The sequence below is a fragment of the Asterias rubens genome, chromosome 7 (genome assembly GCF_902459465.1).
Source record: "Asterias rubens chromosome 7, eAstRub1.3, whole genome shotgun sequence".
In the NCBI taxonomy this organism is placed as follows: Eukaryota; Metazoa; Echinodermata; class Asteroidea; order Forcipulatida; family Asteriidae; genus Asterias; species Asterias rubens.
In genome coordinates this window covers 10969955-11071733 of record NC_047068.1, presented here as the reverse complement: position 1 = coordinate 11071733, position 101779 = coordinate 10969955, and the positions used below count along the sequence as shown (strand labels likewise).

At 39.7% G+C, this 101779-nt stretch overlaps 5 protein-coding genes and 1 pseudogene across 7 annotated transcripts; 5 read left to right on the top strand and 1 right to left on the bottom strand.

Moving 5' to 3' along the window:
• The first annotated feature begins 3851 nt into the window (after positions 1-3851).
• Positions 3852-17206, top strand: LOC117292421 (indoleamine 2,3-dioxygenase 2-like). Its single transcript, XM_033774451.1, has 13 exons — positions 3852-4067; positions 5148-5246; positions 5876-5995; positions 6992-7125; positions 7858-7978; positions 8945-9041; positions 10305-10356; positions 11725-11800; positions 12906-12987; positions 13548-13640; positions 14212-14308; positions 16215-16294; positions 17124-17206. The coding sequence occupies exons 1-13, from the start codon at positions 3852-3854 to the stop codon at positions 17204-17206; spliced, it is 1350 nt and encodes a 449-aa protein (XP_033630342.1).
• A 5299-nt stretch (positions 17207-22505) lies between these two features.
• On the top strand, positions 22506-43390 carry LOC117292420 (annotated as a pseudogene).
• Positions 43391-48402: 5012 nt separating this feature from the next.
• On the top strand, positions 48403-76025 carry LOC117292111 (putative methyltransferase DDB_G0268948). 3 transcript variants are annotated; one of them, XM_033774034.1, is made up of 7 exons: positions 48403-48731; positions 65795-65996; positions 68033-68196; positions 70535-70757; positions 72866-72963; positions 74500-74634; positions 75905-76025. In XM_033774034.1, the coding sequence occupies exons 2-7, from the start codon at positions 65871-65873 to the stop codon at positions 76002-76004; spliced, it is 846 nt and encodes a 281-aa protein (XP_033629925.1). In that variant the 5' UTR covers positions 48403-48731; positions 65795-65870; the 3' UTR covers positions 76005-76025. The 3 variants fall into 3 exon arrangements, with proteins under 3 accessions (XP_033629925.1, XP_033629923.1, XP_033629926.1); XM_033774032.1 differs by having other exon boundaries at positions 65789-65996; XM_033774035.1 differs by lacking the exon at positions 74500-74634 and having other exon boundaries at positions 65789-65996.
• Positions 50112-62235, top strand: LOC117292419. The gene is made up of 11 exons (XM_033774450.1): positions 50112-50264; positions 51724-51894; positions 52642-52766; positions 55793-55884; positions 56553-56737; positions 57038-57191; positions 57329-57406; positions 58956-59117; positions 60424-60555; positions 60831-60887; positions 61910-62235. Exons 1-11 carry the CDS (start codon positions 50112-50114, stop codon positions 62068-62070), a joined length of 1470 nt encoding a protein of 489 aa, XP_033630341.1. The 3' UTR covers positions 62071-62235.
• A 3406-nt stretch (positions 76026-79431) lies between the features above and the next one.
• Positions 79432-90457, top strand: LOC117292134 (putative methyltransferase DDB_G0268948). Its single transcript, XM_033774061.1, has 6 exons — positions 79432-79678; positions 81900-82063; positions 84404-84626; positions 86797-86894; positions 88452-88586; positions 89870-90457. The coding sequence occupies exons 1-6, from the start codon at positions 79553-79555 to the stop codon at positions 89967-89969; spliced, it is 846 nt and encodes a 281-aa protein (XP_033629952.1). The 5' UTR covers positions 79432-79552; the 3' UTR covers positions 89970-90457.
• Positions 90458-93790: 3333 nt separating this feature from the next.
• Positions 93791-97440, bottom strand: LOC117292418 (collagen alpha-1(XVII) chain-like). Its single transcript, XM_033774449.1, has 5 exons — positions 97273-97440; positions 96502-96718; positions 95327-95721; positions 94451-94535; positions 93791-94297 (listed from the first exon to the last, which is right to left on the bottom strand). The coding sequence occupies exons 1-5, from the start codon at positions 97438-97440 to the stop codon at positions 93810-93812; spliced, it is 1353 nt and encodes a 450-aa protein (XP_033630340.1). The 3' UTR covers positions 93791-93809.
• Between the last annotated feature and the right edge of the window lie 4339 nt (positions 97441-101779).

Sequence of the window (101779 nt, the reverse complement as noted above, 5' to 3'; positions counted from 1 at the left end):
ACTATTAAAACTCAATAAAGAAAACCAGCCATGCGCGACTCCGGCGTACATGACACTGAATAGGGTGAAGGTGCAAAAATCCCATGGTACAACTCAACACAGAAACCCACCCATGCACAGCCGCGCGACGAAAAGTTTAGATGCGACAGAAAACCAACAGTGAGTACCGAGCAGAAAATTTCATGCTTTTTTATTTAATTTTAATTTACCTTGATAAAAAGGCAATACAAGCATTTTCATTAATGTATATTGAGTGTGGGGGGAAAGTTTTGTTTTTTTTAGTTCAAAGGAAACTGGAGTTTTTGATGGCAAACGAAAAAAAAAAAAAAAAAATCACCTATCAACGATGATTTCGAAAACGTATAGGCTCACGGGGGAGCCTTAGGCCTACGCCCAGTTCATACTTCCTGCGAATGCGAATGCGAAGCGAATTTGACGTGAATTTGAACCACTTTTGACATCAGACAAAAAAAGAAAATAAAGCTCAAAGTTGTTCTCGGTTCTGTTAATTAAATAAAAATTTTATCTGAAATCTTAAGTGCGTGAATATAGCAGGACACGAGGATACAGGTCTGATTAAGTTTGTTGTGCCATTTTCACCCTGTCATGGGGTAACATAACGTAACCCTCCTCCCGCCGTCGGGAGGAGGGTTACGTGATCGCAAACAACATTACAGCTGTGTCGCAGCTACTTGACTTACTCTCTAAATGTAAAAGAATGAAAAACACCACTCTTTACATTTCGAGTTGTCCCTACTATGGCTCTTTAAAAAAAGTGGTGGTTATTTCACTCTTCTAGAGGGAGGGGTTTCACTCCAGGACAGAGTGAAAAATCACACAAAAAGATGCAAACTTCAATCTATTAGAGTGGAAGACCACTCGGAAAAGAGTTGTCCCGATCCCTCATACGGCTCTTTAAAGAGTGCATTTTCACTCCTTTGAATTTGGAGAGTAATTTCTCAAAAGTTCCATTAGTCAAATGGTCCAAACATGGCCAAACTGTTATTCCTGGTCATGGCCCTCCACATGATAACAATATTTATAGATTGGATGCACTAGTTAATGACGTTAAAATCCTGTTCAAATTGGTCACCGGCTTGTTGTTGCTCCAGTAGCTTTGGAAAACCGTAGGCCTATACCGCGGTCAAACGCATTGTTGTTAAACCTGATGGGTATCAGGATTTACAACAATGCGTTTGAAGGACAGGAGTACGGTTTTCAAGCTACCCTTATTAACATAAACAAGCCGGTGTCGCATGCAATAACGTCAGCCGGACGGTTTTGCATATGCAATTGTGTCCCCCCGGACGCTGCTGCGTAATGCAATTGTGTCCGCCCGGACACATTTGCATATGCAGTTGTGTCCGCCCCGTGCAAAACCGTCCTTGCAGTAAATTAATCGCCCTTGGTCGACGGAACAAGTTCGCCATTATTTTACAAGCTAAGTGTATGTCATGAATGACATGGGAAATGTTCGGCCGTTGGGTATTCGCTGCAATCATAAAATACGTGAGTATCCATGCTGCATACGTAGGTTCAGTGCATGCACGCTCGCACATACATACAGTCATGAACTTGTCCACCGGACGGTTTTTGCATAGCCCGGACACGATTGCATATGCAAACGTGTCCGTCTTTCCGAGATGTCACATCTTTGCCAATTCCGCATTTCAGAGTTGTTATATCTTGCATTTCCGTGTTTTCGCGTAGAGTATCTTTGAAATACGTGTTTCCGCAACTATTGTGTATCTTTGAATTTTATGTTCGTACTTTTAGAATGTCAACATCCCAAGATAAATTTTCCCACGAAGACGACATCCTACTTTTAGGATGTCAACTTCTCGAGATATGTTATCACAACAAGACGAGATCCTACTTTTAGGATGTCGTCATCCCGAGATAAATTATCACAGCAAGACGACACACTACTCATTAGGATGTTGACATACACTATCTCGGTTTGTCGACTTATTTGCATTTATTCTATATCTATGGGCTAGCGCATAAATTTGGCGCTTGCATATAAGCGGGGAATCGTGATCGTAAGCGCAGAATTCGGCGGTAAGCAGAGCCATGCTAATAGGTCTCTAATTGGCCTAAAGACTGCACCACAGAGCATCTAAAATGCAAAATAAACTAAAGATAAGTGAAAGAAACAAAGAAACAAACGAACAAGAAAATAGGCAGTGCAGTGCTGTTTTTTAGTGTTAACATTTTATTCTAGCAAGTTTGTGGATCCAAACAGGTACTTATAAATAATAATAAAACGGACATTTATATTGCGCATTTATATTAGCATTGATCAATAACATAACATTATTCTTCCTTGTAGTTGTTGTACAAATTGAATTAAACTTGGGTTTCTTCCATGCAGGGTTTTTCAAGTGAAAGGAGATGGAAATATGTAGAGAAGATGCAGCGCTCCTGAATTTACAGAATAAGGTGCCCCGTCTTGAGGACTATGATGTATCCCAGAGACTAGGCTTCCTCTATGAAAACTTTGCGGTAAACAGTGATTTTCCTTCACATAATTAAAAACAAAATAATGTTCATTAGAAAATTGACACACAGCTTTATCTTATACCTTTATTTTCTTAGCTTAGTGTTGCCAAACTGTCTAGAGCATGAAACTCAAGTTCTGGTAGCTGACTCAGCAGGATGTGAGTGTTATCCCCAGTTGACCAGTGTAAGGCGCTCTAGCCACGCTGAGCGGTGCTCGGCAGCCCTGCCCAGCAACTCACAATTTCCGCCTGGCACTCTAGCAAAATACAGCAGCATAGATTTCGAAATATTGTCCAATGAGCAGACACTGCTAATTTGATAAGGAGCAACAAATGTCACAGAGAACAATGTCAAGGCCATTCAACTTATTGCATGGTTTCATAACATGAAGTATGACAGTTTGGAAACCTAAACTTGAACAACTTTTTTGGATTTATTTCCCACTGACTAAAATTGGTCTAACCTGGTCACGACACTTGTGTGTTCCTCAGTAAGAATCTTAAAGGGTCTATATACTTTTTGTAGGACAAAAAACACAATGTCCACAGATTTACACTAAACTTACACAGTTCGAAGATAATGATAGTAGAAAGCTTGTCTTAAACTATTACGTGCTGAGGTGCTGTAGTTTTGGGGAAATGAGTAAAACAATGTCATAAAAATAATGTTGGTCTCATGAGACCAAAATTATTTTAAGCATTATTTTACAAACGTATTTTCATGACATGGTTTTACTCATTTCTCAAAAACTACACAACCTTAGTTAGTAATATTTGAAGGGAAGCTTTCCACTATCATTTTCTTCAAACCCTGCTGTAAGTTTAATGTAAATCTATGGACATTTTGAAAAAGTACCCAAATCCATGGTCAGTCGCAATGCACTTTTCTGTGTCTTTTCTTGATCTTGGTGATAGTAGTTCAGTGTGATATATTCTTTCCAGTAAGTTTATAGACTGATTTGTACTTGACACCCAAGGCTTTGAATTGATGGTATTAGAAATGTTGTGGGCTTTGTGCTCTGCATGTTACAAATTGTGAAAGCGGTAAGTTAGGACATGTTAAAGAATACAATAGTCACATTTCAAAAGTTCCTTCTAACTAAAAACATTGTGAAAGTTTTACTACATGTTAACACACAACTCTTATACATGAGTATCCAACATGATACTTATAAATGGTCAGCAACTTGAACACATAAGGTATACATGGCAAAACCATGGTCAGTCGCATTACGGTCAGTCACAATAGAGTCTTCCAGTCAATTTAGCTGAGTTCTTATTTGGCAAAATTGGGTTCATTCCTTGTCAACAACTAAAATAATTTAATTTCATATGTTAGCTAACTTCTAAATGGAAAGAAAGTTGGCCGCAAACCTCGACGTCGCTCTTGTTGAAGATGGAGCTCACTCAGAATGGTTACCGAGTATACCCTCCCATAGGGCGCCCACCCACGGCAGGCGCGGTCCCGGAAGACCCAAAACCATGCTCAAGACTCTGATTGAAGATGCAGGAGTTAACAACAAGGAAAAGCTGATCAGTTGTATGCAGGATAGTGTTGTGTGGCGAGTCAGACAGCGAGCCCGACTCAAACATGCGGCAACATGACAACTTTGGTCGACTGAGTGAGTGAGTGAGTGACTCCCAAAGTCGTGCATAATGAATTGCGCAGCTCGGCGTTGGACAGCTTCGACTTTCCTGATGTTCTGAATTGTGTGTGGATCCCAGACTGGACGACTGCAGACTGGCTACAGAGCAACTAATTGTATGGCTTCTGACTGGCACAGCCTAACAAAGATATCGACAAAATAGGGAGACCACCAACATAGGGCTAGATATTTCAGTTGGTAGAGCGCCGGTGTCGCATGTAATTATGTCCAATACTTGCCGGAGAACATTATTGCATATGCAATCATGTCCGCCGGGTGGTTTTGCATACGCAATCGTGTCCGCTCGGACGCTGCTGCATAATGCAATTGTGTCCGCCCAGACACATTTGCATATGCAGTTGTGTCCGCCCCCGTGCAAAACCGTCCTTGCAGTAAATTAAACGCCCTTGGTCGACGGAACACGTTCGCCATTTTTATAACAAGCTAAGTGCATGTCATGATACGTAGGTTCAGTGCATGAACGCTCGCTTACGCGGGCACATGTACAGTCATGTACATGTCCACCGGACGGTGTCTTGCATAGCCCCGGACACAAATGAATAAGCAAAAGTGTCCGAAGTTGACAGTATTGCATGGCGGACACAATTGCATCTGACACCGGCACGTTAATTCAGAGGTCTTTGGTTCAAAATCAAATTCTGCACTAGTAAATTTTTCTTTTGGTAATATCATGGAGAATAGGTAGGTTTCGCATGGGAACGGATACGCATACGCATACGTTTTGCTATCCATAACCTAGTTACGTGTAGCAAGCAGGATATCAGTGTCGTCAGCACGTATAGCGGATAACAAGTACTGCATGACGTCATAATGATGACGTATCCGTCGCACTAACCGTCGATCCGTTAGCATGCGAAACCTCCATAATAAGAACATACCGCTCCATGGTTATATCTTGTAGTAAGTTTCTGATGGAATGGCGCTTTATAAATCCTGTTTTTTTATTATCAATATTATAATTATTCTTGTGTTTTCCCAGAAAAAGAAACTTCCAGAGTACTTTGATCCATGGTGGAACATAGCAACTAGACTTCAAGAACTTGTTGATGATGGAACACTTAGAGAAAAAGTGGATATGGTACGTACCACTACACGCACTGTTTTCTTAGTCACTTTTACTAGAGCAATCATCTGCTCAGCTATAACTATAAGATCATTGGTGCAATTTGTACGGGTTTGATCAATTCCTTTAAATGGCATATTTTGGAGCTCCACTGGTACTTGGGGTTTATTGGCTTCGGGTGTGAAAAGCGCTAAAAATTATTATTATTATAACAAGGTGCAGATAGTTTCTTTGATTAAATGCAGCGGACAATATTGGTAATTGTCAAAGACTAGCCTTTACAGTTGGTGTATCTTAACATATGCATAAAATAACAAACTTGTGAAAATTTGAGCTCAATCGGTCATCGAACTTGCGAGATAATAATGAAAAAAAATACCCTTGTCACACGAAGTTGTGTGCGTTTAGATTTCGAGACCTCAAGTTCTAAACTTGAGGTCTCGAAATCAAACTCGTGGAAAATTACTTCTTTCTCGAAAACTTCGTCACATCAGAGGGAGCCGTTTCTCACAATGTTTTACACCATCAACCTCTCCCCATTACTCGTCACCAAGAAAGGTTTTACGCTAATAATTATTTTGAGTAATTACCAATAGTGTCCACCGCCTGTTTTTGATGTTCTTGGGTTATTTTGTTTGTTCCAGATGCCTGACCTTGACTGTCGGCGCTTGGAGATTGAAGGAGAGTGGCGAGTTGCCCACACTGTTCTTTGTTTCATTACACAGTGTTATGTCTGGGGAGAAGGCGAAACACGCATTCCACAGGTATCTGGACACTCAAGATTTTTCATTATATATTTGTTGTTTAACCAGTTAACGACGGAAGACCCACATATTTTGTTTGTTTGTTTGTTTGTTTGTTTGTTTAGATGATCTTCCCATCAAGATAATTCAGCAAACTTCCACGGGGGAAATAAACGCCGAGCTGGCATCAGCCAATCTCTCCCATACAATATTACAAACATTGGTTTTCACGTCTATTATTATTAATTGCACAATTTGAGATGTTGTGATTCAGTAACTAGACTGCAATATCTAGTTATTGTGAAGTCACCGGTTAGTATAGGAGATTCGAACCCATAACATTGTGATGCAAGGCCTGATGGTGCTGCCCTAGCCCTTGGCTCGGCTCAGGAATACGTGGTGTCGATGTTATTATGGGCAATCTCTTGACCAGTGACCGGGTTGTCTGCAGTTGTAGCATATGCCAGTTATAGTTGGCATGCATATTAAAAGTCAAAACAAAAAACAAAACAAAGAAAAAAACAGCAGAAGACAGCAGAAAGAAAACAAGCAAAACATCTTTGAAAACGATAATTATCTCTTTAAAACTTGAGTGAAACCAAGCAAGCATAAGCTATAGTAAAGCGTAGAAAAACACTCAGCGCATCGGCAGAACGGCTTGAACTAATTTATACTTAGCAAAAGTGTACTATTTATAATATCACGTGTCAGTGAGTTGATTTGATTATGCCGCACCCTATCACGTGATAAACGTGGCGGGGTCGCGGAGCGCCTTGGTTATATAAGTTATCCAACCGAATAAAACCACATTTTGTTTTTCCCATGTGATCAGCCAATGTGTGTAATGTAAAGCACTGAGTGCTTTCTCAAGTCACTGTAAATTAAAAAAATCAACCAAAGACCTTTGCCAATCTGTAGCAGATGTCCAACAACTATACCATCGAGATGAAAGCCTATTAAACACACACTAATTGACTTGGCAAAAGCCAGTAATTTTGTCCCTGTTTTTTCCTGCAGTACCTTCCAGAGAATGTTGCTGTTCCTTATTGGTCAGTCTCGGAGCATTTGGGTATCAACGCCTTATTGTGTGAAGCTTGCTCTGTTCTCTATAACTGGGAGCTTATTGATCCATCAGGCCCATTGATTATTGAGTAAGATTTTGTATATTTTGTCTCTGTTTCGTAATTTTCCTTACAGATACTAGGTTCAATCAGTAGTCGATCAATCAGATATACAGCTCCAAAAGCAAAAAATTGCAAAGGTGCTAAAAACAGTTACATGAAATAAGTTACAATACACTTGTTGAAAACGATAAAATTTTGAGCAGTTTGTTACAAATATGAACAGATTGAGCATCCTCGATGTTCGGCCAATTTTTACCTGAAAATGTTAACTTTAACTTTATCTAAAAAAATGTAGATTCGATAAAAATGTAAGCTTTCATTTAGGGTATTGCACATGAATATCCACCAATGATAAGTTGTAGTTAATTCAACCCTAATCTTTATAGACGATGTGACCTATGTTTACATTCAAACCGACCTCTGTTGACAAAACACTATATACGTCATGTTTCGCCGGGCACTGAGTTGCGTAGTCATAGTAAGATTGCGTACACTTTCTAGCTGGCTGCCAAAACACAAAGGTTTTGCCCGGCGGTATGCGCACGAATCATGTTATGGTTTTCATGTGACGTCAGAGGTCACATCGTCTATAGTGACCGCCATTGACCGCCATTCTAGAAACCGCCATTGCATTGGTGCGTGCACAAAGTTATGAGTGTACAATACACGGTGAAGTTGCACATGCGACTCTGGGGCACCTGTCTGAAACAGGTGGAAGTTTGTCTTTTACTTTCTAAAGAAGTGTCTATTTCTTGGCAGGAATATGAAAGTTATTGTTCCTTTTGTGGGTGGCCAGGACAGCGATTGGTTCTTTTTAGTGAGCTCCTTGGTTGAGATGGAGTTTGGTCATGGTTTGGCGGGTTTAGTCAAAGCCCAGCAGGTACAGCTGCTTTTCATTGAACCCTTCTCTTAAATATAATTATCTCCTCATTGTTTTAGTTTGAGATGGTCTGTAAATGCTTACAGTGTACTGTTCGAAACGTCGAGACCCAACCGGCTCTTTTCAGAGCCAACACTCACCATAAGAGATTTACACATGGTTGTACCCGCAAGCTTACTATATATTTATAGTTTCTTCTTATGTCTCAACACCATGCAAAGCTTCAAACAGTACTTGCTTACGTCTTATAGAGCATTGTGGCCATGTGATCTAGTGCACCTGACTTAAAAGGAAGGTACACGTATATACGTTCGATAATCATGCTAACATTATTTCAATAAACACCCTTTTTTCGTGGTCAGAATCATACAGCAGCTTTTGAAAGTAATGTATAATGCATTAGAAACATTTTACTGAAAGGTAATGTAGTTTATATGTAAAAATATAATGTTGAACCTAAGCGGAAGGCTTTTCAGCTGTTGTATTCCTATAAGGGATTATTCTTAAGATTTATGTGTCGGTGCCCTGCCAATTGAGCTATCCAGCCCTAAGTTGATGGTCTCCTTATATTAGTCAATATCTTTGTATGGGAGTGTCTGCCGCTTCCCAGGTTGTATCATACACTTGGGTGTGATCCCTGGCCAAACGGCAGCTACCAGTTACATGGCTTCTGACTGACACCTAAATAAAGATAATGGACTAACTTTGAAGGGGAACGCCAACATACACGGCTGGATACCTCAGTTGGTTAGGAAACCGGAACATTAATCCGAAGGTCGTTGGTTCGAGTCCCGCTCCAGTCAGTTTGTCTTTGTTCAAACCATACCCAGTCAGTTTCCCTTGTGGTTTATTACTTAAAGTTGTTTATTTGTAACAATTTAAACCGCAATTTATTTTTATTCTTTCCATGGTATTGAATTTATCGATTAATTCTCTGTTTTATTTAATTCTCTCTTTTAAAAAAAGGCAGTGAAGGACTTGAATACTGATGAATACATTGCAGCTTTGGTCGAGGTTAAAGAATCCCTCAGGAAGATGCGAAAAGCCTTCCTAAGAATGCGGGGTATGCACTCTTTTTTTCAAGACTTTTTGGGACATCAGGTGGCAGCAGACTTACCAGGTAAATCCATTGTTCTCGCTGTTGCTCAGAGCTACGCAAACAATGGAAATTTACCCGGTAAGTCAGAACAGCTATTGAAATCGTCAAGTTTTTTATGAGCTGTTCCAAATTTTCAAAAACGTTTTAGAAATGTTTTTTATTTCATTCTTCCTTAACGCCATATGTTCAACGCACGATTTTCGTTAAGTCGTAATTTTAGAAACGGTAGAAATGACCGACTTGAGTTCAATTGAATCGAAGCTTAGTTCATGACTTATTGGCTAAATGTTACACTGTTAATTATTTTAATCAATTAGCTGAGTTATACTGAAATGAATATTTAATTAGGCAATCTTGTTCGCAACAAATCGCACAAAATAAACGTCCGATTTTCAAATTTTCTTCAGATCGTGATTTTCTGGGTATTGAAGTTGTGCACAATGAAGTAATTTTAAATGTCACGTCATCATGAAATTATCCCTTATTAAATATATATAGTTATTATATAATAACTAGAATCACTCTAACCGTGTTGAAGATCCGATGGCACCACGGTTTACCGTGTTTCAGTGATCTGATTTAGAATCCCCTGGGGATCTCGACGAAATCAATAAAATAACGCATACATTTTACCCTTTTTTACAATAAGAAACAGTCGTGTTCCTACATTAAAACGAACAGTACTACATATTCTTTTGTCCCCTTTTTTTGCTCATGAGAAGCTTCTTGCCTGGAAATAAAAACGATCCTTTAGTGTATGTTGTGGTAATGGATGAGGTACTATTTTTTCTACTGGTTGGAGGGTTCTACAAAGTTATAGCATAGGCGACAACAACTTGTTCGCGAGTAGCGTTTTTCGCTATTTGTGTGTTGTCAATCACCACGAAGTGCCAGCATTTTCTTTCTAAAACTTAATATCAAACCTATGTGGAACCATACCTCCATGGTGGAACATAAAACTTGTCTCTTCACTTATTTAGAGCTTAAATCTGGTGCTCTTAACGGCTCGACTAAGACACGGCACAAGCAATGATGCATGCAGCTGCAGATTCAATCAGATTTATAATTCACATTAAAAGTGAAGGAATAGATCAGATTCATTTACATGTCAATATTGGACCTAACAAAAACATAAGCTTAGTGTACCTTGTAAGTCTCTAAGTGTCCAACCTCCTACCACCGAGTTCAATGTTTATTACCTTATTTTTTAATTGTTTTTATTTACAGAAAGATGTCAGCCCAGGGTTTTCTATAACAAGTTCCGACCTTTCCTTGCGGGGTGAGAATTGCATTACTTTTCATTTAATTTCTGCAATTGGTTCAAAAACAGTTTTGGGAAGACCGCTGCCATACTTGGCATGTTTAATACATAATTCATAAATACCTCAGACAGTTTCGCTATTCCTATTGGTGGAGAGCGCGTCACGTGGGTGTGTATAAACCTTTGTTTATGACCAGTAAAAAGTGTTGAAACATGGGCGTGACACGCGAGCTTGCACCTGTGCTTATAAGACAGTTTCTTCATTCCTATTGGTCGAGAGCATCGGCTGAAACAGTTGTGCCACATCACGCGATACGCGCGACGCGCACAGCATTCCCTTATAAGGAGTTGTTTACCCGAGGGCCTTACCATTTCATAGCTGGATCGGTGTTGTGTTGAAATAAATCATTGAACAATTATAATGTTTGCATTTATTTAACTTTTTGACCAAAAAGTGTTAATTTTGTTTTAACGAAAAGGTATTTATGAATGGGAATCAAAGTGTGTTGAATCGATTTCAACCAGTGGTTTAAACCTGCCGAGGCCTGGTGCTTGATAATTTACCTCGACTTCGTCTCGGTAAAATTATCAAGAACCAGGCCTCGTTGGGATTAAACCACTAGTTGAAAACCTCTTCACCACACATTGATTCTCTTAATTAATAGTGTTGTATATCAATTTACAGTTGGTATCTCTGTGCATCTCTCGAGTGAACAGGCTCAAACTCCAGCTTTGTTTCGGTTCAGAGCTCCATCTCACAAAAGGATCATTCCGGGCCAATGGGTTAAACCCATACCCTCTTCAAATTTGGTATATGGGGTAATCGTGTTTTAAAGGCAGTGGACACTATTGGTAATTACTCAAAATAATTATTAGCATAAAATTTTACTTGGTAATGAGTAACGGGGAGAGGTTGATGGTATAAAACATTGTGAGAAACGGCTCCCTCTGAAGTTACATAGTTTTCGAGAAAGAAATATTGTTCAACGAATTTGATTTCGGGACCTGAAGTTTAGAATTTGAGGTCTCGAAATCAACCATCTAAAAGCACACAACTTCGTGTGACAAGGTTTTTTTTTTTTTCATTATTATCTCGCAACTTCGATGACCGATTGAGCTCAAATTTTCACAGGTTTGTTATTTTATATATATGTTGAGATACACCGACTGGTCTTTGACAATTACCAATAGTGTTCACTGTCTTTAACAAGCTTAAATTTCAAATTTCAGCTCTATCCGATGAACGGTTTTCGCGCCACGGCATGCTCTTTCTCGCGGATTGCGGTCAAAATGCGCCTGACCTCTGATATTCAAACAACCATAAATCGGTAACCATTGGGTCAAATTGGTTGAAATTGTGCAATAAAATGTTATTTTCCTTTCCAGATGGAACAGCAAGGCCTTCAAGGAAAAAGGTTGGAAGGGTTTGATCTATGAGGGAGTGAGTCCGGAACCAGTTAGTGTGAGTAACATCCTACATCTCAGATCTCATCACTCGATATGCTATTTTCACACAGTAACCTAGATCAGCCGATCAACGTCTCCTTGTAGAACCTTTGTAAGGAACACACATGGGGCCACGTTCTTTCTTGGTTACTGCGGGGAAGGTATGGGATAGTATACAAATAATGACTGCTTCGAGTGCTATGGTTAAAACTACGACTCCCGAGGTGATCCCCGGAGCGTTCTATTTTGGAAAATGGAATTGTTCTGGATCACCTGTTATACATTTATAACAGTACTGTTGTATCACGAGCGAGCATCATGAGCGCCCTGTTGGCAGTACCGGCGCTTTATAAGACTCCATAATTATGACTATTATTAGTAGTAATAATAATAACAATAATCAAGACTTGTAATGTGCACATATCCACCCTGCTGGATGTTCAAGGTGCAGTTAAACCAAAATCAAACAAAAGAAAACAGACACAACAAAATTAATCCTCGAAAATCTGTGACATAAGTTAAGTTTTGAGAAAAGATTTGAATTTTGTTGCACATTGACAAGATCTAAAGATTAAGTGGTAGCGAGTTCCAGATGCGTGGCGCAGCTGAAGAAAAAGACCTGTCACCCCACGAGTTGAGACTTGGGCTCAATGAGGAGAGGCATGAAACTGGATTGAAGGGAATGTCCGGAACTGATCATATTTAAAATAAAAAAAAATAAAAAAAAATAAAAAAAATGAAGTAGATTTATATTAGTCAGCGTTTAAATTGCTCCGGTCTGACAAGAGGTGTGGTTATTTTTTACAGCTAGCTCGACCGTAACCCGGAAAAAATTTCTGTTTATGTAATATGAAAGCTCACTGATTAGGAATGTCACAATTTCCCAATTCTCCCTAAAATGATTTTGGTCTGAACGCACCTCCTAACAATGTGCGTCTATATACCATTTCCATTATTTTGAGAACCAAATCTTGTTTGCGTGTTAGTGCTAGATTTTGACTCCCGAAATGGCGGATGGGATGGGCACTTGGGTGTTGTGCAACTATATTTCTAAGACGATTGTGTACGAGTACCTTCTTTTGACCAGGTTTCGTATTTTCTTCTCTGGTTACATATTATAGTATGGAGGAGGCAGTGCAGCTCAGAGCTCAACATTTCCGTGTCTTGATGCAGCCTTGGGCTTGAAACACCAATCACAATATGGTATGTTATAAATATTCATGATCTAGCTTGAATATTCATGTTTCAAATGCTACCGGCAGTCTGGGGTACCAGTATAGTTAGACTGCAGGACTTGCAATCACAAGGTTGCGGGTTCGAATCCTACCCGCTTATTTCACAGTGACTAGAATAAAGTGTTGTTGTCTAGTTACTAAATACAACTTCCTGATTTATGCCGTTCATAACCATAGACATTAAACCAATAATAAATTGTATGAGATAGATTGGATGTTGCCAGCTTGGTGTTTATATCAACTGTGTGAGTTTGCTGAGTTCCCTTGAACAAACAAACTAACGAAGATGCAACGAGACCGTAGTGATTATTTTCTTTCACCAAACTCGAATAAAATAATTTCACCAATTGCTCTTTCACTTATAATGAATCCTACTAATTTATTCATGTATGTCAACTGAAATTAAAGTCAAAAGACTTTGTAATATTTTCATTCTACACGAGAAGAAAACCACCACTTAAAATTGTATGAAACAGGACCATAAATTAATATTCATTACTAATCTTGAATATTCAATTGTCTGTACAGAAGCTCAGTGTACAAAGTTTGCGGGAGACATGCCCCCGTTACATCGAGACTTAATCAAGGCATTAGCCATGGGTCCATCTATTCGCCATTTTGGTAAGAAAAGTAATTGCAGTTGTATGTCGTAATTATGTCGTAACCTTAGGCCGTGCCTGACTTTGTCAGCAACTGTGGCTTGATCATCATGCAGGCATGATATTTTTCCTACTTCATGTCTGATTTCTGATTTGTTGGCCCTCAGAAAAACCAGCAACAATTTTGTTTCAATAGCCTGAAAAGTCTATTAAAGGTTGTAATAAATTAGTACAGTAAATATAGTAAATTTATCTCTCTTTATTCCAAAACTATTTTTAAATTTAGCAAGTCAATTTCCCTTTTATACATGCCTGATACTTCAAGAAGAGAACAAGGTCATTGCCTCCATGCCCCCTGGTCATTGCCTTGGTGCCCTTGAAATTTCCTCATAGGGTGCCCATTACCAAGAAGAAGATGCCTTGGTGCCCTTGCCTCTTTAAAAAAGAAGCATACAAGCATATTAGTTGATACAGTTGTTGTTTTTAAGGAAAGGAATCTTCCTTTACTGTGAAAAAAACCTAGTGCATGTGTTGGCTGTGTTCAGAAACATTGTCGCAGCACTTTTCATTTTTCGTTTTCTTTTTTTCCCAAGCTACTTTTTGCAACAATTCCAGAGCTCTTCTCGCCTACAAGGACTGTCTGGCAGCAGTCATTGAGTTTCGTTCTGCCCACATTCAAATAGTTACAGAGTAAGCATGCCATCCTTTATTTATTTTGTATTGTTCAATCAATCAATCAATCAATCAAACGTAATTTGTATAGCGCCTAAATCAAAAGTTTGCTCAAAGGCGCTGATGCACAGAAGAAATAACAAGTCATTCATGGTAGGCCTCCTGAAACAAGTGGGCTTTAAGAAGTGCCTTGAATGTGTTGAGTGATGTTGTGTCCCTGATGTGATTGGGAAGTTTATTCCAGAGTTTGGGTCCATATACCGAGAAGGCTCTATCGGCAAAATTGGGCCCTGGTTGGACATCTTTTAACCCTGTCTTGCACTATAGACCCCTTGCAATGCGCAGCGTACTCACATGTTCCTATCCTGTGTGTCATTTTGGGTGTCAAAATCGTAAACAAACATGAATAAAAGAGAGTTGACACCATAGAGCTATTATACAAATGATGAATGTTTATGAGTGCAATGGTGCGAATGTGTTCATGAGTTGAAAGATGGAATGTTCTAGGAGCCGAGTTGAATAGGACACTCCATCTTTCAACGACATTATTAGCACTATTGCACGAATGAAAACCCTTCATTATTTGTTTTATGTAACATGCCAGTAGATCTTTGTCATGTTTTTGAAGGATACAACTTTCAAAACAAACAAAGCGTAGGCCTACAATTTTTAATTGTGAAAGTTACACCCGTTTCTTATGGGATTCAACAGTGACATGTGCGTTCTCTACAGCTATTTTGAAACGCAGTCGTAGATAAAGAATAAAACACAAAGGTAGTACAAAGGTAGACATGATAAGTTGACCTAGGTAATTCCTTAGGATCTGTGCAAAAAAATGGGGTGTCCAAGTGACTGCAAAATGGTACGACCATGTTCCGGAGAAAGTTACAGAGACCAACTAGGTCAAGATCCTCTGGGACTTTAACATTCAGACTGGTCATGTTATAGAACATAGACGTCAGGATGTTGTAGTTTTAGATAATACAAAGAAGATGTGCCATCTCATTGACATAGCTGTGCCGGGAGATTTAAGGGTAGCTTCGAAGGAGATGGACAAGAAAGTACCAAGACCTGGTCAGGGAACTTCGTAAGATTTGGCTGGTGAAAAGATTTCGGCACCATTCCGAAAGCACTGGGAAACATCTGGACGAAGTAGGGACAAAAATGTGAGAAAAGATCTGTTGCAGAAGGCGGCGCTGTTGGGAACAGCGAGGATCCTAAGAAAGACCCTCGAGATCTAAGGCTATGGGACGTAGCCCGACTCGAGGAGTTACCGGCACAACTGTGTTTCTCTTTTGCATGCTGTGATAAGATGAAATAATAAAAAACAATAATAAATTTGAAAACCTCCCTGATTCTGGAAACTTGTTCTCCCTCATGTTGAATGTAATTCTAAATCTCCCTGCTTGCAAGAAGCAATTAATGTTGACAATTTGTTGATTGGTTTGAAGTTTGACCTGATTTTTATTACACTCAACATCAACATCAACATCAGACATCCTAAATGCTCTGTTGCGCGCCGCCATATTGACCTAGATGTCGCCTGGGGCCGGTTTCATAGAGCTGCTTAGCACAATGCATGAAATTTCTTCCTTGATAAAAACAGGATTACCAACCCCCAAAAAATATCCACGTGATTTTCAGGATACGCAAACAACAGCTGAAAACCAGTCACATTGAAAATGCAACAAATTGAAATTTGGTTGGTAATCCTGTTTTTTATCAAGGAAGAAAATTCATGCTAAGCAAATTTGTGTGCTTAGCAGCTCTATGCAATATGGCCCTGGTCATGTTGGTACGGCTTAAAGTACGGTGAGATATGCAGAATCTGTTCGCTGAGCATAAGGCATTTTAACAATAATGTGGAAAAGGAAGTAACCTGAAGTTTTTTAAACAATATTGATGGATCATTTTGTCTGTATAGGTACGTCATTGTCATGTCTCATCGGAAAGATAACGATGAGAAATACGCCAAACAGGGGGCATATGGCACTGGTGGAATGGGTAAGGTTAAGCCTTCAATTCAAAGTAAAGCAATGGTAACTGTTTACTAAGTCATATATATCACAAGCGCCTCATCCTCTGTGGCTAGGTTCAAACTATCTATCCTTATTTCCCAGTATGTGACATATAGTTTCTATACCAATATTCCCATTGAAGTTTTTGCTTACTTTGTCATTGGAATTTTCATCAGTAGTTTGTTCGTATGTATGTATGTCTGTTTGTCTGTCTGTCTGTCTGTTTGTTTCGTCTTTGTATTGTCCTAAGCATGTACCTTTAGTTTATGTATTTTGTTATGTAAAGGCAAGCCGCTACAAGTTACCTGGCTTATGTTGGGCCTTGCCTCCACGCGCTTCCCGCTAGTTTATTCCTGTTCTGTCTTTTATATATCATGTATGTCACTGTGTAGTTCTATAATATTGTGGAAATGTTTTGTGGAAATAAATGTATATTGAATTGAACAAGGAAAACTAAATGGGTAAATTTGACATAATTATGGTGTTGAACACAGACAAATTTACTAGAGTGGGATTTGAACCCTGTAATCATTCGGTATAACTGCCGTATGGCCAGGGATCACGCCCAAGTTAACGAGACAAAACCTGGGAATTATCTAAGGGCGGATCTGACATTATTTTCCTTTGACTTTCTCGGCCTTGCCCCATGAGGGAATATCAGCCTCCATTAATCGTGTTTCTACAATGATGTTCTTTTTCTGTAAATCTTGCTTACATTTTATTTGTAAAGCACTTCAGATTTCTTTGCCAGCAGGGGATAACGTGGATATTATTGTTGGACAAGAGTATTTTAAATTCAAAGTTTTTCTTTTCAGGGATTATGGAGTTTTTAAAAGGCCTGCGAAGCACTGTGAAGACAGCATTCCATTTGGTGGATGAAGGAACTGAGATTAACTAACATTCATAAACACCTCAGACAGCCTCGCTATTCCTATTGGTGAGGAGCGCGTCACGTGGGTGTGTATAAACCTTTGTTTATGACCAGTGTTGAAACATGGGCGTGACACGCGAGCTTGCGCCTGTTCTTATAAGACAGTTTCTTCATTCCTATTTGTCGAGAGCGACGGCTGAAACAGTTGTGCCACACCACGCGATACGCGCGATGCGCACAGTATTTCCTATAATAACCGAGGGCGGCGGAGGGCTTTCCCATTTCAGAGCTGGAGGGGTGTTGTGTTGAAAGAAATCATTGAACATTTTTAATTTTTGCATTTATTTTACTTTTTTACCAAAAAGTGTTGATGTTTTTGACCGAAAAGGTATTTATGAATGGGAATCAAAGTGTGTTGAATCGGTTTTCAACTAGTGGTTTAAACCCGCCGAGGCCTGGTACTTGGTAATTTACCTCGACTTGTCTCGGTAAAATTATCAAGAACCAGGCCTCGTTGAGATTAAACTATAGTTGAAAACCTCTTCACAACACATTGATTCCCTTAGTAATAAGACCAACTAGACTTGTAGTGTTTGTATTAGTGCACAGGCACAATCGCGGGTACACTTTTTGTTAAAAGACACCAACATAACAATATATATATTTTTCGAGTAACTCATCTTTGCAGATCTTGTATTCGACAATTTCCAGCTGTTTTTATTTATCAGTGACACAGCGATTTGATAACATTGAGATAACTGCTACATCAGTGGTTTTCAAACTGATGTTCATAAAATGGACACGAAAAATCATTTGTACCCTTGATTGTGGATTGGCTGTGTACATTTTTGTGTGACAGGTGAAAACTGTATGATTTTGTTTACTGCTGTATGGTTTTGTTTTCTGCTGTTTGGTTTTGTAATCTCTGGTAAATTGTTTAAGTCTTTTTTATTTTAACATCAATCGAGGTAGATCTCCTTGGTTTTACTCTATTATTTTTATTACTTCTTTGTCTTTCATGCCATTAGATTTCATTTTAGAGTTTTTTGCATCTAAAGGAAAATCTTAACCTTATTTTAGCACCCATGGTCATTGTTTATTGGAACAACCACAAATAGTCTCATTTTGCATATCCTTTGTATTGCTTGTTGTTTCATATTTATTCATTAGCTTAGTCGTAGCCCAGGAATGCAGTACACTCTGGTTCCTGTGGGTCTTTTTCATAATCTTAGTAAAGTTGTTCTCAAGACACCATTCTGCGAGGAGTTGAGTTTTAAAGAGGTATAGTTTTGTACAGCGCTGGCTGCGTGCAGTTTTCACTTGCGTCTGTTGAAAAATGGAATAAAACATTACAACCCTTCATGTTACAACATACCCCATAGTGTTGTTTGCAGTCTTAATTTTTGAGCCTGTTACATTTGTATCAGGAAATCTCGCTGTCGCTGTCGCTGTCGTCCATTGCAAATATTAATTTGATTGAAAAAGATCGTTTCCATTACCAAAGCGAAAAATTCCTTGCTTAGAAAAATCAGATTACCGGCCAAAACTCCGCTCAATTGGTGAACAACAGCTAAAAATACCAGTTACAAGCCATGTATATGGTATGACATTTTGGTCAGTAACATGTGTAAAATAAGCAAGCTATTTTCGTGCTTAAGCAATTTTTTGCTTAAGCAGCTCTATAAAATTGGCCCCTGGTCTAGACTAAAACCCTCTCCACTCTGAAAGAGGACGAGTTGTGCCATTGTTGACGCCCACGCCTGTTCAATGTTTTGTACAAGTCGCTGCCGACATCAACACTGGATATCCTACCATGCTCTGTCCCCATAGGCCCAAGCACCCTGGTACAAGATGACTTTCTTCTAGCGTCAGCAATTTACTTGACGGTTTTTTTTCTATACGCACCATGTTCCCCTTCTTTTTGAAACACTTGGATGTTTTCCAAATGTATTTTGCATCTGTTTGAAGACAACACCAGATTGAAGTCCATGTGACATCGACTCCTCGCCCTGTATTCCTAAAACCGTTTTTTTCAGTTGGCGTCAGTTGTAGCTATAAAGGCTTGTTGTAAACGCAGCTTGTACGCTGTTGGGATCAAGAAAGAGACATGGATTCTAATAACTTAGCTGAACATCCTCTGATCTGGTCAAAGAAGAACTCGACCAAAAATGGTTGGCGTTGGTTTTTGGCGGGAACGCTCCTTAACCTTACTGTAACGTCACTGATTGTTGGGTCGATGCTGTTCTATGTTAAGGTAAGAACGAGTCATTGCTGTATTATTTCTGGTAATGAAATCAAAGAAGGGGATTAGCAAAAGTGAACTTAGCCTGAGCAGCCCTGTTCACAAGGATGCTTGCTATATGTGAACCAGAAACACATACTCTTCAACGATTGTTCTGAGTTCTTTTACGACAAAGCAATGTATGGTAAAGAGCCACAACCGGGACTCGAACCCACACTCTGCAGTATATCAGAAAGCACCAGAGGTTAAGTCTAGTGCTTTCAACCGCTCGGCCTTATTTGATTTCAATACATTTATTTCAATGTTGCCATAAAGTTACATTTGTGTACATCAAGTTAATATACATGATAATTAATAAATAATGGCAAACCACAGATGTAGTATAAAGACAATAACAATTTACACGGAAGTTGAGTAAATAATCACAAACAGGACAACATCTGGGCATGGGTGAAGCAATGCTTTTGTTCCCGTACCTACGGACAGACAAAAAACGAACAAACAGGCCAACAGACTATCACAACACTGACTAAACATGTACATGTATGGGTACAAAGACAAAACATCATCCGGAAAATATATCATAACTTTTCATTCTTAACTAAGAATTAAGGACTGTGCTTTTAATTTGTTTGCAAAATTTGACAAAGTAAGTGCAGATTTTAATGAATCGCTGAGACTATTCCAATTAGTAGCACGTTGGACAAGACTATTTAAAAAAAAAAGATGTTCTGTTGAAACGGACATAAAGATTTTTATTACGATTACTTTGAGTATCATACGAATGAATTTGAAGTTAAGGTAAAGAAAGAGTTAAAACAAGAGGTTGTATTTATACATAAATTTACCTAAATTAAGGAAATAAAGATCATCTAATTTTAGAAGTTTAAATTGTTCAAAAAGTGGAGCTGAATGATCCTGATAACCAGCATTAGAAATGATTCGAACAGCCCGCTTTTGTAAAGTAAATAGTTTGTTACACTGAGTTGAAGAACACCCCCAAATGAGAATGCAATAGTTAAATACGGCAGAACAAAAAAATTATAGATGGTCAATAAGATATTACTAGGTAGGAAAAACTTAAAACGATTCATTATACCTATATGTTTAGATATTTTAATTGATACATCTTTGATATGGTTTTTCCAAGTTAAATGTTCATCAATATATATACCTAAGAATGTCGTGACTTTCAGTTGATTCAAGTTGATACCATTTAGAACTAAGGGAATAGATTGAATGTATTTATATTGATTTGCACAAAATCTAACTATGTTATATTTTAGTACATTAATACATAACTTATTGGCTAAAAGCCAAGTACTTATTTTATGAAGTTCCAAATTAAGGTTCTGAATCGCGGCATCTACATTATTATGACTGTACAATAAACTTGTGTCATCTGCAAATAAGCAAAATGAAATAGGATCAGATGAGTTACAGATGTCATTTATATAAATAACAAAAGCAAGGGACCCAACACAGAACCTTGTGGAGAACACCACAAAAAATATTTAAAGTAATCTTTACTCCAGATGTGATTTCACTTGAGGCTGGTTTACGAAGATAAACTTGGACCCCGGCCGTTAGAATAATTTCAAATTACAAGGATTTTCATTAATTCCCAATGGGCTAGCTGCCTCTCATGGCTTCCAAATTGATATATCATGACCAAACCACTGAAACTGTATTGCAAACTGTTTAATATTAAAATAATAAGCTATAAATAATGTAGATTTGTGAGTGTTGATCTTGGGAATATGGTTTTTTATTCGAATTTAGGACCAGTTACTTTCACATGAAGACCGATTGTTTATCTTGGAAAACCATGTCACTACAAACGACGCCACTGTGCAACAAGGCACTCCCGAAGTGAGTAGTCAGACTTCTAAGAAAGCCCAACTGCGAATACGGAGAGATCATGAACCACAGATGTCAACTGAGCACCATGCTGAGGGGAATATGACGTTTCAATCGGAAATTCATACTCACCAAACTGGTAAGAATTAAAGGAGAAAATTGTGTATATATAATAAACACTAGATCTAGATGAAGAGTCAGTCAAATGTCAAATGCGAAACCACGTGAAGATTGCGTAGAAGAATTCAAAACACAAATATAGCAGTAACCAGAAGTTTAAAAAGATTAGTAAAATATCATTGTTCGTGTGTAATCTGAAAGCTTACTGATTATGAAGTTCATGTTAAAACATTTTTTTTTTCTTCTGTGAAATACTTCCCTCTGAAATGAAACCATGTATCCGAAAACCTGAAACAAACACAACAACTGATTTTTGTTGTTATTTTAACGAAGTTTAAAGAAGTAAGCCTATATAGAGTATTTAGTTACAATTATAAACAATTACCATATTTCTGAGTCTGGACTGAATTAGGCCTCATTTGGCGGCGCTGGTCAGCTTTGACTTCATTCAAATATTTTAGATCTCACAAATACAATTACTTAACTACTATTTCTATTTAATTATTAAGAGATATTACTTTATACCCTAATGCAGTCCTCCAGCTGAAAGGTTGCTGTATAGGAGTAGTGTACTACCAATTCAGTTTCCAGTCAGCCTTTGGACAACCACAATAAATGAACCTGAATAAATACTACTACTATATAAGTTAGAGAGATACAACCTTGCTGTACCAAAGGCTGGAGAAGAGTGAGAGAGACTTATTGTCTGCATTTGCTTTTATATGGCTTTGTACACTAAGGAAAAGGATTATGGCCTGCTCAATTTAGATTAAATTTGCATCAGGGATAAAGCATTGGGGATAAATAATATTAATTTTTATTCTTTATCCCCGAAGGAGATGGGTGAAACAAAAATAAGTATTCTTGATTCCCGATGCAATGAATCTGTACAGTACCCACTGCTAAATTATGGGGTTCGAACTGCCTCTAGCTACCGAGCAATCTCGGTAGTCTAGTTGGCAAGACACTGCTCTAGAATGGGAGACTTTTGGGACGCTTGGTGGCAGCAGACTTACCAGGTAAAATCACAGACATAGAGGTTCTTTATGTCTGTGGGTAAAATCCATTGTTCACGGTCATGTCCGACGCTCAGAACTATAAACAATGGAAACTTACCTGGTAAGTCTGCTGCCATCTAGCGTCCCAAAGTCTCCCATTGCAACGTTGATGGGCTCATATGAATAATATGACTGTGATCTTTTGCACCAAAATTAAATTAATAATACTTGTTAACAAAATACACTGTCCTGGATACAGTATCAGTGGTTTTGCTAACCGTTCAGATCGTGTGCGTGATTGATTTAACGCATTATGCGGAACAACAGAAGGGCCAAATTGTAAATTTTATTTATATAGGGGTATAGCCGTTGAGAATACAAATTGCATACAATTTTTCAAAAGATCTGTTTTCAAACGTTCTTAAAAAAAAAACTTTGTTGGTTCGAAATAAATATTTTTCGAACGAAGATTTTATCAAAAATTTTCCCACCTGTGTCCCTTGGCTGCGCCACAGCACCTATGAAAAGGATTACTTCTAACTTGCAGAAAATTATTGAATGGCGCCATCCCGGGCGTCACTAAGTGACAGATTTTAAAGCGGTATATGAGAGAAGTCAATTTAATTGTGTCATTTATTAATATTTAGAGCTCAGTAGTTTGCGGCCCAATAAAAAAACTGTTATAATAATAATAATAGGGGTGGGGTAGTAGTCGAGTCCTGTCAGGGATAAGGTAAATTTGCACAATAATATATTCGATAATTCTTGTCCACATATTTCATTCAAAATTGTAGCTTGCCGAGACAGAAAGGATGGCAGAGATGGTCGTGACGGACAGAACGGAAAAAGCTGGACAAGCTGGACGGGACGGTGTCAATGGGAGGGACGGAAAGGACGGGAGGGATGGAAGGGACTGCCGCCAAGGACAACCCGATAGTCCCTTATCACCCATTGGACCGGCACAGCCCGGTGAGCCAGGACCAGCCGGTGAGCGAGGACTACCCGGTGAGAGAGGAATCTCTGCGCCTAGAGGACCACGTGGTGAGCCAGGAATTACTGGTGAGACTGGATCGACCGGTTATCAAGGAGAACCTGGACCACGAGGTTTCCCAGGAGTTACTGGTGAGATTGGACTGCCAGGCGAGTATGGATTACCTGGACTGAGGGGACAACGGGGTGAGCCAGGACCTTATGGTGAGAGTGGACCACCCGGTCTTCCAGGAGTTAAGGGTGAGGTTGGATATCCCGGGGAGTCGGAGGGGACTACCTGGTCAGCGAGGGCCACCAGGACAACAGGTAATTAATCATAAGTTTGTTTTTCTTCCCATACACCGATGTGTGTTAGCACTGTATACTCAGTACTTCCCCGATACCTAAAAAAAATTACATTCTTTACCCCCGATGCAAATTTAACATCTCTGATATCGCTGCGGTTCCCGCTGTCAAAACATGAACTGCCTCTAGCTACCGGGCAACCTCGGTAGTCTAGCTGGTATGACACTGCTCTAGAATTGCAAGTGTCGTGGGTTCGAATCCCACCCGAGTATCATGCCTGTGATAATGTTTCACAGGACTCGGGAAAGTACTGAGGATACAGTGCTAACACACATCGGTGTATGGGTAAAAACAAAAAACGAAACAAAAAAACAAAATTAATATTCTTTATCGCCGATGCAAATTTAACATCTATGGTATGTGTTGTTTCCAGTAGATAGTGTTTTTCTTTCCGCTTGGTTATGTTTTTCTCTCACGTGGTAGTGTTTGTCTTTCACCTTGTTGCAGCCACTTAAAGTGGCGACCGCCTGATTTAATATATACGAGAATTTAATATAAGCCTGTTAATATTCGGGGTATTTTTTTTATTTAGCGCGTTATACACCATGTCTCAAAGCGCTTCCAACAATATTACCCTAATCATTGGGCCACCATCTCAGCTCCGTGCCGCCAAATATGTAGCGCACTTAAGCTAAACCAACCACAAGAACCATCTCTGCCCTCACAGGTACCCATTCACCCCTGGGTGGAGAGAAGCAATTAAGTGTCTTGCTCAGGGACACACCTGTCACGACCGGGATTCGAACCAACACTCTGCTGAACAGAAGCACAAGAGCTTGATTTCGGTGCTCTTATCTGCTCGGCCACGACACCACACGGCTCTATTTTGGATTGGGAAGTGGAGGCATGCTTCATGAGACTGACAGCAAATCGGGTTTAGAAGAAGCAATTTTTTAAGGTGCTACTTCCTGTGATAATAAGGTTAAACGGCTGACCTGCCCAAAATTGAAAGCAGACTTAAAGTTCAGTTGTCCAAAAATATATATATTTAGTGTGGTGCACCCCAGTTCTTATGAGCCAGTCAATATTGCGCTCTCTAACGGCGACTTGTGCCAAAGCTAGCGTTGCAAATCAGCTGTTGGATTCTGATAGGTCCAACTATAAAATATACTCTGCAAATCTCGGATGTATCGCAAAAGAGGACACACCTCGAACGAAGACAATATTTTTATATGAAATCATTTTTTTTTACACCCATAGCATTTTGTTATTATTACAATTTTAACTTTTGTATCAAATATTAATATTTAATTTTTGTTAAATTTTTACGTTGAAACAAAGTTTTTATTAGGGACGAGGATTTTTTAAAGTTTTCTACAACCCCATTTGCCAATCACTGGTTTAAATGGGATTTAAAGTTGTAATGTTGTGTCATAACCGCTTCTTTTTAGACCTCACTTTTGTAAAATAGCAATGTTTTTGTCTATGATTTGTCAGGGGCGTATTTCTTCGGGACCGACATACATTCGGTGGGGAAGAACCACTTGTCCAAACCAGGCAGGCACAGAGCTCGTGTATCAAGGTAGGTTTTTCCTCGAACTTCGTCGAAATTAAGCGTTTCTGGCGCAGAAAGGCGTTATCTTGTTTTACTAGCAATTTTATACACTATACGTAAATAGCCCTTCAGGAGCCCTGCACTATGACAACAATGCTAATATCAAGGTATATTTTCCTGACAGGTTATGGTGCTGGACAACATTATAACTTTCCGGGAGGAAGTTCGGATCTCTTCTGTCTCCCAACTGATCCAGACGTACCTGCTTCATACAGAGATGGATTGGAAGGTCACGCACGCCTATATGGAATGGAATACGAAGTCAAAACATTTGACCCCTTTTCTCACGAGAATTCTGAAGTTCTTCTCGACTATGTCGTGCCGTGTGCGGTGTGTCGTCTCACCAGTCGAGGCACTCAGGTGTTATTTCCCGCCAAGAACGAATGTCCTGACAACTGGACAAAGGAATACAAGGGTTACCTCATGTCAGATCACCATGATCATGTGAGGGTGCAAGCTGTATGTGTCGATGAGGCACCTGAGGTCATCCCCGACAGTCAGGACGATAATCAGGGGGCACTCCTTTACTTGATGGAAGCTGCATGCGGGGCCCTCCAGTGCCCACCATATGTTGATGGTCGTGAAATACAGTGCGTGATCTGTAGCATTTGAATAAGGGAGTCAATGTGTGGTGAAGAGGTTTTAGACTAGTGGTATAAACCCGCCGAGGCCTGGTTCTTGATAATTTTACCGAGACGAAGTCGAGGTAATTATCAAGAACCAGGTCTCAGCGGGTTTACAAACCGATTCATTACACTTTGTTTCTCATTCATAAATATCTTTACCTTCATAATGTTTAAATTTGAGAGTGAAATTCTGCCCTCGCCGCTCGTCACTCGGATCGTACGCGATTTATTGGTAATTTGTTATCCATGTCGATGGGCCAATTTAATAAATGAAACTAACATCTTGTTTCTGCCTCTCATAACAGCTAATCGCGCGTGACTATGTTGGGAACCAGACTAAATGATTCTGCCGCAGACATAATTCAGTTCTGTGCATCGCTCATCTTTTCGGGCTCTTTCACTATGAATAATTTTATTGTTTTGGTCAAGAACGAATTTTAATAAAAATTTGTTTGAACTTTTTCTCAAATATAGCCATAACACACTACCCTAAATTTCACCAAGCTTCAGAACCCTCAAATTTTCGGGGATTCAGCTTGCTTGGTTAAAATACAACGTGATGAACGAGGTTAGAACGTCAGAAATCCAAGTTGTATACTCCTTATGCTAATTCAGTGGCCACACATAGGCTAACTGTGTTTAAACACTTCTGCAGCCGATTTCACGAAACGCTAGGATTAATCCTATCCCGAGTTAGGACGAGTAACTATAGTCCTAACTTAGGATTAATCTGTGGGTTTGCATGTTACAGTGCAAGACTGGGACTCGGCCTAAGTACTAAGATTAATCCTAAGTTAGGAAGAGTTTGGTGAAATCGACGGTTGGCTGTGGTTATATCATCCGTTTAAACACCCCCCACGTGATGTCCTCTCAACCAATCAGAATGGAGAAACTGCCCCAGGTATTTATGAATTACGATTTATGGCACTGAAGGCATCGAAACATGGTTTTAACATTATCGGCTATTTTTGTTTAAGAACTGATTACATGTTATTATTAATTATTGCAAATGTATTCAGCGTTTATTTTAATTGCCTGTAAAATGCTAGGCTTAAAGATTGTGACTTTTAGACGTTCCGGCCATAAGCACTGCCGTAATTTGGAAAGGTACCAACTCAACTCCATAGTATTTTATGTATTCAAGGTCATCTGAAGGGGCTGTTCAAGTATTTTTGACCGCGCGAGGGCGTGTGTTAAACAACTTTACGTTGTGCGACAAGTATAAAACGAAGAGTTTTTCAAGTTTTTTGTTTTTGGCGCTTGGGAAGGCTGACGTATCCACATGCGCATTGTGTCATCCATTCCCCCTGATCCAATAAACCCCTGATTACCTTTCTTCCTGTTTACAAAAGATTCTATCAATATACCCTTCCCATGAAATATGTAAATTGCACATAGCGCGTGCGCACTAACGTTTTGGTTGGCAAAATGAGGGAACATCGCGCTGTGTACACGGCTAATGGGTGCGTGACGCAGACGCGATTGCGCGTCTGCTTAGTGCACAACTCTATGGTGTTTGCCAACCAACAGGGTCTGTACGTATGCGTGAATGTAATTAGCATATTTCATGGGAAGGGTCCATTGAAAAAAAAATTGTACTTTTTTGCCTTGCACGAAAAATAAGACTCGATACTAAAATTGGTTTTGAGTTTCGGTTGAGCGTATTGCACCGACTTCAGTACATTCGTTCTCCCATCATGTATCACTATATCTTGAGCAAGAATCAGCCCAAACTCATGCATCCAGCCCATCCTAGCAGTCTTGGATTAGACCACCGGGAATGAGTGAAGATCTCATCAAGCTCTATATCAACATTCACTCTCTAGAAAATGTTTAGACCCTGATTGATAAGCTCATTGTCAAATGTTCAATTATTGTTTTGTTAAAAACGTTGCATTAGGCTACAAGATGTATTACAGCATCAACAGCTTATATCACGAACTACTGGATGAGAGATGTATCATCTGCTTCAAAAACGAATAGTAGACTTGCCAAGCCTCTGAGCAATACGATGTAATTGCGCCTTGTGACTAAAACAAGAACTAGCGAATCAAGAGTACGTCCACACCGTTAATATGTCCCAATAGTATTCTGCGCAAGCATGCTCCATTTTTGTAAGATAGTGTGTACCATTTAGAGGTGCACTGTACGGTATGGGTGATTGCAAATAGAATACACTGAACGGCCTGGATTTGATTTCTCTACGAAAATGGTAAGGTGGCTCACTTGGATCATGTGATATTGTATGATCACGTCCAAGTGAGCCTCCTTAACATTTTTGTAGAGAAATCAAATCCAGGCCGTCACAGTGATATTTGCGTCCACCCATGGAGGTAGAATGGTCCACCAAATCTCACATTTGCTAACAGGGCAATACTTTACAAAATCAAAACTTTTTCACCATAAAAACGTTATTATCAGTTCTTTGAAAGGAAGTTGTAAGACATATCATCTCCACCAAAGATTATTCATTCATTCATTCATTCATTTTTTATTAAAAAACCAACTGGCAGCACGAAGCTGAATAATGTGGCATTACAAGATAATATTGATAAAAATAGCATCGATAAAACACACAAAAATTGCACCACCGCGGGGTACAAAGGAACATTATATAAGAAGACGACAATAAGTAAAAATAAATATAGAGCGCCGTAGGCGCAAGATGCGGAACTCGGGCTGAAATGTGACATCCCACTGGACGCCATTTCGGCAAGTAACTCCTTTGATACAACAATAGATTAATGCATATTAGTGCAGACAATGACCATTTCTATCAATGGAAAACAAAACATTCACTTGCTGAAATGGCGCCCATACGTATTTCACGTTCCAGCATGCAAAAGCTTCAGTTCCGCGTCTTGCGCCTTCGGCGCTCTATAATCTTTGATCTCCACCCACGTCACTCACCCATTGAGGCCCACGCATGCTCTATCTTTGCCGATTACACTGGATCCTATCAATGCTATATGTCTCCGAGGCCCAGGCACCTAGAATGGACAACATTCTTCTGTTAGAGTCAGCAGATTTTGACTTTCTGTTTAGACGAACTTGAATGTTTTCCAAAAAGTATTAAAGGCAGGGTTTGCTTTTGGTATTTACTCAACTAGGTTGTGACCATCTAACCTCGTGTTAAGAAGAACCGTACAATGGTTTATATTATAAAACTGTCTTCAAAATGACCAATTTGAAGTTCTGTAGTCTCAGAGAAAGTGGTAATTCTTCAGAAGAAGCCTTTTCAAGAGTATGCAGCATCTGAACGCACATAGTATTCTATTCAACTATAATTGTGTCGTTTTCATCATTTGTTTGCAACTTTGATGACCAATTGTGTCCCAAATTCCACAGGTTTGCTATTCTCATTCATATCTTGGAAAGCAGCAAGTGAGGATATTGTCTTCCACAATTACCAAAGTATACACTGCCTTTAATGTATGCTGCACCTTTTTTACGACAACGCAGGTTCATGTGACCCCGCGACTCCTCGCCACTGTATTATAACTGTTTTCACTTGGCGTCAGTTGAAGCAAAGAAAGGCTCGTTGTAAACGCAGCTTGTATGTTGTGGAGATCAAGAAAGAGACATGGATTCTAATAATTTGCCTGAAAATCATCTGATCTGGTCAAAGAAGAACTCTAGCAAAAATTGTTGGTGTTGGTTTTTGGCGGGAACGCTCCTTAACCTTACTGTAACGTCACTGATTGTTGGGTCGATGCTGTTCTATGTTCACGTAGAACTGCAGTCTGTTAAGGTAAGAACGAGTCATTGCTGAATTATTGTCATTTTATATTTCTGGGAAGGATGAGTTAACAAAAGTGATTGCAATCCTGAGGAGACCTGTCAACAATTGAATGATACGTGAACCAGCAACACTGGATTAAACTACCTCTCTTTTACTATAAGTGTTCTGAGTTTTTTAACGGCAAACAATGGTGTATCTTGCTCAAGGACACACGTCTCACGACCGGGACTCGAACCCACACACATGCGAATAAGAACATCACAGGTTGAGTCGAGTGCTTGCAACCAGTGGGCCTCGTCACGCCACAAAATCAGGCTGGTTGACGAGGATAAGCTTGGACCACCGCAGGCCAATTAATAGATTCAATCCAAATCTCACGAGAGTTTTACTTGTTCCCACTAGGGGCTGCCTCTCAGATAATGTGGGTTCCAAACTACCGAATCACACAACAAACATGTTTACAATAAGCCATGTGTATATTTATGTGTGTTGATCTGTGAAATGTTGGTTTAATACGAATTTAGGACCAGTTACTTTCACATGAAGATCGACTGCTTATCTTGGACAAACATGTCACCACAAACGAAGCCACTGTGCAACAAGGTACTCCTACTCCCGAAGTGAATGGTCAGACTTCGAAGAAAGCCCAACTGCGAATACGGAGAGATTATGAACCACATATGTCTACTGAGAACAGCCATGCTGAGGGGAATATGACGTTTCAATCGGGATTTCATACTCACCAAACTGGTAAGAATCGAAGGAGGAAAGTTAAAGGAGCTGTCCTCGACATTTTATCTGTAATGTGCAAAAAGCAAGTGAAGTAACATTTATGGCGTTTTAGTCCTATTTCTAGCCCTCGACGTATTGTTTCGTTGCCTCGGAACGTAAATTTGCTTCCTCGAAATATATGCGCTTGCTTATAGGTCGAGTGATATCCTCGAATCACTATGGTCCGCTACGCCTTTTTGTTCCCCATTGCCGCCTAATCGAAATCTACTGACTCCAGACCCACGGTCAATGTCAGTGTAGGTAAGTGCAGGTCCTCCAGATTTCCTCCTCCCATGCTTAGGGGTCAGTAGAAATTGTTTGATACTGGATCGTCTTTGCTCCTGTGGCAGTGGCTACACACAAATGTATCCTTCTCTGCCTAAGTTTTGATGAGAGCTTGGGCAGGACTCCATATAGGACTTTGTTGGTAATATCTTGACTCCAATGGATATTTTATGGAGCTGTTCTTAGCAGCCATGTGTAGCACTTGTTTTTCGCCGTTTGGGAGTAAGAGTCCATGCAAAATCATATCGAGGGAACGAAATACTTTTGTTAAGTCCAAGAAGCCCGCGGGTCCTGACATAGTTATTAAGGAATATTCTTCGCGATGATGGAATCCTTGCCCTAATATTTCATATTTCAGACCCACTAGGAATTTACTCTCCAGTTTTAACTTGCCGAGACGGAAAAGATGGGAAGGATGGCAGAGACGGTCGTGACGGGAAGAACGGAGAAGTTGGACGGGATGGAAGAGACTGCCACCCGGGACAACCCACTAGTCCATTACAACCCATTGGACCGGGACAACCCGGTGAGCCAGGACCACCCGGTGAGCCAGGATTACCCGGTGAGCCAGGATTACCCGGTGGGCGAGGCCAACCCGGTAAGCAAGGACCAAGTGGTGAGACAGGACAACATGGTGAACGAGGACCACGCGGTGAGGCAGGGCCACAAGGACAACAGGTAGTTTTTACAACTTGAACTCTTGTTAACATGTTTAAAGACACTGGACATTATTTGTCAAATACCAGTCTTCTCACTTGGTGTAACTCTACATATGCACAAAATGACAAACCTGTGAAAATTTGAGCTCAATTAGTCGTCGAAGTTGCGAGTTAATAATGAAAGAAAAACACCCTTGTCACATGAAGTTGTGCGCAATCATGCTTGATTTCGAGACCTCAAAATCTTATTCTGAAGTCTCGAAATCAAGTTGGTGGAAACTAACTTCTTTCTCGAAAACTACGTTACTTCAGAGGGAGCCGTTTCTCATAATGTGTTATACTATCAACAGCTCCCCAATACTCATTACCAAGCAAGGTTTAATGCTAACAATTATTTTGAGTAATTACCACTAGTGTCCATTGCCTTTAAATTGCAGCAGGGTACCTGTTTAGTTCCTTTAAGAAATCTTATTTTTGTACAATCTCTTTGTAGTAACCACAAGTATAGTTTTTGTTTTAGGCGGTATCCAAAAATATACCAAAAAAAGGTGTATTTTCGAGTGAGTGTTGTAGTACTCGTACTCGGCTAGCACAGAACTCACCTTGGTGTACCTCCTCTGTGAACTCGAATTCTAATTCGCGTCGTCAACATACCGATACTTTTCTCAGTTCGGAGAGAGAATCGATTATACGTGTCACCGTAAAGAAGCAACGCAATGGCCGCCGTTGTATCTGCGGATCAGAGCAACCGTGTACCATCTGACAAAGATGAGTCTCCGAATATTGTGATTGTTTGTTGTGTCGGTTACAATACTGTACAGTTGCAATAGTGGAAGCCTTTTGCTTACATTTTGTTAAAAATGTGTTGATGTAGTTTCGTTTCAATGATTGCATAGAATGAAGGCGTTGTGTGGTTCTGTGGAAAGGTAAAACTGAATATTGATTAATAATTCTTTTATTTTAAAGGTAACCGGTTAAAGCACAATTATAGCCATCGCGTGTTTTATACCCATGTTTGCAGGTTATTTCTATTTATTGGTCTATATTCGTAATCGGGATCCAAAGTAGCCCGGGCTCGGCCAACTCTGATTTTAGAACAGTTTGTGCAAGTCTCGCGGGATAACAACTGGACGAAGTATATCGATGTAATAAATTATTCTTGTTTAAAGGCAGTGGAAACTATTGGTAATTGTCAAAGACTAGCCTTCACAGTCAGTGTATCTCAACATAAGCATGAAATAACAAACCTGTGAAAATTTGAGCTCAGTCGGTCATCGAACTTGCGAGATAATAATGACAGAAAAAACACCTATGTCACACGAAGATGTGTGCGTTTAGATGGTTGATTTCGAGACCTCAAGTTCTAAATCTGAGGTCTCGAAATCAAATTCGTGGAAAATTACTTCTTTCTTGAAAACTATGGCACTTCAGAGGCAGCCGTTTCTAGCAATGTTTTATACCATCTCCCCATTACTCGTCACCAAGAAAGGTTTTACGCTAATAATTATTTTCAGTAATTACCAATAGTATCCACTGCCTTTAATTACATCGACACAAAATTCTTTACAATGAAAAATACCCATACCAATTTGTTTAACATACAATTTCAGTTTTATATAAATCATTGGTAATTAAAGTGAAAATTGAACTTGGGACGAGGATGCTTATTATATTATTGAACTTGCCAGTCACGCCCAATTTTGTGTAACCATTACAAAGCCTTAGAAAAGTTTGCGGTAACACCATGTAATGACTTCTCTAAATGAGTTGGGGTGGTTCTGAAAAGAACCGTTGGATTAACTCAACGGTTCTTTTCAGAACCACCCCAACTCATTTAGAGAAGTCATTACATGGTGTTACCGCAAACTCTTCTATATCTTATTTCCACCATGCAAAGTTTCAAATCCTACTCATTACAAAGCTTTTAAGCTTTAGCAATATTGATTATGATAGCAAAGTTGAGCAAATGGCTTACAAGTAACCAAACTAAGAGGTCGAATTTTTATTATAATTGTTTTCTTAGTTATACTGTTAAGTTCAATTTTCCCTTAACAATTGCTAAAATTGACTTTCTTAACAACGTGTATAGTCACAAACCAAACTATTTGAGGAAACATATTCAGGCACACGTTAAAGTTATGGTTGAGTCTAATTTATTGAAGACCACATTTCAAATGGGAACTAATGGTTAAGATCTCTTTAACCGATTTGGCTGTGTGTAGGTATATAAGGTTCTCAGCTAAATCCAAAACATTTCATGTTGGATCTCAGATTTCGTGAAGTATAAATAACTTGTTTGTCTATGATATTGCAGGGGCGTAGTTCTTCAGGACCGACATACATTCGGTGGGGAAGAACCACTTGCCCAAACCAGGCAGGCACAGAGCTCGTGTATCAAGGTAGGTTTTACTCGAACTTATTCGAACTTTAGCGCTACCGTCACAAAGAGTCGTTCTCTTGTAGTGCCACTCATTTACATTATTCACATATAACTGTACAGGAGTCCTGCACTATGCAAAAATGCTAATATCAAGAGGATTTTCTTGGCAGGTTATGGTGCTGGTGCACATTCTAGCCATAAGGGAGGGACTTCGGATCTCTTATGTCTCCCAACTGATCCAGATGTACCTGCCTTATACAAAGATGGATTCCAAGGTAGCTCACGCCTTTATGGAATGGAATACGAAGTCAACTCATTTGACCCATTTTCTCACGAGAATTCCGAAGTTATTCACGACCATGACGTGCCGTGCGCGGTGTGTCGTCTCACCAGTCGAGGCACTCAGGTGTTATTTCCCGCCAAGAACGAATGTCCTGACAACTGGACAAAGGAATACAAGGGTTACCTCATGTCAGCTCACTATACCCACGAGAGGCAGCAAGCTGTATGTGTGGATGAGGCACCGGAGGCTATCCCAGGCAGTCAGGCCAATGTTAATGGGGCGCTCATTTACTTGATGGAAGCTGCATGCGTGCCCCTCCAGTGCCCTCCGTATGTTGATGGTCGTGAAATACAGTGCGTGATCTGTAGCATTTGAATTACGGCACTGAAGGCACTGAAGTATGCTGTTTATATCGGCTATTTTTTGTTTCAAGGCAGTGGACACTATTGGTAGTTACTCAAAATAATTATTAGCATAAAACCTTTCTTGGTGACGATGGGAAGAGGTTGATGGTATAAAACCTTGTGAGAAACAGCTCCCTCTGAAGTGCCATAGTTTTCGAGAAAGAAGTAATTTTCCACGAATTTGATTTCAAGACCTCAAGTTTAGAACTTGAGGTCTCGAAATCAACCATCTAAACGCACAGAACTTCGTGTGACAAGGGTGTTTTTTCTTTCATTGTTATCTCGCAAGTTCGATGACCGATTGAGCTCAAATTTTCACAGGTTTGTTATTTTATGCATATGTTGAGATACACCAACTGTGAAGGCTAGTCTTTGACAATTACCAATAGTGTCCACTGGCTTTAAGCACTGATTGCATGTCATTATCATTTTTTGCAAATATGCAGCGTTTGTTTCAATTACTTGTAAAATGCTAGGCTGACAGATTATGACTTTTAGACGTTCCGGCCATAAGCATTGCCATAATTCGGAAAGGATACCAACCCAATTTCGATTGTAGTTTCTGTAGTCATCTAAAGGGGTTGTTCAAGTATCTTTGGCCTCGTGAGGGCGTGTGTTAAACAACTTTACGTTGTGCGACAAGTATACAACGAAGATTGTTTTCCAGTTTGTTTTTCTAGCAAGCCACTGTACAAGAAAACAAATACAGGCAAGAATATTCGCAGGAAAGCGCCACCAACCAGTCAAAAATACCCCAATTGGATCTTCAAGTTTGTATCTTCGCTTTGTCCAAGCGCCTCATCCATAGGCGCTGTGGGTGGGCTGACGTATAACACATGCACATAGTGACCCACTCTGTGAAAATGAGTCAGATTTCGCCCAATGCATCATAAATTTGCACGGTTAAAGGCAGTGGATAATATTATTGGTAATTACCTAAAATAATTATTAGCATAAAACCTTTCTTGGTGACGAGTAATGGGGAGAGGTTGACGGTATAAAGCATTGTGAGAAACGGCTCCCTCTGAAGTGCCATAGTTTTCGAGAAAGCAGTAATTTTCGACTAATTTGATTTCGAGACCTCAGATTTAGAACTTGAGGTCTCGAAATCAACCATCTAAACGCACACAACTTGTGACAAGGTTGTTTTTTCTGTCATTATTATCTCGCAAGTTCGATGACCGATTGAGCTAAAACTTTCACACGTTTGTTATTTTATGTGTATGTTGAGATACACCAACTGTGAAGGCTAGTCTTTGACAATTACCAATAGTGTCCACTGCCTTTAACTTTTAGAACACATGATAGGCAATAAAGCTATGAAAACATTTGCGATCATTTCGTTTTGTATCCTTTTGCGCGAAATGGTACGGTTTAAAACATCACTTTACTTGTCATTCGTTTTTCACAAAAACTGGTATATTTGGCTAATTTCAAACGGGAGTAACTCAGCAACGCGATACACCCCTAAGCTTATAGACATATACCAAATTACTGCTGCTGGTGTGTTCTTTCCAGCCATGCATATAACTCAATTTTTGAAATTGTCAACTTCTGACTCATTTTCACTGATCGGATAAAGACAGGTACCTGCTATTCAAATGACTGTCATTTGAATAGCATTTGGATCATGTGATATTGTATGATCACGTCCAAGTGAGCCTCCTTAACATTTTTGTAGAGAAATCAAATCCAGGCCGTCACAGTGATATTTGCGTCCACCCATGGAGGTAGAATGGTCCACCAAATCTCACATTTGCTAACGGGGCAATACTTTACAAAATCAAAACTTTCTCACCATTAAAACGTTGTTATCAGTTCTTTGAAAGGACGTTGTAAGACACATCATCTCCACCACTCACGTCACTCACCCATTGAGGCCCACGCATGCTCTATCTTTGCCGATTACACTTGAACCTATCAATGCTATATGTCTCCGAGGCCCAGGCACCTAGAATGGACGACATTCTTCTGTTAGAGTCAGCGGATTTTGACTTTCTGTTTAGACGAACTTGAATGTTTTCCAAAAAGTATTAAAGGCAGGGTTTGCTTTTGGTATTTACTCAACTTAGGTTGTGACCATCTAACCTCGTGGTAAGAACCACCGTACAATGGTTGATATTATAAAACTGTCTTCAAAATGACCAATTTGAAGTTCTGTAGTCTCAGAGAAAGTGGTCATTTTTCACAAAAGGCTTCATGCAAGAAGCATTTCCAGAGTATGCAGCATCTGAACGCACATAGTATTCTATTCAACTAATTGTGTAGTTTCCATCATTTGTTTGCAACTTTGATGACCAATTGTGTCCCAAATTTCACAGGTTTGCTATTCTCATTCATATCTTGGAAAGCAGCAAGTGAGGATATTGTCTTCCACAATTACCAAAAGTGTACACTGCCTTTAATGTATGCTGCACCTTTTTTACGACAACGCAGGTTCATGTGACCCCGCGACTCCTCGCCACTGTATTAGAACTGTTTTCACTTGGCGTCAGTTGAAGCAAAAGGCTCGCTGTAAACGCAGCTTGTATGTTGTGGAGATCAAGAAAGAGACATGGATTCTCATAATTTGCCTGAAAATCATCTGATCTGGTCAAAGAACAACTCTAGCAAAAACTGTTGGTGTTGGTTTTTGGTTGGAACGCTCCTTAACCTTACTGTAACGTCACTGATTGTTGGGCCGATGCTGTTCTATGTTCACGTAGAACTGCAGTCTGTTAAGGTAAGAACGAGTCATTGCAATATTATTGTCATTTTACATTTCTGGGAAGGATGAGTTAACAAAAGTGGTTGCAATCCTGAGGAGACCTGTCATCAATTGAATGATACGTGAACCAGCAACACTGGAGTAAACTACCTCTCTTTTACTATAAGTGTTCTGAGTTTTTTAACGGCAAACAATGGTGTATCTTGCTCAAGGACACACGTCTCACGACCGGGACTCGAACCCACACACATGCGAATAAGAACATCACAGGTTGAGTCCAGTGCTTGCAACCAGTGGGCCTCTTCACGCCACAAAATCAGGCTGGTTGATGAGGATAAGCTTGGACCACCGCAGGCCAATTAATAGATTCAATCCAAATCTCACGAGACTTTGACTTGTTCCCACTCGGGGCTGCCTCTCAGATAATATGGGTTTCAAACTACCTAATCAAACAACAAACATGTTTACAATAAGCCATGTGTATATTTATGTGTGTTGATCTGTGAAATGTTGGTTTAATACGAATTTAGGACCAGTTACTTTTCCATGAAGATCGATTGTTTATCTTGGACAAACATGTCACCACAAACGAAGCCAATGTGCAACAAGGTACTCCTACTCCCGAAGTGAATGGTCAGACTTCGAAGAAAGCCCAACTGCGAATACGGAGAGATTATGAACCACATATGTCTACTGAGAACGGCCATGCTGAGGGGAATATGACGTTTCAATCGGGATTTCATACTCGCCAAACTGGTAAGAATCGAAGGAGGAAAGTTAAAGGAGCTGTCCTCGACATTTTATCTGTAATGTGCAAAAAGCAAGTGAAGTAACATTTATGGCGTTTTTATGGTGGCCCTGAAGGGACACAGCCAGTCGTGAATATTTTTGCGACGTCGTATATTTATTCACGACAAGTCGCGAATATTTTGGCGACGTCGCGAATATTTTCACGACTAGTCGCGAATATTTTCACGACGTCGTGAATAATTCTGCGACTAGTCGTGAATAATTCTGCGACTAGTCGTGAATAAATTCGCGACCAGTCGTGAATATTTTTTTCAGTAGCTTGAGTGTGTAATTCTTACACGGCACGCGTAGAGAGCCAAGCTATGACGATTGTTGCCACTCTGTGTATGGGGCCCATGTTTTATCCAGTGGAATTGTTATCTAGGTTCGAAAAAACCGTGTCTGATTTTTATCAATATTTCAGGGGTTTTCAAGGTTGAATTACTCCAAACCAAAATAATTCTGAATGCTAAAGGAATAATCTTTCAGTTAAACTTGGTAGGGGATTACGTGATGCGTTGCACCCTGCCGTGACGAAACGAACTCGCATTTCAAGTTGGAAATAACAACGCAAATTGCTCTAACAATTCAGGTAAATTAATGGTCAAATTTATTGCTGGAATTGTCTACACATTATAATTAAACTTATCATTGGGTTGTTTGTAAAGTTTACCTATTGTTGGTCCGACTACGCCGGGGTTAAAAATTGATGTTTTCATTTCGTAAAAAATAGTTGTTTTAATTGTGTGTTTGAGACGTCGCACTTTTAAAAGTGAAATTTTCTAGCGTTTATGTTTTTCAAAACGGGTCATAAAATTGATAGTGTCAAGGTCATCGAAAATTACATACTATTTTGGACAGGAAGGTCGTATGATCATGATTTTTATTTTATTTAAAATGTTGAGATTTGCTAGTTGGGATTGTTATGATATAAACTCAAAAATTAAATTTACTCGATATTCATCATTACGTAGGAGCGGGTGACATATAACGTTTTTTTTTTCTGAAGAGTGAAAGTGCCAACGTTTATTGCCTAACATAGGATAGCCTACTCCTACTAAAGTACTAGTAAAACTATTGTTTAAACAACCCACCTTCGATTTGCATCAGTCGGAATTCTCCTCCGAAACCATCATCGTACGGGACAGCTTTTACTTGTCTTACTAAGCCGTCAACGTGAATACAGTAATTACACACTCAAGCTACTGACAAAATATTCGCGACTAGTCGTGAAAAAATTCGCGACGTCGCCAAAATATTCGCGACGTCGCCAAAATATTCGCGACGTTGCAAAAATATTCGCGACTTTTCGTGAATAAATTCACGACGTCGCAAAAATATTCACGACGTCGCAAAAATATTCACGACTGGCTGTGTCCCTTCAGGGCCACCATACGTTTTAGTCCTATTTCTAGCCCTCGACGTATTTTTTCGTTGCCTCGAAACGTAAGTTTGCTTTCTCGAAATATATGCGCTTGCTTACTTAGGTCGAGTGATGTCCTCGAATCACTATGGTCCGCTATGGCTTTTTGTTCCCTATTGCCGCCTAATCGAAATCTACTGACTCCAGACCCACGGTCAATGTCAGTGTAGGTAAGTGCAGGTCCTCCAGATTTCCTCCTCCCATGCTTAGGGGTCAGTAGAAATTGTTTGATACTGGATCGTCTTGCTCCTGTGGCAGTGGCTACACACAAATATATCCTTCTCTGCCTAAGTTTTGATGAGAGCTTGGGCAGGACTCCATATAGGACTTTGTTGGTAATATCTTGACTCCAATGGGTATTTTCTGGAGCTGTTCTAAACAGCCATGTGTAGCACTTGTTTTTCGCCGTTTGGGAGTAAGAGTCCATGCAAAATAATATCGAGGGAACGAAATACTTTTGTTAAGTCCAAGAAGCCCGCGGGTCCTGACATAGTTATAAAGGAATATTCTTCGCGATGATGGAATCCTTGCCCTAATATTTCATATTTCAGACCCACTTGGAATTTACTCTCCAGTTTTAACTTGCCGAGACGGAAAAGATGGGAAGGATGGCAGAGACGGTCGTGACGGGAAGAACGGAGAAGTTGGACGGGATGGAAGAGACTGCCACCCGGGACAACCCACTAGTCCATTACAACCCATTGGACCGGGACAACCCGGTGAGCCAGGACCACCCGGTGAGCCAGGATTACCCGGTGAGCCAGGATTACCCGGTGGGCGAGGCCAACCCGGTAAGCAAGGACCAAGTGGTGAGACAGGACAACATGGTGAACGAGGACCACGCGGTGAGGCAGGGCCACAAGGACAACAGGTAGTTTTTACAACTTGAATTCTTGTTAACATGTTTAAAGACACTGGACATTATTTGTCAAATACCAGTCTTCTCACTTGGTGTAACTCTACATATGCACAAAATGACAAACCTGTGAAAATTTGAGCTCAATTAGTCGTCGAAGTTGCGAGTTAATAATGAAAGAAAAACACCCTTGTCACATGAAGTTGTGTGCAATCATGCTTGATTTCGAGACCTCAAAATCTTATTCTGAAGTCTCGAAATCAAGTTGGTGGAAACTAACTACTTTCTCGAAAACTACGTTACTTCAGAGGGAGCCGTTTCTCATAATGTGTTATACTATCAACAGCTCCCCAATACTCGTTACCAAGCAAGGTTTAATACTAACAATTATTTTGAGTAATTACCACTAGTGTCCATTGCCTTTAAATTGCAGCAGGGTACCTGTTTAGTTCCTTTAAGAAATCTTACTTTTGTACAATCTCTTTGTAGTAACCACGCGTATAGTTTTTGTTTTAGGCGGTATCCGAAAATATACCAAAATAGGTGTATTTTGGAGTGAGTGCTATAAACAATATTTTGTTGTAGTACTCGTACTAGGCTAGCACAGAACTCCCCTCGGTGCACCTCAATAGTCGACTCTGTGAACTCGAATTCTAATTCGCGTGGTCAACATACCGATAGTTTTCACAATTCTGAGAGAGAATCGATTATACGTGTCACCGTAAAGAAGCAACGCAATGGCCGCCATTGTGTCTGCGGATCAGAGCAACCGTGTACCATCTGACAAAGATGAGTCTCCGAATATTCTGATTTTATGTTGTGTCGGTTACAATACTGTACAGTTGCAATAGTGGAAGCCTTTTGCTTACATTTTGTTAAAAATGTGTTGATGTAGTTTCGTTTCAATGATTGCATAGAATGAAGGCGTTGTGTGGTTCTGTGGAAAGGTAAAACTGAATATTGATTAATAATTCTTTTATTTTAAAGGTAACCGGTTAAAGCACAATTATAGCCATCGCGTGTTTTATACCCATGTTTGCAGGTTATTTCTATTTATTGGTCTATATTCGTAATCGGGATCCAAAGTAGCCCGGGCTCGGCCAACTCTGATTTTAGAACAGTTTGTGCAAGTCTCGCGGGATAACAACTGGACGAAGTATATCGATGTAATAAATTATTCTTGTTTAAAGGCAGTGGAAACTATTGGTAATTGTCAAAGACTAGCCTTCACAGTCGGTGTATCTCAACATAAGCATGAAATAACAAACCTGTGAAAATTTGAGCTCAGTCGGTCATCGAACTTGCGAGATAATAATGACAGAAAAAACACCTATGTCACACGAAGATGTGTGCGTTTAGATGGTTGATTTCGAGACCTCAAGTTCTAAATCTGAGGTCTCGAAATCAAATTCGTGGAAAATTACTTCTTTCTTGAAAACTATGGCACTTCAGAGGCAGCCGTTTCTAGCAATGTTTTATACCATCTCCCCATTACTCGTCACCAAGAAAGGTTTTACGCTAATAATTATTTTCAGTAATTACCAATAGTATCCACTGCCTTTAATTACATCGACACAAAATTCTTTACAATGAAAAATACCCATACCAATTTGTTTAACATACAATTTCAGTTTTATATAAATCATTGGTAATTAAAGTGAAAATTGAACTTGGGACGAGGATGCTTATTATATTATTGAACTTGCCAGTCACGCCCAATTTTGTGTAACCATTACAAAGCCTTAGAAAAGTTTGCGGTAACACCATGTAATGACTTCTCTAAATGAGTTGGGGTGGTTCTGAAAAGAACCGTTGGATTAACTCAACGGTTCTTTTCAGAACCACCCCAACTCATTTAGAGAAGTCATTACATGGTGTTACCGCAAACTCTTCTATATCTTATTTCCACCATGCAAAGTTTCAAATCCTACTCATTACAAAGCTTTTAAGCTTTAGCAATATTGATTATGATAGCAAAGTTGAGCAAATGGCTTACAAGTAACCAAACTAAGAGGTCGAATTTTTATTATAATTGTTTTCTTAGTTATACTGTTAAGTTCAATTTTCCCTTAACAATTGCTAAAATTGACTTTCTTAACAACGTGTATAGTCACAAACCAAACTATTTGAGGAAACATATTCAGGCACACGTTAAAGTTATGGTTGAGTCTAATTTATTGAAGACCACATTTCAAATGGGAACTAATGGTTAAGATCTCTTTAACCGATTTGGCTGTGTGTAGGTATATAAGGTTCTCAGCTAAATCCAAAACATTTCATGTTGGATCTCAGATTTCGTGAAGTATAAATAACTTGTTTGTCTATGATATTGCAGGGGCGTAGTTCTTCAGGACCGACATACATTCGGTGGGGAAGAACCACTTGCCCAAACCAGGCAGGCACAGAGCTCGTGTATCAAGGTAGGTTTTACTCGAACTTATTCGAACTTTAGCGCTACCGTCACAAAGAGTCGTTCTCTTGTAGTGCCACTCATTTACATTATTCACATATAACTGTACAGGAGTCCTGCACTATGCAAAAATGCTAATATCAAGAGGATTTTCTTGGCAGGTTATGGTGCTGGTGCACATTATAGCCATAAGGGAGGGACTTCGGATCTCTTATGTCTCCCAACTGATCCAGATGTACCTGCCTTATACAAAGATGGATTCCAAGGTAGCTCACGCCTTTATGGAATGGAATACGAAGTCAACTCATTTGACCCATTTTCTCACGAGAATTCCGAAGTTATTCACGACCATGACGTGCCGTGCGCGGTGTGTCGTCTCACCAATCGAGGCACTCAGGTGTTATTTCCCGCCAATAACGAATGTCCTGACAACTGGACAAAGGAATACAAGGGTTACCTCATGTCAGCTCACTATACCCACGCCAGGCAGCAAGCTGTATGTGTGGATGAGGCACCGGAGGCTATCCCAGGCAGTCAGGCCAATGTTAATGGGGCGCTCATTTACTTGATGGAAGCTAATTGCGGGCCCCTCCAGTGCCCTCCGTATGTTGATGGTCGTGAAATACAGTGCGTGATCTGTAGCATTTGAATTACGGCACTGAAGGCACTGAATTATGCTGTTTATATCGGCTATTTTTTTGTTTCAAGGCAGTGGACACTTTTGGTAATTACTCAAAATAATAATTAGCATAAAACCTTTCTTGGTGACGATGGGAAGAGGTTGATGGTATAAAACCTTGTGAGAAACAGCTCCCTCTGAAGTGGCATAGTTTTCGAGAAAGAAGTAATTTTCCACGAATTTGATTTCAAGACCTCAAGATTAAGAACTTGAGCTCTCGAAATCAACCATCTAAACGCACAGAACTTCGTGTGACAAGGGTGTTTTTTCTTTCATTGTTATCTCGCAAGTTCGATGACCGATTGAGCTCAAATTTTCACAGGTTTGTTATTTTATGCATATGTTGAGATACACCAACTGTGAAGGCTAGTCTTTGATAATTACCAATAGTGTCCACTGGCTTTAAGCACTGATTGCATGTCATTATCATTTTTTGCAAATATGCAGCGTTTGTTTCAATTACTTGTAAAATGTTAGGCTGACAGATTATGACTTTTAGACGTTCCGGCCATAAGCATTGCCATAATTCGGAAAGGATACCAACCCAATTTCGATTGTAGTTTCTGTAGTCATCTAAATGGGTTGTTCAAGTATCTTTGGCCTCGTGAGGACGTGTGTTAAACAACTTTACGTTGTGCGACAAGTATACAACGAAGATTGTTTTCCAGTTTGCTTTTCTAGCAAGCCACTGTACAAGAAAACAAATACAGGCAAGAATATTCGCCGGAAAGCGCCACCAACCAGTCAAAAATACCCCAATTGAATCTTCAAGTTTTTATCTTCGCTTTGTCCAAGCGCCTCATCCATAGGCGCTGTGGGTGGGCTGACGTATAACACATGCACATAGTGACCCACTCTGTGAAAATGAGTCAGATTTCGCCCAATGCATCATAAGTTATGGACAGTTTTGTTTTTTTACTTTTTAAGATCTATATTTGCATGGTTAAAGGCAGTGGATAATATTATTGGTAATTACCCAAAATAATTATTAGCATAAAACCTTCCTTGGTGACAAGTAATGGGGAGAGGTTGACGGTATAAAGAATTGTTAGAAACGGCTCCCTCTGAAGTGCCATAGTTTTTGAGAAAGCAGTAATTTTCCACTAATTTGATTTCGAGACCTCAGATTTAGAAATTGAGGTGTCGAAATCAACCATCTAAACGCACACAACTTCGTGTGACAATGGTGTTTTTTCTGTCATTATTATCTCGCAAGTTCGATGACCGATTGAGCTCAAATTTTCACACGATTGTTATTTTATATGTATGTTGAGATACACAAACTGTGAAGGCTAGTCTTTGACAATTACCTATAGTGTCCACTGCCTTTAACTTTTAGAACACATGATAGGCAATAAAGCTATGAATACATTTGCGATCATTTCGTTTTGTATCCTTTTGCGCGAAATGGTATGGTTTAAAACATCACTTTACTTGTCATTCGGTTTTCACAAACACTGGTATATTTGGCTAATTTCAAACGGGAGTAACTCAGCAACGCGATACACCCCTAAGCTTATAGACATATACCAAATTACTGCTGCTGGTGTGTTCTTTCCAGCCATGCATATAACTCAATTTTGAAATTGTCAACATCTGACTCATTTTCACTGATCGGATAAAGACAGGTACCTGCTATTCAAATGACTGTCATTTGAATAGCAGGTACCTGTCTTTATCCACAAGGATAACGACAGAGCCCAGTCTAACCTTCGCTCTGCTCAAAATGTGCTGACGTATGCACAATGCGCATTGTGGCATTCCTTCCTCCTGACCAAAAATTATAGAGCGCCGCAAAGCGCAAGATGCGGAACTCGGGCTGGAATGTGAAATCGACCTGTGCAGATCAGTGCAGACAATGACCATTCCTATCAATGGGAAACAAAACATTCACTTGCTGAAATGGCGCCCATGCGTATTCCACGTTCCATTAATAGATAAAGCTTCAGTTCCGCATCTTGCGCCTTGCGGCGCTCTATAATCTTTGCTCCTGACCCAATAAACGCGTGACTTGTTTCAAGTCCCGTTCTCCTGTGACAGGTCCCTAACCATATTGTTAACGAAAGATTCGATTATCAATACAAAATTTTGTTGTAATGTGTACACCCATTGCAAATAAATATTGTAAGTTTGTGCCTTGCTCGAAAAACAGGACTCGATACTAAACTTTGTTAATTTGGTTGAAAAATATTGTTTACATTATCAATGAAACATCCAATATTCTGTAGAGGTCGTGATTGTGCGCATTATATCACTACATCTTGTGCAAGAATTTTAAGCTCATCAGCCCATCCTATTGTCTTGGATAAGACCACCGGGACCGAGTGAGGATTTCATCAAGCGCTATATCAACATCCACTGTCTAGAAATGTTTAGACCCTGATTGATGCTAATTGTCAAATGTTCAATTTGATAACGACGCTTTCTTCAAGAACATTGCATTACAGCATCAACAGCTGATACCAACACGAATTACTGGAGGTGAGATATTGTATATCATCTGATTAAAAACGAACAGTAGACTTGCCCAATCTCCAAGCAATTCGATGGTGCGCATTATAAGGCTGAAACAAGAACTACATGTATGTACGTCTTCGCTAATCGAGACTACGTCCACACCGTCAATAGGTCACAATAGTATTCTGCGCATGGTCTGTCCATTATCTTTTGAGATGAGCGTGGAAGTGAGCGGAGCTGAGTGTAGACCTGTGACAACGACTGATAGTCTGGTCTTGTTTTATTAGTTGACTAAACCAATATAAGTGACAGAGTTATTGGACCTACCTCCGTAGGTCTGAGGGGCGGGTCTCTTGCATGGAGAAAGTTGAAGGAGTAGTTGAGGCCCAGAGTGGAAGTTGGGGGTGGTGGGTGAACTCTTGACTTAGAAATGATTATACAGAAATAACATAAGATTGATGACATCATTGCCTAAATAAGTTGGATGATCGGGGAGCAAACGAGTCAGGGGGACCTTTAGATCATGTATAAATTAACAAGAAATTATGACAGAGGGGATGGACCACCTGCTGAAGTATAAACAACTATTGGGGAATTCTAGAGACGGGTGGAAAATCTTCCTTGCACCATCAATATTATTGCTTATGTCTCAATTTGAAGCTGTTTTTATAGTCAAAGGATTTGCTAGTCAAATTGTGTGCCCTTGACACTATTCCTATAAACTTGGCCTTTGAAAGATTATTTAATAATTGTTTCCCCCGATCTTTAACTTCAACCATCATTGCTTATGATGATCGCAATGCATTCAGTAGTTATCGGCCAGTTTCCAATATAAGATTCATTGCAAAACTTATTGAGAAAGCTGCTGCTAACTAAACAACTGAAGCAACCCATGTCAATCAATAACCTTGAGGGGCCCTATCAGTCCGCATCAGTACTGGTCCGCATATAAAACACACAATAGTACCGAAACTGCTCTTTTGAAGGTTCAGGGTTCGTTCTTAAGGCAATGGATGCTAGGTTATGTTGTATTTCTAGTGCTATTAGACTTGTCTGCTGCCTTTGACACCATCGATCATAAGATTTTACTTGACAGAATGAGGGATGATTTAGGCGTTTCAGGTACTGCACTACTATAGTTCAAATCATATCTCTCGGGTAGACAAAGTCGGGTATCTATTCATAACCTATACTCTGAGCCAGTTGATTTGGAGTATGGACTACCCCAGGGGTCCATATTGGGTCCCATGATGCTTGTAATTTATACACTCCCCTTGGCGATACTATACGTCATCATAACATTATAGACTTTCATTTATATGCTGATGATACACAGCTGTATTGTTCCTTTTATCCTAGAATACAACCATGGTGCTTGGCAAACTGCAGCTGTGCATTACTGATGTTCAAAACTGGATGACTTATGAAAATAAAACAGAGTTCGATGTGCTTGGTACTCCTCACAACCTAAAGAAACTGCCGAAGATATCTTTGCAAATGGGTGATACATCGATTGACCGTACTGATTCTGTCTAAAAATTGATTCTCATATGACAATTAACAAGCAAGTTTCTAGCCCCTGCGAAGTAATAAATTTTAACTTAATTAACTTAAAGACAGTGGACATTATTGGTAATTTTCAAAGACCAGTCTTCTCACTTGGTGTATCTCATTATTTATATACATAAAATAACAAACCTATGAAAATTTGAGCTCAATCGGTCGTTGAAGTTGCGAGATAATAATGAAAGAAAAAAACACCCTTGTCGCACGAAGTTGTGTGCTTTCAGATGCTTGATTTCGAGACCTCACGTTCTAAATCTGAGGTCTCGAAATCAAATTCATGCAGCGTGCAATAGTACTTTTCGAATGGAAAGAAAAAGCTGAGTAAAAACGTGTCTTTGGTAACGCAGCAGTGTTACTGCAAGGATATTAGTAAAATTACTAGCATTCGGCTTCTGTGTGTCTCAAAATAGCTGTACAGACACACATTGTGACTGTTGAATCCAACAGGACGACCCAAAGAGAAACGGGTGTAAATTTCACAACTAAAACTTGTAGGCCTACGCTTTGCTTGTTTTGAAAGTTGTATCTTCCAATCAAAATGACAAAGATCTACTTGGATGTTATATAAAACAAATAATGAATGTTTTTCATTCGTGCAATAGTGCAAATATTTTCATTCGTTGAAAGCTGGAATATTCCATTCAACTCGGCTCCGCCTCGTTGAATAGAACATTCCATCTTTCAACTCATGAACATATTATTCGCCCCATTGCACTCATAAACATTCATAATGTGTATATTATACACGCACTGTGACTATGATGTGGGGTTTGTTCTTTTCGGTGTTATACATAGGCCTGTGTTACACCCCTAGGATTCTGCCTTTTGATTGGTTTATAGTGCATCACACTATGTCTTATTTGTACTGCTACTACTTGTGTACTCGCGCGAACCCAAAGCGCTTTATGCACAAACCAAAAGGTACGGATTGCATTGCAGTGTATATTTTATGTAGCGGCCTAAACCGTTGTGTACATAAATACTGTTGTGTTTTGTTGCATTTGGCACGCCATGGTGCATCAACCAGAAACAGTCGTGTTGTTCTGCTGACCTTTGACCGCGTTTTTCACATGTTTTGACTGGGACTTTTGCCTTCACTATTCAGCGTTTTTGCAGCTTTATATTGCGACAGTTTTCTATCTTCATTTCATACTCTTGACATTATCTTCGTTCTGCCGTCGTTTTTTGTTTATCTTTTGTGAACTTCGTGGAGACCCTTTACCCAGGAGGGACATCGCATTTTCTGTGTGTGGAGTGTGTGGTTGGTTCTGGTGCACGGGGGATCTCCACATCACTTGGCGGGTGAAATACACGTGTCGGGCGTCAAGGTTGTCATCACCGTAAAAATTCGCCATCCCAAGTGGAAGTAGGCACCGCCTATGCCAGTGACATCCTCAGTTCAGTGGTGAGTAAACACCTAATTTTATGATGCATTGTGAGGTAACTGTAGACATTTTAGTTTCCTCGAAGAAGAGTGTAGAGGTTTAGCCTATCCCCAATTTAGGGCTTTTTACTCTCGGTGTTTAGCATACATGTATGTAGGGTACCTTTTTCTAGTACTAGTACTAGTGTAGTAGTAGACCCGTCCAGTAACTGTGGCGCTGTACTCCTATTTTCAAAATTTTGACATTCTGGGTCGTACTAGCGAGAATGTTAACATTTCGAAAAAAGGAGCAGACTGCTCCAGTTACTGGGTTTACCGTTTTCCAGCCTTAATTAAACGCAATATTCCAAATGCGGCCTTAGAATTAGATGATGAGAGGTTTTGTAGTGTACAGAATTTAAAAGCTGTTGATACTTACTACTTTTAAAAATAATCTTTTCACGACCAAAGGCATCACCGTTTATTTAGAGTGCACCTTTCGTACATTGTGTTCTCTGCTAGTTTAGTTGCGATAACGTAACCCTCCTCCCGACGGCCCCGGGAGGAGGGTTACGTCATAGCAACTAGTTCTCTGCTTAAAATCGTTGGATATAAACACACATAAAGGTCTTTCTCTGTGTCCGTTGTGCCCAAGGTTGTCTGGCCCATAATGGCAGTTTTGTTGCGCAATGAACCAACCACCATAAATCAAACACTGCTATGCAAAAGAAAGAGCTGCCATCAGGGGCATTCATTTTGGGTGCGTTCGTTTAGCTTCCCTGGGTCGACCCTGGTGTGTGGTGTTTTTTTTTTCCCAGGACGAACGTGGGTTATTATCTGCACACATTCGTCCTGGGGGAAAAAAACGCCACACACCGGGGTCGACCCGGGAAAGCTAAACGAACACACCCTTTATTTACTATCCCTTGGGAATGCGGGTCATGGTGTAACCTTTGACATGCAAATTATACAGATACTATCTGTATAATTTGCATGTCAAAGGTTAGACAATTTGCATGTCAAAGGTTACACCATGACCCGCACTCCCAAGGGATCACGCTACAGGTACGCTTAGGTCACACGCACGTTGTTATGCACAGAGAACAGCTATGGTCAAATGATCTGCCTTCTTTTTGAGAGTGTGACGTCGTATGCAATAGGTCTATATACCCAAAGCAACAGCAGAGTCTGGGTACCTTGAGTTGAGGTACCAATAGTGTTTGAGGTGTAAGCTGTAGACCTAATTGACAGCTTTTAGTTTTGTTTTATTCAATGAATGATTGAATTCTACAATTGTGGGGGTCAACTTGTTATTCATTGATTTTGATAAATGCTTCATAATGATTTTTTTAAATTATGATTTTTCAATAATTTGCCCCTTTACTTACAACGTGTATGTTTCCCTTACAATCATAAGTACAGATGCCAAAACGCAAGATTCATAAAGACTTTAAATTGCTTACGGTTAAAAAGTTGATACAAGGCAAGGGCAAAAGTTACCGTACCGTGGAAGTGCCACTGGCAGATGCTTTTCATCCAAGACAAAACCGAAAAGCCTCCACAAAAAGCCCACAGGTGAGATGTTGCTTATTTAGGAATTTTAAAATAATATGTGTTAACAGTTAATTTTATTTTTTTTAAATAATAAAATTGATTTAAGTGCAAAATCAAAAAAAATCTGAGAGATCAGCAAATTGACTGAGTGTGTTTTTAGACTTCTTTCTTTTAAAGGCAATGGACACTATTGGTAAATACTTAAAATAATTATCGGCATAAAACCTCACTTGGTAACGAGTAATGGGGAGAGGTTGATAGTATTAAACATTGTGAGTAACGGCTCCCTCTGAAAGTGACATAGTTTTCAATAAAGAAGTAACTTTCCACGAGCTTGATTTCGAGACCTCAAGTTAAGAATTTGAGGTCTCGAAATCAAGCACTGAAAGCACACAACTTCGTGTGACAAGGGTGTTTTTTCTTTCATAGTTATCGCAACTCCGATGACCAATCAAGCTCCAATTTTCACAGATTTGTTATTTATTGCATATGTTGAGATACACTGGATTTTGACTGGAATTACCAATAGTGTCCATTGTCTTTAATAATAAAATAATAATGTTAAAGTCTTGCATAGCACGTGTCTACTAACAACTCAAGGCCCTTTGTAGGCCTACATGTATACTATACGTTTTTACAGAAGATACATGTAAGTAAATATAGTTATGAGTTCTGCGACCCAGTTATGTAGCAGCTAAGGGTTTTAAAGGTGCTATGGCCCATTCAGCAGCCACAGCCAGGAACACCAGGGTGTACCTTTGTTAAGCCTTATACGACACACTGGACCAACAGCTTTACGATCCATCCCATCCGAATAAAAGTTAAGTGACTTGCTTTAAAAAGGACACAAGTGTCAGGACTGGAACTTGGAACAGAAACACCAGAGTTTGAGTTTGGTGACCTAACCCCTTGGCCACATCATGCAAAGCCTTAAGCCTTTCTACTTAGCTTGCCGCTACATCATGAAGTTCTTGGGCAAATCTAGATATCTCGTACAAATTGTAACCCCATTTAACCTTTAATTCCTGCCAAAACAGGAAGTTGAAGTTTCATATTTCTTGGTTCTAAAATGCAAATGATTACAGTACTTCCTACAAAGACGTGTCCGCGTGTTATGTTTTTCTTTGCATCAGCTCTGCTAATTTGGACACATTTACCGAACACCTTGTTTTTCTTTCAACAGAAACTTCTGTCTAGTTATTTATTTGACACTCATAAATATGGGCTGTTACTAATTCTGAGGATTCAATGTCTCCTATTAAATATCTGTGAAATTGAAGACAAGCGAAGCACACGCTAAAACGCTGTCTTCGTACGGAATTATGGGAGCACCTGAAACCTGATGTTGAGGGCGCTTGATTTACAAAAGAATTAGTTAAACGTGGTAAGCAATTGGACCCAAAAAAATAAGGGGGCATGTTTTTAGACCTGTTGCATAATTAGGCTATTATAAAACATTCTTCTGTGTTTTTTCTTCAAGGAAAATGGAAATCTGCTCGAACGTCTTGATGGTGATTTTAGGCGAGTGAGAAAAGTCAACTCAGGAACCAGCCAATCCGATCCCAAATACAATAATTACATGCTCATTCCAAAAGAAGAGTTTGATGACTTTGCTCATGACTATGATGATTGTGTCTCTTCTGATGCTCCTGTAAGTTATTTATAATAATAATAACATATTTTATCTGATACTTCGCTTGTAAAACTCTACATTGTTACTTACAGAGGAAACTAAGCTGAAAATGTATTTAAAGGCACTGGACACTCTTGATAATTACTCAAAATAAATGTTAGCATAAAAACGTACTAATACTTGGTTGGAGAGCTGTTGATAGTAAAAACCATTCATTAGAAACGGCTCCCTCTGAAGAAACATAGTTTTTGAGAAAGAAATAATTTCCCATTAAAAATTTTGAATTGGATTTCGAGACCTCAGAATTAGATTTTGAGGTCACAAAATCAAGCATCTGAAGGCACACCATCGCGTGACAAAGGTGTTTTTCTTCCATTATTATCTCCCAACTTCGACGACCAATATTGAGTTCAAATTTTCATCGTTTTGTTATTTTAGGCATTTATGTTGAGATACACCAAGTGAGAAGACTGGTCTTTGACAATAACCAAAGGTGTCCAGCGTCTTTAAAAGGTTAAAATGTTTTCTCAAAATACTTTTATGGTTTTATTGGGACAAATTCTAAAAAATCAAATATTTGTAGTGTACTGACCCAATTTTCGGGTATACTTTTTACTTCATCCGGCTCCTTGTTTTCTGAGCTGTAGCAATACCAACCGCTTCCTTTGTGTAATCATTCAAAAAGAAACTTGGCCCCAGGAGAAGTTTTTTATAAATTTGCGTATATGTCATGAATTTCCTTTTTTTTTTAATGTTATTTTTTAGGATTCTAGCGATTTCGAAACTGGAGATGCTCAAAGGGCCCAAAATAAAGCTTGTCAACTTGACACCACAGGGGTATTTGGAGCTGAATGTATGGCCGGCTTTCTGAACATGAAACATGGAGAACGGTAAGATTCAACAAACTAATGATAGCATTAAGTTCTGTCCATTCACTGAGGGTTGGTTCGATTCCAGACTTAGGCCCTAATTTCTGCATTGGTTCACTCCTACACATTTACCACAAGGGTGCATGTTTAATTCACCCGTCATTCCTAGCTGCTAGGGACACGTTGCCTTTTATTGGGCAAGTTGGGATGTGAAAATTGTGTTAGACTGTTTGATATTAAACGCATGGTTAGAAAGATGTTTTAAAAGTAGAATATAATGATCCACACAAATATGCTTTGAAATTGCACAGTTTCCTATGCATCTTGAACTAACTCTGCACGCCAATTTTTGGATTAAAAGTTTCATTTATTTTAAGAAGTCTTTTTGATAAAAAAATCCCTTGTTTCTGGTTTCCATTTACTCAGGCATGAGAATCTTCCGGTTTAAACCGGAATTCCGGTTTTTTTCCTTTCAAAATTGTGGTCTCCGAGTTCGATGTGAATTTGCTATAAAATTTGGGGGGTAGGTTTTTGGGGGTATACATTTGGATTTCTCTAATCCCTCTTCTCTAGTCAGACAATGTCAGTTTACCTTTGTAATTGTTATTATCGCGGATCCACACGTACGGCGTTCATGAAAAAAACGGCACCTAAAAACTAAACAATAAATTGCCGTCCAGCAACTGGCCCAGTTTACGGCTTGTGGTCTTCCTAGCATCGCGCATGCATGCAGCAGCAGCGACAGATGTATAAACTTGCCTCATTCCTTGCTTCGTTTATAGTGGTATGGTTCAATAATGTTTGCGTGTAATGCGCTTGCTGCTGCAGCAAAGATAACACGTGTGGAGACTTTTGAAAGTCTTCTGAAAAAACAATGCACGTGTTTGCGCCATGTGTACTGTGTACTGTGTACTGTGTACGTGCAGGTTTGTACACGAACCAATGAGCGGAGCGGCGCGGCACGAATCTGAGATCGCCGGCAGGCCATGGAAAACTGGTACCTGTTACTGCCTCACAACCAGCGAAAGATATATTGGGAACCAGCGAACACACTGTACGTCCGGACGACGTGCTTTCTTCATTGGTTCTATTTCTATGTTGGGGTCTAATCTCAACCTCGTTCCAGTTATACCCTATGCTGAATAACAACCTCTTTCTCAAAAACACATCGCTCTCGCCAGATATATAGAATAATATTATTTTAAAATGTGCGTCGCCGACGGATCGTTAAAATCACAAACATTTAATTTCAAAAGAATTTCTTTTACACAACCGAATTTCAAATCAAGAACCTGTGAAAATGGTTGTTGGTGAGAAAAAAAGCATTTTCAAGGGCAGAAATAAGGGATAAAATTTAAATATTATTACTATTATTTTTTTGTTTTCCTTTCTTTTTCCGGAATTGTTACAAAATCGCAGGCGAACCCAAAATTGTTTGAATTGTTTGAGCTTTACATTCCTTATTTTCCCTTAAACCTATTATTAAAATAAAAAAAAGGAAAAATCACACAAAAGTAGCTCACTTCTACCTGGAAAAATAGGTGTCAGAAATGCATCAGAGATCACCACAGAGCTTCTAAAATACCCAGAGCTCCCAGGGCCCTTAAGCGGGCCCTGGACCCCGGCCGTAGGGGACTTCGCGCTGCGCGCTCGTGTTGTGTGTTTCGCACACAAAAATGATGGAATATTGACATTTCCGATCAACTGAATTTTTTTCCTGTTTTTTTATCATCGCCCATTCTCATGCCTGTTTACTGCAAGTGTACGTGCGAGAAAAATTCACTGTCATACGCAACACATGTACACTTTTATTGAATGATGCATTGTTTTTTGTAATGCTGTCAACTCAACACTTGAGGTATAAGGGACACGTCTATAGAAATTTAATTTAACTTGAACAACTCTTGTTGCTTGATATTTCCATTCCATTTTTAAATAAGGGAATAAAGGGTAGCAAAGAGTTCTTTAACATTCGTTTAAAGCCGGCACGGCCGGTGGCAACGACCCTGCAAGTCACTACTCTTTTATTCCCATTCAGAAGTGCCCTTTTGTTAAAATGTAAACAAATACAGTTTTAGACACTTTAACAATTGAAAATTTGAGGTTTGAAATTTTTATTCTCCAAAACTTTGTGAAGAATCTGTTCGAGGCGCGTGGCTTGTGCTTAGATTACGCGCTGATAGCTATGATTTGCGCATTCCGCATGATAATCTTGCGCACCCGACACGCGGAAGCCAGCTCAGTGTGCATAAACAGAGCTCCAGTGTGCATTAACAAAAGGTTTATGCACACCCACGTGACGCGCTCTCCACCAATAGGAGTAGAGAAACTGTCTAGGGTATTTATGAATAAGTAATTTGTGTGGGCCCTGTGTTTTTGTGTGTGGAGCCCAGTTCCTGTCTCCGGCAATGGATTAAGGAGAGTCATGGAAACCATTTAGATAGGACGGAGTCTTGCCTGTGACTTTGATTTTGCCTCAGTTGGGATTGATTTGGTTTGTCCTAATTTTTTTCCTATTTTTTTTTTCATCCCATTTCCAAGTAAACCTGTTTTTATGATTTGCAGTAGTTCTCTAGTTTTGTTTTTTTCATTGGCGCATACAAACCCTATTTGAAGGTTGTTGTAACTAAGAGATTTCCCAAAAGTATTTCTTTGTGGGGATCACCACTTCATTATGTGGATTGTAAAGTGAGCCATATAAAACCATTTTATAACACAGTAACACTGAAAATTCTTCAACGACAGGAAATCAATCTGTGGTTAAATTTCAATTTCCATTTACTTTATTATCCTTGATGGGAAATTCATTCGCGGTTTCAACTTGACGTTTTGATCAGTATGCTCTGATCGTCTTCTTGAAAAAAGCAGAAAGACGATCAGAGCATACTGATTGAATCATCAAGTTGAAACCAAGAGTTCTTTTCAGAACCACCCCAACCCCAACTCATTTATAGATAGTCATTAATTGGTGTGACCGCCAACATTTTCATATCGTAATTCCATCATGCAAAGTTTCAAATCCTATTAATGTTGTTGTTACTAATCAGTCAGCAGGGTGCATCAAGAAGAACTCCAAACACTACCAAGAGGAAAACAAGTGCATATCACTGTTTTATGCAACAGTATTTGTCTTCTGAAGGTAAACAGAATGAAATTGTAGTAATAATAATAATAACATCAATATAAACCACAAGGAAAACTGACTGTCAGTTTCCCTTATGGTTTATATTGATATCTGAAACAAAAAGTCGCATCCCCTTAAGGTGACCCCCCTGGCTGCCGCTTCCCAGGTTGTATCGTAATTTGGGTGTGATCCTTGGCTACACGGCAGTTAACGTTGGTATGGCTTCGGACTGGCATCCCCAAACAAAGAAATTTAAACATTACATACTGAAATCTTAACAATGTGTTATCCAAAGCATCATACTCTTCAGCTTACATGTAGGTTATGTGGTGCATATATATAGACAACTATAAAGCCCCATACTCTTAAGCTTGGGTTAGGTGGTGTCTATAATAATGCTACATGTAGACAACTATAAAGCCCCATACTCTTAAGCTTGGGTTAGGTGGTGTCTATAAATGCTACATGTAGACAACTATAAAGCCCCATACTCGTGCTACATGTAGACCAATTTGTTTCCTAAGTCGTTTTAACTAGGCACTCTTTTGATCCTTTTTTTTTTTCTTTTTCAACTTTTTTGTTTTTGGTTTCTTTTTCTCTCCAGCGCCTCGGATTAGTGTTCTAGATAGATGCTTTATAAATGCATTATTATTGTTATTATTAATAATAATATTATTATTTAGGCGGTTGTGACAAAAAGAAGAGATTTAAACAAGCTGCAGAAGAATGGAAGAAGTTATCAGAAGAGAACAAGGCTCAATACATGGAAATGGCCAGCAAGATGGGGACAAAACCTCCTCAAGTGTTGGGATCTACAGCCACCTTCCAGGGATATGTGAAGAAAATGGCTGGTTGTGTGGAAACAATGGTAATAAACATTGTAGATTAATAACAATAACTAGACATTAGGTTTTTGTGAACAAACACAAAGCTGTTCCGTGTTCTTTTACTTGGATTATGTGCTAAAATGACCAAGGAGTCTATAACTGAAAAAAGTTGGGAAAATGTTGTATAGTGTCTTGAGTTAAACACTGGGAGAAGGTTGGTTCGAGCATCTGATTTGAGGATTAGCACGCACTGGAAGATTAATACAATTAACCTCTTACTTGGGTTATTCTCTTGCTGTTTTGATTAAAACTATTTCTTAAAATGTTTGCCTTTTATGTAGTGTTCACAAGTAGATGAGCAATCCCTTGACTGGCTGCTGGTATGCAGTCACCCAAGATTGGGACTCCAAGGCACATTTGGGAGTAAATTAGGGAAGGGTGTTGGAGAAGAGTTGAATGTTGGCGAAAGGATGATTGCAGCCGCAATAAATAAAGGTTTGTTTTCCATTTATTATAAAACAGTTGAAGTTTTTAGTTGAACAGAATTGATTTTTCGACTGTTATAAATAAGGTATGCTACAGTTTTTGTTATTGGCTTATTATAAGATTATTTGTACTTTTTCTTGGGGCAGATAAACACGCTTCAGTAAGGCAAGCCAGTCGTGAAGAGCTACGCATTAGTGTGATGGAGCTGTTCAATGAAAAATACAGTAAGTATAAGTGGTACATATTTTGGGGGAGAATTTTTTCATTTCTTGTTGTTTTCTAAGGAACTTCGTAGACACATGAATCATAATACGAGTTGCACACTAAATGCATAATGTAACTAAGGTTAAGGAACCTCACACAAAGACAGTGGAAACTTTTTTGAATTGTCAAAGGCAAATATTCTCACCTGATGTATCTCATAGGCATAAAATAACAAACCTGTGACAACTTTGACTCAATTGGTGGTCAAAAGAAGTATTCTCTTTCCCAGATGCAAATTTAACATAGATCTATTAAATCTTTTCGGTAGCCGCTGCTAAAACATAGAATTCGAACTGCCTCTAGCTACGGGCCAATCTTGGTGGTCTAGTGGGTATAACACTGCTCTAGAATTGCAAGGATCCTCGGTTCGAATCTCACTGGAGTAATATGCCTGTAATTAATTTGTTCCACAGAACTCGGGGAGTATATAGTGCACACACATCAGTGTTTATGGGTCAAACCAAAATGAATATCGATCTTGATAAGGGTCAGGAAGTGGGGAAATGCAAGAAGTAAAGTTTGTTGGTTTTCTGGCTAAATAAACAAAATTTTAAAAAAGAACAGTTTACTGGTGAACCAGTGACAAGACGCCTTTGAACCTAACCAATGTCACGAAAATACATTTTTCGTGCTAAAATATTTTTTGAAAATTGTTTTTGTGACTTGTTTTACTCATTTCTCAAAAACTACAGCTCCTCAGCACGTAATATTTTAAGTGAAGCTTTCTGCCATCATATCTTCAAACTGTGTAAGTTTGATGTAAATCTGTGGACATTGTGTTTTGTGTCTTACAAAAAGTAACCAAACCCTTTAACGTTAGTGGACACTATTGGTAATTACTCAAAATTATTATTATCATAAAACCTTTCTTGATTATGAGTAATGGAGAGAGGTTGATAGTATAAAACATCTTGAGAAACGGCTCCCTCTGAAGTGATGTAGTTTTTGAGAAAGAAGTAATTTTCCTCGAATTTGATTTCGAGACCTCAGATTTAGAATTTGAGGTCTTGAAATCAACCATATAAATGCACACAACTTCGTGTGACAAGGCTGTTTTTTTCTTTCATTATTAGTTCGCAACCAATCGAGCTCAAATTTTCACAGGTTTGCCATTTTATGCATACGTTGAGATCCACCAGGTGAGAAGACTTGTCTTTGACATTTACCAATAGTGTCCACTGTCTTTAAAAGTTGCATTTAACAAAATTAAGTAAAGCCTGCTTTACAATTAGAAAAACTGTTGAGAATTGTTGGCAAGTTCAAAGGCGGAGGAGTACATAGGATAACTAATTATTTTTCCTTTTTAGGTCTTTATTTCGATTGAATAATTTCTATACTTTTAAAAGAAAACCAGTTTTATATCTTCTGAATACAAGTTTCATTTTTATTGAATAATTTCTGAACTTCTTACAGAAAAAACAGTAGCAAGATTTCTACTACTGGATGTGTCAATAACATTGGAGCCCTTGTCTCTGTTAATTGTTAATATCATTCTTGATACATTTACAGAGGCAGTCACTGGGAAAAAGCAGCTGTCTTACAAGGCTGTCCAGGAGGGCAGAGTGATATGTGATGGTTTACCACCACAAATCCCTCTGAAGAAGCCGACAGCTTATAGTAAAAAGGCCCTCCAAAACATCCTTATGAACAAGGACTGTATATCATTCAGAGGTACACACATTCTTTGGTTTAGTACTTTTGAAAGTTGTCACACAAACGCGATTGGAATAGACCGTACTGAATATGACGTCACGTCACTGTTCAAAATCTGCCCTACAACATGACATCGGTGCGGGTGTACGTACCTGTGTGCGTGCATGTGCCATAGAAATCAAACCGGGAATGCTGCGGCTGCGTACTTCATTGATGTACGCGTGTGGATGCACATACGGTTTGCCCTACGAGATGATGACTTTCATAGCAACAAACAGCGTCCCTTTTTCAAAGAGGCCGAAAGGCAAAGTTGGATATGGGAACGCAGGCGCCCTATACTTGTTTGTATTCCACGAGCGTGAGTTTGATCACAAATTTATCTACCAGCCTCATTATAAGTCAATGATTTTAGGTTTGCTTTTGATTTGGCATGCGCAAAGTTTAGGACGTAAATTTTGCACTGACCGTATGAGAGCGGGACACATTGACACTCACAATACGCAGAGCGCAATATAAAACTGGGAGTAGGTTATCGCCTGATTTCACACTCCAGGAGATATAAGATAGTGACTGTAGGATTTTTCATGTAGAGCAAAATTTGAACGAATTAATCAGGGAATCAATGTGTGGTGAAGAGGTAGTCCACTAGTGGTTTAATCCCAACGAGGCCTGGTTCTTGATGAAACGAAGTCGAGGTAAATTATCAAGAGGAATAGCGAAACTGTCTGAGGTATTTATGAATATATATAAAAAGGGCTTGTGAAATTTGTGGGGTTTTTTTTCTTTCTTTTCTTCCAAAAGTCGGAACTCTCTTCAAAGTAGTTGTTTGGCACTGAGTTGTGATGTTCTTCTAAACGTAAACATGATTGTTCAGATGAACTATTCTCGCTACATGAATGATGAATTTGTAAACATCACTATGGGGGACGAGTGTAAATACTTAAACACTATCAGATGTGTTTTCTACAATGTACTTGCATACATTGTAATAATGCGGTAATAATGTTGGAAGCGTTTTGAGATGCACTTCGGGTGTGAAGAGTGCATACAAAAACTGGTTATCATATCGACATTACAGCACAGACGGAGGTGTTGAAATAACCAAATATTTTGAGAAAATTTAAAAGTGGAAAGAATTTACTAGAATTGACTAATCCTTTAGGAACATTTTAATAGGTTTGGTTGATGATACTCATCTCGAATATTTTTTTATAATTATTTTTTTTTATTACTAAGATTGCATGCCGAGAAGAAAATATAATGACATATTGAATTAATTTAATTGGGTTTGATCCACTAATGTTTCTTTCTTGGTCTATGTTAGTGTCCCCACAGCCTTCTTCAGACAACGCTTCTACTTCAACTTGCCAGGCAGCAGGTGGAGTTAACACTGAGATCCACCCTGAGCCTGCTACTTCTGGTATTTTGCTGTCTGAAGTAAACACACTCGAGCAAGGTTTGTCATTTCATTTTGTATGTGGATCCTTCTGTAGATAAATTTTGTATCACACCTGTCGTAAGATTCACCAAAATACAGCGTGTCTGTGACCCACACACAATGATAGTTCAACCAATTCAGTTGCTGTATTTCACCGTATACAACTGACATCTAGGTTTACTTGTAGAATTTGGCACAATTGTTTTGTTTTTTAGTGGCAATAATGAAAACATTAAACAACAATTTTGGTTAAAATATTAAATGAGGATGTCCCTTTTATGTGTCTGTCACAGAAGTAGAAATACCAGAAGACTTGGCTACCCTTCAAAGTATGATGGAGCCAAATAAAGGTATGTACTTAACCCATGTTATCAACAGAGACAATGGTAGCTGTATAGACCTTTATCATGGTGCAGCCATCTTTAATTTCTCCCTTTGGTATCAATGCATCCCAACAGAGGCTGGAAGAACAAAATAACCTAGTTCCTATCCGCAAAAAATAATTCCCTAGTGAGGTGCTGTAGTATTTTAGCATGTAAAAACATATTGACCAGTGTTGGTATATATCCTGACTGGTTACATATAATATGTTTTTACATGCTAGACTGAGACAAAAGTTATTTTTGTGACATTGTTTTACTCATTTCTCAAAAACTACAGCACCTCAGTAGGTAGTATTTGAAGGGAAGCTTTCTACTATCATTATCTTCAAGCGGTGTAAGTTTAATGTAAATCTGTGGACATTGTTTTTTTTTGTTAGAAAAAGATATGTAGACCCTTTTAAGTAATCAGGGCGTCAAAACAAAATAAAAAAGGAATTGATGAAACCGCTTTTCCTTATTCAAAATCTGCATGTTTTAGTTTTACCAAACAGATTCCCCATTGGTAAGGGGTTCACAGTAGAACGGATTTGCACAAGTCTCATCACACTCTCATAATGGGCCAACAACCAAAATAAAGTTGCTCTACAAACAATTTATAACATTATGCGACTTAAAGGGTCTGTGTCACTTTTGTAGGACAAAAAACACAATGTCCACAGATTTACACTAAACTTACACAGTTTGAAGATAATGGTAGTAGAAAGCTTCCCTGAAAATATTACGTGCTGAGGTGCTGTAGTTTCTTGGAAATGAGTAAAACAATGTCATGAAAATAATTTTCGTCTCATGAGACGAAAATTATTTTAATCATTTACAAACGTATTTTCATGACATTGTTTTACTCATTTCTCAAAAACTACAGAACCTCAGTAAGTAATATTTGAAGGGAAGCTTTCCAGAATCATTATATTCAAACCATGTAAGTGTAATGTAAATCTATGGACATTTTGAAAAAGTACCCAAATCCTTTAACTCTCCATTCTTTTCAGACACAGATTCAGATTTGTACATAGTGGAACGCATCACGGACAAGAAAAATGAAGGAGGAAAATTGTACTACTTAGTTAAGTGGCAGGACTATAAAATACAAACCTGGGAGCCTGCCTCGAATATTCCCCCCGCAATGCGTGCTGCGTACCAAAATAAGTAGTGAAAGGTAGCGACAACATTTGTTTTTAGTCAACACAATGCTTTTAGTCAACATAAACCACCCCAACTCATCATTATCATTACATGGTATTACCACAAAACTTTACTGTGGGGGCATTCGATTAGCTTCCCTGGGTCGACCCTGATCTACCCTGGTACATTCGAATAGCTTTGACATCATTCCAGGGGCTCACCCCGGTCAGCGCCAAGTGCCCTGCTTGTGGAGCAGGTCACTTGGGGCTGGCCCGAGGTGCATGACGTCACCACGAGAAGGCGAGTGATAATTCAATTAGCTCTTGCCAGGGGCTCTCCCAAATGAGCACACCACGTGGTCGACACAGGGAAGCTAATCAAACGCACCCTATACATTGTATATATAAGGGAATCAATGTGTGGTGAAGAGGTGTTCAACTAGTGGTTTAATCCCAATGAGGCTTGGTTCTTGATAATTTTACCGAGACTAAGTCAAGGTAAATTATCAAGAACCAGGCCTCGGCGGGTTTAAACCACTAGTTGAAAACCGATTCAACACACTTTGGTTCCCATTCATAAATACCTTTTCGGTCAAAAACATCATCACTTTTTGGTCAAAAAGTGAAATAAATGCAAACATTATAATTGTTAAATGATTTCTTTCATCTCGGTAAAATTATCGAGAACCAGGCCTCGTTGGGTTTAAACCACTAGTTGAAAACCACTAGTTGAAAACCTCTTCATTACACATTAATTTCCTTATTTAAGACCGAGGTGTGTTACAAAACAGATGTTGACTGGCATTATTCGGTAACTAGGGCATGTCTATTCCCCCCGCCCCAAGTAGTTGGACAGACCTGAATTACTTTAAAAAGATCCCTTACAATATAATTTTTCTTTTAAAGCTAACAATAATCTTTGTCTTAAAGGCAGTGGACATTATTGGTAATTGCTCAAAATAATAATTAGCATAAAACTTTTCTTGGTGACAAGTAATGGGGAGAGGTTGATGGTATAAAATATTGTGAGAAACGGCTCCCTCTGAAGTGCCATAGTTTTCGAGAAAGAAGTAATGTTCCACGAATTTGATTTCAAGACGTTAGATTTAGATGTTGAGGTCTCGAAATCAACCATCTAAACGCACACATCTTTGTGTGACAAGGGTGTTTTTTTCTTTCATTATTATCTCGCAACTTCGATGACCGATTGAGCTCAAAGTTTCACAGGTTTGTTATTTTATGCATATGTTGAGATACACCAACTGTGAAGGCTAGTCTTTGACAATTACCAATAGTGTCCACTGCCTTTAAAGCATTGATTGATTTGATTTTAACTACATCATAGCAGTTAAAATCTTTAACGAGTATGTGTATACAACATTGAATAAGTTTTGACATTATTTACATTATGTAAAAGATACAATGCATGGTGGGAACACTTCCATGGAAACGTTTTTGATTGAAGTGCATTAAAGAAATACTTGAAGAGAATATGTGCTTAGGAATACGGTTTAAACTTGTTTTGTGTTTGTCTGTCATTTATTTCAAGTTTTGAAGTGTTTACACTGGATTTTTCGTAATTATCGACCGAAAAATTAGGCCCCAACCTCCAGGTTCTGAAAAAACTAGAAACACTTCTGCCGTTGACGGCGGGCTTCAAAATGAAAATACTTCAAGTCATGTGTGGGAGTCTGCTATAACTCTGCAACTTACAAATTGGAGCTACCACTATGACGTACATGAGTGATGACGTAACAAGGCTTTTCTCGAAGCACAGGAGAAGGATATTTAAAATGATTGTTTTTTACACAATTGAAATCCGTCTTATCTCGCGTGAACTTAAATGTGTTATTGATTGAAAACATGTGAAATTTATTCTAGCAAAGATCATATCACTTGTCGCCGTCTTCATTCAAGGAGGTCTTTAAAGGCAGTGGACAGTATTTGTAATTACTCAAAATAACTATTATCATAAAACCTTACTTGGTAACGAGTAATGGAGAGCTGTTGATAGTAAAAAAAAAAAAAAGAGAAACGGCTCCCTCTGAAGTAACGTTGTTTTCGAGAAAGAAGTAATTTTCCACGAATTTGATTTCGGGACCTCGGAATAAGATTTTGAGGTCTCAAAATCAAGCATCTGAAAGCACACAACTTCGTGTGACAAGGGTGTTTTTTCTTTCATAATTATCTCGCAACTTCAACAACCAATTTAGCTCAAATTTTCATAGGTTTGTTATTTTATGCTAAATTATGTTGAGATATACACGAAGTGAGAAATCTGGTTTTTGACAATCACAAATAGTACGGTGTCTTTAGCAGAAAAGTGACCAAACAGAAATTAATTAAGACACCATGGAGATGAGTTCACAGTGGAATTATTCTACAGGGAATGAATGATCGATTTGGACATAAACTGGAAAAAAGTATTGTGTCAATGCCCATACGAGAATGCATCTTTCCCATAAAACGTTTTAGAAACGAATCAAAGTTGAATGTTCACAGTGTGCATAATCACTTTGTTATGTGCTTAACCGCTGACCAAATTCGCTTCTGTTTGTAGGCTTTTTGCTATTAAAAATGGTAGCAAAATATGTCCAGATTTATAATAATAAAAACATAAGAAACTGCAAACAAAAATTGCAAAAGGCGTGGTTTCCCCTTGGGATATAGGGACATACAGAGCTGCAAGGGGGCCACGAAGGGTTTTACAGAAGCCAGAAAACCGCTTTTTATTAGATAAACGTCAGTGACGAAAACTTTCTATTTCTTTGTTTTGATTGGTCAGTGGTAACGTTTTGCAGCTACATTTGCGGTCGTCTGCATGATGCAGGCAGTGTGTAAACAATGTACGTAGGATTTGACTGGGAATCTTCGTGTGAATGATGTAGGTATAAGGTGATTATGGTCGGGGATTTACATAGTCATCAAGTTATGTTACAACCGCGCCAAATGTTTAGCAAAACGTGTTCTGACCAAACTTATCCCAACATTTTTGATTTTTTTTCAATTCACCAAAACACCTTCCACGATCGGTTGCGCCTATTCATATATCCCCTCCCCCAGCAAAAAGCACCCCAACATAAAAGTAAAAATCCCCGACACCCTTAAGTTCGCCCGGGCGATAATAATCCGCCCATGCGGAATAGTAATCCGCCCCGGGGCGGAATACTAGCAGTCCGCCCGGCCGGGCGAATAGTGGAGCCTGGATTATTTTTGTCGGTGTCTTAAAAACACTTCCGTAGATTCTAGAAGGTCGCGCTACGAACGGAATTACTGGGTGCGTTCGTTTAGCTTCCCTGGGTCGACCCCGGTCTGCCCCGGTACGTTCGAATAGCTTTCACGGGGCTCACCGGGGTCAGCTCCCAGTGCCCTGCTTGTGGAGTGGAGTGGGTCATGCCGTTACCACGAGGGGCGAGTTAGGTCGTTCGATTAGCTCTTGTCAGGGGCTCACCCGAGTGAGCCACCGCGGGGTCGACCCAGGGGAGCTAATCGAACGCACCCAATGTACTTTATATATAATACCAGGGACGTCATTTTTGCGATCGGTGGTCAGTGGAGGTACGTGTGCACAACAGACCGGGTGTACCTCGTGCACCGTTTACAGACAGACACAACTCATAACCAGTGAGATAATAACATTATAGACATTATCGACCCAATCTATGTTCTAGACAGACCTTTATACCCGTAGGTATCTGACGTGTTCGGATACCGAATTACATTGCTGATTTCACACGTGTTTTACAGCAACAGATAGCGAGCCTTTGTTACCCTCGGCGCTCTTGGGTTCGTACTGAACTACTGAAGGCTTGGAACTAGATCACAGACCATGGCTCTTCCGGCTGAAACCACCCACCAATTTGAAGGCAAGAATCATGCCGATCTGTATCTAGAAGGTCGTCCGGAATGGCCGCAAGAAATCATCCAGAGAGTCATGCAGTACCTGCTGCTGAAGGTAGGTCTATTTCCTTGCTTGATGAACGATCGTTGAAAAAAGAAACCGAATAACGAACTTTTCCGTGTTTTTTTTTTGTTTTACACCTAGCTAGCTCTGGGACGCCAGTCACCACTGACGGAGTCCATAACCACGAACGACCTCGAGCTGCATAAGCACTCAAAAAAGCTATAAGGCTCACAGCAAAAATGTGCTTGCCAGAAAACGGTTACCAGCTCAAATACAATACAGTTATACGAACATGAATCCGATTCTGCATGATAATATAGTTGTGCTCAGCAGTACATTGGTGGGCAATATGTTCTTAGTCACATTCACACGAGATCAGTATAGCAAAGGTCCCGTGATAATAATTTAGCATGGTTGTGAAATTTTACAAAATGTACCTCGTTCCCGTTTGAGAACAATTTGTTCCTATATTTCTAAGTTCTTTTGCAAAATCTTGTCAAACAGTGCTACATTTTGACAACCATGCTAAAATTAAGCAAGGGACCCCAGTTAAATTGCTGTCGTATGAATAGCACTTTAGTCACACCATATATACAAACTCGCCCCAAAACACTGCAATCGGGATAGATGTACACGTACATACCCTTACATGTACTACAATTTTTACACTAACCTTTTGGCAACAGCTCTCATTGGTTGTTAACATTACATTACAACAAAACAACTGGTGACTTTGCACCCGACCAGGTACCCTGACCTCCTTATCTGTAGGTCCCCGGTTTATAGACAACTATATTGATATTGAATATGGCCTTGTTTGGCTCTATCATGGAGGTAGAAATGGCAAAGGACCTAAATTAACTCATGAATTTATGCAGCGTTGTGAGTCATTTAAACCAAAAGCGTATTCTCAGAGAGTATGCCAAATTGAAAAAAATACTGCCAGATTGTAAATTAAGAGACCACAATTCCGGTTGTTGTTTTTTTGTTTTGTTTTTACAGCTAGTGTCTTTTATAAATATTGATTCATATTAAGAGTGATGAGTGAGTAATAGGTATCATTCAAACCGGGGACCTATAACAAAAGAGGACAGTAGGGTCCAAGGTTCGGGAAAGGTCCACAGTTGGAAAACGTGTAGAAAACCAATGGGAGCTGTTGCAAAAAAGGTTAATTTGGAGTATAAACGAAAGAGGGACAATAAGGAGGTCCACGGTTTTGCAGGTGTATATACACTTGTGTGCTTCACAACGGGGTCATGCCAACCACCACTAATTGCATCTACCTATCTTGCACATTTTGTGGTGCAGCTGGAAAGATATTTTTGTCTTCTTTCTTTCAAACATAAGAGTATATGCTTATGAACAATAAAACAATTTTTGGAGTAATTGTTTGTCACGATTTATAAGTTAACAAATAGATAAAGTTGTTTGGGGGGGGGGGGCTGACTCCGCCTACCCTTTTTGTGGCGTCAATTAAGGCAGACGTTGCGTGCAATGCATAGAGTAAGCACACGTGCAAAGTACATGTGCGATTGTGTGGTCCAAACCGTGAGTTTGTATGTTTCGAGAAAAAAAAGCATTTTTCCGGCAATGCCAACCAGGCGTGTTGCTGCTGGATGCAGCAAAACATCTAAAGATGAGGTCAAGTTGCATGCGTTTCCTGCAGATCCTAAGTATGGGCGATTGTGGGCCGCGAAAGTCAGACTCGCAAGAGCAATAGTGGTCCGGTCCGACGTCTTTTTCAGCGCTGTGCAGCGAACACTTCGAGCCGTCGTGCTTCGAATCCGGAATACACCACACATATTTTGACACGAAGAGAAAAGTTGTTCTAAAACATAACGCCATCCCAACAACTTTTCTAGCTTATGTTGAGACACACCAAGTGAGAGTGATAAGACTGGTCTTTGACAATTGCCAATAGTGTCCAGTGTCTTTAAATTTATATGTTTTGAAGAAATGCAACTCCTCTTGTGGCGTTTATGTGCTGGCCATATATGGGGTAATAATGTTGTGTGAAGCACGATATAATAACCAATAATTAATATTATATAACCAGCTACAATATTTCACGTGCTTTAATACTTTAGAAATTGCCACCTCAGACGTTAGCCCTTGACGTAGGATGCGGAAGTGGTCAAAACACGATACCGCTGGCCCCACACTTTGAAAGAGTTGTCGGTGTTGATGTGAGTAAAGCTCAAACTGAAGCAGGCAGACGACGAACAGATAAACCAACAAATGTTGAATTCCAGTAAGTTAAAATGTTTGATATATCCTATTGTACTATTGTATTTCTAGACTTTAAGGCAGTGGACACTATTGTGTATTACTCAAAATAATTATTAGCATAAAACCTTACTTGGTGACAAGTAATAGGAAGAGGTTGATAGTCAAAAACATTGTAAGAAACGGCTCCCTCTGAAGTGACATAGTTTTCGAGAAAGAAGTAATTTTCAACGAGTTTGATTTCGACACCTCAGATTTAGAATTTGAGATCTCGAAATTAACCATAAAAAACACACAACTTCGTGTGACAAGGGTGTTTATTTTTTTCATTATTATCTTCAAATTTTCACAGGTTTGTTATTTTATGCATATTATGTTGAGATACACCAAGTGAGAAGACTGGTCTTTGACAGTTACCAATAGTGTCCAGTGTCTTTAAACATCAGCCAATGAGGCATGTATTACAAGTTGTTTTGGTTTTAAAGTTGGTGGCCCATTTAGTTTGATCGTTATGTCTGTCATGTTGACCATACTGGCGCCGAAATATCAAACTGGATGGAGCTTGTTTATGAGTGATTTTATGAGACAAAGCAACCATAATATACACTTGCGGGGTATACAAGGTAATGAGTTGTATGCCTATATTATTGCTACCAGACCTTGCCAGAAACACCAGGGTAAACCCCTCTCTTTACAATAGTGCAACTTCTTTTACAAGCATTACTCAACACACGGGACCTGGCGCGGCATACGTTTCGACCGAAGGACGAAGCAAGACTCATGGGACTCGAACACACTCCTGATCAGAAAAAAAACATAGTCAGGCGCGGACCAATGGGGCGTGGGCGCATGCCTGCCCCCCCCCCCCTTTGCTTCAGAAAAAGGGGAGAGAGAAAGATTGGTCCGAGGTGATGTGATTTGTCAGCTTGCACTTTCGGTTGGCATTGCAGCGTGTGCAAAATGATTGTACATAATGTAATGTTGTTTTATTCACTATGATTGTATAAATGTAAACGTGTGATTTGACTGCGAATCTCCCTGTGAAATGGATGCGAGGTCAAGGGTGCATCTGGCAGGATCCTGCCAGGCGCTCAAGGCTGGCCTGCCGGCTGGTAGGATCCTGCCAGGTGCTCAAGGCTGGTAGGTATCTGGCGTTATTCACGAGCGTCTCGAAGTGTGACGTCAGATGGTGGATTTCACAAAGAGTTAGGACTAGTCTTTAAAGGCAGTGGACACTATTGGTAATTACTCAAAATAATTATTGGCATATAACCTTACTTGGTAAAGAGTAATGGGGAGAGGTTGATGGTATAACACATTGTAAGAAACGGCTCCCTCGAGACCTCAAGTTCAGAATTTTAGGTCTCGAAATCAAGCATCTGAAAGCACACAACTTCGTGTGACAAGGGTGTTTTTTCTTTCATTATTATCTCGCAACTTCGACGACCGATTGAGCTCAAATTTTCACAGGTTGGTTATATTATGTACATGTTGAGATACACCAAGTGTGAAGACTGGTCTTTGACAATTACCAATAGTGTCCAGTGTCTTTAATCGAGTTGTGACGAACTGCTCGTCCTGACTTAGGACTAGCCTTAAGTTTCTAATGTCTACTATGACTAGTCGTAAGTTCTTTGTGAAATCGATCACATGCTACCCTTAAACGTATTTACAATCTTCTAAATTTAAGGTACTCCCTTGATGTAATTTTTTGTGAGGGAAAATCGTTTTTTCCGCCATACCACTCTTGCAAAGTGCCACATGACGGACAGCTCTTTTTAGAGTGAAATACGGGTATTTTCAACTAGATTTAGAATAAAGTTCGTTCCAATTTCACCCAGGAAGAGTCTCATAAGAGCGAAAGTGACACCACCATTCAAGAGAGTGGAATTTTCACTCTTTTTATACATTATATACATTAAAGGGTCTATGTACTTTTTTTAAATAAATCACAATGTTCACAGATTTACATTAAACTTACACAGTTTGAATATAAGGATTGTAAAAAGCTTCCCTTATTTACTGAGGTGCTGTAGTTTTTGACAAAATTAATGAGTAAAACAATGTCACGAAAATAATTTTCGTCTCAGTTTGAGCCTGTAAAAACGTATTAACCAGTTATGGTATGTTATGATATAAATACATTTTTAAGAGCTAAAATAATTTCGTTTCACTGAGACGAAAACTATTTTGCGACTTGTTTTACTCCTGTCGGCACCACAGTAAGTAATATTTAAAGGGAAGCTTTCTACTGTCGTTACATTCAAACCGTGTTAGTTTAATTTTAAATCTGTGGACATTTTGAAAAATACCTGAAACAATAAAAGAAGGCGCTGTTCTCTGTTGTAATTTTATTATGACAGAGTTGGAAGTGCAGAGGATCTACTGTTTGCTGATGACAACTCTGTGGACCTCGTGACTTGTGCTACCTCATTTCATTGGTTTGACAAAGAGGCATTCTTCAAACAGGCTGATAGGGTTTTGAAGCCGTCTGGTTGCATAGCCATTTATTGGTACAACAAAATACATCCATGTGTCGAAGGTGATGTGGGCAAGAATGAGAAAATCAGGCAGACTGTCATTGAGGTAATCAGTAGGAATTGTCTGCGGTTTTTCCCCCTTTTGTTAAAGGGAAGGTACACGTTTGGGAATTGTCAAAGACCAATCTTCTCACGTGTTTCCCATCATAAGCATAAAATAACAAGCCTGTGAAAATTTGGGCTCAATCGGTTATCGAAGTTGGGAGAAAAAGATGAAAGAAAAAACACCCTTGTCGGACGAATTTATGTGCTTTCAGATATGAATAAAAGACTTCTAGCTAGAAGTCTTTTATTATTTTAGTGAGAAATTGCCTCTTTCTCAAAAACTACGATACTTCAGAGGGAGTTGTTTCCCACAATGTGTGATACTATCAACAGCTCTCCAATGCTCGTTACAAAGTCAGTTGTTAAGTTAATATTTGTTTTGAGTAACTACCAAACGTGTACCTTCCCTTTAAAGGATTTTGGTACTTTTTGTAACACAAAGCACAATTTCCACAGATTTACAATAAACTTACACACTTTAAAGATCATGATAGTAGAAGGCTTCCCTTATAACATTACTTGCTGAGGTGAATATGTTTTTTTTTTTAAGAAATGAGTAACAAATGTTACGAAAATAAGTTTTTGGCCCTATGCTAGAATAATTTTCGTGGCTTGTTTTACTAATTTTCTTAAAGAAAACTACAGCACTTCAGTAAGTAATATTTTAAGGGAAGCTTTCTACCATCATTATCTTTAAACCGTGAAAAGTTAAATGTGAATCTGTTGACGTTGTGTTTCTGCCTTCAAAAAGAACCCAGACCAATTGGAGTTATATCGCCAACCTAACAAGGCCGGACGGCCACTTTAAGGTGAGGGCTACACTTAAACCGGTTTGGGGTTCCGACCCCGATCAACAGTGTCACCAGGGGTACGTATAACCTACTACTGTACCTGAAACAGGGTCAACCTTAACAGTCCATAAGGATAGGCAACTGTATCATCCACTTGGAGCCTGGATGTGAGATCAGACTGCACTACCGTCTCAACTTTTATGAAGCAGATTGTTATAGGTGCCTTGCTCAAGGAAACAATTGCCATGACTGGGGCTCGAACCCCAAAATAATTTGCCGAAAATGACATAAACGTCATGATACTGAAATTCATTAATTAGTCTTGTAAAAGGTAAAACATTTACAGACGTTGTAGGGATAGTTTGGCACATTTGACAGAAAACGTAATTGGTTTGTTAATTGTTATGTTAGTGACGCTACAGAAAACCGCAATATCTGTATATTTATACAGTGTTCTAAAAAGAGATTCAGAGTCCATGCAATACACTGCCTAAAAGGTCAAAGATCATGTCATTCGGGCCGTTTGAGACTATAACTTGAAGGGTATCACCTGTTACTGCACAACAAATGAACCAGTAATTGACTGAAAATTGGGTTTTCTTTTCAGTCTACTAAAAAAAAGGCTTACTATACTGACGCCATTAATATTTTGCACAAAATAGTTTGATGGCCAAGGCTGGAGTTCACAAAGCACTAAGATCCATTTTACATTAGCAGTCAGCCGCGACTCACTTACCGGTACGGTAAAAAATCTAGCGTATTTTTGAGATCCCCTAATAAACACTATTACCTAGCCCTATATAGGACTCTTCCTCTGTGCACTGTAGTACAATACGAAAGTGTAAGGCCGCCAGGGCTATCCCTATGCTGTACTACCAGCTGCATGAGTGTGTGCTGACGTCACAAAGAGCTAATATTGATCCTAACCATGTAGTACAATACGAAAGTGTAAGGCCGCCAGGGCTAACTATTACCATCCTATAAGCTAAAGTACATTTAATTACGATCCTATAAGCTAAAGTAGTACTACTTTAGCTTATAGGATCGTAATTAACTGTACTACCACGGAGTTAGTTCTTATATTGGTCTCAACATTTCGACTAGCTTGCTCTAGTCATCATCAGGAGACTGAAGAGATATAAGTCCCAGTTTTTTTCTATACCATCCGAGTTCTTTTCAGAACTGAGAAGTCTCCCGAGCACCCGAACAATCTACTCCTCGGTAGTAGAATTACGCAAGACAGTTTCTCTAAGAACAAACTCTACCTGGCAAGTAGATACACACATGGTAATTATGACGAACATTTTAATCCTTTTAGATGGACTCTGTGACTTTACGACCGTATACCACCGACTGTGTGAAATCACTTGAAGGCAAAACGGATGAGACGCGCATACCATACGAAGACAATATCAGGTAAACTCTCATTGCTGTACCATTAACAATGCAGATACCAAATGACCCACTGCATATGACGTCACATTCCCAAACAGCGCCCTCACTGGGGATACAGACGAACAATAGTTCTTTGTGCATAGACAAGTACGATTGACATCAGCGTCACCTATTATATCACTGTTAAAACAGTGTTTAGAATTTCAACAAAGCATCCGTTTTATAACCTAAAACATGTTTAGGTTCTTGTGTGTTTGATGCTAAAGAATTAGCAGGTGTCAAAATGGTAAACATGTCAGTTATAATTTTATGAAGTATTTGGGTACAAACTGCTAAAAAGATTTAAAACAAAATGTTTACAAATCCTCACATATTATTGATGTTAATAGATAGTTTGATGATTGTGTGATCCAAGACTAACGAGGAGACTTAGTCATACTTGCATCTGACGTCACACTCTTTCAACAACGCCCTTAGACTATGGCAATTAAATGTACATTGGATGTTAGCTCATCTTTGTCAGTCCGCATTTCACTTAAAACGGTCGATTTACCTACGGACAGTCTACCCGCAGGTCACCACATTTCTTTTCCTTTTATCTGGAACTTATTCATCGTTTTTCGTGCGTGACCCCTGTGTGAATATATAATTACTATATATTTAATTAAGGGCTTCTGAAATTCAGTCTTTTTCGGCCTTGTCTGAAAAGTATTGACAGAAAATATGTAGCAGTCCATTGAAATGAAGAGCTTATCTCGTTTTGTATGAAGAAAATCGGTGGAGTTCGAATTTTAAAAAGAGAAATTTGTAAGTAAAAAATGGCTTCACAAAGAAAGAAACCAAGTCACAAAAACACGGCAAGTTTACCTGTTATGAATGTCGGCAACAGTCCCCAACTAGTATATATGGGTAAATTAATTCATATTCTTCCCGGCAATGTTAAAAGTGAGACCGGATCGTAGCTATAGTCCAGTCAGGATACAGCGATTTCCACCGGTAGTCCAAAACTCCCGGTAAGAAAAAATCAACCATTAAACGGCATGGTTTTTCTGCACGGTGATTGGCTGACGATGACATCATCCATTGATGTAGCAGCTTGCTGCTTTTCGTGGGTATGGTGCCCCGACCGCCAAGCCGGCGTTAGTCAATAACAAAAGTGCCTGTCTACTATGAGCTGAATGAGGGTCAGCTCATGGTAGGCAGACACTTTTGTAGTTAAGTATTGTGCCCAGGGACACAGGTGTCATGACCGGCATTCGAACCTGAGCTTGAGTTCGGTGCTCTTATCCGATCACCCACGACATCCTACTGAAGTCCAAGTGGGAAAAGGCCCGTAACTGTGGGAAACACTTCGCAACACAAGAGACATTATTCTAGGAACGATCACTGTCACCAGAAAAAAATTTGAATGAGATCAGGTTTTCTTCTCTTCTGCATGCGAGATTGCTTGAATTTGATGCTGATTAAATGCCTTTGTATTGCCTTAAGATCATTCTTAGATCTTTATAAAATCCAGCCCTTGATGGTTCATGATTCTTGATCTGTTTTTTGATTCAGAGATGACACTATTGAGTTGTTGGTGGACTCCACAATGGCACTGTATGTGAAGTATGTACGGTCCTGGTCTGAATATCAACATTACACTAGACAGATTCCTGGGGGTCAAGACCTTGCCAAAGACCTACAAGACAAGTGAGTCCCTTTTTAGCTAGACTTGTTGACAAGTCTTTAATGGTCTGCCGCGGTGAGATAGTCGAATTGTGGCGGTGCTCTCGCGAGATCACTGCTCTCGCGCGAACTGCTGGTTGCCAACTTCTACTCCCCTCTAAATGGGACCGTAGTCGTGAGAGCAGTAGCCTCGCGGGGCCAGAAGTCTCGTGAGAATATCGCGGGGATTGATTCGGAATAGAGTCGGAATTAGGCTTTCACCGCGAGAGACATTTAACGACTTGTCCACAAGTCTATTTTTCAGCCGAAGTTACTTTCATCAACGTCATCGTAATGAATCACCGTTTGGTTTGTCATGAACTTTTGATTGTTTCTTTTTTAAATTTTGTGAAATAACTGTTGGCATCTGGACTTTTTTTTACGAACAACTATTTTTGTTTGAAACTTGCGCATATAAAGTGTTATTAATATTACAAATTCGAGTACTCTACATTTGATTTCAAGTCTGAGATCGAAGTTATTTTTCTGCATCAGCTACGCAAAACGCGGCCCTTACTTGCGATCTGGTGGACATTAATTCAAAAGAGGGCGCTGTTTCAGGTAATACCGTATTGGCTATCGTCACACAGGTATACTAAAATCTACAATAACATATCACAAGTCTAGGGGTACCCCTTTCCCCCATATTTCCTTCTTCCGTGACAGAAAGAAGTTCGTGGTGTTTCGCCTCACGACTCATGTTAATTAAAACTTCATGAAACCTAGTCATTGTCGTCCAGAAATGTGTTGCCCGAGATGCAACTTGAGCACAGACTGCCAAATGGATTCTTAACTAAACCATGTCCGATATGTGAATGCCGGTGTGTCCCGCTCCCCCCTGATGTTCACATTCTTTTGCATTTCTGCCTCTTGTACAGGGAAGTAACATCTCCCCCCCCCCCCCCCCCACCTCCCACTTTCAAATCCTCAGCCTCTGAAGCATTCCTGATGAGATTTAAAGAACACAATGATCACATAATTATTATGAGGGTGCAAATCACAATCGAGCACCAAATGTTGTTCAAAATGTGGCAGGAGAGACCCCCCCCCCCCACAAGGGTATCCTGTGTCCCCTCTTTCCTAGAGCGCCCTATTTTGAATCCTTGTCCTCTAGCCAATGTTAATTTACCATGGGAGAGAGGGAGTCTCCGAGAGGCAACTTTATCTATGACACCGCCGACTCAAACCCCTGTTTCAAAGACAAAGGGACGTATTTATTTTGTTGTTCGATCTTCGTTTCTACTTGCTTGTATAGATTGATGGACATCATGGGCTTAGATGGTTCTCCAGAGGGCGCTAACATAAAGCTGAAACTGCCAGTTACTCTTCTTCTTGGAAGAAAACCAAATCCCTGAGTCAACACCAGCATCCAAGTTGTATACATCAAAAGAAAACACATTACATTTTTGAGCTCAAACTTTAAGACGGTGATGGGAGCAATGGTTATACTGTACTCAAATTTAACACTTATGCGATTGATAGACGCACAAAATGTGTGCGTTGAGCATTTAATGCTCAACACCTCGGTCTTCATTGTTACCAAACAAATTTTAAGCTATTAAGCTATTAAGCCGTCTATATAAGCCGTCTTTCCGTTGGACTTTTTTTTTTGGGGGGGGGGGAGTTACCGCGACTGTTCTTTACAGTGAACAAATTAAATCATATTGGGACGCCTGGTAAACCTCGACCTAGAGGCTGGGAAAGTCTATTGATCGTTTTGATCAAGATGATACATTGGCTCTCCTTCAGTTGCTGACTGTAAACGCTATGTTCTTAACGGCACTGGTGACTATTTGCAATCACTTAATATAATTGTAAGCAGAAAGACTTACTTGTTAACGAGCAATGGAGGGCCGTTGATAATATCAAACATTGTGAGAAACGGCTGCCTCTGAAGAAACTCAGTTTTTGAGAAAGAAATAGTTCCCCTCTCAAATAATAAAATGCTTCATCTGAAACTTTTTATTATGCATCTGACCAGGGTGTTTTTTCTTTCATTATTCTCTTGCAAATTGATGACCATTAAGCCCATTAAAATAATATTTGAATTGAATTCGAGACCTCAGCTGAGGTCTCGAATTCAAGCATCTGAAAACGCACAACTTGTGCAAAGAGGGTGTCTTCTCTCACAACCAGGACGCCCAATAATGAGTGCAACATTTTCGCAGGTTTGTTATTTTACGCATGTTGAGATACACAAAGTGAGAAGACTGTTTTTGACAATAACCAAAGCTGTCCGGTGTCTTTAATCAGAAAGTATCTTACAATCGGTCATACAGGAGGGAGGAACTTTTAGTATGTTAGTGCTAGTGGTTTTAATTAAATGTTTAATTAATTTTGTTTAGTTCCTGCTTCATGGTTTTAAAACATGTTTTTGGTTCATTTTTTAAAATATATTTTAAAGTCCTTTCGTTTGTAGAGCCGTGGGAGGAACTTTAAGTTTTTCAGTAATTTGCATGTTTGCGCTGCTTGTTTTTAATTGTAATGAAGGTTCCTGCTTCATGGTTATATTAGATGTTCTTTGGTTCCAGTTTTAATTTGGACTGAGGGGGGGGGGGGGACGATTACAAGTCCTTTGGAATGTTGCTGAGGATGGACCTGTTACTGTTGTGGGTTTTTTTATTGTATGTTTAATTTTATTCTATTTTTGCCTTAGCTCCTGCTTCATTGTTTTAAAAGATGTTCTCTGTACCAGTTTTATTTTGGCTTTCGAGGGTTTTTAGTCCATTCGTGTTTGGCTATGTTTATTTTTTTATTTTTGATATTGTTGTCCCTTTCTCCTGTTGCTATGGTGTCTTGTGGGTGCACAGCCCATGTCCAACTTGTAATCATTGTGTATGTCTAAAGATTTAAAATAAAAAATATAAATAAACGGGCAGCTAATGTTGGTACCAACGTGAAGAGATGGTGATCGAGCCATGCACTTGTGTCCTTAAGCAAGACACTTGACCATTGCTTCGTGTCCTTCGGACGGGACGTAAAGCCGTTGGTGCCATGTGTTGTGTAACGCATGTATAAAGAACCAGTGCACTTATCAAAAAAAGAGAAGGGATTCGCCCCGGTGTTCCGTGGCTGTGGCGCAGCATGTGCCGTAGCACATTGTAAACCCTTATAAGGTGCTAAATAATTGGGTCTCAGAATGCATCACTGCAATAACAGATCTTCCTGAAAGTTTGTATATACTCAGCGCCTTTGGAGTACCTTGTTTGGTAGATACGTGCGCTTAAGCCAGTGTATAGGAAACACGAATGTTTTGACAAACAATGCCCTGTCGAGATTAATCTCATTCTTGAGAAATTGCCTGGACAACATTTATTTTGTTTTAGCCATCATGAGTGATCCTTACAATTCCAAAAACAAAAGGCTTCTGAGGAATTCCAAGACGAACCAAGTTTGGAGTTGATACGCTAAATCCTTCTAAAGTTATTACTCAGACAAGTTTTCTTTTGTTTTAGCCGTAATGACCTTTTCATTTGATCAAGGGAGTCCAACAACGACAAGAACGTTAACGATCCTTTTGAAACCAAAAGTAAGAACTGAAATTGGAATCGAGTCCTATTTTTAATACAACGCAAAGAATGACAATCATTATTTTCAATCATGGATTTATACAAAAGGGCAAAATTTTTATTGAAAATCGAATCTTTCGTTAAACATGAAGACAGGTGTAAACCAGGGGTTTATTTAGACTTAACTCAAGTCCCTATCCCGTGCCATCGCCAGAAAACTATTGTTTTTTGATGCTCTGTTTGCTAGTTGGCTATAGTTGGCGCATGGCGCAATATGCTTTAGGAACCTCTCACACACTGTAAAAAAATGGGTAAAAAAATGCCCAACTTTTTACCCATTTAAGGGCGAATAGTGAACTCCTCCAACTTATGGGCAAAGTATTACCCATCAAAGTTGGGCGCTCTGATTGCCAAATAATTGGGTAATATTTCATCATCAATAGTTGGGTATATTTTGGTAACCAACAGTTGGGTAATTTTTTGTTTACCCATTTTCTGGGTATTTAATAATTATCAATTGCCCACTTATTGGGCGATGATTTTATTCATGATCTAGTTAAAATGTTTAACCATTTTCGGTGTTATCCAACAAATGGTGAATGTATTTAACCCTTTGATTTACAGTTTCTCCTGTGATACGTCATACAACCAGGCATATAAAATATATTTTCCACGATGGCAAACGGTGGTGAGTTGTGACCTTGGCATCTCTCTCAAAATCGTGAGGGTGCGAGGTGGTTTGTAGATGATTTGGAAGGTTAGTTTTTAACTAAATAAAGTTTGTTTCCTGTTCAGTTGTTGTACACAGTCGTGACAGTTGCAGCGCAAGCAATGCAGTGATAGTTCCATGCATGTATTTCATACACAAAGCAACACAACAACCACGCATACATGCCACAACCGGCGTTGCACATAATGGCATGATAAAACTGAAACTATCACAGTAGTGTCGATGTGTTGCTCGCTCTGCAATTGTCACGACTGTATGTACGACTGAATAGAAAACACAACTTCATATTTAGTTAAAAACTCACCTTCAAATTGGATCTATATCCACTGGACAACCCCGCTCCTTTATATATAATACCAGGGACGTCATTTTTGCGATCGGTGGTCAGTGGAGGTACGTGTGCACAACAGACCGGGTGTACCTCGTGCACCGTTTACAGACAGACCCAACTCATAACCAGTGAGATAATGACATTGTAGACATTTCAGACCCAATCTATGTTCTAGACAGACCTTTATACCCGTAGGTATCTGACGTGTTCGGATACCGAATTACATTGCTGATTTCACACGTGTTTTACAGCAACAGATAGCGAGCCTTTGTTACCCTCGGCGCTCTTGGGTTCGTACTGAACTACTGAAGGCTTGGAACTAGATCACAGACCATGGCTCTTCCGGCTGAAACCACCCACCAATTTGAAGGCAAGAATCATGCCGATCTGTATCTAGAAAGTCGTCCGGAATGGCCGCAAGAAATCATCCAGAGAGTCATGCAATACCTGCTGCTGAAGGTAGGTCTATTTCCTTGCTTGATGAACGATCGTTGAAAAAAGAAACCGAATAACAAAGCTTTTCCCTGTTTTTTAGTTTTACACCTAGCTAGCTCTGGACGCCAGTCACCACTGACGGAGTCCACAACCACGAACGACCTCGAGCTGCATAAGCGCTCAAAAAAGCTATAAGGCTCACAGCAAAAATGTGCTTGCCAGAAAACGGTTACCAGCTCAAATACAATACAGTTATACGAACATGAATCCGATTCTGCATGATAATATAGTTGTGCTCAGCAGTACATTGGTGGGCAATATGTTCTTAGTCACATTCACACGAGATCAGTATAGCAAAGGTCCCGTGATAATAATTTAGCATGGTTGTGAAATTTTACAAAATGTACCTCGTTCCCGTTTGAGAACAATTTGTTCCTATATTTCTAAGTTCTTTTGGAAAATCTTGTCAAACATTGCTACATTTGACAAACATGCTAAAATTAAGCAAGGGACCCCAGTTAAATTGCTGTCGTATGAATAGCACTTTAGTCACACCATATATACACACTCGCCCCAAAACACTGCAATCGGGATAGATGTACATGTACATACCCTTACATGTACTACAATTTTTACACTAAGGCCGTGTCCGAAACGACGACTTCGGCTACAGCTACGTCTAGATCAGCGCGTCTACCAGTGTTGAAGAATAGGCAGACGCGCACGATCTAGCCGTAGCTGTAGCCGAAGTCGCCGTTTCGGACACGGCCTCACCTTTTGGCAACAGCTCTCATCGGTTGTTAACATTACATTACAACAAAACAATTGTATTGTTGTGTTGTATTGTACATTACTTTTCAACTGGTGACCTTGCACCCGACCAGGTACCCTGACCTCCTTACCAGTAGGTCCCCGGTTTATAGACAACTATTTGTATAGGCCTTTTGATATTGAATATGACCTTGTTTGGCTCTATCATGGAGATAGAAATGGCTCTTATGATGACAAAGGACCTAAATTAACTCATGAATTTATGCAGCGTTGTGAGTCATTTAAACCAAAAGCGTATTCTCAGAGAGTATGCCAAATTGTAAAAATACTGCCAGATTGTAAATTAAGAGACCACAATTCCGTTTGTTGTTTTTTTGTTTTGTTTTTACAGCTAGTGTCTTTTATAAATATTGATTAATATTAAGAGTGATGAGTGAGTAATAGGTATCATTCAAACCGGGGACCTATAACAAAAGAGGACAGTAGGGTCCAAGGTTCGGGAAAGGTCCACAGTTGGAAAACGTGTAGAAAACCAATGGGAGCTGTTGCAAAAAAGGTTAATTTGGAGTATAAACGAAAGAGGGACAATAAGGAGGTCCACGGTTTTGCAGGCGTATATACACTTGTGTGCTTCACAACGGGGTCATGCCAACCACCACTAATTGCATCTACCTATCTTGCACATTTTGTGGTGCAGCTGGAAAGATATTTTTGTCTTCTTTCTTTCAAACATAAGAGTATATGCTTATGAACAATAAAACAATTTTTGGAGTAATTGTTTGTCACGATTTATAAGTTAACAAATAGATAAAGTTGTTTGGGGGGGGGGCTGACTCCGCCTACCCTTTTTGTGGCGTCAATTAAGGCAGACGTTGCGTGCAATGCATAGAGTAAACACACGTGCAAAGTACATGTGCGATTGTGTGGTCCAAACCGTGAGTTTGTATGTTTCGAGAAAAAAAAGCATTTTTCCGGCAATGCCAACCAGGCGTGTTGCTGCTGGATGCAGCAAAACATCTAAAGATGAGGTCAAGTTGCATGCGTTTCCTGCAGATCCTAAGTATGGGCGATTGTGGGCCGCGAAAGTCAGACTCGCAAGAGCAATAGTGGTCCGGTCCGACGTCTTTTTCAGCGCTGTGCAGCGAACACTTCGAGCCGTCGTGCTTCGAATCCGGAATACACCACACATATTTTGACACGAAGAGAAAAGTTGTTCTAAAACATAACGCCATCCCAACAACTTTTCTAGCTTATGTTGAGACACACCAAGTGAGAGTGATAAGACTGGTCTTTGACAATTGCCAATAGTGTCCAGTGTCTTTAAATTTATATGTTTTGAAGAAATGCAACTCCTCTTGTGGCGTTTATGTGCTGGCCATATATGGGGTAATAATGTTGTGTGAAGCACGATATAATAACCAATAATTAATATTATATAACCAGCTACAATATTTCACGTGCTTTAATACTTTAGAAATTGCCACCTCAGACGTTAGCCCTTGACGTAGGATGCGGAAGTGGTCAAAACACGATACCGCTGGCCCCACACTTTGAAAGAGTTGTCGGTGTTGATGTGAGTAAAGCTCAAACTGAAGCAGGTAGACGACGAACAGATAAACCAACAAATGTTGAATTCCAGTAAGTTAAAATGTTTGATATATCCTATTGTACTATTGTATTTCTAGACTTTAAGGCAGTGGACACTATTGTGTATTACTCAAAATAATTATTAGCATAAAACCTTACTTGGTGACAAGTAATAGGAAGAGGTTGATAGTCAAAAACATTGTAAGAAACGGCTCCCTCTGAAGTGACATAGTTTTCGAGAAAGAAGTAATTTTCAACGAGTTTGATTTCGACACCTCAGATTTAGAATTTGAGATCTCGAAATTAACCATAAAAAACACACAACTTCGTGTGACAAGGGTGTTTATTTTTTTCATTATTATCTTCAAATTTTCACAGGTTTGTTATTTTATGCATATTATGTTGAGATACACCAAGTGAGAAGACTGGTCTTTGACAGTTACCAATAGTGTCCAGTGTCTTTAAACATCAGCCAATGAGGCATGTATTACAAGTTGTTTTGGTTTTAAAGTTGGTGGCCCATTTAGTTTGATCGTTATGTCTGTCATGTTGACCATACTGGCGCCGAAATATCAAACTGGATGGAGCTTGTTTATGAGTGATTTTATGAGACAAAGCAACCATAATATACACTTGCGGGGTATACAAGGTAATGAGTTGTATGCCTATATTATTGCTACCAGACCTTGCCAGAAACACCAGGGTAAACCCCTCTCTTTACAATAGTGCAACTTCTTTTACAAGCATTACTCAACACACGGGACCTGGCGCGGCATACGTTTCGACCGAAGGACGAAGCAAGACTCATGGGACTCGAACACACTCCTGATCAGAAAAAAAAACATAGTCAGGCGCGGACCAATGGGGCGTGGGCGCATGCCTGCCCCCCCCCCCCCTTTGCTTCAGAAAAAGGGGAGAGAGAAAGATTGGTCCGAGGTGATGTGATTTGTCAGCTTGCACTTTCGGTTGGCATTGCAGCGTGTGCAAAATGATTGTACATAATGTAATGTTGTTTTATTCACTATGATTGTATAAATGTAAACGTGTGATTTGACTGCGAATCTCCCTGTGAAATGGATGCGAGGTCAAGGGTGCATCTGGCAGGATCCTGCCAGGCGCTCAAGGCTGGCCTGCCGGCTGGTAGGATCCTGCCAGGTGCTCAAGGCTGGTAGGTATCTGGCGTTATTCACGAGCGTCTCGAAGTGTGACGTCAGATGGTGGATTTCACAAAGAGTTAGGACTAGTCTTTAAAGGCAGTGGACACTATTGGTAATTACTAAAAATAATTATTGGCATATAACCTTACTTGGTAAAGAGTAATGGGGAGAGGTTGATGGTATAACACATTGTAAGAAACGGCTCCCTCGAGACCTCAAGTTCAGAATTTTAGGTCTCGAAATCAAGCATCTGAAAGCACACAACTTCGTGTGACAAGGGTGTTTTTTCTTTCATTATTATCTCGCAACTTCGACGACCGATTGAGCTCAAATTTTCACAGGTTGGTTATATTATGTACATGTTGAGATACACCAAGTGTGAAGACTGGTCTTTGACAATTACCAATAGTGTCCAGTGTCTTTAATCGAGTTGTGACGAACTGCTCGTCCTGACTTAGGACTAGCCTTAAGTTTCTAATGTCTACTATGACTAGTCGTAAGTTCTTTGTGAAATCGATCACATGCTACCCTTAAACGTATTTACAATCTTCTAAATTTAAGGTACTCCCTTGATGTAATTTTTTGTGAGGGAAAATCGTTTTTTCCGCCATACCACTCTTGCAAAGTGCCACATGACAGACAGCTCTTTTTAGAGTGAAATACGGGTATTTTCAACTAGATTTAGAATAAAGTTCGTTCCAATTTCACCCAGGAAGAGTCTCATAAGAGCGAAAGTGACACCACCACTCAAGAGAGTGGAATTTTCACTCTTTTTATACATTATATACATTAAAGGGTCTATGTACTTTTTTTAAATAAATCACAATGTACACAGATTTACATTAAACTTACACAGTTTGAATATAAGGATTGTAAAAAGCTTCCCTTATTTACTGAGGTGCTGTAGTTTTTGACAAAATTAATGAGTAAAACAATGTCACGAAAATAATTTTCGTCTCAGTTTGAGCCTGTAAAAACGTATTAACCAGTTATGGTATGTTATGATATAAATACATTTTTAAGAGCTAAAATAATTTCGTTTCACTGAGACGAAAACTATTTTGCGACTTGTTTTACTCCTGTCGGCACCACAGTAAGTAATATTTAAAGGGAAGCTTTCTACTGTCGTTACATTCAAACCGTGTTAGTTTAATTTTAAATCTGTGGACATTTTGAAAAATACCTGAATCAATAAAAGAAGGCGCTGTTCTCTGTTGTAATTTTATTATGACAGAGTTGGAAGTGCAGAGGATCTACTGTTTGCTGATGACAACTCTGTGGACCTCGTGACTTGTGCTACCTCATTTCATTGGTTTGACAAAGAGGCATTCTTCAAAGAGGCTGATAGGGTTTTGAAGCCGTCTGGTTGCATAGCCATTTATTGGTACAACAAAATACATCCATGTGTCGAAGGTGATGTGGGCAAGAATGAGAAAATCAGGCAGACTGTCATTGAGGTAATCAGTAGGAATTGTCTGCGGTTTTTCCCCCTTTTGTTAAAGGGAAGGTACACGTTTGGGAATTGTCAAAGACCAATCTTCTCACGTGTTTCCCATCATAAGCATAAAATAACAAGCCTGTGAAAATTTGGGCTCAATCGGTTATCGAAGTTGGGAGAAAAAGATGAAAGAAAAAACACCCTTGTCGGACGAATTTATGTGCTTTCAGATATGAATAAAAGACTTCTAGCTAGAAGTCTTTTATTATTTTAGTGAGAAATTGCCTCTTTCTCAAAAACTACGTTACTTCAGAGGGAGTTGTTTCCCACAATGTGTGATACTATCAACAGCTCTCCAATGCTCGTTACAAAGTCAGTTGTTAAGTTAATATTTGTTTTGAGTAACTACCAAACGTGTACCTTCCCTTTAAAGGATTTTGGTACTTTTTGTAACACAAAGCACAATTTCCACAGATTTACAATAAACTTACACACTTTAAAAATAATGATAGTAGAAGGCTTCCCTTATAACATTACTTGCTGAGGTGAATATGTTTTTTTTTTAAGAAATGAATAACAAATGTTACGAAAATAAGTTTTTGGCCCTATGCTAGAATAATTTTCGTGGCTTGTTTTACTAATTTTCTTAAAGAAAACTACAGCACTTCAGTAAGTAATATTTTAAGGGAAGCTTTCTACCATCATTATCTTTAAACCGTGAAAAGTTAAATGTGAATCTGTTGACGTTGTGTTTCTGCCTTCAAAAAGAACCCAGACCAATTGGAGTTATATCGCCAACCTAACAAGCCCGGACGGCCACTTTAAGGTGAGGGCTACACTTAAACCGGTTTGGGGTTCCGACCCCGATCAACAGTGTCACCAGGGGTACGTATAACCTACTACTGTACCTGAAACAGGGTCAACCTTAACAGTCCATAAGGATAGGCAACTGTATCATCCACTTGGAGCCTGGATGTGAGATCAGACTGCACTACCGTCTCAACTTTTATGAAGCAGATTGTTATAGGTGCCTTGCTCAAGGAAACAATTGCCATGACTGGGGCTCGAACCCCAAAATAATTTGCCGAAAATGACATAAACGTCATGATACTGAAATTCATTAATTAGTCTTGTAAAAGGTAAAACATTTACAGACGTTGTAGGGATAGTTTGGCACATTTGACAGAAAACGTAATTGGTTTGTTAATTGTGTTAATTTAGTGACGCTACAGAAAACCGCAATATCTGTATATTTATACAGTGTTCTAAAAAGAGATTCAGAGTCCATGCAATACACTGCCTAAAAGGTCAAAGATCATGTCATTCGGGCCGTTTGAGACTATAACTTGAAGGGTATCACCTGTTACTGCACAACAAATGAACCAGTAATTGACTGAAAATTGGGTTTTCGTTTCAGTCTACTAAAAAAAAGGCTTACTATACTGACGCCATTAATATTTTGCACAAAATAGTTTGATGGCCAAGGCTGGAGTTCACAAAGCACTAAGATCCATTTTACATTAGCAGTCAGCCGCGACTCACTTACCGGTACGGTAAAAAATCTAGCGTATTTTTGAGATCCCCTAATAAACACTATTACCTAGCCCTATATAGGACTCTTCCTCTGTGCACTGTAGTACAATACGAAAGTGTAAGGCCGCCAGGGCTATCCCTATGCTGTACTACCAGCTGCATGAGTGTGTGCTGACGTCACAAAGAGCTAATATTGATCCTAACCATGTAGTACAATACGAAAGTGTAAGGCCGCCAGGGCTAACTATTACCATCCTATAAGCTAAAGTACATTTAATTACGATCCTATAAGCTAAAGTAGTACTACTTTAGCTTACAGGATCGTAATTATTATGTACTTACGATCCTATAAGCTAAAGTAGTACTACTTTAGCTTATAGGATCGTAATTAACTGTACTACCACGGAGTTAGTTCTTATATTGGTCTCAACATTTCGACTAGCTTGCTCTAGTCATCATCAGGAGACTGAAGAGATATAAGTCCCAGTTTTTTTCTACACCATCCGAGTTCTTTTCAGAACTGAGAAGTCTCCCGAGCACCCGAACAATCTACTCCTCGGTAGTAGAATTACGCAAGACAGTTTCTCTAAGAACAAACTCTACCTGGCAAGTAGATACACACATGGTAATTATGACGAACATTTTAATCCTTTTAGATGGACTCTGTGACTTTACGACCGTATACCACCGACTGTGTGAAATCACTTGAAGGCAAAACGGATGAGACGCGCATACCATACGAAGACAATATCAGGTAAACTCTCATTGCTGTACCATTATGTACCTTAAACAATGCAGATACCAAATGACCCACTGCATATGACGTAACATTCCCAAACAGCGCCCTCACTGGGGATACAGACGAACAATAGTTGTTCTTTGTGCATAGACAAGTACGATTGACATCAGCGTCACCTATTATATCACTGTTAAAACAGTGTTTAGAATTTCAACAAAGCATCCGTTTTATAACCTAAAACATGTTTAGGTTCTTGTGTGTTTGATGCTAAAGATTTAGCAGGTGTCAAAATGGTAAACATGTCACTTATAATTTTATGAAGTATTTGGGTACAAACTGCTAAAAAGATTTAAAACAAAATGTTTACAAATCCTCACATATTATTGATGTTAATAGATAGTTTGATGATTGTGTGATCCAAGACTAACGAGGAGACTTAGTCATACTTGCATCTGACGTCACACTCTTTCAACAACGCCCTTAGACTATGGCAATTAAATGTACATTGGATGTTAGCTCATCTTTGTCAGTCCGCATCAGTCCGCATTTCACTTAAAACGGTCGATTTACCTACGGACAGTCTACCCGCAGGTCACCACATTTCTTTTCCTTTTATCTGGAACTTATTCATCGTTTTTCGTGCGTGACCCCTGTGTGAATATATAATTACTATATATTTAATTAAGGGCTTCTGAAATTCAGTCTTTTTCGGCCTTGTCTGAAAAGTATTGACAGAAAATATGTAGCAGTCCATTGAAATGAAGAGCATATCTCGTTTTGTATGAAGAAAATCGGTGGAGTTCGAATTTTAAAAAGAGAAATTTGTAAGTAAAAAATGGCTTCACAAAGAAAGAAACCAAGTCACAAAACACGGCAAGTTTACCTGTTATGAATGTCGGCAACAGTCCCCAACTAGTATATATGGGTAGATTAATTCATATTCTTCCCGGAAATGTTAAAAGTGAGACCGGATCGTAGCTATAGTCCAGTCAGGATACAGCGATTTCCACCGGTAGTCCAAAACTCCCGGTAAGAAAAAATCAACCATTAAACAGCATGGTTTTCCTGCACGGTGATTGGCTGACGATGACATCATCCATTGATGTGCAGCTTGCTGCTTTTCGTGGGTATGGTGCCCCGACCGCCAAGCCGGCGTTAGTCAATAACAAAAGTGCCTGTTTACTATGAGCTGAATGAGGGTCAGCTCATAGTAGACAGACACTTTTATAGTTAAGTATTGTGCTCAGGGACACAGGTGTCATGACCGGGATTTGAACCTGAGCTTGAGTTCGGTGCTCTTATCCGCTCACCCACGACATCCTACTGAAGTCCAAGTGGGGAAAGGCCCGTAACTGTGGGAAACACTTCGCAACACAAGAGACATTATTCTAGGAACGATCACTGTCACCAGAAAAAAAATGAATGAGATCAGGTTTTCTTCTCTTCTGCATGCGAGATTGCTTGAATTTGATGCTGGTTAAATGCCTTTGTATTGCCTTAAGATCATTCTTAGATCTTTATAAAATCCAGCCCTTGATGGTTCATGATTCTTGATCTGTTTTTTTTATTCAGAGATGACACTATTGAGTTGTTGATGGACTCCACAATGGCACTGTATGTGAAGTATGTACGGTCCTGGTCTGGCTATCAACATTACACTAGACAGATTCCTGGGGGTCAAGACCTTGCCAAAGACCTACAAGACAAGTGAGTCCCTTTTCAGCTAGACTTGTGGACAAGTCTTTAATGGTCTGCCGCGGTGAGATAGTCGAATTGTGGCGGTGCTCTCGCGAGATCACTGCTCTCGCGCGAACTGCTGGTTGCCAAATTCTACTCCCCTCTAAATGGGACCGTAGTCGTGAGAGCAGTAGCCTCGCGGGGCCAGAAGTCTCGTGAGAATATCGCGGGGATCGATTCGGAATAGAGTCGGAATTAGGCTTTCACCGCGAGAGACATTTAACGACTTGTCCACAAGTCTATTTTTCAGCCGAAGTTACTTTTATCAACGTCATCGTAATGAATCACCGTTTGGTTTGTAATGAACTTTTGATTGTTCCTTTTTTAAATTTTGTGAAATAACTGTTGGCATCTGAACTTTTTTTACGAACAATTATTTTTGTTTGAAACTTGCGCATAATAAATGATTAAAAAGTGTATTATTACAAATTCGAGTACTCTACATTTGATTTAAAGTCTGAGATCGAAGTTATTTTTCTGCATCAGCTACGCAAAACGCGGCCCTTACTTGCGATCTGGTGGACATTAATTCAAAAGAGGGCGCTGTTTCAGGTAATACCGTATTGACTATCGTCACACAGGTATACTAAAATCTACAATAACAGATCACAAGTCTAGGGGTACCCCCTTTCCCCCATATTTCCTTCTTCCGTGACAGAAAGAAGTTAGTGGTGTTTCGTCTCACGACTCATGTTAATTAAAACTTCATGTAACCTAGTCATTATCGTCCAGAAATGTGTTGCCCGAGATGCAACTTGAGCACAGACTGCAAAATGGATTATTAACTAAAACATGTCCGATATGTGAATGCCGGTGTGTCCCGCCCCCCCCCCTGATGTTCCCATTCTTTTCCATTTCTGCCTCTTGTACAGAAGTAACATCTCCCCCCCCCCCCCCACCTCCCACTTTCAAATCCTCAGCCTCTGAAGCAATCCTGATGAGATTTAAAGAACACAATGAACACATAATTATTATGAGGGTGCAAATCACAATCAAGCACCAAATGTTGTTCAAAATGTGGCAGGAGAGACCCCCCCCCCCCCCCCCCCACAAGGGTATCCTGTGTCCCCTCTTTCCTAGAGCGCCCTCTTTTGAATCCTTGTCCTCTAGCCAATGTTAATTTACAATTGGAGAGAGAGAGAGTCTCCGCGAGGCAACTTTATCTCTGACACCGCCGACTCAAACCCCTGTTTCAAAGACAAAGGAACGTATTTATTTTGTTCTTCGATCTTCGTTTCTACTTGCTTGTATAGATTGATGGACATCATGGGCTTAGATGGTTCTCCAGAGGGCGCTAACACAAAGCTGAAACTGCCAGTTACTCTTCTTCTTGGAAGAAAACCAAATCCCTGAGTCAACACCAGCATCCAAGTTGTATACAAGTACATCAAAAGAAAACACATTACATTATTGAGCTCAAACTTTAAGACGGTGATGGGAGCAATGGTTATACTATACTCAAATTTAACACTTATGCCATTGATAGACGCACAAAATGTGTGCGTCGATCATTTAATGCTCAACACCTCGGTCTTCATTGTTACCAAACAAATTTTAAGCTATTAAGCTATTAAGCCGTCTATATAAGCCGTCTTTCCGTTGGACTTTTTTTTTTTTGGGGGGGGGGGAGTTACCGCGACTGTTCTTTACAGTGAACAAATTAAATCCAATTGGGACGCCTGGTAGTAAACCTCGACCTAGAGGCTGGGAAAGTCTATTGATCGTTTTGATCAAGATGATACATTGGCTCTCCTTCAGTTGCTGACTGTAAACGCTATGTTCTTAAAGGCACTGGTGACTATTTGCAATCACTCAAAATAATTGTAAGCAGAAAGACTTACTTGTTAACGAGCAATGGAGGGCCGTTGATAATATCAACATTGTGAGAAACGGCTGCCTCTGAAGAAACTCAGTTTTTGAGAAAGAAATAGTTCCCCTCTCAAATAATAAAATGCTTCATCTGAAACTTTTTATTATGCATCTGACCAGGGTGTTTTTTCTTTCATTATTCTCTTGCAAATTGATGACCATTAAGCCCATTAAAATAATATTTGAATTGAATTCGAGACCTCAGCTGAGGTCTCGAATTCAAGCATCTGAAAACGCACAACTTGTGCAAAGAGGGTGTTTTTCTTCTCTCACAACCAGGAAGCCCAATAATGAGTGCAACGTTTTCGCAGGTTTGTTATTTTACGCATGTTGAGATACACAAAGTGAGAAGACTGTCTTTGACAATAACCAAAGCTGTCCGGTGTCTTTAATCAGAAAGTATCTTACAATCAGTCATAAGGGAGGGAGGAACTTTTAGTATGTTAGTGCTAGTGGTTTTAATTAAATGTTTAATTAATTTTGTTAGTTCCTGCTTCATGGTTTTAAAAGATGTTTTTGTTTCATTTTTTTAATTTGTTTTTTAAAGTCCTTTCGTTTGTAGAGCCGTGGGAGGAACTTTTAGTTTTTCAGTAATTTGCATGTTTGCGCTGCTTGTTTTTAATTGTAATGTTTAATTGACCCGGTTCCTGCTTCATGGTTATATTAGATGTTCTTTGGTTCCAGTTTTAATTTGGACTGAGGGGGGGGGCGATTACAAGTCCTTTGGAATGTTGCTGAGGATGGACCTGTTACTGATGTGTTTTTTTTTTTTTTTTGCATGTTTAATTTTATTTTATTTTTGCCTTAGCTCCTGCTTCATTGTTTTGAAAGATGTTCTCTGTACCAGTTTTATTTTGGCTTTCGAGGGTTTTTAGTCCATTCGTGTTTGGCTATGTTTATTTTTTTATTTTTGATATTGTTGTCCCTTTCTCCTGTTGCTATGGTGTCTTGTGGGTGCACAGCCCATGTCCAACTTGTAATCATTGTGTATGTCTAAAGATTTAAAATTAAAAATATAAATAAACGGGGAGCTAATGTTGGTACCAACGTGAAGAGGTGGTGATCGAGCCATGCACTTGTGTCCTTAAGCAAGACACTTGACCATTGCTTCGTGTCCTTCGGACGGGACGTAAAGCCATTGGTCCCATGTGTTGTGTAACGCATGTATAAAGAACCAGTGCACTTATCAAAAAAAGAGAAGGGGTTCGCCCCGGTGTTCCGTGGCTGTGGCGCAGCATGTGCCGTATAGCACAATGTAAACCCTTATAAGGTGCTAAATAATTGGGTCTCAGAATGCATCACTGCAATAACCTATCTTCCTGAAAGTTTGTATATACTCAGCGCCTTGAGTACCTTGTTTGGTAGATACGTGCGCTTAAGCCAGTGTATAGGAAACACGAATGTTTTGACAAACAATGCCCTGCATAGATTAATCTCATTGTTGAGAAATTGCCTGGACAACATTTATTTTGTTTTAGCCATCATGAGTGATCCTTACAATTACAAAAACAAAAGGCTTCTGAGGAATTCCAAGACGAACCAAGTTTGGAGTTGATACGCTAAATCCTTCTAAAGTTATTACTCAGACGAGTTTTCTTTTGTTTTAGCCGTAATGACCTTTTCATTTGATCAAGGGAGTCCAACAACGACAAGAACGTTAACGATCCTTTTGAAACCAAAAGTAAGAACTGAAATTGGAATCGAGTCCTATTTTTAATACAACGCAAAGAATGACAATCATTATTTTCAATCATGGTTTTATACAAAAGGGCAAAATTTTTATTGAAAATCGAATCTTTCGTTAACATGAAGACAGGTGTAAACCAGGGGTTTATTTAGACTTAACTCAAGTCCCTATCCCGTGCCATCGCCAGAAAACTATTGTTTTTTGATGCTCTGTTTGCTAGTTGGCTATAGTTGGCGCATGGCGCAATATGCTTTAGGAACCTCTCACAGGAGAACGGGACTTGAATAAAGTCTAAGGGTTTATTCAGGTCAGGAGGATTGAATGCCACAATGCGCATGTAAACAAACGTCAGCCCTTCCCCAGCACCTATAGATGAGGCGCTTGCGCAGAGCGAAGATACAAACTTGATCCAATTGGCGTATTTTTAATAGTTTGGTTTCGCTTTCAGCGTCGAATATTCTTGTCCTATAGTTTTTTTTGTCCAGTACAGTGGCTAAATAGATTATTAATAAAAACCCGCAAACTCTTCTCTTTATACTATAAATCACGTGAAATTGCTTCACACACGCCCTCAAGTGTGCTTATAAGACAATTTCTTCCTATTGGTCGAGAGCAACGGCAGGTGTGGCGGTTTCAGTCTTCCGCCGTGTTCAGTTTTCGGGGTGACGTAGCCGGACATTTCAGCACGTTGTTCGAACGGTTTTAGCTTTCCGGCGTGTTCAGTTTTCCGGGTGACGTAGTCAGACAAAAATACCTCCGCGAGTACCCTGGCGACTACCGTAGTTCTATCAGTGACCCCAAATAGGAGACTTTCCAACGCTAGGTGGCAGCAGACATACCGGGTAAATTTCCATTGTTTACGTAGTTCTGAACATGCGCATAATTCTGAGAACAATGGATTTACCCGGTAAGTCTGCTGCCCTCTATCGTCCCAGAAAGTCTCCCATTGTTTCTATTACGATTCTTTTCTGTTTAGTCACATTCTTTTGCCCCATCTTTACACCTATTCATGCGAACAACTTTAAGCAGGTCACACTGCTTGTGCCACTGGTTAAATACAGGATAATTTGCTTGGTCTTCACACCAAATTCGCGTTCGCCGCTCGTACTCTGGACGCAGCCATGACAGCTACCGGAGAGTAACACGGATGACTCAATACGGCACTAAAAATTGACTACTTTCGCTTGCTGTGCGCAGGCATCGCATGACGTCATGTTACCGTATTTGGTCATTCGGAAAACTGAACACGGCGGAAAGTTGAAACCGCCACACCGGGACAGGACTGTTGTGATACATCACGCGATACCCGCGACGCGCACAGCATTCCCTTATAAGGAGTTGTTTACCCGACGGCGGCGGAGGGCCTTACCATTTCATAGCTGGAGGGGTGTTGTGTTGAAAGAAATCATTGAACAATTATAACTTTTTGACCAAAAGTGTTTATGTTTTTTGACCGAAAAGGTGTTTATGAATGGGAATCAAAGTGTGTTGAATCGGTTTTCAACTAGTGGATTAAACCCGCCGAGGTCTGGTTCTTAATAATTTACCTCGACTTCGTCTCGATAAAATTATCAAGAACCAGGCTTGGGTTTAAACCACTAGTTGAAAACCTCTTCACCACACATTGATTCCCTTATTCAAATGCTACAGATCGTGCACTGTATTTCACGACCATCAACATACGGAGTGCACTGGAGAGACCCGCATCCAGCTTCCATCAAGTAAAGGAGCGCCCCGTTAACATTGGCCTGACTGCCTGGGATAGCCTCCGGTGCCTCATCCACACAGACAGCTTGCTGCCTCCCAAAGGTATAGTGAGCTGACATGAGGTAACCCTTATATTCCTTTGTCCAGTTGTCAGGACATTCGTTATTGGCGGGAAATAACACCTGAGTGCCTCGATTGGTGAGACGACACACCGCGCACGGCACGTCATGGTCGTGAATAACTTCGGAATTCTCGTGAGAAAATGGGTCAAATGTGTTGACTTCGTATTCCATTCCATAAAGGCGTGAGTTACCTTGGAATCCATCTCTGTATGACGCAGGTACATCTGGATCAGTTGGGAGACATAAGAGATCCGAAGTCCCTCCCTTATGTGTATAATATGCACCAGCACCATAACCTGTCAAGAAAATCCTCTTGATATTAGCATTTTTGCATAGTGCAGGACTCCTGTACAGTTATATGTGAATAATGTAAATGAGTGGCACTACAAGAGCACGACTCTTTGTGACGGTAGCGCTAAAGTTCGACACAAGTCTCGAAAGAAACCTACCTTGATATACGAGCTCTGTGCCTGCCTGGTTTGGGCAAGTGGTTCTTCCCCACCGAATGTATGTCGGTCCTGAAGAACTACGCCCCTGCCATATCATAGACAAACAAGTTATTTATACTTCACGAAATCTGAGATCCAACATCAGAGTTGGCCGAGCCCCCAGGCCGCTCGGTTCCCGATTTCGAATTTAGCTCAATTAAGAGAAATAACCTACAAACATTGGTATAAAACACACGATGGCTATAATTGTGCTTAAACTGGTTACCTTTAAAAGAATTATTAATCAATATTCAGTTTCACCTTTCCACAGAACCACACAACGCCTTCATTCTATGCAATCATTGAAACGAAACTAAAACATTAACACTATTTTTTACAAAATGCAAGTAAAAGGCTTCCACTTTTGCAATCTTACAGTATTTCAACCGACACAACATAAATCAGAATATCCGATCTAAGACTCTTTTTCAGATGGTACTCGGTTGCTCTGATACGCAGACCATATGGCGGCCATTGCGTTGCTTCTTTACGGCGAACCACATAATCGATTTTATCTCCGAATTGAGAAAAGTATCGAAATGTTGACCACGCGAATTAGAATTTGAGTTCACAGAGTCGACTATTGAGGTACACTGAGGGAAGTTATGTGCTAGCCGAGTGCGAGTACTGCAACAGTATAATGTTATTAGCACTCGCTATTACTATTAGCACTTACTTTGGTCTATTTTTGATTACAGCCTAAAACAAAAAGTACTTGTGGTTACATACAAAGGGATTGTACGAAAATAAGGAACTAAACATGTACCCTGCTGCAATTTGAACATGTAAACAATAAATCAAGTTGTGAACAATTTAATAGATGTTGTGAAAAATTACCTGTTCTCCTTTTGGACCTGGTTCACCGCTTGGTCCTCTTTCACCATGTTGTCCCGCCTCACCACTTTGTCCTGTCTCACCAGTTGGTCCTGTCTCACCAGAAGGTCCCGGCTCACCGCGAGGCCCTCGTTCACCAGGTTGTCCTGCCTCACCACTTGGTCCTTGCTTACCGGGTTGGCCTCGCTCACCAGGAAGTCCTGTCTCACCGGGTGGTCCTGGCTCGCCGGGTGGTCCCGGTCCAATGGGTTGTAATGGACTAGTGGGTTGTCCCTGATGGCAGTCTCTTCCATCCCGTCCAACTTCTCCGTTCTTTCCGTCACGACCGTCTCTGCCATCCTTCCCATCTTTTCCGTCTCGGCAAGTTAATACTGGAGAGTAAAGACCATGAAGTGGGTCTGAAATATAAAATATCCATCAGTGTAAAGAACAATTCTTTATAACTATGTCAGGACCGGGCTCATTGGACTTTTCAAAAGTGTTTCGTTCCCTCGAAATTCGATTTTTTCCAGAGGAAATTGTACCAAGTTCCTAAAGGATCCCAAAGGGCGCCTCTTCTATGCAACAGTATAGATTCCGTGCTGTTAGACGGTTGTGATGCATGGACTCTGATTCATAAACTAGAAAAGCAGATAAACGGGTGCTACACAAGGCTCTTTTTCAAAACTGAATGCTCTAAACCTCAATTGTGGTCAAGATATGACCAACAATGTCCTATATAATGGGAACCTGCCCAAGCTCTTAACAAAAAGCAGGCAGAGAAGGATGCTTTTTGCTAGCAAATGATTCAGGAGCAAAACAAATCAAAAACTTTTCCATTAGTCCCTTAGCATGGGAAGAGGAAACCTGACAAACCTTCACTTACCTTCACTGACATGGACACTATGGGGGACAACATAGACTTGACTCGAGTCTCAATCCCTTGTCATCGCCAGAAAACTAGTGTCCTTAACTTAAATTTATTTTTTAACAATACAAATCAGCTGTTATGCTTATTTTAGGTTTGTCAACTCCAGTTTTTCTCATACAGAGGGAAACATCTGTTTAACAAATGGTAAATGTAAAGTCTTCGCAATCAGAAAGCTTTAAACTAAAATCAAACGTTGTTTTTTAATCTTTGCTACTGACGAGTGTCAAGGACAACTCTTTAACATACACATTTTTCCTTTAATTCTTACCAGTTTGGTGAGTATGAATACCCGATTGAAACGTCATATTCCCCTCAGCATGGTGCTCAGTTGACATCTGTGGTTCATGATCTCTCCGTATTCGCAGTTGGGCTTTATTCGAAGTCTGACCATTCACTTTGGGAGTACCTTGTTGCACAGTGGCGTCGTTTGTGATGACGTGATTTTCCAAGATAAACAAGCGGTCTTCATGTGAAAGTAACTGGTCCTAAATTCAAGTTAAACCCACATTTCCCAGATCAACAAACACTAATTTACACTGCTGGCTTATTATTGTTAAATTAGACATTAGGCATGTATGTTGTTTGATTTGGTATATATATATTTGGAAGCCATATCCCAGAGGCAGCTATCCCAGAGGGAATTAATCAAAATCTCGTGAGTATTGGATTGAATCTAATTACCGGCATGGTGTCCTAGCTCGTCCTCGTCAACCAGTCTGGTTATGTGGCTTGACGAGGCCCAGCGGTTGCAAGCACCGGACTCAACCTGTTATGTTTCTGATTGGCATGTGTGTGGGTTCGAGTCCCGGTCGTGGCACGTGTGTTCTTGAGCAAGATGCCATTAAAGAACTCAAAACACTCATTGTGGAAGAGTAGGAGTTCATCCCAGTGTTTCTGGGTCACATAATGCTCCACTTTCCACAACAGGGTTGCGAGCTACCAGTTATCAAGTTCACTTTTGTTAATTCATTCTTTGGTTTCATGCCAGATATATACAACGATAACAATATAGGAATGTCTCGTTCCAGAGTATGCTTACCTTAACATACTTCAGTTCTTCGTGTACATAGAACAGCATCGACCCAACAATCAGTGATGTTACAGTAAGGTTAAGGAGCGTTCCCGCCAAAAACCAACGCCAACCATTTTTGCTTGAGTTCTTCTTTGACCAGATCAGAGGCTTTTCAGGCAAGTTGTTAGAATCCATGTCTCTTTCTTGATCGCAACAACGTAAGGCCCCCGAAGCTGCGTACGAGCCTTTTCTACAACTGACACAAACTGGAAAAACAAAACCTAAGTTCTATGAATACAAGGGCAATCAGTCGCAAGGTATGTCACTTGAACTTCGATCATATGTTGTCGATATGCACAAAACACATTAAAGGCAGTGGACAATCAAAATATTTATTAGCATAAAACCTTTCTTAGTGACGAGTGATGGGGAGAGGTTGATGATATAAAACATTAATGTCGAATAAAAATAATGACACACCCTATCATAGTCAACATAGGTATAAAAAGCGAGTCAAAGTATACTAACGCCAACAGAAAATGTATTTTATTGTATGATCTAGGTACTAGTCATACACTTGTCGAACAAAATGACAATTACACCCTGTCTTTAATACTAAATATTTGGATCATAGCCAGCATAGGTCTAAAAAGCCAGTCAAAGTCTATTTTATACGCGAACAGAAAATGTCTTCTATTCTATGTGCCTAGGTTTGTCATACACTTGTCAAATAAATGACATTTTAGTGCACCCTGTCTTTAAAGGCAGTGGACACTATTGGTAATTACTCAAAATAATTATTAGCGCAAAACCTTCCTTGGTAACGAGTAATGGGGAGAGGTTGATGGTATAAAACATTGTGAGAAACGGCTCTCTCAGAAGTGCCATAGTTTTCGAGAAAGAAGTAATTTTCCACGAATTTGATTTCAATACCTCAAGTTTAGAACTTGAGGTCTCGAAATCAACCATCTAAACGCACACAACTTCGTGTGACAAGGGTTTTTTTTCTTTCATTATTATCTCGCAAGTTCGACGACCAATTGAGCTCATATTTTCACAGGTTTGTTATTTTATGCATATGTTGAGATACACCAACTGTGAGGGCTAGTCTTTGACAATTACCAATAGTGTCCACTGCCTTTTATTCTAAATATTATTGGGAAATCGCTGTATCCTGGCTGGACTAGCTACGATCCGGTCTCGCTTTTAACTTTTCCAGGAAGAATATGAAATAATCTTTGCATGTATACTAATACGAGGTTCAAAACCTCAAAAAAACTCCACAAACCTCAAAAAACCTGCTTCGACCCCACGGTATCAAGTACTGTTATGTACCTTGCAGATAGTATCTGTGCAGTTCGTGAATTCATATATAGCGGGGCGGTGCTTGTGTAAAGAGCCTTAGACAAGGCTACACCATGCGGACTCTTTTGGCAAAAAAACACAGGTGTTATTAAAATAACTTGAATGTATAGAATCAATGGATGAAGTACGTTGGGGAGTTGGCAGACCGTGCCATGATACGACTCGCCTCAGTAGCATGTGGAAATGTTATTGTCAATGTCAGGATTGAAAAGCTTTGCTTTTATATTTTCCATCATAAAGCAAGTGAGATATTTGGACGACGCTGTAGTGCGAGCCTAAAGGCCGGTTTATAGTCGGTCGCGCGATGGTCGTGCGGTGGAAATCTTGCGCGCGATCCTAAGACTGAGGCCTAAAAACTGTGTCTTTTTATGAATGCGCGTCAAGATTTCCATCGCGCGACCAACTTTAAACCGGCCTTCACCCACGGAGGCAGAAATATACTCTATAGTCAGAGATTATCATTCAACGTCTGTTCATAGAATAACATAACAACGTCGTGTGGATCACAGTGGAATCAAATTATGGCAACTAATGGCCAGCCTCGTGTTATTGTGGGTGTTGTTGCGTTCTTGTTCCACGGCTGCCTTTCGCTCGATCAGCCTTGACGGTGGCGTTTACTACGAACCGCACTTATCTGCGGCCTACTATGGCACAGAAAGCGTGTTTCCAAAGGGTGACGTAGTTGATGAAGGATCAACAGTTCTTCCTGCTGCAGAACTTGCCTATAGCTCCTCAGTTAACACATTTTCCTGGGTCAAGGAAACATTGGAAGGTGAACACAAAGGGGCCAGGTTTGTTGTCGCGTAGGATTCTGCACTTGCCTTGAAGTTGGCTGGAAGAGGTTGTGATACCATACCACGAGGATATCAACACACCTTTCTAATTCGGAATCCCAATAAGACAGTCCCGTCTTTCCAAAAGACCCATTACGAATACGAAGCAGCGGGGTGGACGAGGCAGCGATAAAGGAGTGGCAGGATGTACAGATGGAAACTATGGCAGGGCGTTTCCAATGCCTTTCAGAGCTTTGCGACTACGTCACCAAAAACCTCGACCCCAACCTTTTTATCATGGATGCCGATGATCTTATCGCTTACCCTGGCGTAGTGCTAAGGGCATACTGCAGAGCAACGGGGATACCGTTCAGCATGAAGATGGTCGAATGGGACGACAATGGACAACCGCCCAACGTCAAATGGACCGCATGCCAATCTCATCTGCAATTCTTCCAGTGTGCATGCTTACCACAGTAACGCAATGAAGAGCCGAGGCTTCACAAAAAGTATTCCGGTCAAACCCAGTTCTCCGATAGATCCATGCGGTGCTATATGATTTTTTTTTTGTCAGTAATTAATTTGTGTGATTTTTCATAATGTTATACTTTTAAATTACATCAAATGACAAGGATCTATATGTCAGTTATATAAAACAAATATTTGTAGAGTTGTTGTACCGCCCTCTATTGACTGTAGTTGTTAAGTCTATTAGTTGCAATCCAAGATGTCTGACAAAATAATAACAATAATAAACGTATCATCATGAACCAGTCCAATCAAACATGTCTAAGTGTCTCAGTGGTTAAAGCCTAAACACCACAATATTGAGTGGCTTTAATTCGTGGAATGGAAGGAATATTATCGCTCGGTAAAATTGTTACTTTTCGGCCACCTACTGCCTAGGTAAAATATGATTTTCCGGTAACTGAAAGGAGAAAAGGAGATGGCCACTTTTCGGTCGCCAAAGAAAATCTGCTTTTCAGGTGGCGGAAAAGCAAAGAAATAGAAAATTGCATTTTCACAAAACGTTAAATCTGCTTTTCTAATTATTCTCATAGCAGAAAAGCAAATGGCCACTTTTCGTCCGCCAGAGTAAAATCTGCTTTTCAGGTGGCAGAAAAGCAAAGAAATAGAAAATGGCATTTTCACATAACGTTAAATCTGCTTTTCTACTATTCTGGTAGCAGACATGCAAATGGCCACTTTTCGTCCGCAAGCATTAGGAGACAGAGTCAAACCTGCTTTTCTGGTAACAGAAAAGTAGAAACGTAGAACATGCATTTTCACAAAACGTTCAATCTGATTTTCTGGTAGCAGAAAAGTAGAAAAAGGAGAAAAACTCATTTAAATCAACCATAAAATCTGCTTTTCTGCTTTTCTGTTTCTGATACCAGAAAAGCAGATGGCAACTTTTCGCCCTCCATAACTAAAACCGCATGCGGAGGCCGTACGGCCGACAAGCCGACGCATGCGGATAGTGTGTACGGTGGGGGGGGGGGGGGGGGGGGCATCGTGTCGTACGATGTGGTTACACACATTACGTACAGTGTATACAGGTTGGTTTTTATACAGCGGCGGCCTTTTTTTCGGAGTGAATTGTGAATAATTCGACTGCATTGAGCAAGGCTAATTTTTACATAGTTTATCCTCCATTATAAACTCACTTTAAAATCATTTATTGGTCCTTTCCCACGAAGTCCCCTGGACCAAAAACTGTTTAACATTGTTGCCATGCAAATACCACTTATACCTTGCTGCGTGTTTTTATTTTCAATATTCATAGTGCTTTTTAAATTGTAAGTTACCAGAATCTCTCTTTTACCAAGTTTGTATTTTGTTTAAATGCCCATATGATGTGCTTTTAGAGTTTACTGCCGTGTGTTAAATGTCCATAATATCACTTTATATTATCTGTTTCCGAAATTGTGGTATCAGAAGATACTTGCTAGCAATGCTAGCAATTAACTTTTTTTCGGAAATCCATCTAGGGTGCTACTTTTGTTTCGTTTTCTTTCCTATATGCATATGTTTTCGTTTATTCTATGTACTTCTATGTACTTTGCATTTACCTGTAAAATTAAAGTATGAAATGAAATGAAAGAGGACATTGTTTCATTGGTTCATTGGTTTTCATGTCATTGTTTTTTCGGGCATTGAGCTGAGATAATAAGAGGTAAGGCCGGTGTAAGTCGGTCGCGCGATGGTCGCGCGACGGAAATCTTGCGCGCAATCCTAAGACTGAGGCCTAAACACCGTGTCTTTTTATGATCGCGCGTCAAGATTTTCGACGCCCGACCATCGCGCGACCGACTATAACTCGGCCTTTAGGCTAGAGAGAGGTGGTTAGGCCTACTGCATTATTGCACCACTCATGGGCAATGGGACATAAAGCT

What these genes read in the sequence shown, in the direction of transcription:
- LOC117292421 (XM_033774451.1), top strand. Translation starts at nt 3,852, where the DNA reads ATGGAAAGAAAGTTGGCCGCAAACCTCGACGTCGCTCTTGTTGAAGAT. An exon ending in GTTTAGTCAAAGCCCAGCAG is followed by an intron (nt 7,979 to 8,944) that starts GTACAGCTGCTT and finishes TTTTAAAAAAAG; the next exon opens with GCAGTGAAGGACTTGAATAC. An exon ending in GAAACACCAATCACAATATG is followed by an intron (nt 12,988 to 13,547) that starts GTATGTTATAAA and finishes TTGTCTGTACAG; the next exon opens with AAGCTCAGTGTACAAAGTTT.
- LOC117292419 (XM_033774450.1), top strand. Translation starts at nt 50,112, where the DNA reads ATGCCAAAACGCAAGATTCATAAAGACTTTAAATTGCTTACGGTTAAA. An exon ending in TGCAGCCGCAATAAATAAAG is followed by an intron (nt 57,192 to 57,328) that starts GTTTGTTTTCCA and finishes TTCTTGGGGCAG; the next exon opens with ATAAACACGCTTCAGTAAGG. An exon ending in GCTGTTCAATGAAAAATACA is followed by an intron (nt 57,407 to 58,955) that starts GTAAGTATAAGT and finishes ATACATTTACAG; the next exon opens with AGGCAGTCACTGGGAAAAAG.
- LOC117292111 (XM_033774034.1), top strand. Translation starts at nt 65,871, where the DNA reads ATGGCTCTTCCGGCTGAAACCACCCACCAATTTGAAGGCAAGAATCAT. An exon ending in TCAGGCAGACTGTCATTGAG is followed by an intron (nt 70,758 to 72,865) that starts GTAATCAGTAGG and finishes TAATCCTTTTAG; the next exon opens with ATGGACTCTGTGACTTTACG. An exon ending in GCCAAAGACCTACAAGACAA is followed by an intron (nt 74,635 to 75,904) that starts GTGAGTCCCTTT and finishes TTGCTTGTATAG; the next exon opens with ATTGATGGACATCATGGGCT.
- LOC117292134 (XM_033774061.1), top strand. Translation starts at nt 79,553, where the DNA reads ATGGCTCTTCCGGCTGAAACCACCCACCAATTTGAAGGCAAGAATCAT. An exon ending in TGCAATACCTGCTGCTGAAG is followed by an intron (nt 79,679 to 81,899) that starts GTAGGTCTATTT and finishes TTAATACTTTAG; the next exon opens with AAATTGCCACCTCAGACGTT. An exon ending in TCAGGCAGACTGTCATTGAG is followed by an intron (nt 84,627 to 86,796) that starts GTAATCAGTAGG and finishes TAATCCTTTTAG; the next exon opens with ATGGACTCTGTGACTTTACG.
- LOC117292418 (XM_033774449.1), bottom strand. Translation starts at nt 97,440, where the DNA reads ATGGATTCTAACAACTTGCCTGAAAAGCCTCTGATCTGGTCAAAGAAG. An exon ending in TATTCATACTCACCAAACTG is followed by an intron (nt 95,722 to 96,501) that starts GTAAGAATTAAA and finishes TTTATATTTCAG; the next exon opens with ACCCACTTCATGGTCTTTAC. An exon ending in CAGGTCCAAAAGGAGAACAG is followed by an intron (nt 94,536 to 95,326) that starts GTAATTTTTCAC and finishes ATGATATGGCAG; the next exon opens with GGGCGTAGTTCTTCAGGACC.